Below are 144,179 nucleotides of genomic sequence, written 5' to 3' on the forward strand. Positions count from 1 at the left end.
ATTACACGAACGGTATTTTTCCGATCTTTTTGAGCTTCGACCGGGCCCCACACTCCCCCACGGCTCCCCCTTATTACCCTATTCATACGGAGTTATGGACCCTCCTTTGTCCTTGATGTTTTTGTTTTTTCTTATTTGAAATGACAAAATTACCCTTCGCAGGACCGTAGCAGTTCTCGGCTTCTATCCAGTGCATATATCATGGTCATATTTCATGCTATTTCTCCCTTTAAATATCATAGTTAAAATCGTCTTTTAAAAAAACCTAGTGATTTGGTCTTGTCAAACCTAATCAAAGAAATAATAAAATAAATAAATATATTTAAATTAATAAAAAATCATAAAATAGAAAAAATATATATATAGAAAAACTAGAAAAAATAATAACATATCAATACATTTTGAGTCTATACCATTGAACAAGAGAAGGGAAACGAATTAAGGAATTACATATCAATACATTTTGGATTTATACCTTTGAAAAAGAGAAAGTTGAGGATTTCTTATTATTTTAGAATATATATTTATTATTTTATCAACTCATTTTCTAGGTGAACCAGTTTTATGGTTTTTTTAAATACGACTAAACTCGCTATGTCTATCATGACTCATGACTTGAGTAAAAATACCGAGTTTTATTTGACTAAGACGAATTTACAAAATTTTGACTCGACTCGACTTAGTCAAAATCCAGTTTTTCAACTATGTTTTTAATGCAATTTATCATTTCAATAATAATATTGTCAAGGTCATAGTTAGTTAAAATGAGAATGATGGAAAAAAAAAAAAAAATGGACTACACATTTTAATTGTTTAAAAAAAATTTTGGTGAAGAAATGTTCACAGGATAAAAAATTGACAATATACACATAAATTGAGAAGTTATTACTTAATTAATACTTGCATTCAAAGTTCAAAATAATGTCTATTTATGTATTCTGCTTTGCCCCAGTCCCATTCCAAAACTGTTACATTTATGAATCACACAAAAGCCCCAATCCCTAATTGCCCATAACAGTTCCATTTATGGAGGGTACTCATAAGAATTAATACTTGCATTCAAAGTTCTTGGTTGGGCTTCTCTTTCCAACCATGTGGTAATAGACCATCTTGATTGGCCTCAAGTTAGTGTATTTGTCCCCATTAGATCATATCACGTTGGTTGGAAGCAAAACTGGTGGGATTTTTGACTTTTTTGCAATGAGAAAGAGGGACTCACGAGTCACGAGTCACGACCCAGGATCATGTGATCGAGAGTCTCACGTGAGACTGAGATCCCACAAAACAATCCACATGAATTTAAAAAGGGCATACTCAGTAGCACAAAGCTCATGCTACTCTAGAGTCTAAGGAGGATCATAATGTGCACAACTTTATCCTTATTTTTGTGAAGAGGTTATTTTCAAACTTGAATCCATGGCTATTTGGTCATAATAGAGCAACCTTATAGTTGCACCAAAACTCACAGTCTAAAGAGGTTGGAGATTGTGAGAACAAACGGTTGGCTTTAAAAGTAAGACAACATGTGACGTTGAACTCGTTTAAAACGCATTTAAAACATGGAGCTCAAACAAACTAGTTTTTTGGCGTTCCTTTGGAACGAGTTCACGTCATTTAAAACGTGTTTTAACCAACTAGGGTCAAGCTAGAGCAACGTATTTTGCCTTTTTTTAATTGGGCAAGAGATCGTCGTATGGGCGTGTAGCTCCTACATCAGCATGGGTGCCCAATGTGAGTGCATGTAAGAATGAGAATTTTCAATTCATTAGGGGGTTGAATGGTAAAAACACACGGTCATGCAACTTGTTAACGTTCTTTTTTTATTTTTGCTTTTATTATTTTTTTTCTCTCACGCTTAATATGTCAATTTATGCACTTTTCAAGACATCCATTGGTGTGGCATGCATATTCCTCCCCACATTGATAATTTGGAACCCTCCTATTTTATTTTTGAAAAAGAAAATCTTACGTTGACGTGTGTGATGTGTTGCCTTTGAACCCAGATACAAGGGTGTGCGAAATAAATATTGCGTTGTTCAAAAATCCCACCTTTTCATAGAGATGCATCGATCATTTCACACGAGGGTACAAAGGTAGTCAATCGCTCACACCCAGGCAGTGGATTTAATTTAATTTAAATCCTCTGCACGTATGTGAAATATGGCATCCTCATTACTAAAAAAAATGAGGTTGCCCCCTTGCAGTTACAATCTGTTTTACAAGATATACTTCATATATTTGCTTATTTTACTGAGTATAAATTCACTTTTATTCCTAGAGAGGCAAATGAGGTTGTTGACGCTTTAGCCAGGAAGGCCCTGTCTATGGTGCAAACAACAGAAAATGGCCGCTTTCCCCTCCGTGGTTGTAGAAGATTTGTAATCCCTCAAACACGTGCTCTTCGCACTTATTGCAATAGATTTCCTTTTACCAAAAATAAAAAAAAAATACCAAAAAAAATATATGTATGGCATCCTCTGAAAGTATATCTAAAATACACATACGTGGAGAGGAACTCATCTCAGCTATTAGACAATGCATATGACGTCAACACATGAACTGCCACGTCATGTGTTGGATCGAAAGAGAAAATGTGGTCGTTTGGAATCCGAGGAAAGATATTGAAGGGTCCTGTTCTGTCGGCCTTAACTCATGCAAACTAAATAAATGTGGTTGATGGAAGTCTTCATTTTACTATTACAACTGACAGCTCAGTACAGGCTACACACCTGACACCACACCCTCCGCATCGTCCTTGTCACCCGTTGAACCCACAGATTATGGATCCGTCTGGTGCATGGTTCAAGTATCGGGCGGTACATATCGATTTTATTAGTCGTCGATATCGATGTTGTGCCGATATTGTATCAGCAGTATGATACGGAGTACGGACAAGGGATAAAATGGTCAGAAAACTCGTTCTTTAAAGAAATTCAGGGATATTTTTATCAGATACAGCTGATCTAGGCCGATACCTTATTGATATTGTATCGATTTTGCAGGTCGTCGATACCGTGCACTAAAAACATGGTCTGGTGCCCCCACTACTCTGTAGTGTGTACCATTTGTTTCTATTCTCTCCAGTTGTCCGTCTTCTCTTTCTCTCTCTCTCTCCCTCAATAACTCATTTCATGAGATAACCACTCGTATGGAGTCTTTAAACTGAGAGGAAATAAATCCTCTCCAGCACGGATCCAATGGTTGGAGGAACTTGGGGTGCACGGGTGCCGCTAGCCACTGGATCCGCACTGGAGGGCCTAGCGTTAGAGACGATCGAGGTCCTGAGGGGTGAGACGGAGACCTTTGCTGCATCATGTCACTGAAAGATGGATGGATTTACATGCCAAATGGTCATTGTTAGTCATTGCCTCGTTGGGAGGGAAAGAGGCAAGGCTTTATTAATCGGAATTGGCTTGAATCAGTCCAATCTAAGCTAATTGGAGGTGAAAATGGGATCGGCTTTGGAATTGATCTGATTCTATTTAAAATATGAAGGAAATGATTAGGAATCGACCAATCCAATTTTGATTGAAGCATTATTAATTGGTGAGAATTAAGATCGGTATCAGCTAATTTCGATCTAAATCAACCAATTCACCAATTTGATTGGCCAGGGGAACCTAACTATGTTTCATGAACTAGAAGCAAAAAAAGGATAGTTGTAAAATTGGTTGTCCGTGCAACTTACACATATGTGCAATGGAACTGGCAAAAGCGAAATTTAATCTTCAACTATTGAATTGAATGAAGACAAAAGAAGTAGAACCCAAAAATGTTGGATTTGGATCGATGAGATCGTGAGGTATGATTTGCTTATAATCCATAGTACATTCTACAAACGAGAGAGGTAACAATGGGAAGGAAAAATAAGAGGAAAAAATTCTCTATATTTATCTTGTTTTCACGCACACTTTCTTATTCAAAATTTCTTTTGTATTTATCAAGAACAAGTAAAATGTCATCACTTTTCTCTCCTTATCTCCCTTTATACGTTAAAATCCTGCATTCCCTCTATTGATTGATTTAATACTTTAATCTATTAAATCAAACTATGCATTCTTTGAGGGAGCAAGTCTAATCGTTTCTTAGGCTTGGACGAGTCTACAGGATTTTTTTGACCTTGACTTGAATGATTTGCCTGATCCAAAATCTTTTTTTTTTTTTTTTTTTTGGGGGGGGGGGGTGTTAAATAGGTGAAACCAAGTTTTTGGTAATTTATATCATTTGTTGTGGGCCGTGGTTCTATTCTATGACAATTACTATATTGTGGATTCTAGTTAGGGCTGTAAATTTAGTCCATCTTATTTGATTCTCATTTGGAGGAAATTGCAATCATATGAATATCTAGGAAATAGTTTAAATTAGTCACATGTTTTATTTCAAACTCAGGTTGGATCATACAATTTTACATATATTTACATATTTCCTTGTATTTTCAAAATTTTAATTTGTCACACAAGCAACTTCATTTTGGTTGAAACTTAATTGGTAAGCAGAGGAATGGACTTTACTATTCACCAAATTTCAAGTTTATTCAATTTGCTAAGATTTTTGTGCCAGTTTTAGTTTACTTCTTCTATATTAGGCACAAAAGTTTTAAGGGTTTTTATCAAATGCCCCCATTAAATTACCCAAACGTACAAATGTATCCCTAAAATTTTACTAATTTCAAATGCATCCCTACTTTCCAAATTTTGTAACACTCTAGTCCAGTCCGTTAGTTTGGAATATTAGACATGAGTTTCAAGGAATCTAATGACCAAAATATCCTTGTGATAAAAACCCACCAAAATTAAAGAGTAAACTGACCAAATTGCGTTCATCTTCCCCATATCGTGTAGGGTTTGAAACTGAAAATTGAATCTTGAACGAATACCTATTCTACTTAGGAAATACAGGAGAACACACTTTCATATTTGCAGAACTAGAGTTTAGGACTAAAATCCCCATTGAGCTCCTTTACACATTCAGCAAAATTTCTATGTGGAGTATGACTTGGAGAATTAGAGGTTAGGGTTTCGGCAGCAGAGTTGCGGCAAGTCACACGGACGGTTCCAACAGGGTTGGGGACGGAGGGTGAAGAAGTAAAAGAAAAACCCTTTTAACATTTAATTCTTGAGCTAGAGTGGAAGTTTCTGCTTCTTTTATCACAAATTGTTGTCTGAGCAAATCCTAATCGATTTGGGAAAGATGAGGGCAATTTGATCATTTTACTATTTAATTTTTGTGGGTGTTTTTTTTTTTTTTAATCATAGGGGCATTTTGATCATTAAACTCCCTGAAACTAACGTCTAACATCCCAGATTAACGAACTGGACTAGATTGTTACAAAGTTTGGAAAGTAGAGGTGCATTTGGAATTAGTAAAATTTCAGGGATGTATTTGTACGTTTGGACAATTTGAGGAGGGCATTTGAAAAAACCCCAGTTTTAACTATCCTTCAATATTAGGTCTATCCAAGCCTGCCCCACCCCAGGCCCATCAGCTAGTCCTCCACAAATTCCATTTCCATTCTTTAAGCTTTTGTAAGGGAATATTGAAGTATTCTCTATACAAATGAAAAAGTATCACCTCCAATTCACGGGCACCTCCAATTCCTTTAATAGGAGGGAGTGGACCCCACCTTAGGCAGTGTTTTCGGGTAAGGGGTAGGGTGGTCATTTTTTCCCCCATGTGAGAAATTGGAGGGGATAACGATTCCCATACAAATTGTATCCCATACAAATTGGTAATATTTGCACTACTAATGTGAAAAATAGTTTGTAAATACTCTCTGTGTGTCAAGGACATGTTAGTCATATTTAGGAGTTGCAAGGAACCAAAAGCCGAGAGCATGGTTTCAGATTTGGGATTGAAATCGATCTCAGCCAATATTGATTATGATTAATGTCAACTCTTGCAAACTATTTTGGAATCAGTCATGAATGTATTTTGATCTTAATTTTTAATTTATTTTTTCCCCTTTTATTAGTAAAATAGAAAATCAATGGAAATTATCTGATAAGTAAGATCTACAAATCTTTTGTATAAAGAACTCCAAAAAAATACATATTCGTGATAGTTTATTTATTTATTTTTTTTCCAATTGTAATTTTTATGGTTTTGGTCGATTTTGGAATAGTGCACACTTGATTCATGTATGATCAGACGTCACATACATGTTCTATTCTAAATTTATTTTAAAAAAACACAAAAAACACCATTTTTTTTTAACATTCCTTACATGCAAGTTTGGCTCCAATTTCTCCAATTCCTTACATAGGAGCAGAAATGACCACGCTACCCTACCTTGGGCAATGACATCGAGGTAAATTTTAAGTTTTTAAGTTTTTGTTTTTTTTTTTTATTATAGAATTATATTTATATATATAATTTTTTTTTAAATTATTGCTGTATTACAGGGTCTGGCTAGGCCAGGCCGGGCTCAGCCAGAGGCCTCAACCCAAGCCAGACCCGGCCTTGCCAGGGCCAGAAAAACACTTAATCCAAGCTAACCCTGTAGGCTGAAAAACTGGGCCCAGGCCCTGTCTGGGCTCAGGATGGGTTAGGGCGGGCTCAGGCTGGCCGGGCTTTTATGACACCCTTAGGGTCAAGGATCAATCCCTAGAACCATCAATACGTATATATCTTCCCTTATTTATGAATGGTTCATAATATCCCCTATTCTCCTATATTCTATAGACACCATCCAAACCCATCGATCTCCCTCAAGCATGGATGAAAGTAAATTCGGTCCATTTAATTTTTTCAGCAGTCTTTGATCTCTTTAGGCACATACCGATGAGAAATAAGCTGTTATCGCCAGAAGACCACGCAATCTCATACTGGTGGCCTAAGCAACAACAAATTGGTTTCCATCGATTTTGATTCCTATTTGATTCGGCTGGAATCAATCAATAAATCATCCTTAACCCTAAAAATTGGTCAGAATTGAGAATCGAATCTAACTGAGTTCGATCTGATTCGTTTGAAATTAGATCGAATCAGACAAACAATGCCATGGCGTGGTCCCAATTACTCATAATTCATAATCAATAATTTTTCCTTCCTATGATGTATTTCGGGAAAAAAAAAAAAGAGGAAGAGACAGAGAGATGTGCAATGGAGGTTTTCTTTCACCATTTTGAGACACTCGTATAGATGCGATGATGGCCATAGGTGAAGGAAAACTCAGTCCAACTAAGATAATACGTACTTTGGTTTATGGGATTCTTTTTTTTTTTTATAAATAAATTAATAAAAAAAAGAAAAAATAATCCCACACCATTTTGACGGTGTGAGAACTGGGAACCTCTCAACAATCCCTCCTCTCACTACTCTCTCTTCCTTGACACTCTACCCCTCATGATAAACAGATTGTGTGGCACCTCTTCTCGTGCCTCCATTGATCGGGTGTGGGGATTCCTTCCCATACGCCCCAGTGTGACAATTCCTGCCTATGACTCTTGACTCAAGAAGGTGACAAATTACATATCAGAGGAGGTGCTTAGTTCCAAGTTCCAACTCCACTAGACGAAGTGAAAAGGTATCAAGTTAGACCCTTATAAATTGAGAACAATGAATGCATAAAGCGACTATCTTAGTACAAATTGAGACACAAACTATACACAATAAGTCCCGTTGGCCTCATCTTGGACAATAGCCTGGTTTAATTAATGGCCCGAAGCATCCGGACCTCACCTTAGAGCCCAAAAAGAAGGCCACGCTTAAGACTGGGCCCGACTTGGATTACCTTGGCCCAGCTTCAAGCGAAGGCATGAAGTAGGGGCAGGTTTTAGGCACCTAAGGACATGTTTGGTAATGTCTCTGTCTGTGTTACACTTCTAACTGTTTTTATTCTTTGGTAACCAACTTTTGAAAGTGTTTTGTTTACTCTTTCGACCCCCTTATGGAATACTCTCCCAAACCTTTATCATGATTTTGCTGATTTTGTGTTTTTTACATATGAGATAGATCATTAAATTTGACATGATATGCTCTTTTTTATTAAGGATAAAAGAACACCATCTGATTGTGTGGCATTTAAGTTCAGATATAGGAGCGCATAAAAGTACTACCTTATCCTTCCCCATGAAATAAAAAATTATATCTAGGTTTAATGCTCTTGCATGTGCTATCATTGGCCCTTGTGTTGGTGCAGGCGCTACACAATTAAACAATGATCTCTATAATTAGTCAAAGAAAACACAGTGACATCAAACCCAAGAATCCATGTTAATTTTTGATGAAATGTTGTGGCGGAGACTGTCATCCAATCTAAAACCATTGCCTAACTGAAACTTTTATTTTATTTTGGGATAGAAATTGCCTAACTGAAACTTGAAATAGTGAGAAGTAGACGAAGATGTAGCTTTTCTCTAAGTTTTGACATAAAGTAGAAGAAAGAGAAAGAGAAAGTAAATGATAAAATCTTAGACCGTATTCTTCGGGAAACAATACATTTGCTTGAAATTGAGGTAAAACTCTATCTCTCTGAGTCATGAAAAGTCAAATAAGGAGTCAGATAGGAACTTCAAGTTTTCAACGTTTGGGGGAATACCATAAAAAGGAATTAGTTGGGATAGTTAGTTGTAGCCCTTTTTTCGGGTGGATCTGGGCCTGAGATTTTCATAGTAGGCCCACCATATGTATGAATTTCATGTAGGGAACCATCAAACCTAAAATCTTCAACTTAGAAAACAATTAGACAAAACCAACTAAAAATTTAAACTAAATTTATCCCAAAAAATAAAAAATAAAAAAAATCCCTTTTAACAAATGCATACATAGAATGGTCAGTAGGTCCAGAAACCAGCGCAGGCCGAACAGTGGCTTGGGACAAAATTAGGCCCGTTGTTTGTGCCAGGGCAAGCCGGATTGGGCCCAGGCTTGGCAGGGAAGTCATGAACTAAGAAAGCGAAGGTCTGTAATTTGGACATTGAAGAATAATTTATGTCAATAATATCAGCCACAATAAGAGGAGTAATTGAGGGATGGAAACCAGAGATATCTAATAAATGATTTTAGTTAATAAGCACAAGCCATGGCCTATCCAATGGAAACCAACCGCAACCCACTCTTTCTCTTTGGGAGTTGGACTGAGGGTTGATGAGATGAGTGGGTTGGTAACTTTGGTATGGACTTTGGGCCATTTGGGGAGGCAACCCTTTCCTTTTACTTTTAATTTTTAAGTGTGCCCATCAACCACAACTAGGAGAGAATTAAAGTATACTAATAATAGAAATTCAAACTAGAGGTTGAAAGCAAAATGAGACTCCCCTATGGCCTATCTGCTGGATAGCCTACTTTAAGGAATTGTGTGAGATCTACGTGGCACCTATTCAGTCAAATTTCTATTGACTTTCCACTATCCATATCGTGCTCTGATCTGGTATCGGTATTGATGTCGGCTGAAACCAAAGTCCCAATCCTCTCTTATCCTCTCTTCTACTCTCATACACACAGCCACCGCCGACAAATGACGCTCTGTTCAATGGAAATATTACACTGCATCTGCTGTGGAACGGAAAGTTTACACCGACACAATGCACTTTCATCATCAATTTCATCTTGTCTACTGCATCCATTCACCTTCTGTCCGTCCCCCTCATGGAGAAAGATGACAAAGAAGTACAAAAGGGGTTTCACTAGTCTCATCTTAAGCACCTTCAACAAAAATCTCTTTCTAGACAAATCTCTAAATGTTGTGACTAGATACACAATCACAATCATATAATTTATCAAGTTTATCAAATATAGAGATATAGTACTAGCTTTGATACCACTGATACGAATTTATAAAAATTCAATTTTATAAACAATTTACAAGAAGAAGAAATCCAAGAACTTATCATCCACTCACATTAAGTTTTTCATATGTGGGATAAATATGATCGTAACAAAACCATTGATTTTCACTAAAAAATTAAAACAAAAAAAAAATAAAATCATTGACAAATTTGTTTGATATGATCGATTCATGCCGATATAATATCAGTATCTTATCGATTTTGAACATGACCGATCCAATTTTTGCACTAAAACCATGCTTAAATGTGAGGCCGTTCTGGAAACCGGAAAGATGTGTATTAGGTACCAATGCAGGTTCGAACCCAAAGGGTTAATTTTAAGGATTTTGATTTATCCATAGATGAGAAAGTAATTAGGCTAACCAAAAAAGACAAAAACCCTGAACTTTACATTGTCGTCTTCCTCAAAAAATAAAACAATAACCCAAACCCAACAGCTGTTCTCGACTATTAAAGTGTTCATCTGTCATAGATTCCCCAACTCCTCAAATCTGAACGGTCAACACTACTAAGCCTGAAACTCCATTAAGGCCACAGTGTAACCATTAGCCACCGACACCACACTTACATTTATGGACATTAAACCATTAAATTATTTCCTAATCCATTTGTATCTGCAAATATTTTATCTTAAGTGCATTCTGAGTCTTTACTCTTATTAAAGAGTGATTAATTACCTACGCTTTTGAAACACGAAACAGTGAATCGATATGCCTTATGCGTAGCCTGCTTAATCTGGAATTCTGGAAACAATCATCCAACTTGTCTCCCCGTTCTGAACGTTAAGGTCCAGAGAACAAGCTTCCTCGGTAATGAAAAACATAACTATGGAAGGTTCTTAATTCCACAGAATCGATCAAACAAGCCCTTTTGGTATTGGAATTTGATTGAATCAGTCAATATTTATTGATTTTTGCTAAGAAATTTCATACATAAAATAAAGAAAGTAATATACTAATAAAAGATTTAAATTGGGATAAAAAGAGAATTTCTCGCTTGTTTATTATTCCTAGTTCCTCCGGGACTGCTGGCCTTTGGCTGATGCTTGAACCCCGAGAAAACGAAGTTGAAATTTCCCCTTTCCATTTCTCAGAAAACAAAATAAAAAAGAAATCTTTCTCAGCTTTTCTTTCCTTCCTCACCACCGTCGTGTAGGTAAGCCTTCTTCCTCCTCTCGGCGTTGGAAAATAAACAGATCACGAGAAAACAAACAGCATAGATTCCGTGAACTTTCCAGTTGGTCTTGGGCGGTTGATGCAGCACCGCCCTGTGAAATACCGTCGCGTAGTAATGCAAGCCCACTGCTAGACCCACCATTGTCTGGCCCAGGCCCAGCAACTTCATGCCCAATCCATTCTCTGTCGAGAACACTAACACTAGGTACATCAACAGCAGCAGCAGATACAATACGTACCCAAGCGTCTGCATCACCTGCAAGCACACATAGCTCGACTGCGAGGTCGCGTAGAAGAACTTCAATGGCTCCAACCCCGTCACCAGAGAAGATAGTGATAGAATCGTGAAGTAGATCGATAAGTAGACTTGAATGAAGATCAGTAACTTCTGGAGAGAGAAATAAGCTTTGATTCGATTGAAGATAAGTGAAACGAGGAGGAGAGGGACTATAATGAAGATACAGGACAGTATGGAAGCAATTGTGGGTGCGTATTTGTTGCCCACCAAAGGTTTAAACCCTTGTGTGATTTCCTTGTTTGCTTTGGCGAGATAAGCTCTGGAATTTGTTGAGATCCTCTGCAGATCTGGTATCAATTGCTGATGGAATTTTGAGGGAAGGTCTCTGAATTCTGAGACTAAATCTTCGTCCTCGTCTTGATCCATCCAATAGGGCCTCGTTGGTTTCTGGCTCTTCTTCTGCTGCTGGCTCTTTTCCTCTGTCAACTGCTTCTTGTCTGGGCTCTTGAATTTAGATTCACTGGATTGCTCCTTTGAAGAAGAAGAAGAGCTTTTGGATTTGGGCTCAGTACTGGATTGCTTCTTTGAAGAAGAACTTCCAGATTTGGACTCAATAGTACTTGATTGCTTCTTGTCTGAGGTTTTGGATTTAGACTCGCCCGACTGCAACTTGCTGTCTTGGCTTTTGGATTTAGCTTCACTGGATTTCTTCTCTGTGAGCGTTTGGGATTTCTTGGTGACAATAAGTTGGGAAGTTTTGTTTTTGGGCAGAGAGGATTTGAGCAGATCTGAATTTTTCTTGAGGGAAGCTGAATTGGGTTTGGTGGAATTTGAGCTGCTTGAGGTGGAATTGAGCTTCTTGCGTTGGGTCTTGGTGAGGGTAATGGTTTCTGTGGATGTTCCTGCTGTCTTTTTGGTTGAATTCGTGGAAGGCTTGGGTGGTTTGATAAGTTTGGTTTGGCTTTTGGTGGATAGGTTGGGATTGGTCTTCTTCTTAGGCTTGTCTTCTTCATCCTCCTCCACCATCTCTAACATTTGCCTTCTACCCAGAAACCTTTTGCTTTGGGAATCAGTTTCTGATAAGGCACAAACTAGAACGCTGGAGAAGAGGAAAGAAACAAGGTAAAGAAGAAACAACTTTCTGAAGCTGAAATACTGAAGTGAAGCCATTTGGGAAATTGGGTTTTCTGTCCTTTAGATCTAATGGGATTCGCAGAGCTAATAGAATTGGATCTGGGTTTTCAAGGGAGGGAGAGAGACAGCAAAACAAAGCAGAGCATAGCATAACAGGGAAGCAAGAATGTAGAGAAGGTTTTATATATAAATCCAAAGTAAAGCCTGAAGGTGAGGTGATGGGTTGATTTAATGAGATGGAGATAAGGTAAATGGTGGGAGCAGACAAGGAGAAGCCGAGGAGGAGGTGGAGACTCTGACGCTGTTTAACCGGTCCCATAGCTGTAGCCATTCCTTCAATTTCTACTCAAGTCACTCACTGGTTCACAGTTTCACACTCCACAATCCACACTCCACACTCCACTCCACACTCCACACTCCACACCACACTCCACTGGACAATTAACAAAGAAGGAAATACTGTTCTTCTGGGTCCTTAATCCCATATTATGTAAAGTTAGAATAGTTACATTAATTAAGCTGGGCCCACCAGTTCGATTAATCTATTCGCTAATCACAGTGATGGGTTTCGAACTTTGGACCCTTTTGTTGACCTGAGCGTATAATGGGTACCAATCGTCTTCAAACTTTAGGAATCTAGAAGTAAGAATTTGGTTGCCAGCTGTGATTCTTGATTTCAGAATCTTTGAAACTCGGATGGGGTCCGATCCAGATTACGATAGGACCTGCCTGATCTTTTACAGAAATCAGGATTTAACCCAAGTTTGGACCGATTCTGAGTTCTGAGATCTGAATAGAAATTGGCCGGACCAATCCGATCTCGATTCCTGATTTCTAAACCGGGTCACCAAACCTGATAAAATTGATTTTTATTTCCCACCCCCCCCCCTCAATTCACAACAAAACGGGGAAGCTTCGTTTGTTTGACTAATTGAGTCTTGTGTTTCCCTATCAATTCGAGAATTTAAGTGAGATCTAGGGATCTCGACCGTCAGATATGAGTGTCATACATGATAATAGATATGTTGACTAATATGGAGCCAGAACTCCTATTAGAAGAATAGGAGAGCTTTGGACAGATTCTAAAGTCAAAACTTACAAAATAGGTTGTTGGGGCTCCATAAAGCCTAAAATCACCGGTAAATCACGGCGATGAGTCATTCCTAAGGGTCAAAGTCTTGGGTTTCAAAGAGCGGAATCGGTGTTGTACCCCTAAACCCTAGAAATGCAATATGACTGGAATTGGGATCAGGATCGGATTGGCCTTGGCCGATTTCAATCTAAATCAGTCAATCTGGGTTGATCAATCTCATGTTTTAAAATCCTAGTAGGTTGAATCAGATCAGAATCGGTTGGATCCAAGTCGACGCCAACCAATTTTGAATCAAAATCGTCGATGATAACCGATTCCACATCTTTGAAGTCATTCGTTCCGGAAGAGATCTCACCCTATGATGATGAATCTACTTCTGAATTCATCATGATTAAGGGACGGTTATGATTGAGACATAAAAAAGATGTGTGGCTTGGATTACGACATTAGGTGTCGGTAGAGAGTATGGCGGAGGGAATAGACTAGTAGGGGCCCATTAGGACTTTTCCTCCCGTCTACTAAAGGGGCCCATGAGGACCCAATCGGGTTAATAAAAAATAAAGTGCCAAAAGTGACCCAAGCTTCTACGTACTTAACGGAACACAAAATCCAAAAAAAAAGGGAGGAAAAAAAACTAGCATCGGGAATTGTCTTCGTTGAACGCTTCTGGTAGATCTCTAGACTTCTTAGTTTGTTTGTTGTTTTTTTTTTTTTTTAAGAGAGAGAATTGTTAATTACCATTTTTTATTGGGTAGAAATTGTTAGTTACCACTTTTTTTTTTTTGGTAAGAATTGATGGTTACCACTTTACCAGCTCGGAATCGGTGATTATTAAATACTTTAGAGTTGAATCTGTACAGTGCTCGTGCTCCTCCTCTGATTGGAACTCATTAGTTTTATTTGCTTTCACTAAACTAATATTAAAGGTGAATTCAACTTTTCTATTTAAAGAAGTCCATCAAAAAGCTGTTTTTTTTTTTTTAAATTTAAAGAAAATAATAATAAAGCCATCTACAAGAATCAGATCATCAATCTAGTGGATTTCTCTCGAGATAAAAGTGTTGGACTCAAGATTTTTGTTCATGGTATATATTGACTTGTATCGATCATTATCGATACCAATATTAATACGCTGTTATAGATTGATTGTATTGATCTGTATTAAGTTGATCACAATAAAAAAAATATTTTTGATCATATTAGTCAATACATATTGGTGTCGTGTCAATATCCATCACTGTCGATTACGATATGAATCATTCAATATGATTGATACAATACCAATACCTAAATCCCGACCATCTCATTCTAGAGAAAATTTCCCATGATACCATGGATCTTTATCGCCCCCAGTACTGGGGGCGCTGCTGTGTGCATCGTGCGGCACAGCAATGCCCATGTGCGCACGATGGGACCCACTATGCACACATGGGTGCTGTTGCACCGCACGATGCACACAACAGCGCCCCCAGTACTGGGACGAGAATTTTCCTGATACCACTATACTATCGTCATTACATGTTGCTTTTTTTAGTAATCTCTCCGTTTATTGACCATGTGGGCCCTTGTGGATAGTACCATCGAGATTTCCCCCACATTGGCACTGTAAGGAATCCTCCGCCATTTTCATGTACATATGGATATCAAATACTATACTACAAGATCTTGTGTAAGCAGGATCCGCATTGGACGACAATCCTTTTAGTGAAGGAGCCAATATAATAGCTGAAAAATCCCTCCTTCTGAAGTCTAAGTCCTTAGAGGAGGAGGAGGAAACAATTCAAGTTCAATATAACGTCGGTGCCTTGCTGGTCGTCACTATCGATCATCACTGTACCTCTTTTAATTTGTGTGTCGACATAGGCACATGAAGCTACGTGAAGAAAAGAGATAGATGATCGAGAAGCCATGCAAGATATAAAGGGTTCTACTTTGCAGCTCCATTTATTAGTGATTTAAAAAAAAAATAAAATTGAGATATCATTGTCACAAAGGGAATGTTATATTTCAATCGAAAGGTTCTCTCATCCCCCCCCCTATGGAGAAAGGTTCTTGGCATTCTCTCTCTCTCTCTCTCTGTGTCTAGCTCTTTCCTAACTACTTACATGAAATGTAAAATACTGTTTCATGGCACCTCATTGGTGTGATTCTTTATCGATCCCTATTCAAAACTATACACTCTTCCAATTCTGATCCGAAATAGACAATTTAGATTGAAAAAACAAAAAACTAGACAGCTCAGATCTATCTTGTAACTTCTCAAAACTTGATAAACATCTTGTTGCGTACACACAGTAACAATGACGCAAAAAAAAAAACAATTATTAATGGTTTTAAAATTGGTCCCCACCCCATGTTCCCTGTTCTTCTTTTCTTTGTGGGAATTTAAGATGGACAAAAGATGGAGTGACCCTTTACATGTGGGTTTCCTGTCACCAGCAATATTATTTTGGTTTTCTATTTTTGATACAATGATATATATAGTTCCTCTCACCTCAATTAATTTTATCCCAACTCAATTCCCACATGAGGTAGGATCCAATCATGTTAAAAAAAAAAAAAAAAGTTCCAATCTCTGGTCTCCATCTTCCATTAACAGCTTGAGATCTTACCACCAAACCAAGGGTTGCACCTCCATAACCATATAATTAAGATGGGAAGTTCTCTATATACTTACTTTTGCATTTATTCATTTGTGGGCTTTTCTGCAGATAGGGTGTGAATTGAAAGAGGTACTGAAGTGAGAAGTCCTTCTCTGTTTGTAATCCTTGCAAAGTACTTCCACACTCCAGTGTTGCCATTAATTCTTTTGTTAAGGGTATGCCTGCATGAGATCCCTTTCCTGCTCTAACAAAGTTAATTAATGGCTACTGGACAAACGAAGTGAATGAACTATAACTATGAACTGTACATCAAGATTAAAGCAGAGCAGTGGTCTGACTGGGTAATCAGGAATTTATTCGGATCAGTATGAACTTGAGTATGAACCCATATGGAGACATTTATTAGAAGCTCAGAACTGAATTCAAACATGAGCTTCCTAAAATGTTTTTCAGCTCCCAGGAATAATTTTGATGGTGGAGCTTTTTGGGAAATCGTGAATGTTGAGGGTTTATGTATTGTATTTTATAATTTGGGTTGTGAGTTGCCTTAGTAGAAAGCCCGTAGAGCTTTTTATAAGGTTGAGATTGCCAATCTGAGGAGGATTACTTTAGAGATTGTTTCTGCTCTTGCAAGGGGAGGAATTAGTAAGTTCTTTCCCCTATTAAGATGATTTTTCCCCATTTTAATTCTTTGTTCATTCCCTTTCAAATATGCTTTGCTTGGATTGGACTTGTTAACTCTGATTATTTAAGTTTGAACTGTTATGTTTTTTGGGAGAATTAAGGTTTCCACAATGCCAGTGTGGGGAGGAATCTGCAAGCCACATTGCTGGTGATGTGGAGAAGAGAAAATAATAAAAAACACATATATGAGGGAAAATTTTTCCTTTTCAAAATTTTAAATCAATGTTGGTTTCTATACTTTGTTTTCTCTCCCAATTGTTTGGTTTATTGGGCTTTTCGGGTTTCTTAATTCAGCCGATTGAGAAGTATTTGTATGGACTATAGAAACTAAGAGCTATAATTGGTGGCTAAGAGTATAGGTTTTTGCAATTTGGATCCTCTACTGCCGTCGGCCCGTGTGGCTAGCATGCAGCCTCACACAGGCAGGGCGTGGACCCCACCCAGGCAGTGGGTACATAGGGCAGTCATTTCGGCCCTACCTGTGATTGTCGCATGGGCAGGCGGCAGTAGAGGATCCTGATCCAAGTTTTTGCTTACAAACTTTTTAGCGGAAGAGGTTGGGAATTGGGATACCAATATTGTGAATTTTCAGTTGATAAACTTGGTAATTATTGTTGAATTTATTTTTTATTTATGTAAGGGAAAAGGTTGGACACGTCATTAGGTGCTCAACATGTGTTATCGTCTCTCCTCCCCCTTAGGAATAGATCTTCTGTGTTCAGCATTGTGATTGGTGTATGCCTAAATTGGCGGCATGCCCAACCCTCTCCCTTTATTTAATGGGTATCATCCAGAATATTCTGACGGATGAATTGGAGAATGATTTGGTTGATACATGTTATCTTGTGTGTTGGGAGATTGAACTGCCTTTAAATATGTCACCTCGATTGGAAGGAATTATGGAGCCGGATTAGCTCAAGTAGAATCTAATAGGTGTGGGGGCTCCAGCTCTAGATTTGAATAATTTATGCACTGCTCAAGCTATTTAATGTGAGGGAAAATCTTGGGGAAAATTACATGATTAGTTATTTTTGGGTTTTCATTTACAAAATTGTCCACCCTAGGTTTGAGTTAACAAAAATAGACAAAAACAAGTTAAGGTTTACAAAACTAGACAAAATAGTGTCTTTCCCTCCCACACTTACTTTTTTAAACATTTTTACCCCTGTCATTGCCTTCTCGCCCAGGCATCCTCTCTTCCCTGCAACCTTACCCTTGTCTCAGCCACCACCATTCTCTGCTACCCCAGGTAACAGAGGAAACAAAAAAGAGATTTTTTCAAAGGGGAACTATCGAGGAAGGAAGGAGAGTCACTGTTTTGTAAAACTAAACTTGTTTTTGTCTATTTTTGTTAACTCAAATATAGGGTGGACAGTTTTGTAAATGGAAACCCAAAAGTAGCTAATCATGTAATTTTTCCAAAATCTTATTGTAATCAAAGTAGTGAATTAAGAAGTTGTAAGTTTACTTTTCTTCCTTTTTAAAATAATAAAGTTTGTTTTTCTGTGAGGGTAAATCCTATCATTTCATATAAATCAACTGATACAGCCGATTCGATACTTATTCCTTGAACCATGATCTATTGCGTCCATAACAAAATTTTAGTCTCACAGAGGAAGAAAGGGAGCTTGGATTCTTATAGATATAAACAAAAATATGAATTGGAAGGAACAACAGGACTGCGAGAACATTGACCAATGACTGGGCCGTTTGGAAAGTTAATAGAAAAAGGGTCGAATGGCTAACTCCAAAATTAAACCTTTCACTTTAAAGAACCTAAAACTTTAGCCTTAACTTATGGATAGAAGTGATGTAGGAAGTTTAATTTTATTTCTTCTAAGGCCGATGAGGAATAAGTTATTTGGGATTATGTAAATCTTTTCAAAATTTATATTTATGGATGTAGAACAAATTTTAAACCTATTTATCAAGTAAAATTTTTTTTGTTATCTTAGGCATATACTGTAAGACAAAGCGGATATACGAAATAGAGAAATACGTTATCGCACACCGATTGCAGAGTGAAACGAACAGGAAGGAAGAAGCACGGACAATCGAGTTGAGTCGTATACAGTAAGATACTTTCCTTAAGGATTTAGATGCCCCCTCTTCTCGGGGTTGACCTTGCACCTTACCCTCCAAGATAAATACAACTCCTAAACGTATAGGTTGCGAACCTAATACAGTACCGGGATATCAAACGGCTATACGACCCTCTTAATACTTAAACAAAAATACGATTATCTGTCTGGAACGGACTGTGGCGGGGACAATACGTCTGCTTTTTCTATATATAAAGCAGGCATGACATGGTGTATATATATCTTTCGGAATACCCTTTCATGAAGGGATACATCCGTATGAATACGGTGATATACGTACAGGGGGTGTACCCTTTCATGAAGGGATCGACCGTATGTATACCTCCACGCACGGGAGGGGGTGTAACTATTCATATACGAATAGACAAGTGTGGTTCAACCGTATGGATGAACCAAATCGAGTTTTAAACAAAACATTAAAACTCCTATAAGGTTTTGTCCACACCCACACCGACCCCGACCTCGGCCTCGGCCCGGCCGGCTCGGCTCGGCTCGGCGGCGCGCGCGATTCAAAAGCACCCCAAGGACCCCCACACACTAGAGAGTAGGGTGTCTTCCTCTCCAAAAGGCTCACACCTTAAGGAAACAATCCTATATATATACCCCTCAGTAACTCTCCCACAACCAATGTGGGACTATTCTTGAGCTCAATTCTAGCCTCTTGCACACAAGAGAGTACAACCAATTTCAAACAAAATAGAGGAGGGAAACAAAAAGGAGGGAATGAAACAAAACACAATTTTGAAACTTTGACACACACTTGAAAAAGTGCTTTTGAAACAAGTGCTTTGACCCAAAAGTGCTTCTATAAAATAATAATACAACAATTCCCCACAAGTTTCAAAATAGTGATACATATCGAGTGATAAGTATATTAGACATAGTAGGACACATCGTTGCGGTGTCTTAGGACTTGAACCTACACTAGGTCGATGAACTACGCCACGAGTACGGTGAAGTCGGACTTCTTGAACCTTTCCTCATCGGTGCAGCCGACTAGTTCTGACCACATCCTACTAGTCGACCGTTTGTGATATCCCTTTTATAAATATGGACATTTTTAAGCGGCCTTGTCCCTATCCTGGTCTCATAGATGTTTAGAGAATTCGCCTATAAAATTCTCATCGGTGACGGCCACACCTCCTACATCTATTTAGGTCGATCCATAGTGTGCACCACAGTTAACACACCCCCACTTTACATGAGATCCGACTAGATTAAGAGTCTATAAGACTCATCCTCCTTCCTTTGTGGTGGTACTACTTTTCCTATCTACCTAGAATGAGCAAAAATGTAGTAGTACTAGACAGGTCATCCGGTGACTTCGTTTGTACCCTTTGAACCTAATTAGGAATTTACCTCTTCACATAGGTTGGGTGTCCATCACATGACCTATGTCACAGGCCTTAAGCTCATTCCCTTAGATGAATCATGAATTATTTTTGTAGGCAACGGTTTTGTGAAAACATCGGCTAAGTTGCTTTGATTTCACAAAATCAATAGCTATTGTTCCTTCATTAATATCGCCGTACAAAATTATGTCTTAGGCGGATGTGGCGCTTCTTTCCATTGTACATTTTATTCTTAGCTTTAGCTATTGCGCTTGATTATCACAATGAAGTGATATCGAAGGCAATGGTTTTAACCACAATGGAATATCTCGCCATCAAAGTTCGAGCCACTCTGCCGGTTCCGCCTTTTCCAAAGCTATAAACTCGGCTTCCATGGTGGATCTGTACCACGAGGATTGCTTTACCGATTTCCACGAAATCGCTCCACCGCCTAGTGTGAAAACATATCCACTAGTTGCTAATGTTTCCTTGGTATCGAAATCAATTAGCATCACAATAGCCCTCTAACACGGCTGGTCTTCCCCTTGTAGTGAAGGCCATAGGCTATCGTTCCCTTTAAATATCGCAATAATCTTGTAATAGCATGCCAATGCTCTATACTTGGATTATGAGTGTATTGACTCAATTTCCCAATTGCTAAAGCGATATCTGTCCAGTGCGAGTTCATTAGATATAAGCGAACCAATGATTTGTGAGTATTTCTTTTGGGAGACAGGTTCCCCAAATTCTTTTGTAAAAAACAATTAATGTCCAAAGGTGTTTTAACCGATGATAAATCATTATAACCATACTTCTTTAGTATGGTTTCAACATAATGGGATTGGGATAATATAATCTCTTTTTCTTTCTCGATGATCTTAATTCCAAGAATTACATCAGCCTCCCCATGTCCTTTGTTTCAAACTTAGACATTAAGAAACCTTTAGTTTGCTTTACAATGTCTAAACTCGTTCCCATTATCAACATGTCATCTACATAAAGTACGATGAACACACCTTTGCCTTTATTGAACTTACTATACAAGCACCTATCGGCATCATTTATGAGAAAACCATTCGACACAAGTACCGAATCAAGTTTTTCATGCCACTTGTTTTGGAGCTTGTTTGAGTCCATAAAGTGATCTAACCAACTTACATACCTTGTGTTCTTGTCCAGGCACAACATAACCTTAGGTTGCTTAATGTATATTTCTTCTACCAAGTCGCCATTTAGAAATCTTTGTTTTCACGTCCATTTGGTGTATAACCAAATTATACATAGATGCAACAGCCATCATTACTCGTATAGTAGTTATTCTTGCTTTGGAGCAAATGTGTCAAAGTAATCTATATTCTTCTTTTGTCTAAAGCCTTTTACTACTAACCGGGCTTTAAACTTATCTAGTGATCCATCTGGTTTCAATTTCTTTGAAATATCCACTTAGTGTCCAACACTTTGGAACCTTTAGGTAAGTCAACTAATATCCATGTGTGATTGGCTAAAATGGAATCTAGTTCACTTTTGATGGCCTCTTTCCAAAACACGGCATCTAAAGATGTCACCGCTTCTTTATATGATAAAGGATCATTGTCTAAAAGATAGACAACCCAATCACCATCCGAAAAAGTAGCTTTCTTTTGCCTTTTACTCTTAGTAATTGACTTGAATCACTAGATATAGGTTCAATATTCTTTGACACTTCTTGGCCAAAAGATGATACACTACTATCAACCTTCCTTTCTAATAGGTTAGACTTAAGAGGAAATACATTCTCAAAAAGTGCATCCCTTGACTCAATGATATCATTTTCGTCAAACACATCATCTATGGTTTTAATAACCATAAATCGATATGCGATCTTGTGAGCTGCATATCCAACAAAAACACAATCACATGTCTTTGGTCCTAGTTTCCTTTTCTTTGGTTCAGTATAGCCACTTTGGCTAGACAACCCCATACCCTTAAATGCTTTATGGTAGGTTTTCTTCCATACCATAATTCAAAGGGTAACAATCCGGTTTTCTTGTGCGGAACTCTATTTAAAATATAACATGCCGATAACATGGCATCCCCACATGTCTAGGGGTAACCCCGAGCTTATGAGCATTGAATTCATCATTTCCTTCAATGTTCGATTCTTCCTTTCTGCCACCCCATTAGACTCGAGGTTGATAAGGGGCGGTGGTCTCATGAATAATACCATGGTCCTCACAAAGCGAGAAAGATTAGAGTATTCGAGTACCTCTATCGGTTCTAAGCCTTTTCACTTTCCTCCTAATTGATTTTCCACCTGCCTGCTTATAGGATATAAAAGCATTACTTGCTTCATCCTTGGACTTAAGAAGGTAAACCATGGTAAATCTAGAGTGGTCATCTATGAATGTAACAACATATTTTTACCTCCTCTAGATTCAAGTGACTTATAGTCACAAAGATCACTATGCACCAAATCAAGAAGGCCACTTTGTCGTTCCATTGACCTATGTGGTCTTTTAGTGAATTTTGCCTCCACACATGTGGGGCACTTTGTCAATGGTTGCTTAATATGATTGTCTATTAAGCCTTTCTTATGCATATAAGAAATATAAGATGCATTACGATGACCTAATCTACCATGCCATAAATCATAATAATCAATAAAGTAAGCGGAAGAAGCACTAGGCTTTTCTTTTATTATCTCAGAAACACTTAGTACAAATAAACCATCGCTAAGATACCCCTTGCCCACAAATACATCATTTTTCGAACTACAAGTTTGTCGGACTCAAAAAGTAACTTCATTCCTGCCTTGTTGAGAAGCGCCCGAAATAAGATTACGTCTTATTTCGCACATCATGACACATTGTCCAAAACAAGTGTCTTTCTGAAGAGAGCTTCAAAGTAATTTTTCCTTTGCCGATAACCTTGGTTTTGAGAGTTGCCCATATAGACCTTATCATCAAAAATAGAATAACTCAAAAAGAGTTTCGGTCCCCACGAGATGTGCCTCGTAGCACTTTGTGTCTATTATCGATCATTTGGTTTTTCAACCAAAAATACTTGTTATCATCGCTGCAAAGACTTCCTCTTAGAAGATTGACTTTTGCCTTATCGGCAAAACCTTCTTCTTGTTCTTGATCTTTCTTGAAGTGACGCTTGCCGCACATGAAGCAATTTCCTTTCTTCCTCTTTGAGTTTGAATTTTTACGAACAGGATTGCCTTTCCTCTTAAGATTTGGTTTCTTCTCTGTTTCCACGGATGGGCATTGGATCGAATGTATCCAATGGGCTTTTCACCTTTGTCTTTAATGCGGTTCCGTTCCTCTATTTTGATGCGAACTACCACGATCAAAAGACCAGTCCTTCCTCTTGTGTTTCATTGTAGTTTTGAAATCCTTCCAAGAGTCGGGTAGTTTATCAATTAAAGAACTCGTGACAAACAGATCCGGTAAAATCATGTTCTCTTTAGCCAAATTCCCAACCATAACCTGGAATCTGTCTACTTGAGAAGAGATGGTTTCACCTTGATCATCCGGAAGTTCGGAAAATTTGACACCACATACTTCTTTAAGCCAGATCATCTTCGAGTATATTTGTTGACCAAAGCATTCCAAATCATGTAGGCATGATCAAAGGAATTGTAAACATTATACAATTCATTCGATAGAGCATTGAATCCTGTTCTTGCATTGAAAATCTGCTCGATCCAAGCAAGCCTCTTCATATCGAGATCAATATCCTCACTATCCAGGAGGCTTGGGATCGATCAATGCAACGCCACCCCTATTTGCGTTAATGCAAATAGCATCATCTGCTTCACCGTTTAAAATTCTGCCTGAAGATGTGCTATCTTATCAAACTACGAGACTATTCTCGGTTCTCCATACTCGGTTGTATGGTAGCAGCGATATTTTGGCTGGCAGCGGATAGGTGGAAGGCCCACGATGTGATAGTATCCACATGATTATTCGACCATAGTCTTACAGAAAATAAGCCAAATAAGATCTAAATCCTTAAGATTGTTATCTTAGGCATATCTTGTAAGACAAAGCGGATATCGAGAAATAGAGAAATACCGTTATCGCACACCGGTTGCGAGTGAAACGAACCAGGAAGGAAGAAGCACGGACAATCGAGTTGAGTCGTATCGTAAGATACTTTCCTTAAGGATTTAGATGCCCCCTCTTACGCAAGCGGGGTTGACCTTGCACCTTACCCTCCAAGATAAATACAACTCCTAAACGTATAGGTTGCGAGAACCTAATACAGTACCGGGGATATCAAACGGCTATCGACCCTCTTAATACTTAAACAAAAATACAAGATTATCATCTCGGAGCGGTGTGGCGGGGACAATACGTCTGCTTTTCTATATATAAAACAGGCATGACATGGTGTATATATATAATCTTGGAATACCCTTTCATGAAGGGATACATCCGTATGAATACGGGTGATATACGTGCGGGGTGTACCCTTTCATGAAGGGATCGACCGTATGTATACCTCCACGTACGGGGAGGGGGTGTAACTATTCATATACGAATAGACAAGTGTGGTTCAACCGTATGGATGAACCAAATCGAGTTTTAAACAAAACATTAAAACTCCTATAAGGTTTTGTCCACACCCACACCCCGACCCGACCTCGGCCTCGGCCCCGGCTCGGCTCGGCTCGGCTCAAGGCGTGCGATTCAAAAGCACCCCAAGGACCCCCACACACTAGAGAGTAGGGTGTCTTCCTCTCCAAAAGGCTCACACCTTAAGGAAACAATCCTATATATATACCCTCAAGTAACTCTCCCACAACCAATGTGGGACTATTCTTGAGCTCAATCTAGCCTCTTGCACACAAGAGAGTACAACCAATTTCAAACAAAATAGAGGAGGAAACAAAAAAGGAGGAATGAAACAAAACACAATTTTGAAACTTTGACACACACTTGAAAAAGTGCTTTTTGAAACAAGTGCTTTGACCCAAAAGTGCTTCTATAAAATAATAATACAACATTTTTTTTATCCATTGAATGTGAATTTGGACAATTCCCCCTAAAAATAAATAATTATTTTTAAATTTGATGAACATTATATCCAACAATGACAACTTGAGTGTTTGAGAATGATCAATCACCGGAATGTTTGTATTTGAAGGAGAAGAACATGTCTTTTGTTTCTTAGAACTTTGTCTTCATGTCTTTTGTGTTCTTTATCAGAGGTGTCTTCATTCTTGAGGCAGATTCTTCCTTTGTTTGTAACCAAGGTTTTAAAATTCGGAATTGGGTAGAGAGAATTTCGTTTTGAATCAGATCCAATTTCAACTAAATCGAAAATATAAGCTATTTTATTATGAAAATTGAATTGGTTCAGAATAGTGAATTGACCATGAATCGGTCTAATTCAAAATGGATTACAAAGAAAATGACTAGAAATTGGCAATCTGGATCCAATTCGGCTGATCTGATTCCGATCTAGGATACAATGAAAACGATAGAACTCAAGATCGATGCCGAATCCAATCCGAAAAGGCCGATTCATCGATTCAAATTCCCGATTTTTAAAAGGGCAATTACTATCATTCTCCTACACTTAGCCTATATTTAATAAAACTCTTCTACCTTAAACTTCTTTTCTGATACTCCCATGCTTTTAAACTTTTACATCTCCTTCTCCCCTCCTGTTTTTAAATACTTAGATTGCCTTTCTTTTTCACCTGGTTCCTACTAATCTATTTATCCATTCTTAGTGAGTGGCTCACAAGTTGCTTTTACCGAATCAAGAAAGAATCAATCAATTAACAAATTTTTAATAAGTTTGCTTTTACCGAACCAAGAAAGAAAAGCATTGGCTTTTCAACACTTCTCCCACTCATGAAGTAGTTTTTCCCCTTATGTATTTTAATGTCATTAAATTATTATTTTTTTGGTTGAATTATATTTAAATGCATTAGCACTTAAGGACATATATCAATTTAATTTATCTTCCCCCCCCCCCCCCTTTTGTATCCATCATCATTGATTTAGTAATTGATGGCAGGATCGGTATTGGGATGAGATCAGTATCGGTCTCAGTCGTATTGGGATGGGATCAGTGGTTAAGGGTGTCAATTGGGTACGAAAACCGGGTATTCGGTTTGGATCCGATTTGGTTCCAAGCAGTGGCAGTGCGATTCAGATCCGGACCAAGTCCTAGAACGGTTCTAGAATTGAATACTCTAACCAATCCTGGACGGTTCAGTTCGGATCTGGTTACAATCCGGTTCTTGTATTTGATTCTTATTTGGTTATTACATCCGGTTACTATATCCAATTTAAATTCGGTTATGTCATTTGGTTCTCGTTCGGTTCTTATATTCAGGAGACAAAGCAAAACAAAAGTTTGAGATCAAAATATATGACTTGCTTAAGTAAAAGAAATATTGGTAGAATATTTTAATGAGAATATTAATGTAATTGGAACAGATTGACTCAAAAGTGAGACAAATTTGTTTTTTTTTCGGGTAATAAAAGTGAGACAATTTTCAAATTCTATTACAACTATCAATACATGAAGGGACCTGAATTTGTTTTTATCAAATCCTCAATCAAGCAATTATTTCAAATGAGTAGAAGAATAAACACTAAATAAGTGAAATAAATTGAAAGAAGTGAGAATTGAAAAGTCAAGTTAACCACTTAACCGTCGATTAGAGTCTTTTAAACCTAATAAACTATTAGGGTTTTATGTTAATTCTTAAGGCGGGTATTCGATTCGGATTCGGTTAGATCCGGATCCGATCTGAACCGAATTATAAAGACATTTTCAGATCCAAAACTTAACCATATTAAATTCGATCTGGATCTGGATTCGGTATTTGGTTACTGATTACTCATTGACACCCTTATTGATGGTACATTCAATAAAATAGCAACAAGAGGTTTTAGGGATTAAAAGATAGGAAAAAGGAATGCCACTTGGTTGTGCAACACGACATGTACCTGGGCCCAGACACAACCATGAATGAAATACCGGTGCACCCCCTTGATCGGGTGGCGTTCTTTATCCCTAAAAAATAATAAAAAAAGGATAAAAATCAGTATGAAATCAGTCTCGTCCCTAAAAATCGATAAAAGCAAATTTGTTAACCGATTGGTTCTTTCTTGGTTCGGTAAAAACAACTTGTGAGTCACTCACTAAGAATGGAAAAATATATTAGCATATTATTAGGTGAAAAGGAAGGATAATCTGGGTATTTAATAAATATGAAGGAGAAGGAGATGTAAAAGTTTAAAAGCAGGGGAGTATCAAAAAAAAAGTTTAAGATAAGAGAATTTTAGTAAACATAGATTAAGTATAGGAGAGTGATAGTAATTATCCCATTTTTTAAACTATGCTGGAGCTTGCTTGACAATGGCCGCAGTGGTGTGTTCATTCTGAGATGCGATCAGGTCTTGTGAGAGAACATCATAAATTCATAACTAGTTGTGGAACTTTGCGGAACAGAAAAGAAACGAGTAATGGCGTTCCTAAGTCAGAAACAGCAGAGGGTTCTATTGGAAGCACATGCGATCTAGAGAGAGGATTGGTGCATGTGGAGGCAGAATGGGTGGAGGCAGAAGGAAAGTTTTGAAAGCCAGACATAGAAGATCTGAAGATGGAGGGTTGAGAGCAGAAGGTGAAAAGGCCGAGGGTGAGTGGGAGAATGAACGAATGGTGACGGCTGGGTATGGGCTGTAAGGGTATTTATGTAATATCCCTTCATGTGTTCTAATATAATCCTACTTGTTTTAATGCCCAGGCTGTGAGGAGCAATCTAGTAATTAGCCCATCTGACCTAAACCCTAGTTTCCCTATATATACTAGCTGGAGGCAGCAGTCTGGGTATTCCAAACTAGATACTCAGGGTGTAATGCTTTAAGCAACCTTGTGCTTAAACCCTAAACCCTAACAATCTTAAAGCATTAGGATATTTGTTTCCTTGTGATCAAGATCGGCTTTGGATTTTGGATTTACAATCTTTTTTTGAGAGATCGTTTTGGCGTTCGTCATTCTCATTCACGGCTTTTGTCCAACTGTTCGTACATCATCTTCGATCTAACTCGAGCCAGCAAACGATTTTGGAGAACGCAACTAAAGGTTTGGTGTTTTGAAAAAAAAGAAGAAGATACTTTTGATTTGATTTATCAAATCTTATTGGGTTCGGCCAATATCTACCAGCAGCCAGTACTAACGTGTACGGTACCAGCGCCGACACCACTGCAACTCCGCGATCTTTTTCTCCGTCATCTAAATCCAGGGTTCTCCATCTCAGGTGTGACTGTTTCTGAGCATTTATTTTTTTTATTTGAACTTTTGCTTCGGCATATAAACAAATCACTTAATATGGAGAAACACGCTGTTCCAATTGAGATGATCAAATTGGAAAGCTTTAGTGGCTCTGAGTTCAGTTCTTGGAAAAGGAGAACTCAGTTTGGATTGAAGTACCTTAATATTTTCTACACTGTAGTAAATAAATTTTCTGATTGCATGGACCTAACTGAAGCCCAATGGATAAGTGATGAGGACTTTTGCAAAGACTACCTATTGAACTGCCTATCAGATAGGCTGGCAGAGACCTATAGTAAATATGAGACTGCAAAAGAGATTTGGGAAAACCTAGAAACCTAATTCAAAAAGGAGGAGGACCTATAAAAAACTCACTTGGTTGACAAGTTTATGGACTTCAAGTTTCAAGAAGATAAGGAGATACTTCCACAAGTAACAGACTTTGAGAACTTGAGAACAAAATTGAACCAAGAAAACATCCCTGTTGTTGATGCATTCTTAGTGGGTGCAATTATCTTTAAGTTGCCCTCTACCTGACATTCCTTTAAAACTGAGATGCACAGAAAGAAAACACAAGTGGGGCTGGATGATCTCAAACGGTTCATTAGAATCGAAGATGAGAATAGAGCCAGGAATAACTTGGAGATGGTGAAACAATAACAGGCATCTGCCAATTTGGTTTCACAACCCAAGAAATATCCTAGGCAGTCCAAGCCACCTAAGAAAGAACCCCAACAGTTGGAGGCCAAAAAGACTAATTTTAAAAAGAGGGGCAAGTGCCGCAACTGTGGAAAGTGGGGTCACTATGCATCTAAGTGTAGGGGTCTTAAGAAAGGGAACACTGACACACCACAGAAGGAAGTTCACATGCTGGTGGACAAGACTGAGCCTACTAACTTTGTTGCCATGGTTGGCAAGGGTAAGGGGCTGGCTAGTACATCTTCAGATTGGTGGTTAGACTCTGGAGCGACTTGTCATGTTTGCAATAGCAAGGACCTGCTCACTGATGTTGTTCAAGTAGCAGAGACTGTCACTGTTGCAAATGGAGACGTCGTGGAAGTGGCTCAACAAGGGACAGCGAACCTGATTCTATCATCAGGTAAAATATTAACTTTGAAAAATGTTAAAATCTTTCCTGATTTTGAAAAGAATTTAATTTCCATTGGAATTTTGCTTGATGCTGGCATGTCTATTACTTTTAGTAGTGGTAGAGTAACATTGTCTGTTAACTAATTTTATTTTGGATGTGCTTATAATTTGAATGGTATGTTTAGGTTGAGTTTAGCTAATGAGATAATAAACCAGGTTAACCATAATTCACTTGATCCCAAAATACTACATTGTAGGTTAGGACATGTGAACTATAGGAAAATGCTAAAACTAGCTAAAACTCATAATTTACCATTAGACACTTCAATTAGATTTAACAGATATGAAGTGTGTGCTCAAACTAAAATAACTAGAAAATCGTTCAGACCGGTTTCTAGGAGCACTCAACTTCTTGAACTTATACATTCTGAGATTTGTGACTTTAAAAGCTACACAACTAGAGGAGGTCGGAAGTATTTGATAACATTTATAGACGATTTTTCTAGATATTGTCATTTATACCTGTTAAAATCTAAAGATGAAGCTTTTGAAAAATTTAAAATTTTCAAGAATAGGGTAGAAAATCAATTGAATTTGAAAATTAAAAGATTTAGAAGTGATAGGGGAGGAGAATACAAATTGACAGAGTTCAAGGAATTCTGTGCCTCTGCAGGCATAATCCTTGAAACTACTGCTCCTTACTCACCTCAATCAAATGGCATAGCTGAAAGAAAGAACAGGACGTTAACAGAGATGTTAAACTCCATGTTATTGACAGCTAGCATGCCCTCTTGCTATTGGGGAGAAGCAGTGTTGACTGCCAATCACATTTTAAATAGACTGCCACATTCAAAACTGACTTCTACATCTTATGAACTATGGCATAATCATCCCTGTAGATATGACACTCTTAAGGTTTGGGGCTGTATAGCTTATGTTAGGATACAAGACCCTAGGAGACCTAAGGTGGGAACTAGAACAAACACTTGTGTATATCTAGGTTGTGAAGACAGTCTGTTGCAGATCGGTTTTTGGATCTATCAACTAATGTGGTGATAGAATCTAGGGATGCTATATTCTTTGAGGATAAATTCCTTAGAGATAAAGGCCTGACCTTGCCTGGTCTAACTGAAGTGGTTACAGAATCACCTTTGGAATCTGAACCAATTGTTTCTGACACTACTCCCACAATGCTCCTTGAATCAGAATCTAGAAGAATATCTACTAGAGATCGAGTACCTAAGAATTTTGGTGAGGATTTTGTGACCTACCATTTAGAGACTGATCCATCCACCTATAAGGAAGCGATGAGATCTAGGGACTCACTGTTTTGGAAAGAAACCATTGATGAGGAAATGAGCTCTTTAAGGTAGAATGAGATCTGGCACCTTGTTGATCTGCCTAGAGGGGCCAAGACAATAGGGTGTAAGTGGGTACTGAAGAAGAAACTTAATCCGGATGGATCTATAGCCAGGTATAAAGCACGATTAGTAGCTAAGGGCTATAAACAGGTGAGAGGGATAGATTATTTTGACATCTACTCCCCGGTCTGCCATTTGGCAACAATAAAGATTCTTCTTGCCATAGCATCTATTGAGCACTATGTTGTGCATCAAATGGATGTAAAAACGGCTTTCCTTAATGGAGACCTAACAGAAGAAATCTACATGAACAAACCTGAAGGGTTTGTCATGGAAGGTTCTGGAAAAAGAGTTTGTAAATTAAACAAATCTCTCTATGGTCTTAAACAAGCACCTAAATTGTGGCATGAGAAGTTTGACAAGACAGTAAAGAGCCTTGGTTTTCAAACCAGTAACTCAGATAAGTGCCTTTATTTTTTATCTGAGTCAAACAAGATCGCGATTATTTGCTTGTATGTAGACGACATGTTGATTCTAGGTTCTGATCTCTCTGTAGTGAGTGACATTAAAGAAACCTTATCCAAAGAATTCGACATAAAAGATCTTGGTGTGGTAGACACCATTCTTGGGATGAGAGTAAGCTTCAGTGAGCAAGGGATCACCCTTAGTCAGACTCATTACATTGAGAAGCTACTTTCTAGTTGGGGATACAGTGATTGTAAATCGATTGAGACACCCTATGACTATAGCAAACGGTTGAAACCTAACACAGGTGACACCATGAATCAGTTAGATTATTCTAAACTGATTGGTAGTCTCATGTATGTAATGAGTTGCACTAGGCCAGACATAGCCTTTACGGTAGGCATGCTGAGTTGTTTCACTAGTAATCCTTGAAAAGAGCATTGGGATGCCCTATCGAGGCTGATGAGATACCTTAAGGGTACTCAAGGTTATGCTTTATGTTATACTGGACATCCTCCAACTTTGGAAGGATATTCTGATGCATCTTGGTGCTCAGATTTGGGAGACAGTAGACCCACTAGTGGTTATGTATTTACACTAGGAGGAGCAGCTGTAGTATGGAAATCCAAGAGACAGACTAGTATTGCTCTGTCATCTATGGAATCGAAACTTTATGCTTTAGCTTCTGCGGGAGATGAAGCAGAGTGGATAAAGGATCTGATCATGGATATTCCATTGAGGAGTTTTAAGTTAAACTCTATATCTATATTCTGTGATAATCAAGCAACAAAGACGATTGTGAATAACTCACTCTTTAATGGCAAGAGGAGACACATCAGGTTGAAACAGGCCATGCTGAATTATAGAACAGAACAAGGGATTATCACTTTGATTGATGTGAGATCGAAGGATAATATGGCAGATGCCCTTACAAAGGGATTGAACAAAGATCGAACATTCAAAACTACAGGGGAGATGGGGTTAAAGACTATTTAGTCAGGTCTTAACCTAACCCAATATTATTTTGAATTATTCGAATCTCATCTAGCCTTGGTAAGCATTCGGGACAGTTTACATGTTTCAGATAACTTAGTTAGCTTACTAAGTATGGGGGTTTGTGAAACCATTCCAAACTTGATGGTGTAGTAAATTTTCATGTGAAGTCTCCTTACTTTGTTATTCCACAAAGGAATATGAAAAATGTCTGATATGTTTCAATGATATTGTGCTAGTCTTTATGTCATTTCAAATTTGATGACGTGTCTTTCATAGTATGGTGTATCATTCCAAATTTGATGATACAACATAAATCTATGACTGATATGACGAATACAGTATTCCAAATGGAAATATAGTATGGTCCTTATGATAGAGACTATATAGGATCGAGTTCTTGTAAAGAAACTTGATGATGATGCTTATTGTTTTTTTTTTATTTACCTTCAGCCATATATGAAATGTACTAAGTTCTTATTGTTGAACTAGATACTATTGTGCAAATGATTGAATTCATAATATCTTATGAAATTCATATTTGACAAATTACAGAGAATGGCGAAGATGGAGGAGAACGGTTGAACCTGGATCTCGATGAGGATGACTTATTTGATGAGTAAAGTCACATGGATTGCAAGGACTTTTCCTTTTGATTATTTCTTTTGGTTTAGCCACTTACATGTGGAACTTCGGATTTATTGTTGGGTTTAGTTTTTTATCTAAAACCCTAGTTTTATTTCTTGAAGTTACTTATTTCTTATTTGATTTATTGGATTATTGATATTCAATTTATATTGATTCAATTACTGATTGAACAATGGTTCCTATACATGTGTAATGGATATATGTAGAACATATGAGGAGATTGTAAGGGTATTTATGTCATATCCCTTCATATGTTCTAATATAATCCTACTTGCGTTAATGCCCAGGCTGTGAGGGGTAATCTAGTAATTAGCCCATCTGACCTAAACCCTAGTTTTTCTATATATATTAGCTGGAGGCAGCAGTCTGGGTATTCCAAACTAGATACTCAGGGTGTAATGCTTTAAGCAACCTTGTGCTTAAACCCTAAACCCTAACATGGGCCGCATGGCCACTTGGCAAGGCTGTGTCAGGGAATGGGGGAGGAAATTTAATGAGGATCCATCGTCAAGTGGAGAGAGAGAGAGAGAGAGAGAGCGCCGGGAAGTTGAGGAGTGCACGATAAGTTCTGCAAAGGTAAGCATGCAGGAGGTGCCATGGCGGTGGGGTGAGAAACTCAAGATCAAAAAGTAATCTCCATTCTATTTAAAGAGAGGTTCCTTACCTCTTAACATCTCAACTATCCCACTCTTCCTTGTACGTGCTAAGTTACTTTCAGAATTCAGATCTGATAACGGAGTCCGTTCGAGTGAGCCCTTCTCAGAATATGTCGCAGGTCTCTCAAAGCTCTACACCCTCTGCCTCTGCTCTTGCCGAGCAGCTAGCATCTCTTTTTTCCTCAAAACTCCCTTTGCCGATGCAAGAGGTGGAGCCAGTGTTCATTCCGGAGTCCATGGTTCAACATGCAAAGGCGCAGCTGCGTTACTCTCTTGTGGGATGGGTTTGTGATAACGTTCAGGTAAGCATCCATGAACTCCAAACAATGTTCTCTGAAACAGGGCAACCCAATCCTGTAAATGTTGAAGAGATTCATATCGTGGACGAGGCTAAGGATCGGTTTATTGTCAAGTTCACTAACCCTAGAGATATGCATGTGGTGCTCTTTTCTCAACCATGGATTTACCATGGTCATCTTGTGGTTCTCAAGCCTTGGAACCCTGATGTTCCTGCAGATCAAGTGCTTTTCAACTATGCTTTTATGTGGGTTCAGTTACACAAACTACATTGGATGTTCAACGTTTACGACATTTTAGCTTCTGTGTTTTCAAGTACTGGAAGATGGCTAAATATACAGTTCCCGGTTGGTTCTCTCAGTTCCATAAACTCACCGGCGGCGAGGATGCTCATTCCCCTGTCTGAAAATATTATCTCCACCGCACCTATAAAACTTGGCAGTCCAGAGCATGTCTGGGTTCAATTTGCTTATGAGAACAGACCCGTCATCATGTGCTCTAACTGCATGAGGATTGGTCACAGAGGCTTATTAGACTGTCCCTTTAAGCCAAGCCAAGAATTTCTAAATGCGGCGTTAAGCCTCAACGATGCCCAAGCCACTGCGCGCCTCCTTCCGGCCGCTGCCACTCCCCTGGAAAGATCGAGCCTTCTTATTGAGGTCTGCAGGATATATGATGAGGTTTTCCTGGGTAAGAAGCTGGAGAGTGCAGTTCCGACTGAAGAATTTTCTGGCGACGATCAGGAACGAAGTAATGTCTAGTACTCATCACCGAGGAGAAGGATGGAGTTGATCCTCTCCTTCAAACATTTGGCAAGAATCTATGATCTTCAGCTGCCAATTCCGACAACTGCCAACCCCATGCAACCTATTCAAATCAACCCTTTCCAGCATCCCGAGGGACAGAACCCCACATCTCCTCCACCTGGACCTGGACCACATTCCTTTGGCCAGTCCAAACCATCTAAGTCTTTCTCAAGTTCTTCCTCTCCGAACACTGTTTCACCGGAGCATCTCACTGTCGAGATGGAAATTGAGGGCATGGGTAAGGGTGATGAAGCACAACCAAAGGTAGATGGTTCAACCCCAATCATAGAGCATTCTCAACAACACGAACCCAATCCTTTCATCGCTACTGTGGACACTTCATCTTCTCCAACCAGTACTTGCAAAAGAAGAGTTTCTCTCGGTGAAAATGAGGAACACAAATCTATTGAAGAAACTCCAAGTGTGATGAAAGCTGGCAAGAAGAAACAGAAGACTCTTTCTCCTACTCTTGAGGCTCTGGTGGTTGGCCGGGTTCAACCACCCCAGCAGCCATGATTGCCTTAGTGCTCAACTGTCGAGGGATTGGTCACCCCTCGGCAAAAAGAGAGCTGCGGTCTCTCACTGATGGGGTTACTCAAGATCCACCGCAACTGATTGTTAATATCATCTCAGATTGTCTTTCCCTTTGTTAATGTTAGTTTTGTTTATGCTTTTAGGCAGGGTAACTTTGCTGCAGACTCCCTAGTCTCTTTTGTTGGTTGTCACAGGAATTTTGTAATCCAGGGGTCATCTTCTTCCCCCCCACCCCCACATCTTCTTCTTATCTATGTTCTTGTTTTATGACCTGTGTAACTCCTCTCTGCCTCGTTTTGGACTTTTGGTTGGCAATGACGTTTAATGAGGTATCTTTAATTTTCATAAAAAACTGAAGTGTCTTAAGAGAGAGAGTTTGATGATGGTTTGGTAGACTGGATTATGCTATATATTTAAGACCTTCCCCTGTTTTCACTCACATTACAACCAATTACTTTGTGAACGGCTCTGTTAAATGTGAAGTGCAAATGACTCCTTTACCTCCTCTCCCTCTAAACCCACATGACCGTTGAACATCTCATTATCGGACTTGGGTTTCCGCCCTCCGTGGCAGTAGCTGGAAGATGCAGCACAGCGAAAACCAATCCGACTCCTCTACTTCCGCCTTTCCGGTACTGTCGTGCACCCAACAGATACAATAGGACAGTGAAAAGACCACCTTACCCCCTGCCTGAGAGCCTTACCCATTTCCAAGCAATCACAGTTTAATTTTGTTTCCATAAAAACCCTCCCCTTGCAAATTGTAAAAATAAGATAGGTGGTTAACTCTTACATGTACGATGTACGTTTACCTGTTGGTACGTGTAGAGGAACCGAAGTCACACAAACCACACACTAATCCCAAAAGCTTAATCGGACTTTTAGGAATGGAACTCACACAAACCACACACTAATCCCAGAAAGTTAATCGGATTTTTAGGAACGTGGAATGGCGAATATACACAACACACATCACACTGACACACCTGATGTGGGACTAAACCCACACACCCCTTCTTTTTTTTTCTTTTTTTTTTTTTGATGAAAGTGTAATCACACAAACCACACACCAATCCCATAAGGCTAATTGGACTTTTAAGACCGTGGAATGATGAATTTACACAACACAGACCACACTCACACACCCGATTTAGGACTACACCCACACATCAAGGGGCCACCTTTAAACCCCTGTGAAATGATCAAACACCTTTTGTTTTGCTGCGCTGGATCCTCCAACTCCCGCCACAGCTGGGGGAGAGCCGGACTACTCATTATCCAGAGCCCCGACGGTCCTGAAAAACCATCTCCTGACGGAGTGACGGCCTCACATACCAACATCAATGACTTCATACTCTGCAGGCTGATCTCGCGGTTGGCACCTCTGTAATTGCAAACGTTCAAGAGTCGGCAAAGACCCCAAATGTTGGACAGCCCTGGTGTCGGATCGATCCCCTTGCACGACTGAAGCTTCAAAGTCTATAAATTTCCACAAAATTAATGACAAAGCGGCCATCCATCCACCATCTAGCAGGATGGTATAAGAGTGAAATTTGCTGCAATACTCGACAACCCATTCTCCGTGGCAGCATTAAGAACCAGTTTCCGCCAATTAGGTCATCCCTGTGCAAAAACTCGTATTCCTCGATAAATCGAAGGCGGTGGCAGCAAATTCTTTTCAGGGACATGGGTAAGGTTGGGGAAACGTGAAAGAAGCCGACCTGAGATGAGGAAATCCCAGTCGAGTAGCTTGACAGAGTGAACCAGGCGGCCTTGGAGATTCAACCATCGCTTGCAAACAAGCGAACTATGGTTTCGCTTGTCGTCGGAGTGAAACGTAGGTCATCGCCAATCCTCGCTGCTCTTCGGTTGGAGGTAGAGGTTTTCGGTTGTCGCAGGACAGAGTTGGGGATGGGATGGTAATAGGTCTCAAGGGAAGTAAGGGCATTGTCGTCTTTTTGTTTTAATTTAACGGACCGTCAAAACGGAATGGGCCTGCTTGTAAATATATCCTCAAACTAAGGGAAGCCCTGTTATTTTGGCCAACGCAAGGGAGGGCTTTTATTATAAGGCATAAACTAGGGGACGTATTGTAATATTCCCTTAAAACTATATCACGCAAATACCCCTCTAACCTTCACTCATGAGGAAGAGGAACACTTGTTCGATTTTTGGACAACAGGTCCGCAGGTACGATCTGCGGCGCATATGTCGCCACGCGTCTATAATAATAATACTCGGCTCGCGTGCTTGTACTGCTACCTCACGCAATTGCCTTTCACAGTTGGTAGAAGCAGAGAGACTCAGAGAGAGGGAGAGAGAGACATGGCAATAGTAATTGGCAGCAGAGTCAACCCAACCGTTTTTTGTGGAAGGAAGATGGGTTTTCTGAAATCGACGAGGCCAACCGTCAGATATTCTTTCCCGGCAATAATACGAGCTACTTCAACTGCCACTGTCAAGACAATTCCTGTAATTCTACACTTACCTGTTTAATTCTTCACTTCTTCTACAACCGTATCAGACTGATTGCTAATCGATATCTGAATGTCCAAATTGTTGGACACATCACATGAATTTGCTGCTTCTGAATTTAAGCTGTCTCAGCTGTGATAGGTGATTCAAACGGAAGCCCCAATTAGCAGATACTTCGATATTTTTGATTCTCACGCCCTGACGCATGCACTTTGTTAGTGTCTCCAAGACGAACTTGGCTTTTTTTTTTTCCTGACCCTGATTTGTTTTGCTCTGAGTGTTGAAAATGGCTGCTGAGCCCAACCTGACGTTTCATAGTATAGCTCATTTGATTGAGCAGATATCCTTAAATGTCTTAGGCCATCAAGCATGAAGCAACTGTGGTGTTTTGGTAACGGATGGGTTTTATTACGCTTCTTGCACCTGTAAATCCAAACCCGCCTCGGCAGATTAAGTGTTTGAAGAATTTAAATCATCATCATCATCATTTTAAGTAACGAAACACAAAGTCCATCCCTGCTCCGCTTAGTCGTCTTTTTGCAGGGTGTTCAGGGGCAAGACGGGCCTCATGCTTCAAAACTGGAAAGAGGTTTGGGAAATGAAACCAGTAGTCTTAATGAGGCAATGGACATCATGGTACGGCAAATTGTTTGGTTAGGGTTTACAAAAGCCAGACCTGCTCCCATAGGGGTTTGCTTGGGTGGGCTCTTTAGTTTCGCCTGCAACATTTCCATCCCAATAGCCACTATGACCCAGTTGACTTTTCTTCTACAGCTATGCCATTTCTGCCTGTTAATCTGTTCCTCTTCACAGTCCTTCCCTTAATTTGTTTGGGCTTCTGATGCCAGTTCTCACAATTGCTCTTATATGATAGACTCATTGGACAAATGTAATTTGCAGAGTCATTGATCAGGCTTTGCATCTGGATATAGATCATGCCTTCATAGCCTTTTCATCTTAATGTTAAGCCAGTTATGAGGCTCTAAACTTGGGTTGGACTTGAAAAGACATTTTGAAAATTGTAGTGGCAGTTCACTACTTATTCCACTTTTTCTCAATTACGTCAAAAAGAATAAGAAGTGATCATAACTAGCTTGCTTATGTATGTTACTGGAGACGTGCTATCACCATTTTCTGATACTGAATGTCAGCTGATATGCTTTGTTGAGCTTAGACCAATGGAGCAGCTAATGACGTTGCTCTTCTAATTTTTTTTTTTTTTTTAAATCATAATTTGGTGTCTGATGTTGTTCTGTTAAACTTGAGCAGTCTCACTCATGATGGTACCACTGGATGATCTGTTACACTTTATAAATACTCCTTTCTTGGTAGGGTCAACTAAGCCTCTGTTAGACCTCGGCTTATCCAACAAAAATGGAACAGTACAAAACAGAGAAGTGTGATGACTGTTCCAGATAGACCTTTTCAAATTGACAACTTGTATGTCTTCTTGGTTTTTTTTTGTGTTTTGATATCTAGAAAGACACTGAACAGGGACAATTTAATCATTTATATAGCTGGCTTATTGATGAAAGTTCTTGAGATTAGCAAGATTTCTCAACTTTTGTTGATGTTATAATGGCTTTTCCTCTTGTTATCTAGCCTTCTGTTTTGTAATTTGGCCTTACGACACTTCTTCTGTATCTTCACATGATGTTTAGGATCCTATTCTAAATGTAGAGGATACCAGAACCAGCAAGAACATATTAGCTTGTTCCATTTGTTATGACCCATTGATGTGGAACGGCGAACCAGGGTTGACAATGTAAGTTTTTTCAATCATGGACTGAGCCTATTCTTGTGCCACTTGAACAGGCAATTACCTGTTTGTTTTTTTTTTGAAAACCGGGTGGTTAAAGCAGAGAATGTAAACAGACCCCCTTTTGGGTTTGTTGTCTGAAATACTGTTTCCTCTTCAGTCACCCCTTTTCCCAATTTCCTCATCAGTAGAAATTTTGGTGACACCTTTTCTTTCTTATTTTATGGAGTAGCATGCTAATCTTTTTTCTTCTATTATTGTTTTGCTGGTATTGGATGAATCTTCTACAGGACGTCCACCCCTGGCTCTACATTCCAATGCAGCACTTGCAAGAAATCTTTTGTTGCCAATGAAACATTTATTGACCTGACAGCAGCTAGTGGTGCCAAGGAGTATCGTGAATCTGTGCCATTATCGTCGGAACTTTTCAGGTTCACAATCGCCTCATAATTTTATCACAAAAATCAAACAATTATATCATGCTGATGTTTTTATGCAATATTCCTCTTCATGTAAAATATATAGTGGGGATTGGGTTGGGTTTCTGAAGTAGGTCATATTGAGGAGGGAGTCGACGTGGTTGGGCCCTGCATTTTTATGAATTCTAACAATTAGATGCTATCCTCTAAGTCCCATATTAAAATATCAATACTTTTACTGTAGATCATTGCTTTTGTAGAATAGAAATAAAATTTCAAATACATGTCTATGCCAGTTGGCTGGAAAAGTTGATGTTGTTCAAGTTTTATGAATTGAAGCAACCAAGAAAAGTGTAGTTTTTAAATACACAGTTTTAACCACTGTTGGTTTTCTCATCCATGATGTTTACTTATAACTTGTGACTCAAGGCAGCTCTCTCACACTGCTAAATTGGGCTTCACTTTTGTACATATTGTGTTTATATAATTTTGTTGGGTAGTCATAATTAGGAATTTTGTCTTCATTCTATTAATGTATTGGTTAGTTTGCACAAGCAGCACTAAACTTTATATGGGTTCTCCCATATGTTGACTACATTTTATTCCTTTTCGCTTTGCTTTCGTGCTGGTGCATGGGTTATATAAGATGTGGATACAGCTTCACCAGTGCTGTAGTCATAGCTTAATGGCAAACTAATCCAGCCATTTGTGAATGATATTTCCTCTCAGTGCATGTAAAGTATGAAGTAATAGAAAATGTTGGAAAAAGACAAAATGGAACCCTTTGGGAAGAGCCTCGACGCCTAGGTGACACTATTGACTACTATGCTCTATACATAGTTTACATACTACATTGTCTGTGCTGACTCATACCACATTTACCATCTGACTTGATTTAATTTATTTTAAATTCTGAATAGACTTAGGTTAATTTAGTAAAATCATTAACTAAGTGACAGGCGGGGAACGACTCTGCTTTCAGACCCTAGTGCATTAGGGTCTGGGAAGGCAGTGGGTAAAAGAGATCATTAGTAATATTGTTGAGATAGAAAATAACAAAAAATGAAAGGACCTGAAAGAAACCCTCTTAGTTCAGTTATGTAATTTTGGCTGGTACTTTTGCATCATTTCTTTCTTGATCTCCCACAGTTGTGGGAGCCTTGTGCAGTGGGTATGCCCTTTTACTTGAGTGTCTATATCCTTTTCCTTTTTTTGATAACTGATATTTTTTCTCAATTGCCTTGGCATTTATCAGGGATTGCCTGGGAAGGCTTATTTTTTATTTCCTTCCCCATTGCTTAGACATCACATAGTAAATTTAGAGTTCCTGGCTACATTGCCTTTGATATATGTGCATCCATTTTTATGCATTTCTTGTTTCGAACTAGTTAACCCCTTGGATTTAACTTTGTTCAGTAGATAGAGTAGGAACATAATTTTCTTAGCTTGCATCTTCCGTGTCATGCATATGGATTTTTTGTTCCAACAGGACTCCTCTAGTATCCTTCCTTTATGAAAGGGGATGGCGTCAGAGTTTTTCTGCATGGGGTGGTTTTCCAGGCCCAGAGAAAGAGGTAATCTCATGAATTTCTTTCCTTTTTTCCATAAAATATTGCTCTAACAGGTGAAACTTTTGAGAAATCATTCTGGATATACTTTATTTATTGCATGTTTTCACTGGCTGGTTTCTTATATATTGCAGCTTCAGTCACTTTCTAGTAGACTTTCACTTGTTTGGAACTTACCCTATACCCATCTGCTGGTTCCATTTCAATAGCTCTCATTCCTCATTCCTCTTTTTTTTTTTTTTTTGGTAGGACATTCCTCATTCCTCATTATTAAAGAAAAGTGATGCAGAACCATCACAGATCTAATGGATTTGCCTGAGGGTAATGGGTCCACTAATGGTATGGAAGAGATCTCGATCTAATGGCTAGATATGGAAATTTTCAATCAAGATCTTATGGTCAGAATTTAATATGGTAACTACAAGATCTTAACTAATTTTTAGAATTTAAATCAGACATAAATAGGAAAGTATTTAAATTAATGAGATGGATTAGATGAGAGGAAAAGAAAGGGATTAGTGGGTGTTATTAGCAAGATTAAATAGGGGAGAAACAACCTCAGATTTAGGATCAGGTAACTAGCTATCGATGGGAGAAGAAAAATGAAGGAAGATAAGAAATAAGAGGGAAAGAGGGAAGTTGTCGATGGGTGGACTGATGAAAGGGAAGAGAGAAATTCCTTCCTAGAAAATACGATCTGAAACTGAAGCAAATCAGAAGAGAACATGGTTTGAGGTTTCGGATCGGATCAGCCGATTTTGGCCGGATCAGATCGGTATCGGCCGAGACCGATCCCGATACCAATCCGATCCAGCTGTACGAACAGGGGTAAAAATGTAAAAAAAATAGTTTTTTTTTTTAAATTTATAAGAAAACAGGGACAAAAGTGTCATATTTGCCCGAGTTTGAGCGATCCCGATCTGTATCGGCCGATCCGATCCCGATCCGATCCAGCCGATACCGAGATCACGAACCATGGAAGAGAAAGGGAGGCTATCGACTAGAAGGGAAAATGAGAAACATAAGGAGAAAAGGAGGGAAACATGCAATCTAAAAATCCAGATTATGAATATCAGAGATGCAAGCAAGCCCATCAAATCTGTGATCAGATTTGAGATAAAGGAAGCAACTGCGTTGTTAAGGGAAGAGATCAGATTGATGGAAGGGGAGAGAAAAGAGATGAGGTCAATCTTCTTGGGAGGAAGAAAGGAGAAAACGGGATGCAGGCCTAAACCTACATCCTGAACCAAAGAGAGGAGAGAACAAAAGAGAAGAGAAAAAAATATGTTTGGGATACCAATCTCGATTGCATTGCTCAATAGCACCAAAACTCTTTAAAAAGCTCATATTCTTTACTCAAATCATCTCTAATTGATGGGTGGTATATTATTATATATATAAAGGCCTTCTAAAATTCCTAATTTAACTCATATAAGGACTCCTAATCACACTCACACACTTAATAGCTAGGTAGAGTGTGTGAGTGTGATTAGGATTCCTTTTATTAGTGACAACTTAGGAATAAAACATAAAATAAATCCTTATCCAACTATTACTAATGTGGGATCAGCTAATAAAATAATAATTTTTGTGCACACCCTTAGTTACCCATTTTTGGGCTTTATATTTCAGCTCATTACAACAATAAACCCAACCCAAACCCAAACCTATAAAATTTAACTCGGGCCTGCATTAAAAAGAATTCTTTATGTGTATGACAAAACTAATTAGAAAACTTGGTTGGCCTCTAATGAAGAAGCTTGGCTGTCCTGTATTAGAAACTTTGGTTCCCTTATAAATAAGGTTTCAGTTTCAGTACTTGCTTTCCTATATTTTAGCACATGCTAATATCATTGTGACACAGATATATGCAGCTTGTTTTCCTTGTAAAATTTCAGAAGGATTTTGGCATTCATGGAAAATTTCTTTTTTCCTTTTTTTTTTTTTGTACTGTGGGGGGGAGAGTTGTGATAAAAGTGAAGCAGGCTAAAATAGAGGGAAAAGAAAATGCATTGTGTCACTGAACTTAAAAGATGTTGAAAGATATTGAACTTGAGTGGTATTCACCGTCCAGATGTGGTGAGGCAGATGCAGATGGTTGAGTATGAAAACCAGCCTAGGGAGGTGGAGCAGCAGTAGTATTACTGTTCCTACTAGCAGCATAGCGATAAAAACACTTGCTTGCAGCATGACCGTGTTTGGCACAGATCTGACATTTCAGGGAAGCTGCCGGGTTATTGGTGGAAGGACGTGTTTGTGAAGGTTTGGTATAGGCCAGGGTATTGGAAGGTGAACCAGAGGGCATGGGTAGAAGTGGTGTTTGGTAAGGAGGGGTTTGATAATACTGTGAAGGAGCCTTGGTTTTAGGCTTGCGGGTATTGTTGAAAAGAGCAACCTGTGAATTTGGGTCAGGTAGGGGAGAGGTGGTGTTGCCATAGCCACGGCGGAGACGTTGCTCATGGACGAGCAGCTTCGCACGCAAGTCAGCAAAGGAGACGACTGGAGTGATGTTCTCAATGGTGATGACAAAGGGACTGTATTCCGAACTGAGGCCATTTAAAGTGTGGCCAACAAGATCAGAATCTGAAACACGATCATCAATGGTTGCCAGGGAATCAGCTATGGTCTTGATGTTGTTCAAGTAATCAGTAATAGAGGATGATCCACGAGTTATCGTCTGCAGTTCATGACGTAAGTAGGTGTGCCTTGCCAAGGACTGCTGTTGAAATAAGGAAGCAAGAGCATCCCAGACGTCTTTAGCAGTTTTGAGACCGAGAATATGTGAAGAAAGAGACTGATGAAGAGTGGCATTAATGCAAGCACAGACGAAGTGATCTGTCTTGCACCAGGTCTGTTATGCTGGATTAGGAGAAGAAGGAAGATCATCAGTAGCAACAGTAGTCATCGGAGGTGCAACAATAGTACCATCAACGTGACCCATTAGATCACAGCTAATGAAGATAGACTCAAGCTGTTCACGCCAGAGGAGGTAATTTGTGCCATCCAATTTCGCGGCAACCAAATTGGATAAGTGAGTGATGGGGAAGGGAGGAGAAGAAGTGGTAGCCATGAGGAAGACGTGAGAAGAAGAAGTTGGAAAAAAAAAAATTTGAGTTTCAATGGATCGTAATTAGCTCGGATACCATGAAAGATATTGAACTTAAGTGGTATTCACCGTGTTTGATATGGTGAGAGTTGTGTTGTATTTATAATGATGAATAGGGCAAGAGCCCAGTTACAATAAAATAGTTTACATGATAAGAAGATAAAGGTTAGCTGTACACGGTTACAGTTAAAGAGATAACTTGGAAAACAAGCGTGTGTTATGGACTAGATAAGCACAGGTGTTAGGATTTATCCTGTTTAACCGTGTGTATCTTATCAGATGTCTGAAGCTTGGTGATATATTGCTACAACTGTTCATAGAAACCCCATTTTTCATGAAAATGTTTGTAAAGTTTTGTTGCTGGAGACCCTAAGACCCTGAAACAAGATTCCCATTTTTGGTATCTCTTCTTATGTTTCCAGCACTATGAAATGATGGGGGAACGTACATGCACTTCCTCCTCTACTTGAGCCCTAAAATTTTACTTTCTATATTTCACGACTTTTTTAAAGCCCATATAGAAGGAGGGAGGGCAGCCTTGTCGAGTTTCATAACCCTTCTTGTTCATATTGCTAGGATTCTCTCTTTGGTCTATCCTGTTTCTGAGCAATTTCTACGTTAGTTTGCTATCCCCATAACCTTCTTCTTGGTTTCTTTCTTAGTTATATTATTTGCATAGCGGAAAGCTAAATGTCACAAGGTCTCCCTCCCTTTTCAATACTTCATTTTTTTCCCTCAATTTTTTCATCGTCTGGAAGCACTTAAGGGAATTCTTTGGAACTCCCTGTAATTTTGTATGACATTGTCTTCCAGTTTATAAAATGAAAGGGAATCAATCACTTTCACCTTATGACCAGTTCATTGATTATCTGATATTTTTTTTTCTGTAGTTTGAAATGGCTAAAGATTACCTGAAGCCTAGTTTTGGTGGAAATATTGTTGATGCCAGTTGCGGAAGCGGGATGTTCTCAAGACTTTTTGCTAAGAGTGGATTATTTTTTCTTGTTGTTGCTTTGGACTTCTCAGAGAACATGCTTCGGCAATGCCATGAATTCATTAATCGGGAGGAAGGCTTTCCGAAAGAGTAATGTATTGACCTTCTAATCTGAGCTTGTTTAAGAAACTATTGGCAGAAGTCTTTTGATTTCTAGGTTGCATTTTTAAGGAAGAAATTTCAGATCCGATCTTATATTGGAATACTTTTATTTGATCTTCATTCTGCCTCCAGTTTGTTTATGAGATTCTGCTTGATGTCATTGAACTTGTTTGGTTCCAGGAACTTAATCTTGGTCAGAGCTGATATTGCTAGGCTTCCTTTTGTTTCAAGTTCTATTGATGCTGTGCATGCTGGTGCTGCGGTGCACTGTTGGCCGTCACCATCTGCTGCTGTAAGGATTTGTTTTCACTTTAATGTTATCGTACTGGAACTGTATCAACACCAATCCAACACCAATTCTAATATCGAGTACAGCGTGGATACAATTATCTGTTTTTCTGCTTTTTATTTTTTGTTGGGTGGTGGAGATGTGGTAGTTGGATAATAAGGAATGCCATATTAATAATTACAAAAATTATATCCTTATGTACATGCAGTTTGATGCTTTTCTTACTATTAAGTGAAATAGGTCAATAGTTAAATAATTGGGATACACAATGACGTCCTTAATAAAATGAATAAACTAGCAAAATGACTCTGTGCTAAGCAATTTTTTTCCTTCATAATTTGAAACCAGAGTTTTCAGTACTCATCTCTTTGAAACATGGGTGTCTTATTGATTGGAATCTAGAAATTTAAGATCCTTAGTATCACTTAGCAAGTTCTCATTTGTGGGTCATCTTTTCTTTCCTGTCATTAGTTATGCATATTCTTCATCTTTGTAGGCACACTTGTCTTCTTTCTTACCACTGACTATAATAACTAGGAGGAATGTTCATCTCATATTTTTGCATGTAGTATATTTTAACTGGCGAACACTAGGGAGGTTAAAGTGTCCCATGTTCCATGATGACCTGCTCCACAGTATGAAACCAGAGGGATCTTTGCATCTCCAGGCATCCTGGCTCAACCCCCATCTGCATCTTCTATCTGTAAAGAGTGAAAAAGGATATACTGATCCAGCTTCTGCTTTATTTTCATGACAATTCTTGTGCTTAATCTCGGATTATAATATGCAAGAACTTGTTCTCTGTTGGGCCAAGCTTATACTACTTTCCATTTTCTAATATAATTGCTGTATCAAAATAATGCCTAGAAGTTTTAGTTCCTTCTATTTGACTTGCTTTCAGCATGTGCTCTCCATGACTCTCCAATTCTGGCTTTCTAGGTGGCAGAAATAAGTCGAGTGCTCCGTCCAGGAGGGGTTTTTGTTGGTACAACCTATATTTCGGATTCTATTAATGTAGCCATACCAGTTATAAGGATAGTGCGTCAGGTATGTTGATTCACCTTTAAGTTATGGTATCACTTGGCTTGACACATACTGGTAGTTTTGCAACATTCCATGCACATTGGCTCTTCAAGATTCAGAAAGTATGGTAAGTGGTTATAGAGGAAGAGGTCTTTCTCTTGGCTTGTTAGGATCAACTTACTACTCATCTTATCATCAAAAAATTTAAAAAAAAAAAAAAAAAAACCCTTACTAGTCATCTTTTCTAATCCGAGAATGCGAAATCGACCCAGAAGGCATTCCAAGAATGCATACCAAATGCCGCCTATGGCTCAACCTGGTTACAAGTAAAATGAAATGAAAGTTAAAATAAAATAAAATCGAAAATTTTCCAATCATTTCTATACCAACAGTAATTGCATAAATAAAAAACTTACTAATATAGTAACCGAGTTTTACTTCACTTTTTCAACCAAATTATTTAGATTTTGAATAGAAAAGTATGACAAAAGGTTAGGAGTTATTTGAGAAGTGAAACCAAGATTGTCCTATTTTTTTAGCAGATTCACTTGCCTTGGGGGTGGATAGACAGGATATGTATAGGGCCATACCCAATTGTGTGTTTTGAGTACAGTATTGCTTTTGTTTATCCTTGTATAGGACCCCGCTCCCTGGGGCATCTTGAAGGAGATGATACATGTATATATGTGAAAATTTGTTACATTGCTTTTGTGGCTTTCAGCCTAGATTACAAGATTATACAAGGGCAGACCTTGGCGCAATGGTAAGGTTGCTCCATTGCGACCTAGTGGTCACAGGTTCGAGTTGGGAAATAGCTTCTCTGCATGTGGGGGTAAGGCTGTGTACATTATGACCCTACCCAGACCCCCCAGGGATGGGAGCCTCGTGCACTGGGTACACCCTTTTTTAATCTCTTTAAAGATTATCTGTTTGAAAAGTCTTGAAAATCTTAATTACTGGGGTGAGTTAATCTTGATTGGAGAAGCTCCATTGCTTGTGCAAGCCCCCATCAATTCCTTTGCGTTTCATTCTAGCAAACATACTTCCCGGATGGATACTTAACATGTTAACTACAACACTGCATGGTCAATACATCAGTGCCTAATATCCATTGTATACGGCTAGGACTACAGGGGTATCTAATCCCATTCGCTATCCTAGCTTTCCTCTTTCAATGTCAGTGTCGACCCAGCAGAGTGCTTTCACCATTGGTGTTCATAATAGATCCGAACACTTGCCCTTGATTGGCATCCAGATCATAATTGCTCATATGAATAACTAAAGAAGATAAGAGTGGAGATAGGAAAGAAAGATTCTAGTTATAAATATCTCCCAGACAGTCACTAATTATTTGACATTGTATTTTTTTTTTTTTTTTGTATACTTTTAAGTTGTAACTGGACAGAGCCTGGGAGATTCTTGAAGGTGGGGCTCATCTAGTTGTATGTTCTCATAGTGCACTATACTATTGTAAAGATGGCTTCTTATCTTTGGGAAAAAGAAGAGGATTTGTCAAGTTTGTCTAGTTAAACCATATGCATATCAATCGAACCATACCTTTTTGCTCCAGATCTCTGCCATTTTTCATTTTATCTTTTGACTGATGGTGGATTAGTTTTCTTTCTGTTTGCAGTACATTGGGCAATTCTCTAGCAACCACTTCTTTGTATCTGAACGTGAATTGGAAGATCTCTGTACAATATGTGGACTGGTGGGCTTTACATGCGTGAGGAATGGACCTTTTATCATGTTTTCTGCAACCAAACCCAGATAGTCATGCTCCTTGCATCAATATCTGGCTATCTGCTTTGCTAATGGGGCACCTTACTGATTCATAATCTATTATTTGAAGTGTACAGATACTGGTCATATTATTGCGCTCCTATACATGCAGGGGTTCCTCCCCCATCAATGATAAATATAGTTTCATTTTAATTTATTAATAACAAGAGATGTTTTCCAATATTGTAGAGGGAGGGTGGGTGCAGCCTTTCTTTTTTTTTGCATGTATTGGACAATTCCATCTCTACTGTGGAACATGAGAGTTTCTTCTCATCCATGATCCAACTCCTTGTGAATGAAATGATTCAAAGCGATTCAATAATATTGCAGATATACATGTATTTAATTATTTAATGAATAATAGACTGAATCATTGGATTTTTTTGAGGTTTATTCTATCATGTAGGAATTTGTAGATCTTGTTTGTATATACAACTACAACTAGACGATTTCTTTAATTTTTGTTTTAATAGAATGTTTAAGGGATAATGAAATGTCCAAGAATTTTTTCCCCATATTATTTGATCCAATACTTCGTTTGCTACTGCTTGCATACAAAAGGGTTATGGGACATGATTATTTCATTATCTGATATCTCCAAAACAGTAGGATCTTGATAACGCCATACTGGTTACATCCGTTGACGTGGTGGATTGAAATGGTGAAACCCATAACTGTGGTTTGGCTCAAATTTTACATTAAGAAAATATGCTTTCCATCGATGTGTTATACCACCCAAGATCAACATCTTCAACACCATAATAGACCATATCAATCACATTTTTTAACCTTCCCATATTAGCTCATCTGATTCAGAGAAGCAAACTTAAGCATCTTCCACTCCAGCAGGAGGATTATCTAATTCCATCTGCTCCATTTCTGATTGTATTAATGCATGCATCGATGCTCGCTCTCTGTCTCTTGGGTAGGTGCAATAGAGAAAGGAGTAGATTAGGCAACATAGACCCATCGGAATTCCTATTGCCATATAAAGTGCCTTGGCTAATGATGCAGCATTCTCTCTGTCTCTTTCAACTTCAACAGACTTGCTGGCTCCCTTGGGAGCTGGTTTATAACCATATAAATGCTGAGCTAGAAACCCAACTGCAGGTGGAGCAAATGATGCCAATATTGATTCGAAGGATCGATCCAGAGCATAGGCAGTAGTACGTGACTTCTCACGAACTATCTCTGCAAATATTGGACTACAAGAAATGTAAATATCAATAAACCAGAAATTGTCCACATTTTTGATGGGATAAAACCATATGTATTAATCAGTGTTTGGTTTTACCAAACTATCTACTCAATGTTTGGCTTTACTGTATGTAATACCCAAAAGAAAGAAAGAAACGCCTATTTCAAAACTACACAAAACAATGTATCTTCCTCATCTACATACTGTTTTTGTCATTTTTGCCCTCAATCATCTTATTCTTTCTTCTTTTTTCTCTAAACATGTACATGCTCTTGCCCTCATCTTCTTCATTATTCTTCTTTGGCAACCCCTGCAACCCTGAGGTTCTATGCCTATTTTAACACAATTTTCCTCAAGTATGGGGGTAGAACAAGACGGGCTAAGATGGAAGAGAGGCTTACTTGTTTGTAGCTGCAGAATTCCAATGTATGAAGAAACCCGTGATTGATAAGACGAAACCATGAATGAAAGCAGTGGAGGGGTCATAGGGTAGAACCAACAACAGTGCTGCTGCTAGTGGGATAGCCGATCCTGTGCTTATCTGCGCTAGAACTATCCTGCCACGGTTTGGGAAACGCTTCGAAAGGAAATCCCCCATCCTTCCTCCAAAGAGCGCACCAAGAGAACCAGCAACCACAAAAATGGTCATAAGGAAAGCTGTTTGTTTGTGGGAAAAGCCAATGAGCTCCAACCACATAGGTGCGAATGACAAAGCTGAGAATGGGATCGAACCTGTCACACCCTGTGCTACAATTATCTGGAAAGATGGAACTTCCATCACTGACTTGGCTTCCTCAATTAGTGACTTCACTGCTGATTTTTTGGGTTCATGAGGGCCTGGATCTCTGGCATAAGCACCGTCCTCTGAAAAATGTGGATCATTTGCAAATAGGCGTACCAAAATACCGACAACAACACTCACCATTCCAACTAGATGGAAGGAGATTCTCCAACCAGGGATCCCCATGAATGATGTCGAAGCTAACAGAACTGAGCATAGGTTTCCAATGATTGAGCCTAAGTTTCCAGTCACCTGTAGCCATCCAAAAGCTATACCACGGTTGGTGTTTTTGGTTGAGTCAGCAACAAGGGACTTAATGGCAGGTATAACAATGGCCAGTCCAATCCCATTCAAAGCTCTTGAAACTGCTACCTGAACCAGGAGATAACTTAGTCAGAATGGGCAAACCATGGTAGGATGGGAAGAGTGATTCTAAGTTATTCGAAAACTTCAGCTCAATGGGATGTTTTTCTCTTGCTATACAATTCCTTGGATTTTGTTTTAGATTTTGACTAGTATTAGCTCTGTTTCAAGAAACAAAATTAGATGATTTTTCATTCTTTCGCATATTGCTTTCTGTTATGTTCTGTTCTGCAGCAATTTCCACCCTACTGTTGACATTCGAACCAATAAATTAAATATAATTCTTCGTTGTTTTGATCACTGTATGTAAATTATTGCTCTTGCGTCTTGAGGTTTAAGTTGTTCTTGCCGATGACCATTGACCTAGTATTTCTTTGTAGTTGATTATGAAAGAGTCTAGTTCCATCTAAGGGAGAAGAAAACACAAGAACAAATGAACGATTGGCCAATTTAAGTAGTTCGAGCAATTCAGTATACATCCATAAAATATGCACCGCTTTTCAATGGCATTTGAGAAAGAGATTGGATTCAGGGAAGGAGTACCTGAAAGAAAGTGGAGGAGATGGCGAAAATGAAGGTCGCAGCGGCCCAGAGGAAAGCGCCGAGGGCGATCACGTGGGTTCTGTTGTGGTTGATTGCGAGGTAGGCTCCGAGTGGGTAGCAGCAGCCCTGCACGATGGCTCTGAAGAGGGTGAGGTAGCCGAGGCCCGTTGGGTCAATGTTGAGAGCAGCCCCAACCTCCTTGTACACACCAGGCAGCAGAGACTCGTCCGCTCTCTCCATGATCCCCGCCAGGTTCACCAGTATTGGAGATACTAGAAGATCCTTAGAAGATCCTGCAAATCACATGTTCCACATGTGATAATACAGCTTTTGGATTGATAGAATTCTACAGCTATTAGATTGATAGACTCCCTGATTTTATTCATTCTTTCCATATTCCTTTTATTTGATTTTCTTACCTTGTATAGATTCATTCTATCTTGTATAAATGCACAGTCATATCAATGAAACATATAGGTAATTCACACAATCTGATTCCAATTGTAACATGGTATCACCTAATCCGATCCTCTCACTACATCATCTTCTTCTTCCTCATTTCATCTCCATGGCTCCCACCGAGGCTGCCGCCCAGGTGCCGCGCCGAGGTCTTCTTTGCTCGACCCCGCTCAGCTGCCTCCTTGCAAACAACCGATTTGGATGGGTCCTCCCCATTCTTTATCCACCACTCCGACAACCCCGGTCTTGTCGGTTACCCAACCTTTGAAGGGCGACAATTACCCCACGGAGCCGCGCCATGCGCATGGCTCTTGAGGCCAAACATAAGCGGGTTTTATTGATGGTTCTATTCCACAACCCGATGCAACCTCCCCTCGTTTCTTCTCTGGAAGCGTTGCAACAAGCATGGTCCTTTCATGGATCGCAAATTCTCTCGGACACCGACATTGCACACGGTGTCCTTTATGCCTCTTACGCCCATGAGGTTTGGGTCGACCTTCACGATCGCTTCTCTCAAAAGAATGCCCCACGCATCTTTGAGATCCGTCGTGCTATTTCCAACCATCGCCAAGGCACGTCCTCCTTGGCCACTTACTACACACTTCTCAAAGGTTTTGGGACGAGCTTGCGTCCTATGACTCTTATCCAAGCATGCACTGCGGTGTTCTTCAACACCATTCGAACTACTTGTAGCGATCGCCTTCTTGAATTTTTGATGGGTCTTAATGATTCATACACTTGATCCCACGACCGGCTACTTCGATGGACCCGCGCCTTCCATCAATCTGTGCATATTCTCTATTGCTCCAAGAAGAACGCCAACGCTCCATATCGGCGGCTTTGAACCATCTCTTACTCAATCGGCCCTTCACGCCCGGGCCGTCCCAACCATAAATCGCCGCCCTAAACCTCATTACCACTGTGATTTTTGTGGTCTTGATGGTCACTACGAGTCTCGTTGCTTCAAGAAACATGGTTACCCACCGAAGAACTCCGCTAAGGCTGCGCGCTACTACATCCAACCTGAGTTCGCTCTCTGCAGCCTCCATGGTCGATGTTCCTACTATGCTCCTACCTTCACCACGGATCGGATAATCGAGATCCTTGCACTTATTCAACGGTAATATGACTCCCTTGGCCAATGCCGAGTAATATTGCTCATTCTAATATTTGGATTATCGATTCGGGGCCACGCACCATATGGCATCTCGATTTCTCTCTTTTCAGTCACATTCCATGAAACCAATTTCCCATTTCATACTAACTCTACCCATTCCGACCCCATGACCTTCCCTTACCAGTGATGGATTCCACCACCGATTACCCAATACCCACGCCATCACCCACACCGCCGGTGCCCAACCCTCCACTCCGCCCTCTGTTGCACCGGTTCCCCAACCCAATCCAGACCCACCTCCACCGTCTCCGCCACCACCCGTACCCACTCTACCCCCAATAATCCCTCTCAGACGCTCCCTAAGAACCCTACAACGCCATTGCGTCTCAAGGACTACCAGTGTTCGATCGCTACCCACCCTTCGTTTCCTTCCGCCGCAGGTACTCTCTCTCCCACCGTTTCTCTCATTTCTTATCATATGCTCTCACACTCTCATTTCCAGTTTATCGGTCACTCTCGCCATCAAGGAGCCAACTAGTTTTTCAAAGGCTTCTCTATCCCCAGTTGGAAGGAGGCAATGCAGGTGAGATCAAGGCTCTTGAGCTTAATAACACATGGACTTTGGTCCCTCTCCCTCCCATACAAAACCCATTGGTTGCAAATGGGTGTACAAGATCAAGAGGAAGGCGGATGGTACCATCGAGCGTTACAAAGCCCGCTTGGTCGCTAAGGGTTACACACTGCATCGAGGGCCTCGACATTCTATGAAACATTTGCCCCAGCTTGCAAAACTCGTCACTTTGTTCGCACATTAATGGCTATTGCATTTGTTTACCAATGGCCCTCTCACATCTCGATGTACAAAACGCCTTCTTACATGGCGACTTAGACGAAGAAGTTTATATGAAACTACCACGGGTTACCAGGAGGGGAGAACATTGTTTGTCGGCTCAATCGTTCTTTATATGGCCTCAAAAAAGGCTTCCGCGATGGTTCGCAAAGCTCTCCACGGCACTTATCCGCCTAGGTTTCACCCAATCCAAGGCTGATTACTCATTATTTTTTCAAGGTCGAGATGCTTCGCTATCTATATTCTAGTGTACGTTGATGACATCCTTATCACCGGCCCAAACACCGTTGCCATTGCTTGCCCTCAAAGTAACCTTGCATCGCAATTTCGCCTCAAGGACCTTGGCCCAGTCAAGTACTTCCTAGGCCTTGAGGTGGCCCGGTCTCGCCATGGCATATTTCTAAATCAGCGACAATACACCTTGGACATCCTTTCGGATATGAATTTTACTGAGGCCCGACGCACATGACTTTCCCTATGGAACAACACCTCAAATTCTCTACCACCGAGGGTGAGTTACTCGTGATGCAAGTCCATACCGCCGCTGATTGGTCGGCTGATTTATCTCACTATCACACGGCCCGACATAGTTCATAGTGTTACACTATTGAGCCAATTCATGCATCACCCCGCCAACCCCACATGGACGCTGCAACTAGGCTTCTTCGGTACTTGCATAGCACGGTAGGCAAGGCATCTTACTCTCCTCTTCTAGTGCTCTCACATTACGCGCTTATTGTGATTCCGACCGGGCTAGTTGCCCCGAGACCGGCACGCTCCACCGATGGCTATTGCATCTTTCTTGGCTCGGCCCGATCTCCCGGAAGTCCAAGAAACAATAGACGGTTTCCCGCTCCTCCGCCGAAGCTGAATATCGTTCCATGGTTTGTCACCACTTGCGAGCTTATTTGGTTGACTACTCTTCTACGGGACTTGGGCATTGTCCGGACCCACCCATACCTTTATATCTGCGACAACCAGCCGCCCTCCACATTGCGGCTAATCCTGTGTTCCATGAGCGTACCAAACACATCGAGATTGATCGCCACATCGTTCGTGATCACATCAACAACGGTGCCGCTACGACCGACTTATGTCCCTAGTTCTACTCAAATTGCGGATATTTTCACAAAGGCCCGGGTGCTACTCTATTCACCACTTTGAAGGCCAAGTTGGGTGTTCTCAACATTCACACCCAACTTGAGGGGGAGTATTGGAGATACTAGAAGATCCTTAGAAGATCCTGCAAATCACATGTTCCACATGTGATAATACAGCTTTTGGATTGATAGAATTCTACAGCTATTAGATTGATAGACTCCCTGATTTTATTCATTCTTTCCATATTCCTTTTATTTGATTTTCTTACCTTGTATAGATTCATTCTATCTTGTATAAATGCACAGTCATATCAATGAAACATATAGGTAATTCACACAATCTGATTCCAATTGTAACAACCAGCATCAATGTTACTGTCTCTGGTTCCAACGTCATCTTCTTCTCTTCGTTACACACACATCTGTGCTTGTATGGTTCCTGTCTTGCTTTGTTCTCCCTTGTCCAAAGGATAAGAGGAAGAGAGAGAGAGAGAAACAGAACGACTAAGAATACAGATCAAGAGATATAGAGGGGCTCGAAGAAGGAAAGATATGCACGAAACTCGGTTTGTTTTGACGGGAAGTGAAGAAGAAAAGAAACGCGTGAAGCCATGGACTCTGGGTGGTATTGACTTAGAGAGAAAATGTCTGAGAAGATGGGAATCAGAGTTGCAGATGAGAACAGAGATGAAATTCCAAGTATAGCCTGTGGTATTCAGATCGTCTACGGCGCCCGTAGCAGCCATAGCAGCACCCTAATGAGGCGTAGCATAATGATCACCTTACCCCTGCAAGGGCAAGATGTTTGGGCAGGGTAAGGCAATCATTGCACCACGCCTCATTAGGGCGCTGCTACAAGCAAACAAGCCGTAGACAATCCTGATCCTAACCTGTGTGTTTGATGTACGGTCCCAGTCTGAGTTCTCATGGCATGTTTCTGCTCAGAGCCTCAGTTTGCCGAGCCGTATTGTGTTTTTTCTATTTTTATGTTGGAGAGTGCGATTCTGTACATGGTGCAAACAAAAAATCCCAAGATATTATTATCCCAAGGGATCAGCTCAGTTGGCAAAAGACCAACTCCTCAAATAAGAGGTCATGAGTTCAAACCATCTTGAGGCCTATCTCCCCCTCCCCTATTAAAGCTCTTAAAACTAAAATTAAGGACACAGTTAGAAATAAATTTATAAGGATAATTGGGTGAAATCACATTCACTACTGAAAATTCTAAAAAACCCAAGAATTTTAACTAAATCTTTCAATAACCTCCTCCCACCATGAACCAACCAAACCTCTTTTTCTCTTGTTTCCGCTAAAAGTAACGGACTAACAAAGAAAAGAAGCAAAAAACTCAAACAAGATTTCCTAACCCTTCCCCAAAATAATTTACGAGCATTTCTCGTATCTACCGGTTGTGGAAACTTCTAAAGGTAACATCTCCTTCCCCTGTCCCTCTCTCTCTCGCACCAAATTTCTGGTTTTTCCTATATCTAAACCGTCACTTTCTTCTTCCAGACGAAGCCACTTTGCTTCCAGCGAAACCGAAACAGGTCAAACGATCTGTTGAGGTCTCAGAACATCATTCGAGTAGGCTTCTGCTGGTGGAGGGTTTGAAACCCCCTGTTCTGAAGCCTCTGCCACCCCTTCTTCCGCCATTGATTTGTCACAATAATCTATATCCACTTAAATACAAAACCCTAAAACTAGCTTGGGCCAAAAAAATCCCACCTAGAGTTTCTAGAAAGTGATAAAATGGTACAGAAAATGAAACAGAATCTAAGGATGAGAGGAGAGCTGGGTGCGAGAACGGGGTTATGGGTACACAGAAATTACAGTGAGATAGTGATCATGCGGGGTGAGTGGAACAGAGAAAGAGAATGTTGGATTTTCAACATGATTTCCACCGCCATTAGAGCTCAACTCCAAGTGAGAAGAGTTGTAGAGAAGAAACGAAAAGTGAAGGGTAGAGGTGGATCTATGGTTGATAATGAAAACATAGATTGAAGGGTGGTGATGGTTAATCGGCCCCGGACATAAGCTAACTACTAACCATATAATTAAATAAAGGCGAGAAGAAGAAGAAGAAGGGTCGGTTGTCTTCATCGAGGAGACTATAGATTGCAGCGATGATTTGGACCGAGAGAGAAAGAGACGGGTAAGGCAGGGAGTATGCTATGAAATGTCAGAAATGCCATTTAAAATATCAATTTGCAATACAATCATAAGATTCTACTAACATAAAATGAAATGTCTAATTTACCCCCACCCAATTGATAGTTTTATGTCCTATTACACGTTTCTTATTAGTTTTTTCACTATTTTGTTCTTTTTCCAAACGTAACCCACCCTTCTTACATGAATAACAACCCAAAAATAAAACCCAAGATATTAACAGTCGTAATTATTCAAGGTATAGCACCCATAAAGAGCCATTTGGGTTTGAAGGAAATCTGTGCAATGTTTTCAAACTCGAAGCATATTATCTCCTTTCGATGAGATGAAAGTAGAAACAGTAATGTCTTTCCTAGGGCAAGATCATGGATTTTTCTTTCCTTTTTCTTTACATTAACTTCATAAAATCTGACAAATTCTGACTTAGTGCATTGATCATAAGTTAAGCAACCAGACCATGAACAAGGAAGTGGCTGAAATACACTTTGTTCTTTTCATCAATTAAACAGTAAGATCTTCAAAACGCCATACTGTTTAGCTCATAATTTACATTAAGCAAGATGCCAAACCATTAATTTACTATCACCCAAATTCTTCACAAAGCCTTCTAAAGCCCCCAGAGAGAGGAAAACTGGGTCCACTGGTTGGAAGGAGTTCTCATAGTTGAATTATAAAGATGGATACCTATATAAGGACATCCTACCAGCTTCTGTTTGTATGGAATGGTTAGCCCTCTAAATTTGAGAAATTTAAGTTGGTGGGAAGCAGGGTCGTCTCATCAGTGTCATCAATATCAACACCCTCTACACCATAAACCATATCAATCACAGTTTTTGCCTTCCCATATAGCTCATCTGATTCAGAAAAGCAAACTTCAACATATTCCTCTCCAGCAGGAGGATTATCTGATTCCATCTGCTGCATCTCTGATTCTATTAATGCATGCATCGATGCTCGCTCTCTGTCCTTTGGGTAGGTGCAATAGAGAAAGGAGTAGATAAGGCAACACAGACTCATCGGAATTCCTATTGCCATATAAAGTGCCTTGGCTAATGATGCAGCATTCTCTCTGTCTCTTTCAACTTCAACAGACTTGCTGGCTCCCTTCGGAGCTGGTTTATAACCATAAAAGCGCTGCGCTAGAAACCCAACTACAGGGGGAGCAAATGATGCCAATATCGACTCAAAAGATCGATCCAGAGCATAGATACTTGTACGTGACTTTTCAGGAACGATCTCTGCAAATATTGGACTACAGCAAGTGTACATATCAATAAACGAAAAAATGTACACATATTTGACAAAATAAAACCATATGTATCAGCATGTGAAAAATATAAATTGTTGCATCTACTTGGTTTAGCACAGTGGTTCCGCAATTTAGGTATATAAAAATTCACGGATGGGATTGTTGTACCAAGCACATAGTGTAATTGATGCAGAGATGGACCACCATCCAAGTAAGTCTATCGTTCTCCTTGCCTTTGGAAAGATTGACTCAATTGGAAGCCCTATGTATCATCCATAGGAACTTCCCCAGACCATTCCACATATACCTTTTTTGTTCTGAATTTTCTAAAGCAATGTAGATGAGATCATATACAACAAGAGTGAGACTCCTTGACTAAGCTCCAGGACCCATCCGACAAGTTCTGTGCTTTTCTCTACCAAATTTTTTTTTTAAACAACCCGGTTTCCTCTAATGCAATCTTTTCTTCCTCATTGTTTTTCTTTGTTTCCTTTATGTATTCCCTTTTATTTCTTCGCAATTGTAGAAAGAAATGCAGGGAAAAAAAGATGGGTCAATAGGGAAGGTAGGCTTACTTGTTTGTGGCTGCCCCATTCCATGATATGGATAATCCCATGATGAACAAGACGAAACCATGCATGAAAGCAGTGGAGGGGTCATCTGGTAGAGCCAACAACAGCAATGCAGCCAGTGGGATAGCCAATCCTGAGCTTATCTGGGATAGAACTATCCTGCCAGAGTTGGGGAAATGCTTGGAAAGGATATCCCCCATCTTTCCTCCAAAGAGCCCACCAAGAGAAAGAGAAACCACAAACATACTCATAAGAAAAGCTGTTTGTTTGTGGGAAAATCCAATGAGCTCCAACCACATAGGTGCAAATGACAAAGCTGACCATGGGAACGATCCTGTCACACCCTGTGCTACAATTATCTGGAAAGATGGAACTTTCATTACTGACTTGGCTTCCTGAATTAAGAACTTCACTGCTGACAATGTGGGTTTATTTGGACCCGGATCTTGAGCTTTAGAACCACTCTCTGCAAATCGTGGATCATTGGCAAATAGGCGGACCAAAATACCTACAACAACACTCACCATTCCAACTAGATGGAAGGAGATTCTCCAACCAGGAATCCCCATGAATGATGTTGAAGCTATCAAAACTGAACATAGGTTTCCAATGATTGAACCTATGTTGCTAGTCAGCTGTAGCCATCCAAAAGCCACACCGCGGTTGGAGTCATCGGTTGAATCAGCAACGAGGGACAGAATGGCAGGTGTAACAATGGCCAGTCCTATCCCATTCAAAGCTCTTGAGACTGCCACCTGAATAAGAAACAGGAAAGAAATTAATAGTCAGAATGGGTAAATCACGGTAGTTAGTGATATGATAAGAAGAGTAATCCGATGCTATTCAAAAACTAAAACTGTAAGAGGGTCCAACTCAAAACCTTAAGGCATTAGGCGGAGAGAGTTCCTCAAGTACATGAAGGCTCCAAGGACCTGAACAAACCGATGTGCGACCATAGCTCTATAACTCCCAATATCTCAACACTTCAGCTAAATGGAAGATAACGATGTTTTTCTCTTGGTGTACGATTCCCTGAATTTTGTTTTGGAATCAACTAGTAATAGCCCTGTTTCAGCACCCAATTAGATTATTTATTCTTTGGCATAGTGCTCAGTGTTCTGTTCTATTCTATTCATGTACTAATTTGCACCCTACTGATGACATTTGAATCAATAAATAAAATATAATTCTTCCTGTTAAGATCACTGTATCTAATTCCTCTAGCCTTTTGAAGTTTCCGGCATTTCATGCTTGATCCTTAAAAGAGAAGGGTTTAAGGATTCGGCCAAGAGGCCCAAGATATCGGTACAGATTTCTGATAATGTGATTAAGATAGACCTCGCTACAGACAGACATAGTGAGCTCTGCTTCTGCAGCTCGCAAAAGCACAACAGTGTGAATATTCAGGTGTGCAATAAGGTTATGATGCTATCTATGAAGAATAGGAATGACAATGAAAGGTCAGATCTTACTTTGTTCTTGCCTATGACCGTTGACCTAGCCTTTCTATGTAGTTGGTTATGAAACAGTCTAGTTCAAATTAATGGGGAAGCGAAATTCAGATCAAATGAACAATTGGCCAATTTAAGTGGGCCGAGCTATTCAGCTGAAATCCTTGGGATATGCTCGCATTTTGAATGACATTTGAGAAAGAAACAGAGAGAGAGAGAGAGAGAGAGAGATTGGATTTAGGAAAGGAGGACCTGTAAGAAAGAGGAGGAGAAGCCGACAAGGAAGGTGGCGGCGGCCCAGAGGAAGGCGCCGAGGGCGATAACGTGGGCTCTGTTGTGGTGGATGGCGAGGTATGCTGCGAGTGGGTAGCAGCAGGACTGCACAATGGATCGGAAAAGGGTGAGGGAGCCAAGACCAGTTGGGTCAGTGTGGAGGGCGGCCCCAACTTCCCTGTACACACCAGGGAGCAGTGACTCGTCCGCTCTCTCCATGATCCCCGCCAGGTTCACCAGCATCAATGTTACTGTCTCTGATTTCAACTTCGTCATCCTCTTCACCTCTTTACCTCTTCACCTCTTCACCTCTTCACAGTTCAAACACAATGTATGTATGAGTGTGTGTGAATGAGATGAAGGTAAGTAAGAAAGAAAGAAAGAAAGAAAGAAAGAAAGATCTCGGGGTTTAGGAGGGGTGGTCAATGATGTTGACCATAGAGAAATGTCTGAGAAGACTGGAAATCATGAGATGCAGATGCAAATGCCCAGAGAGAAATGCTTGAGGATGTGGGGCCCGTCTGATGATGCCTCATAGCCTGGGTTATTGTAGATCTTTTGATTGTGCGAATATACACGTGTAAGGATGGTAGACATTCAAAGTACGCTTGATGCGTCCTCGTTCCACGGAATTCCAACATTTCTGCTGTTGTTTGTCGAGTCTTGTGATTTTTTTATTTATTTCTTTTCCTTTTTCTTCTTATCCTTCTGCTGTTTTTCCGACGCAACACATTGCCTCTCGCAGTCTCGCCGCCACCATCACCACCCCCACCCCTCATTCTTTCTCTAGCTCCCCTGCAACCTCGCCACCACCCTCTCCAGTCTCCCGCGCTCCACCATGCTCTCAGCAATCCAACCCCATACACAGTTGCTGCAGCCGCATACTCAATCACGCCACCACCCATGCGCGCAGACCCCAGCCTTGCCACAAGCCACTCCAATCCCATATCCCAATCTTAAAAAATGAGAGAGAGAGAGAGAGAGAGAGAGAGAGAGAGGGTGGAGGTGAAAATTTAAAAAAATACTGTAATCGAATACCCGAACCCCCACACCTCCTTGGCCTGGAGACGAAGTTGGTAATGCACTGAATGAGCGGTGAACGGTGATTGTTCAATCACTTCTACTAAGAACCTCCATGCCTTCCCACCCCAAGCAGCTCCTTCTCCTCCTGCCCTTCTTTCCAATTTGATTGCTTCTCTCGAGGTCGGAGCAAAACCTCAAAGATTATTTAGTTGATCAGTTGCAGAGGGTGAGATTGAGATTCTTCCTACGTTTTCCTGTGTAGGGAAATCGCCATGGCAATCTTTGCCTTAAATATACAAGTTGGTAAGGGCCAAAATTTTGTGGACAAATGGGTCTCAAAACCTCTACTTAGTTGTCAAAATTTATTGCAGTTGAACAAACAAAGCTTTTTGAAACATGATTGAACATAAATGGACAATTGAAGGCCCAAGGTAGGGGTTTGGGTTTAAAAAACTAAACAGTAGCAACATGGAAATTAGCAGAACTTGAAGCATGAATATGAGCTGCTTTATGACCTTCTCTCACTTGACAAAATAGTAAGCAATGATGAAAAAGGCCTACTCATATATATGTTATTAAATGCTTTTCATAAGCATCCCACATAGTTTCTCCTAGTTCTCTGGTATTCAATTTTCAAACTCAAGATCTGATAGGCAGGATCGTCAGGTACATGAAAATTTTGGAACAATAAAGGAGTGGTATAGCACCCATAAGAGCCATCTGGTTTTGAAGGAAATCTGTGCAAAGGTTTTAAACATAAAGCTTGATGTCAGTAACAAATTCTCTCTCCTTTTGATGAGTACAAGCAGATCGAAATGTCTTTCCTATGGCATGATCATGGATGTTTCTTTCCTTTTTCTACATTAACTTCATAAAATCTGGCTACTTCGGACTTCATGCATTGATCATAAGTTAAAAACCAGAGCATGATCAAGGAAGTAGCTGAAATACATTTAGTTCTCTCCATCAATCAAAGAATAACATCTTCACAACTCCATACTGGTTAAAGCTGTTGACGTGGTAGATTGAGATGGTGAAACCCATCAATGATTCAATGTGCTGTCACCCAAATTTTTCACAAAGCCTTCTGAATCCCACCTGAAGACAGGAAAACTGGGACCAGTAATGGTTGGAAGTTGTCATACTTGAATTAGAAAGATAGACACCTATATGGTCATCCAACCAGCTTCTGCTTGTATGGGGTTATTATTCCTCCAAATTTTAGAAATTTGAGTTGCTGGGAAGCAGAGTCTTCTCATCAGTGTCATCAAGATCAACATCCTCAACACCGTAGACCATATCAATCACATTTTTTTCCTCAAAATATAGCTCATCTGATTCTGAGAAACAAACTTCAGCAAATTCCACTCCAGCAGGAGGATTATCTGATTCCATCTGCTCCATCTCTGATTCTATTAATGCAAGCATCGATGCTCGCTCTCTGTCTCTTGGGTAGGTGCAATAGAGAAAGGAGTAGATTAGGGAACACAGACCCATAGGAATTCCTATTGCCATATAAAGTGCCTTGGCTAATGATGTAGCATTATCTCTGTCTGTTTTAACTTCAACAGACTTGCTGGCTCCCTTGGGAGCTGGTTTATAACCATAAAAGTGCTGAGCTAGAAAGCCAACTGCAGGGGGAGCAAATGATGCCAATATGGACTCAAAAGATTGATCCAGAGCATAGACACTTGTACGTGACTTTTCAGGAACGATCTCTGCAAATATTGGACTACAGGAAATGTACATATCAGTAAACAAAAACTGTACACATATTTGACAATATATATATCAACATGTGAAAATATAAATTGTTCCATCTATTTGATATAGCACAGTAGTTCTACAATTTAGGAACATAAAAACCCATGGATGGGATTATTGTATCAAAGGCATAGTAATGCAGCCTCATTGGAAGCTACGGATAGGGAGAGTCGAAATCACGTTCCCTATGTGACCTGGAGTTGATCAATCGAACAAAGAAAGAATGTGACTTGCAAGAACTCCAATGGAGCCAAGCTCAAAGAGCTATCTTTTACCAATCTTCCAATTCTCCTTTTTCCTTTCATAGTCTTGCCTTACATATAGGCTATGATTGCATACAGAAATGGAAAAGAAAATCAAATCTCTCAATCACATGGATAATTGATTGAAGACAAAGATTCTAATCCCCCCACTAATTACTCCAATCTATTGATTATTTAAGACTGCTTAGAAATCCAATCATCCCTTATTAAGCTGCAATCAAATCTCCTTAAAATGCTGATAGGATAAGAGCTGATGTGGATAATTTATCCTTGTGAAGGCTGGCCATGTTTAGCACGCCTCTCTTTGATCCAGGCCAACCTTCGCAGAGCCTTTGGATGACCGAGTGCAACCTCCACCTTGTCAACTTCGTGGCCCAGGGCTGCATCACATAGAGTAATTGATGCAGAGATGGACCACCATCCAAGTTCAGGTTATGGTTCTCCTTGCCTGTGGAAAGATTGACTCAATTGGAAGCCCTAGGTATCATACATATTCCATAAGCACTTCTCCAGGCCATTCCACATAAACCTTTTTTTAAGGCAATGTAGATGAGACCATAACAACAAGGGTGAGACTCACCGACTGATAGCTCCAGGACCCCTCCAAAAGTGCTGTGCTTTCCTCTACCCCAAAAAAAATATATTTTTCTGTGCATTTTTTTTTATTACTTTTGACAACATTGTTTCCTCTAATACAATATTTTCTTCCTCATTGCTTTTCTTTCTTTCATTATTTATTTAATTTTTGTCTTTTATATCATTGAAATTTTAGAAAGAAATGAAGAAAATGGGGGTGAATAGAGAAGAGAGGCTTACTAGTTTGTAGCTGGAGCATTCCATGACATGGACAACCCCAACATGAACACGGCAAAACCATGCTTGAAAGCAGTGGAGGGGTCATCGGGTAGAGCCAAAAACAGTACTGCTGCTGCTGGGATAGCCAATCCTGTGCTTATCTGCGATAGAACTATCCTGCCAGAGTTGGGGAAACGCTTAGAAAGGATATCCCCCATCTTTCCTCCAAAGAGCCCAACAAGTGAACTAGCAATTACAAACATGCTCACAAGAAAAGCTGTTTGTGTGTGGGAAAATCCAATGAGCTCCAACCACATAGGTGCAAATTGCAAAGCTGACCATGAGAATGATCCTGCCACACCCTGTGCTACAATTATCTGGAAAGATGGAACTTTCATTACTGACTTGGCTTCCTGAATTAAGAACTTCACTGCTGACAATGTGGGTTTATTTGGACCCGGATCTCGAGCTTTAGAACCGCCCTCTGCAAATCGTGGATCATTGGCAAATAGGCGGACCAAAATACCTACAACAACACTCACCATTCCAACAATATGGAAGGAGATTCTCCAACCAGGGATCCCCATGAATGATGTTGAAGCTATCAGAACTGAGCATACGTATCCCATGATTAAACCTATGTTGCCAGTCAGCTGTAGCCATCCAAAAGCTATACCACGGTTGGAGTCATCCGTTGAATCAGCAACAAGGGACTGAATGGCGGGTGTAACAATGGCCAGTCCAATTCCATTAAAAGCTCTTGACACTGCCACCTGAATAAGAAACAGGAGAGAACCTAATAGTCAGAACGGGCAAATCAAGGTAGTTAGTCATATGATAGGAAGAGCTATTCAATGTTATTTGAAAACTAAAACTATTGGAACTTAGTGGGAGAGAGTTCCTCAAGTATATGAAGGCATCAAGGACCTGAACAAACAGTTGTGGGACTATAGCTCTACAACTCCCAATATCTCAACACTTCAGCTAAATGGAAGAGAAATTTGTTTTTGTCTAGCTGTAAGATTCCCTGGATTTTGTTTTAGATTCAACTAGTATTAGCTCTGTTTCAACACCCAATTAAAATTTTCATTCTTTCTCATACTGCTCATTGTTCTGTTCTATCCATGCATTAATTTCCACTCTACTGTGGACATTTGAAACGATAAATAAAGGGAACGAAAACGCCATCCGGTCGCGCAGCGCACGCGGTCCCTGCACCCTGACACCGGGCTCCTGGAAGGGGTGTGGTGGTCATTTCGCACACACCCTGTGTCAGGGCGCAGGCGTGGCGTGTCTGGGGTGACTGGGTGGCTTTCTTTCTTCCATAAATAAAATACAGTTCTTTCTATTCTATTCTGTTCTATTCATGCATTATGTTTCCAAAAACTTATTGCTTTTTCCCTTTGAAGTTTAGGCATTTCATGTTTGATCCTTAAAATAGAAGGTTTGAGGATTTGGCCAAGATATCTGTATAGATTTCTGATATTGTAATTAAGATAGATATCCATACAGACAGAGTGGGCTCTGCTTCTGCAGCTCGCAGAGCACAATATGACTATTCAGATGTGCAATAAGGATATGATGCTATCTAGGAGGAGTAGGAATGTCAATAAAAGGTCTGATCATTCAAGGTCTTTGCTCTAGGATCGATTAATGTTTTACTTTGTTCTTGCCTATGATCGTTGACCTAGTTTTTCTTTGTAGTTGCTTATGAAATAGTGTAGTTCAAACTAATGGAGAAAATGATTGGGCAATTTAAGTAGGCTGAGCTATTCAGCTGAAATCCATAGGATATGCTCGCATTTTGAATAACATTTGAGGAAGGAAGAAAGAAACGAAGAGAAAGATTGGTTTAGGGAAGGAGGACCTGAAAGAAAGTGGAGGAGAAGCCGACAAGGAAGGTGGCGGCGGCCCAGAGGAAAGCACCGAGGGCGATAACGTGGGCTCTGTTGTGGTGGATGGCGAGGTAGGCTGCGAGTGGGTAGCAGAAGGACTGCACAATGGATCGGAAGAGGGTGAGGGAGCCGAGACCAGTTGGGTCAGTGTGGAGGGCAGCCCCAACTTCCTTGTACACACCAGGGAGCAGTGACTCATCCGCTCTCTGCATGATCCCCGCCAGGTTCACCAGCATCAATGTTACAGTCTCTGATTTCAACTTCGTCATCTTCTTCATCTCGTCGTTACACACTCGATCTCATTCTCTGTGCGTGTGTAAGTGAGAGAGAGAGAGAGAAAGAGTCTCGGGGTTTAGAGCGGGGGCGGCGTTGACCAGAGAGAAATATCTCAGAATCAGAGTTGTATTTTAAGTAAGGAAAAAAAAAGGGAAGGGAAGAGGTTGGGTGCGCTGCTGCACGTTAATGTTAGTGCTGGCCGTGTCCTCTTTAATCATGACTGGATATTTGCAAGCGAGTCATATGAAATTTGTTTCTTTCTCCCTATCCTCACTCAGAGAAGGAGAAGAAGGAGAAGAAACAGAAGAAAGAGAAGAAAGCATTCATAAAGAAAAAAATTGACCCTTAACTAAATTTGACTTTTTAAGTTTGATTTTTTAAATTTGACTTTTTAAGTTATTAGGATTTGAAAAGAACGAACCGAGTCGAAAAACTTGATTTAATTTATCATCTGAGTGTGAATGTGTGATGCACGCACAGCACCGCACTTAAGAATTCAATTGTCCACCTAATATCCAAAAGGATAGAAAGGTTGATCCAGGGCTTGCCTTGGTGGTTTTCTATTCCTTTGGGAGATCTCTGTCAGACGCTTGATCGGTGGTTCAAGTCTCCTTAGCGACACCTAATCTACATTTATTTGCTTTCCAAGAAATGGAACCTTTGGGTACCATATTTGATTCCTTGTGGGTTCTCTCATTGCCTCCTTGTGGGATTCTATTGAGGTTTATGGCCAGTGGGCCCTTAAATTGCACCCAAAAAAAAAAAAAGATAGAAAGACATTGTTGCCCTTGTTTTTATTAGTTGGATTTTTAAATCTACCTGACCATTCAACTAATTGGGTAAAACTCAAGAATGGTCATAAGGGATTGCTAACCATTATGTTGGGAACTCGGGATAGGATGGGATCATTCAAGAATCGGATTCCAAATCGACCGATCCAATGCTAATTCAAGGGTTTGGGTATATCCCCCCGCAAATTTTCAGGCCCTTCTTTGATATGTCATGTGACAAAATTTGGTGAGCCACCCAGCTAATCTTTGCCTTATATTTATGTAAATATACAAGTTGGCCTGACCCAAAATTTTGTAGACAAATGAGTTTCAAAACCTCTATTCAAATGTCAAATTATAGTATTTAAAACAAGGAATTGGACAATTTAAGACCCAAGGTAGGGTTTTGATCGAGTTTAAAAATCCAAACAATAACATCATGAAATTTAGCAGTATTTAAGCAAGAACATGGACTCTTTAGTGACCCTCTCGCTGGACAAAAGAGTAAACAATGATGAAAAAAACTTGCTCATATTTATGTATTAATGGGACTGTCTAATGACACCTCTATTGGTATATTTAGAATTTGTAACTTTCATTCAATTGTTATTTATCTCATTTTCAAAAGCATTTAATGCAATGTTTTTAATGAGTAAATATACCATTTCACATAGTAATTGCATTAAATGTTACATTAAATGATTTTCAACTTATTTTACCCAAAAAAAAATAAAACGACTTTCAACTTTTTGAAAAACCTTTTTTATCCCTTTATTAAATATTATGATAAATAACTTTTAAGAATAATACAAGAGGTAAAAAAATAAAATTACAAATCTATTGAGAGTGACACAAGAAAATCACTTTATTATGTTATTATATGTTTTTCATTAGTATCCACATGTGGTTTACACTAGTTCTCTGTTATTCCATTTTCACACTCTTAAGTATCTGATAGGCAGGTTCGTCAGATCATGAATATTTTAAAACAATAAAGAAGAGGTATAATAGCATCCATAAGAGTTTTTTATTTTTATTTTTTTGGGGGTACAAGAATTATAAGAGAAATTTGGTTTTGAAAGAAATCTGTGAATTAATGTCAGGAACCATATTATCTCCTCCTCATGAGATTATAAACATAATTGTCTTTCCTTTTTCTACATTAACTTCATTAAATCTGGTAACTTCTGACTTCATGCATTGATTATAAGTTAAAAACCAGATCAAGAACAAGGAAGTGGCTCAAATACATTTTGTTCTCTCCTTCATGCATTGATTGTAAGTTAAAAACCAGAGCAAGAACAAGGAAGTGGCTCAAATACATTTTGTTCTCTCCTTCAATAAACAGTAAGATCTTCACAACTTCATACTGGCTAAAGCTGTTGACATGGTAGACTGAGATGGTGAAACCCATCAATGTGCTCTCACCCAAATTTTTCACAAAGCCTTCTAAAGCCCACCTGAAAACAGGGAAACTGGGACCAGTAATATTGGAACAAGTTCTCATAGTTGAATTAGAAAGATGGACACCTATAAGGCCATCCAACCAGCTTGTGCTTATATGGGGTTATTATTCCTCTAAATTAGAGAATTTTGAGTTAATGGGAAGCAGGGTCATCTCATCAGTGTCATCAAGATCAACATCCTCCACACCATAGACCATATCAATCACAGATTTTTCCTTCTCATATTGCTCATCTGATTCCAAGAAGCAAACTTCAGCATATTCCACTCCAGCAGGAGGATTATCTGATTCCATCTGCTGCATCTCTGATTCTATTAATGCATGCATCAATGCTCTCTCTCTGTCTCTTGGGTAGGTGCGATAGAGAAAGGAGTAGATTAGGCAACACAGTGTCACCGAAATTCCTATCGCCATATAAAGTGCCTTGGCTAATGATGCAGCATTCTCTCTGTCTCTTTCAACTTCAACAGACTTGCTGGCTCCCTTGGCAGCTGGTTTATAACCATAAAAGTGTTGAGCCAGAATCCCAACTACAGGGGGAGCAAATGATGACAATATGGTCTCAAAACATCGATCCAGTGCATAGATACTTGTACGTGACTTTTCAGGAACGATCTCTGCAAATATTGGACTACAGGAAATGTACATATCAATAAACAAAAAATGTACACATATTTGACAAAATAAAACCATATGTATCAACACTGTTTCTTCTAATTCAATCTTTTTTCCTCATTGCTTTTTGTCTTCCCTTTTACTTCTTTGAAATTGTAGAAAGAAATGGAGGAAGAAAAAGATGGCCAATAGAGAAAAGAGAGGTTTACTTGTTTGTAGCTGCAGCATTCCATGATACAAACAACCCCATGACGAACAAGACCAAACCATGCATGAAAGCAGTGGACGGGTCATAGGGTAGAGCTAAAAACAGCACTGCTGCCAGTGGGATATATGATCCTGAGCTTATCTGCGATAGAACTATCCTTCCAGAGTTGGGGAAATGCTTGGAAAGGATATCCCCCATCTTTCCTCCAAATAGCCCTCCAAGAGATACAGCAACCACGTATATGCTCATAAGAAAAGCGGTTTCTTTGTGAGAAAAACCAATGAGCTCCAACCACAGTGGTACGAATGACAAAGCTGATCCAGGGAACGATCCTGTTACACCCTGTGCTACAATTATCTGGAAAGATGGAATTTTCATCACTAACTTGGCTTCCTGAATTAGCAACTTCACTGCTGACGTTGTGGGCTTATGAAGATTTGGTTCACTAGCTTTAGTACCGTCCTCTGAAAATCTTGGATCATTGGCAAATATGCGGACCAAAATACCTACAACAACACTCACCATTGCAACTAGATGGAAAGAGATTCTCCAACCGGGGATCCCCATGAATGATGTCGAAGCTAACAGAATTGAGCATAGGTTTCCAATGATTGAACCTAAGTGGCCAGTCAGCTGTAGCCATCCAAAAGCTGTACCACGGTTGGTGTCAATGGTTGAGTCAGCAACAAGGGACTGAATGGAAGGTATAACAATGGCCAGTCCAATCCCATTCAAAGCTCTTGAGACTGCCACCTGAATAAGAAACAAGAGAGAACTTATAGTCAGAATGGGAAAACCATGTAGTTTAGTGATATAGAGGGAAGTTGCAGCCTTTTTCATTGGTTTGCAGTTGGTAAGGGATAAAGGAATTTTAAAGTTATGGATTGAATGTGATTCTTCTGCAGTTGTTCTTTGTGTCCAAAATCAGAACATCCCTTGGATCTTCCAACAATTCCCATTTTGATGAAGTTTTCCAATAAAATGGAATCACTCTTCCCACTATATCACTATGTTTTTTTGCTAAGGATCAACAAAATATAATATTAAAAATAAATAGAAATATAGAATTGATGTCTAGGCATACCCAGACCAAAAATAAATACACATGATTCTTGATACTCCACCTTCAGCATTTGCCATCAGCAGAGCACAACACACACACACCAAAAAAAAAACACCTTTGACTTCAGGATTCACCTGTTACAAACCGAAATCTAAGCCTTTCCTGAGCATCCCATATGGTTTCATCCTGTGCAAACAAAGGATAAGTATTCCAAGAAAGAGACTCCTGTGAAACTTCGATAATTGTGGCGAGCAAATCAGCAACTGAATTGGCCTCCCTATAGTGTTGAGTTATTTTCCATTGAGTTGAAGATAAGATGTTTTACGATTCCCTGGATTTTGTTTAGATTTCGTCTAGTATTAGCTCTATTTCAACCCTCAATTAGATTTTTCATTCTTTCACATAGTGTTCACTGTTCTGTTCTTGTCATGAACTAATTTCTACTCTACTGTTGACCTTTTAACCAAAAAATAAAATGTAGTTCTTCCTGTGTTTGATCACTGTAACTCAGTGCTCTTGCTTGATCCTTATATTGGTTCAACGATTTGGCCAAAATATGGGTTTATAATCCTGAAAAAAATCTGTAATATTCACCCACAGAATGAAAATTTGTAATAAAGTAAGATCTCCCTATAGACATAGTGGGCTCTGCTTCTGCAGCTCGCTTTCAAGTTCTTTGCTTTAGGATTGACCTAGGTATAACCTTGTTCTTTCCTATGACCGTTGGGCGTTGGCCTTGTGTGTCCTTGTAGTTGAGTACGAAACAGTCTAGTTCAAACTAAAGCAGAAGCAAAATCCAGATCAAATGAACGAACTGGCCCATATAAGAAGGCAGAGCAATTCAGCTGACATCCATATAATATGCTCGCATTTTAAATGGCATGAGAGAGAGAGAGAGAGAGAGAGAGAGAGAGAGAGAGAGGGGTTGGATCTGGGGAAGGAAGACCTGAAAGAAAGTGGAGGAGAAGGCGACGAGGGAGGTCGCAGCGGCCCAGAGGAAGGCGCCCAGGGCAATCACGTGGGCTCTGTTGTGGTTGATGGCGAGGTAGGCTGCGAGTGGGTAGCAGCAGGATTGCACAATGGATCGGAAGAGGGTGAGGGATCCTAGACCAGTTGGGTCAGTGTGGAGGGCGGCCCCAACCTCTTTGTACACAGCAGGTAGCAGTGACTCGTCTGCTCTCTCCATGATTGCCGCCAGGTTCACCAGCATCAATGTTACTGTCTCTGGTTTCAACTTCGTCATCTTCTTCATCTCTTCTATCACACACGCGCACACTCTCACTCGCTGTGTGGTGTGTTTTCCTCTGTGGTCTCTACCGTCTTGCTCTGTTCTCCTTTATGCAGAGAGAGGAGTACAATCAGAGAGAGAGAGGGGCAGAGGGTCCTCCCTCCTCGTCCTGGAGTTTGGACCGACGGCACACTTTGGGGTGTTGAAGCCTTCGAATGTATTCTTATTCTTTGACTCCTAAAAAAATCTTTGAAGGTTTTTATTTTTATTTTTTTATTGACCAGAGTAGAGTCTAGTCTAGTCAATAAAAAAAATTTAAAAAAAAAAAAAAAACCCTTCAAAGATTTTTAGCAGATGTGAATCAGGATGAATGCAGAATGCAGATGCGGATAAGGATGGAGAGAGCAGACGAGTCACTGCTATATAGCTCTCATGGCTTGGGTTGTTGTAGACCTTGTGATTGTGTTAGTTAACACGTGTAGGGTGGACGCTGATGCATCCTCATGCCAAGGATTTCCAACGTTTCTTCATGTTAAAGAAATGCCAACTTGCTGTACGTTTTTAATATTTTTCTTTGTCTACCTGTCTATTTATTGACTATCGAATGCTCCCCATGAGACTTTCTTTACATACAACTTGCTAGCTCTGGAGTTACGTACAACTTGCCAGGGAGTTTGGAGTAGGGTTTAAGTTCAGATCCAATGCACCAATGCTTCAAATGTCAACATCTGTCCGTTTTGTTTTCCAAATAACCTTCTTCATCCTTTAAATGATAACAAATAGGAATCTTTTTTCTCTCAGGTTCCCTGTCCGGATTATCTGGGTTACTCTCATAAGGGGACAAAAATGACGACTTAACCTCAATTGGACAGTGTGTTCGGACAAAGGGTTAGATCATTAGTCATTTCTGACAAATGTTTACACCTAAATGAAAACTCTTACTCATAGTATCACTCTCACAAATCCCCAAAGAATATAGAGAGACATAACATAGGGAATTCCTCCGAGTGAAACCCAACCTAACTCAAGAACACCACTCAATTAACCCTTGAGATCTTACATTCTCGATTGCTCTTCGATGGTTGAACTCAAGAGTCAAGTCCTTTCTTTGGAAGGTATGCTTAGGTGCTATCAGAATATTAGCCAACCTAAAGCAAAAGCACGTGGTGATAGATGACTCTTGCCCAAGATGTGGTAAATTCCTGGAATCAATGGAGCATGCCCTTCTCTACTGCCCAATGGCACAACAAGCTTGGTTTGCCTCTCTAGTCTCTATGAGATCAGCTGCAGATTAGAGGTTACCATTCCATGCGTGAATTGCTAGATGGGGTAAAATCCCAGGTTTGTCAAAGAATGAGCAACAAAAGGCTTTCACATCTCATGCCATTATTGTTTGGGAAATTTGGAAATTGAGAAACTCCTCAGTGTTCAGATTCTCTGCACCTCCCTTCAAAAAGTGGTAAGCGTTGTGGTAAGAAATGTTGATGAAACACTCTCCTTGATTCCTGAGCCTTCTTCTTCTCAGTTGCCCCCCAGCAACCTGAGGTGCACCCTCTTATGCCAGATGGGACTTTCAACATCTTCACGGATGCAGCAGTCTCCTCCAACCCTAAAACCTTAGGGATTGCTTGCATTATTTTGAGCCAGTTGGGGAATCTCCAGGTGATTGCCTCTGATCATCTAGTTGTGATGTCTGCATTGGTGGGTTAAGCACTTCCTATCAGGCTAGCCCTTTGTTTAGCAAAAAGAGTAGGTTTGACTCAAGTAACGATACTTTCGGATTGCCAGTGCTGGTTAGGGGTCTCCCATCTGCTTCTATGGTGCCTCCTCATGGAATATCTACTGTTTTTAAAGATATTCTCCTGCTGAAGAATGATTTTCCTTATTATAGTTTCCGTCATGTAAATAGGTCTGAAAATGTGATTGCCCCATTCAATTTCAAAGTGGGCTATTAATTTCCCTAGAAAGGGTTTTTGGTTATCCTCCTTTCCGGAGGACCTTTGAGAACTGTATAGCAGTTTCTGCCCTTTGAGGCGTCTATATATTCCCCCCCCCTTTCCCCCTCTCTGAGGGGGACCCGGGTCTTGTGCATCCGGGCAGCCGAGCTGCATGTGCAGCTCCAGACTCAAGGCGGCGCGCTTTGACCGCCTTACCCCTGCCCAAGCGCCTTGCCCGAGCAGGGGTAAGGCAGTCAAAGCGCCCTGCCTTGAGCCTGGCGTTGCACATGCAGTCCGGCTGCCCAGATGCACAGGATCTTTTTTCGCTCTGAGGGGGCTCTGGGGGCTTTTGCACCCAAAAAAAAAAAAAAATGAACTCCACTCCCTTCCTCCTAATTATAGAATAAGGAGGGCTGATATCTAATAGGCAGGTTCGGCATATCAGAAAAATTTTGGAACAATATGGAGCCAAAAGAGCAATTTGGTTTTAAAGAAATCTATGCAATGTTTTTAAACACAAAAATTGATGTCAGGAAGCATATTATCTCCTTTTGATGAGTATATTAACAGAAATGTCTTTACTATGGCATGATCCTGGAATTTCTTTCCTTTCTCTACATTAACTTCATAAATCTGACAGCTTTTGACTTCATGTATTGATCATAACTTAAAAGCCAGATCATGAACAAGGAAGTGGTTGAAATACATTTTGTTCTCTCCATCAATCAAAAGAGTGAGATCTTAACAACTCCCTACTGGTTAAAGCAGTGGATGTGGTAGATTGAGGTGGTGAAACCCATCAATGTGGCTTGAATCAAATTTTACATTAATCAAGATGCCAAAACCCATCAATGCGCTCTCACCCAAAATTTTCACAAAGCCTTCTGAAGCCCACCTGAAGACAGGAAAACTGGGCGCACTGGTTGGAAGAAGTTCTCATACTTGAATTAGAAAGATGGACACCTATAAGGCCATCCAACCAGATTCTGCTTGCATGGAGGAGTCAGTCCTCTAAATTTGAGAAATTTCAGTTGGTGAGAAGCAGGGGCTTCTCATCAGTGTCGTCAAATTAACATCCTCTGCACCGTAAACCATATCAATCATGGCTTTTTCGCTCCTATATGGCTCGTCTGATTCAGAGAAGCAAACTTCAGTGTATTCCACACCGGCAGGAGGATTATCTGATTCCATCTGCTCCATCTCTAATTCTATTAATGCATGCATCGATGCTCTCTCTCTGTCTCTTGGGTAGGTGCAATAGAGAAAGGAGTAGATTAGGCAACACAAACTCATTGGAATTCCTATTGCCAAATAAAGTGCCTTGGCTAATGATGCTGCATTCTCTCTGTCTCTTTCAACTTCAACAGACTTGCTGGCTCCCTTGGGAGCTGGTTCATAACCATAAAAGTGCTGTGCTAGAAACCCAACTACAGGGGGAGCAAAGGATGCCAATATGGACTCAAAAGACTGATCCAGAGCATAGACACTTGTACGTGATTTTGCAGGAACGATCTCTGCAAATATTGGACTACAGGAAGCATACATATCAATAAACAAAAAAATGTACACACTTGACAAAATAAAACCATATGTATAACATGTGAAAATATAAATTGTTGCATCAAGTTGGTTTAGCATAGTGGTTTCACAATTTAGGCATATGAAAACTCAAGGATGGGACTGTTGTACCAAGCATATAGTGTAATCGATACAAAGATGGAAAGATTGACTTAATCGGAAGACCTAGGTATCATCCATAGTTAGTTCTTCAGACCATTCCACATATACTTTTTCCGAATTTTCTAAAGCAATGTAGATGAGGTCATATACAATAAGGGTGAGACTCCTTGACTGATAACTCCAGGACCCATCCAACCAGTTCTGTGCTTTGCTGTATCCCCTCCCTGACACCCCCCCCCCCCCAAAGAAAATTTTTTTTTGTTTTTTTTCTAACTGTTTCCTCTAATGCAATCTTCTCTTCCTTATTGCTTTTCTTTCTTTCTTTTTTTTGTCTTTCCCTTTGTTTCTTTGAAATTGTAAAAAGAATTGGAGGAAGAAAAAGGTAGGTCAATAGAGAATAGTGGCTTACTAGTTTGTAGCGGGAGTATTCCATGATATGGACAATCCCATTATGAACAAGACCAAACCATGCATGAAAGCAGTGGAGGGGTCATCAGGAAGAGCCAACAACAGCACTGCAGCCAGTGGGATAGCCAATCCTGAGCTTATCTGCGATAGAACTATCCTGCCAGAGTTGGGGAAAGGCTTGGAAAGGATATCCCCCATCTTTCCTCCAAAGAGCCCACCCAAAGAACCAGCAACCACAAACATACTCATAAGAAAAGCTGTTTGTGTGTGGGAAAATCCGATGAGCTCCAACCACATAGGGGCAAATGACAAAGCTGACCATGGGAACGATCCTGCCACCCCCTGTGCTACAATTATCTGGAAAGATGGAACTTTCATCACTGACTTGGCTTCCTGGATTAATAACTTAAATGCTGATATTGTGGGTTTATGTGGACCTGAATCACTAGCTTTAGAACCGCCCTCTGCAAATCGTGGATCATTGGCAAATAGGCAGACCAAAATACCTACAACAACACTCACCATTCCAACTAGATGGAAGGAGATTCTCCAACCAGGGATCCCCATGAATGATGTTGAAGCTATCAGAACTGAGCATAGGTTTCCAATGATTGAACCTAAGTTTCCAGTCAGCTGTAGCCATCCAAAAGCTATACCACGGTTGGTATCATCAGTTGAGTCAGCTACAAGGGACTGAATGGCAGGTGTAACAATGGCCAGTCCAATCCCATTCAAAGCTCTTGAGATTGCCACCTGAATAAGATAGAGGAGAGAATTTAATAGTCAGAATAGGCAAATCATGGTAGTTAGTGATATGATAGGAAGAGCAATTCAATGTTAAATGTTATTTGAAAACTAAAACCGTTGGGGGGTCCAACCCAAAAACTTAAGGCATTAGGTGGAGATAGCTTCTCAAGTATATGAAGGCACCAAGGACATGAACAAACTGATGTAGTACTATAGCTCTATAACTCCCAACATCTCAACACTTCAGATAAATGGAATTGAGAGAGACATTTTAATCTAGCTGTATGATTCCTTGGATTTTGTTTTAGATTGAACTATTAGCTCAGTTTCAAAAAACAATTAGATTTTTCATTCTTTCGCGTAGTGCTCAATGTTCTGTTCTATTCAAGCACTAACTTCTATCCTACTGTTGACATTTGAACCAATAAATAAAATATGGTTCTTCCTGTATTTAATTACTGCAACTTATTGTTCCTGCATTTTGAAGTTCACTGTATTTCATGCATGATCCTTAAAAGAGAAGGGTTTAAGGATTTGGCCAAGAGACAGTATAGATTTTTGATGTTATGATCAAGATAGATCTAGGGACAGAGTGGGTCTGCTTCTGCAGCTTGCAAAGCACAATATGACTATTCAGATGTGCAATATGGATATGATGCTATCTAGGTGGAGTAGGAATGACAATGTAAGGTCAGATTTCTTAAGTTCTTTGCTTTAGGATCTACTAATGTCTTACTTTGCTCTTGTCTATGACCGTTAACCTAGTGTTTCTTGAGAAATAGTGTAGTTCAAACTAATGGAGAAGCAAAATCCAGATCAAATGAGCAATTGGCCAATTTAAGTAGGCCGAGCTATTCAGCAGACATCCATAGGATATGCTCCTACTTTGAATGGCATTTGAGAAAGAAAGAAAGAAACGGAGAGCGATAGAGAGAGAAGGACCTGAAAAAAAGTGGAGGAGAAGCCGACAAGGAAGGTAGCGGCCGCCCAGAGGAAAGCACCGAGGGCGATAACGTGGGCTCTATTGTGGTGGATGGCGAGGTAGGCTGCGATTGGGTAGCAGAGGGACTGCACAATAGATCGGAAGAGGGTGAGAGAGCCGAGGCCAGTTGGGTCAGTGTGGAGGGCGACCCCAACTTCCTTGTAAACACCTGGGAGCAGTGACTCGTCTGCTCTCTCCATGATCCCCGCCAGGTTTACAAGCATCAATGTTACTGTTTCTGATTTCAACTTCGTCATCTTCTTCATGTCTTCATTCACACACACTCATTCTGTGCCTGAGAGAGAGAGAGAGAGAGAGCAAACAAGAAAACAGAGGGTCAGAGGGATCTTGGGGCTTTAGACTTTACTGTTTGGAGAGATGGTGGCGTTGACGAGAGAGAAATGTCTCAGAGATTCAGTTTAACGAAAAAATAAATAAATAAATATATATATATATATATATATATATATATATATATATATATATATATATATATCAGAGATGAAAAAAAGATCCTGTGCATCTGGGCAGTCGGGCTGCATGTGCAGTGTTAGACTTAAGGCGCTGTGCTTTGATCGTCTTATCCCTGCTCGGGCCTCTCAGAGATTCTGTTGAACCCAAAAAGAAACAGAAAAAAGAATCAGAAATGCCAAAAACATCCTGTGCTTCTGGGTAACATGTGCAGCACTAGAATCAAGATGTTATAATGTATAGATAATTCAAAGTCTATGAAGTTTTGAGTATTTTTATGGGAAAAGGCTTGGCATTCGGCAAGGGTGCCAGCATGTGTTTCTATCTCTCTCTCTCTTCTCCCCTCTTTCTTCTTCTTCTTCTTTTTTCTTTTTTTTTTTTTTTTTTTTTTTTTCTTTTTCTTTTTCTGTGGATGAAAGTGTAATTACACAAACCACACCAATCCCACTAACTTTCATTGAATTAGGTTTACCAACAAAAAAAAAAAACTTTCATTGAATTAGGGCTGTCAGGTGTGATTTCTCTCTCATTTATGTTTTAATTATTGTCTCTCTTCTAGTGTAGTGAATGTTAATCATGGGAATGATAATTCGTTTTTTAAGACAACCATTGATGTTATATGTAGATTCTTTCTCACACTAACAGCATGGTAAACAATCTCCCATTTTTAATGCTTTGTTTTACCTTTTATTTATTTATTTTTTTGTTAATTTCTATTTAAGTTTTAACATGACATGTGAAGCTGAGGATCTATCTATCTTCCAATTTTCAACTCCCACTTGACATGGGAAAAAATATCCTTATAACAAAATATCCTATTTGTTAAAGTGAGAAAATAAAAAACGGGTGGAAAACTTGTATTTGTTTCTTACAAATTACTATAAATGTGACTGATTAGTTAGATGGAGTGTTAAACAAACTCATTAAATGTCATTTATTATTGTCTAATAAGGTGGCATTCCTCTTTTTCCCATCCCATTCATTTTCTAAGTCGTACCAAATTGGTAGATTTTAGCACTATTCATGGAAAAGTTACTTTTGAGTCTATCTTTCTCCTCTTCCTATTTCCTTTATTTTCCATAGAATCTCACATCATGTCCACTTCCTCCCTCTCTACTAAATCCCACCCCACTATAAAATACATATTCCATTATTTCCTTTTTCCCACCTTGTTAATCAAACGCACATGTGTGAGTCGTGACTTGTGACCCACCCTCACAAGTTTCCCCCCTCCCCTTTTTATTTGTCAAATAAACGTAGTTTAAAAGTGCAGTGCGATGCATTTTGGGGTTGGGATATTGCGTCTGTTAGATGACAACATCCCACCCCCAAACTGCACCGCACTGCATATGTCAAAAATTGGAGAAAATTTTAATCCCAATTGACATCATGTGTGATATTATAGTGAGCCACCCTACTAATCTTTGTCTTAAATGTAAATATACAAGTTCGGTAGGGCCAAACTTTTGAGAACAAATGGGTTTGAAAACCTTTGCTCAAATGTTAAATTTTAGTGTAGGTTAGCAAACAAAGCTTTAGATATCCACTAAATATATGAAAGTTTTAAAAGATGGATAAATGGACAATTGAAGACCCAATGTTTTTATGGGTTTTTGATTGGGTTTAAATATCCAAACAGTGGCAATATGAAATTTAGCAGAACTTGAAGCAAGATTATGGGATGCTTTATGACCCTCTCGTTTGACCAAAAAGTAATAACTGACGAAAAAGAACTACTCAAGAATCTGAAATATTTGAAAACCTCATATATTTTGGTTTTGGATTACCCTTAACATACTATTAAGTGAGACATGTATCCTTTTGCTTCTATAAATGTCTTTTTAAACACTTTTATGGCGGCATAGATTGATTATTTACTGAAACAAAAGAACACATGTTATCACCTTGACTAGAGATGTGTTTATCCACCCCTCCCCTTCCCCCTCAAAACATTAAAAATCCCAGATCATCCTCTTCCATGAGCCAAACCCGAGCTTGAAATTAATTTTCAAATTTATAAGTAGCTAGAATGCTAGATCATCCTCTTTCAATTTCCCTTTTAATGGTCCACCCTTTTAGGCCAAGTGTGTTCGGACTCGGGTAAAACTTATCCTTAATGTTAGCCATTAAAGAGGTGTCCAAGTCCCTATAACCTTTCACATCGAGCTACTCACATCCGATGGTCCTTATAAACCCTTCACATCGGGCAACTCTCACTTGATTTGGGCTTGGTGTTTTTTTTTAGAAGTTGAGATCTTCCACGAGGATTTCCTTCATCCTTGGAGGCACATCGGAGTTGCCACGCTCCGACTCTGATGCCATCTGATCAAGTGACTATTGGATGAATGATATATCTCCCTTGAATTAGCCACAACTCAAATTGTGTCCAATCTCAACCATATTATCCACCATGTATTTAAAATTTCACACTTGTATTTTCAATTGTTATAATAAAATGTCAAAAGTTGATTCTTTTAAACCATTTTTTCAAATATTTTTATTAGAAGATGGGAAATTCTTTATAGACGTGTTCCAAAATATTAGAAACAACTAGTACGACCCACATGGCAGATCCTTAGGGCTGTGAAGGAAACATATACCTATAACATATCTTCCAAACTCTTCGCTGCTGCATAATTTCTTGGGGCCACTTGCCTGAGGCTCACTAGAGCCCAGAAGCTCCCGGTTCATGCGTGGCGCGGGGGTCATGTACGAGCCTAGGGGGGATTTAGTCGGCCTAAAGTCGGATACCCCTCCTGTCTCCCCAAAACAAAACAAAACAAAAAAAAAAACATTTCTTCCAAACTTCTTTTGTCTAGCATTTTTCCGGGTGGGGCATGGGCTTCATGGGCCTGCAACCTTGGGTCTAAGCAACCTAAGCCAACCCATTACACACCAAACCCAGCAACAACTGCGGATGGGTCAAATTAGGCACTGGAGGCCCGATTTCTCCAGCCCACAATTCAAATAACCTTGAGAAACTTTCCCAGTGAAGGTGTACAGCTACGCGGGTATAAGTCTATATAGAAATCTGTCCAAGTTTGAAGCATGACACTGAAAGCAACTTGGAGCCCAGACATGAACTGGGCTTAATCAAGGCTGTTAAGTCCACCTGTGGTTTAAGTCAAGTTGGGGCAGAATTTCAGCTACTCAGTAAGGCAGGGACTCTGGCTTTTGTCTGTGATTGTTTTTGGGCCATTGGGCAGGATTATAAGTGGATCAGATATCAATCTAAATATCAACTTGTTGAAGGGGAATTATTGATAGTCTTACTAAATTAGGTTTTTAGGGGTGGTGGCAATTTGTTGGGCCAGGCCAACCTTGCACTATATACTATGGATCAGGATCGTCTCCAGGGAGGCGTGCGCCCAGGGTGATGCCAAGGGGCATCCAGGGGCTGAGCTGTGCCGCACACATCTCCGCACATGCCTAGAGATGTGTGCGGCACAGCTCAACTGCTGGCCGCAGCACCCTGGGCGTGCTGGGCTCCTTGGAGACAAGCTAAATTCATATACTACAGTTTATGCCAGGCCAAGCCTAAGCCTGACCTAGGATCCGGGCCTGTTAGGCCCATGTCCGCTTATAATACAGGCCAGCACAGATTTTTTATCTTTTTAAGAGGAAAGGATTAAGGGTCCTGTTAGGCCCATTCCTTCATGCAGCTCTCTCTCTCTCCCCTGCTTAACTTGGTTAAAATCGTTAGACAGGTTTCCTTAAACAGCATATAAGGGAGTAAGGAGTTGCTTTAACGAACGTCCTCTAAATTTAAAATGTGGAGAAAACTTCTTTTTAGTCCCATAAACTGAACCTATATTATCCTAAACTCTCCTATAGATTATTCTTTTTCTGATTCGATCCCCGAATTAATTTAAATTTGTTCTCTCCTTCTCTCATGGTTTTTAAAATTATTCAGATTACCTCGCACTAATAGATTTCTCACTTCATTTTTAAATCTTCCTCCCAAATACGTATATTTGGTTCTAGCATCCCTATGGGGTATGGCCACCTTCATTATAGGTCAAGCATGGGAGGGGACCGACAAAAATTTCCCCTTCAAGTGTAGTAGCCCATGGGATGGGCCTACCAATGGGCCTAATAGAATGAATCAAAAGTAGGTCACATAAGCCGAGTAAGCCATACCCTTATGAATATCAGTGCATAGGTCTAGCAATGGACCTAATATAATGGGTTATTTGAGTAAAGGATTTTCTTTAAAATAGAAAGGGAATATGTTCTCTTACTTAGATCATGCATGCTAACTTAGAGGGTATCTCTAGACTATTAATACAATGCTGGGTTAAATGGAGATTGGCTTGGGAAGGTATATATAGCATATTAGCAATACAATAATAAGACACAGAAAATGTTTTAAGAGCTAGAAAAGTAACGTATACCCATCTATCTAGGGTCATAAATGCCCTGCTCCAGTGCTCCCTACTTATACTTAAAATCCTGATCATGACAGACTCAGCCTCTGTCTGTAATCAATCACAGATGGGTTAAAAACAAAAATAAGAAAAAGACGTTAGGGGTTTAGGGTTTGGGGCCATTGGAATTCACGAGGAGAGTTGGCGCTGGTTTTGTTTTGTATTATTATTGTCCAAAACCCTCTCATTTCCGTGCGGGAGTGTCAAGTTCGATCTTTGAAAGAATGAGCGATTTGGCGGAGAGAGAGAGAGATTATAATCAGTGCTATCATCTCTTCTACATGGTTGAGAGGAAGTGGGACCCATCCCAAAAACCATTATTTAAAAACATTAAAAAAATAAAAAAAAATGATCCCATGCCCTGATAATCTGATGTGGACAAGTAGTCGGCGTCATCCATTATGGCCAAACGTTCTCTCTCTCTCTCTCTCTCTCTCTCTCTCTACTCTCTTGCGGAGGAGGAGGAGGAGGAGGAGGAGGAGGAGTTGGTTGGGGTCCCCTCACCACTCCGGTACTCCCCCAGGTCACCATCGCACACGCCTACTACTACTACTACTACCACAACCACTTCCCAATACACTAAATCACTAATCATATGTTACTCTACGTGGCGCTCTCTTCCCATAATTGGCGGGGTTTTAGTTTGGAGACTGGGACCCACTCCCAATGGTCCCACTGCAACGCACGAACCACGAGGCGCTCTCCCTTCTTTTTCCCTCTCTCTCTAGCATGATATATATTTTTATTCAAAAATAAATAAATAAAAAAACCGTAAGCATGATATATGGGGATGTGACGTCCTTCCCTTCGTCACATTGACAAGTTAGTTACAAATATAAGGAAGGGGGTGAGCGGGGAATCTTCACGTACGCTTGCGTACGTACAGCCGTTCAGATCGGAATGGTTATGAATCATTCACGTACATCAAGATTCACCAGACTTAGAAACGGACGCTGTCGCACATGAAGGTGGGTGCAATGATCAATCTGCCCCTTAATCGGCAGGTCCAAGTGGAAAATAGGAATCCCAATATTATCTATTAAATTATAATACAGATTTTCTATGGCACGTTGTGCTGTCCTGCTTGTACTGTGCAGACACAAGGCCATGCACAGTGATCGCCCTACCCTCACTTGAATAGAGGTAAGGCCGTCAATGTACGCCCCCTTGTATGTATGCAGCACGGCAAGACAGGCAGCCGGTGTCATAGAAGATCTAGATCCATTAAATTAACTGTTTTTATCAATGTTTAAAGTGCTGACTAAAGACTGTAGACTGTAGAGTATATATATATAGCACATAGCGTGTTAAGTCTAAACAAACACTCTCATATCACTCTCAAATCACTCCCTACTACCCAACCCAACCCAATCCTAATCCCCCATCCTCAAAATGGGACCAAAACCTACACATCTGTCTGATTTGATTTGATTTATTTATTTATTTTCCATTGGAACCTATATCCATAGGATTTTGATCCGTTGTGAGTAGTGATCATCCCACCCAAAATTTTTTTCCAAAGGAAGACTTTGGAGGCTTGATATACTTACTGATTCCTTGCAACGCAAAATGAACAAAAGAGCTTTCTGAGGAAAGAGAGTGCTGAGATGTGTCTTCCATATTAATAATAAGGACAGGGGTTCTAACCTCTTCAAGTACGTACTCAAGATATCTAAAACTCTTATGGAGAAAAATTAAATTATTTCTAAACAAAAAATAATAATAATAAAATATATATAGAAAAAGGACATAATGTTTGGAATGTAGATTCCAGGATATATCTCTCACATAAAGAGATCTGAGGCCTATACTAATAATCTTTGTGATTGATTCATGTGTGTCCCATGTGAATGATACTATTCTTTATACTATCATTGATATGCACTAGTGTTGTGGGGAATCTTTTTCTATAAAAAAAAATATCTATGAACAAGAGCTAAGAATCGCAATGATAAGGAAAATTTCATAAGGAAACTGGAATAGGTTACTAAGAAATAAAATATCCTTTTTTTGGGGGAACTGGAGGTGTCCGACATTTGGCTGATTAATTCCCCGTGGTTCGTGCACGACTATGCAACACACACAAACTAGGAGATACTGGAACCCCATGTTCACCAAGGAGTTTTCTCGGCGATGGCCTCAAGGGGGAGGCGGAGTCGAACTCAGGACCTTTATGCTTCAATTTCCTTAGGCCTCCTCCCTTGCTAGACTGCCCTTTGGGGTTGAAATAAAAGATCTTCATTTTAAAGAGCCCAAAAATATGTGCCCTTGATAATAATGGCAAAAAGTTCAATGGTCGATACTCCATCCTCCACTTTTAAGGGCCAAAAATGAAAAGAAACACAACAGCATGGGTATTATCGATAATTTATCAAATAAGGAGGAAAATTATTCCGTTTTCATGGTTTGGAGTTCAAGATCATGGTGTTAGTTACTTATTGATGTAGTAAAAAACCTTTTTTCTAATAATAATCACGGATAAAAGGATTTTGTCTAGGAGTATGGCTCTTGTGCCCAAACATAGGACAAAGCAAAATGATGACCCCGTCCCAATAACAGGCAAAAAATCACACCTTTATTGGATGGAATCCAATCTATGAAAATATTTCATCTGAACGGCGGTGAATTGTTCACGTACGCTCACGTATGTGAAGATTCACCGGACTCCATACATATGGGCCACGCTCTCGGACAAAACGTGTTCCCTAAAAATAATGGGTTTTTGAATCGGCTAGGCCTTTACATGTCGTATCTCCTTCTCGTCGTATGGGCTATGCATACATTCCCATCCATGGAAAGATGGTTTCAAATATTGGTATCGAATTTTTTTTTTTTGTTTTTGAATAATTTTAAGAATAGTTCCACCATACGGCAGAACCAATACCGATAATTGAAACCAGGAAATGATCCTTCATCATCATTCGCATTCTGATACACTCTGCTATGCTGTCTGTCTATTTATCACGCCAAGCCCAAGCCCAAGAGGCAAAGTCCGACCGGATAAGGGCATCAGGCGCGACCGACGATCGTGGGGGTTACTGACTACTGCAATGAACCTGGCTGTACTGTACTAGAGCATTATCAAGTGGATGATGGATGCTCAAGGAATAAAAGAAGGACATATTGACACACCTCTTTTTCTCAATTCCCCACCAAACAACTTACCCCAGCCATTTATCTTGATACATTGCATGCTTCTGACTTCTAAGTATCGCTATTGGATTACCGGTATTGGGTGTTACGTATGGGTTTTGCATTTTGTCGATCTTAATATTATGTTGATTTCATATCGATAACACAGTACGGATAAGGGGTAAAATGATAATAAAAAAAAAACTATTTTTATAGAAAGATCATGGATAAATTTGTCGGATACGATTGATCTTTGTCGATATAGATTCAATATTGTTCATAAATCTTATATTTACAGTATAAATTTTGGATTCAGATCCTCTACAGTGCATTGTCCGTAGCGGCCTGTGCGACGTAAACTGAGCCATGCATGCAAAGATCATCTTACCCTTGCCCAAATGTCTTGTCTGAATAGAAATATGGCGATCATTGCACATGCGGCCTAATCTGTGTCGCACAGGCCGCTACGGACAGCCACTACAAGGTAGACGATATGAATTGTTAAATTTTCACTTTTATTTTGAATAGATTATTTAACTTTATATTTATAAATTTGTATTAAATTTTTGGTGTGCGTTAGAAATCTGAACTCTGACTTTAAAAGCTCCTCTTCCTCCCTTATTTTTAATCCCGTAGGAGGTTATATTCGAAAAAACAAATCCCGTAGGAGGAGGGGAGGGGAGGGGAGTGGGTGAAGGACTTTGACATTCGACAAGGACCACCACAAGCCCCTTGCTTACATCTCACCGCTAAAGGCTAAAGCCCTCGATTCCGCAAAAGGCGGGGAGAGAGGAAACACCGAAGCATATTAGCATTTTGCCAACGCTGTTGACCTTTGACCTATTGTTGGTTTGGTAAAGATTTGAATCTCTGGCTCCGTTGCAGCACATTGTGGCTGACGTGTAGCCTTACATAGGCAGCGGTGAAATGATCGTTCTATCCACACCCTGCCTGTATGAGGTTGCACGCTGACCACATGGGTAGGCGACAATAGAGGATCCCAAACTGTTTGGTAATGGGCCATGGAATAATAATAGTGATGGTTATCAAAATTAAAAGAAAAAAAGGGAAAAGGGAGGGGAGGGTTTCTACGATGCAAGTGTAAAAGAAATTACATATTACAGCAATGAGAATGACGCAAACACTTGTGTAGCGATCATGTGACCAAGTAGAGATCTCTTGCCCTAATATTAAGGGTGTTTTAAACAGTTCTTTGCAAATCTGCCTTCCCCTTATCTCTCCCCTTCAATGTTCTCTCATTCAACATTCTCCACCAAATAAACGAGGTGAATGGATTGCTACGTTAACATTCCTTTATAACTTTATCCCAATATTCTCACCTGTCAAAACCCCATTAATATGAACGAATTGAAATTTTACTACTGCACCTGTAGTAGAATTGTTCATGCTACAAGATTAGAAACCAAGAAAATGAGATCTTAAAAGATATTTTAGAAAATAATTAAACCTAGGAGGGTACTTTTAAACACCCAAAGGGTAAGTGAATTATTCCTCTAATACATGGATACGTCTTTCCAACGATCCCACTCGACACTCACTTCTAACACCTCTAACAAATAGGACCTAAAGGGTCTTGATAATTGAGGATAATTGGACTTGGGATTTGTCAATTTTGATTAAAACAATTAGGGCATAAAAGCCCACCTTACCTGTAGGTCTTGGGTTTAAATTTCACGATTTTCATCTTCCCCCCCTTCACCATAGAATTGGTATCTATAAAAAAAATAATTATTGTATGTCTGCAAAGAGTGCCATTGGATTAGCATCGGCTGATCTTCGATATATACAGGTGATTGATCGTATTATACAAGTGGGACAGTTAATTAAAGAACCATGTCTTGGGTTGGGTAATGGAATCTATTTTGAGAGTGGGAGTTGGAGAGAGTACAGAATAGAGAACAGAGCAGAGGCAGAGGACAGAGGACAGAGGGGGTGTCTATTCCATCACATCCCACACGTTAAAATGACATGCTTTGGGTAGGGTATCGATTATCATCAAATATCATAGCCAGATACGGACGGTACAGATATCCAATCTATCATCTTTTCGGTGGGCAATATTCCCAATTGGCCCCCCCACCCATCTTTTCATAATGATCCCTATTCTCTGTTTTTTCACCATTAACGAATCTTACAAATCACATGAATAGACAGTCTAGAGACTCTAGAGCTTCTATCTATCTTAGGCTCTTCTTATTCATGGGTTTTTAAAGCTTAATATAGATAGGCCTTAGGGGAGGGTGGGTGGATCGGTTAACTAATGCTTTCGTTGGTTGCTATAGAATTATAGACTATATTTTTATTGGGGGGCGTTGGGGGTGGGGGGGGTTGGGGTGGTTTTAAAGCAGAGGACTATGATGCTCCAAGATTGCAAAGGTTGAATCGGCTACGGGATCGACTTTTGCCCGTGCTGATCTATCCAAATCGGAGGCTGGATTCTTCCTGAACCAGTGTTTCAATAATTTGGATTGAATTGGAACTGGAACGAAGCCAGATCCAGTTGACTCAGATCGTGATAAACCCTAAAAAAGTACATTAAAACACCGATCATTGAGTCAATCCAGACCTGAGACTGATCTGAATTGATTCTGTGTATTAAAATCCTGCCTTAAACCCTAGAAATCAGTTATCACACATTCAATTCGAAGTGACTTTGAATCAGGATCAAGCTTAATTAGGTCGATTCCGATTCAAGTTGGTTGATTGATGTTTAAAGCCCTATTAAATTCAGATCATAGCTTCAACAAATTTTTATCTTCTTAAATGCGATGCACTATCCAATGCAACACACTAGAGTATCCGACGATAGTTGATCATAAGACTGAGAGGATGCGCTTTAAAGATGTATTGCCCAGTGCATCATCGGATGCACAAGTAAGGTGCACTGAGCAATGGTGCACTTGAGAGGATAAAGATCCCAGCTTCAACATATACTATCGAAATTGGCCAGTCCCATTACGGTGTTTTGACCCATACAAGATTGATGGAACGGTATGTGAATTTTTATCCAGTTCGATTCCTCTTACTTGGGCAGTATGTTCGGGCAGGGGATTAGATCGTCATTTTTTACCCCCTATGAGAGAAATCGAACAACTATTCTGAGCAGGGAATCGAAGAGGATAATGATCCAACGGTATGTACCAAGGGCAAAATGATTTAAAAAAATTAATTTTATTCAAAATGAAAGACAAAACCGTTGGATTTGATCCAATACGAAGGATCCTTATCAATATCAGACTTGAATTAAAATCGTGGCACTGACCCACATTTGAACATCTCATCTTCTACTATAGTTACAGACATGTGAGGAAGAAGAAATTAAGAAGGTGTTAATAAAACTTTACATAAAAGAGATTAAATATAAATATAAATGAAATGGGAGACAGTGATGGGAAGTGATAAGGTGGTTCCAAATCAGAGATGGGATTCACCGAAAGGCGAAAGCAGCTCCGTTTCATCTTGTCAAACCCCTCACCCAAAGGCAAGAACCTTTCTTCTATCGAAACTGATATCGAATTTTAAGTTAAGGAAACCCAAACCCAAAATGGGGGGCTCCACGCTCCACAGCAGAAATCAAATCACACTAAGTTCATAACTTTGGGAAAAGTGGGTCTCGGCTGTTGTTGATGAGATGGTATGGAGATTTTAATTACTTAAAAGTTTGGTTTGGATGATTGAAAAGGTTATTATTAATCTTGAGGTTTGAAGTTAACCGATTTGGTCAAATGTGTAAGATTAAGGGGATGATGATGATGATGATGATGCTGCATGGTCCCACTTGTTGTGGGGTCAGTGAACCAAACTTTGGATGATTACTGAGATCAGATGCAATGTCCATGATATAACCAAGGAAGGCATCAGCTGTTAGTACTTATAATATAGGATTGCATTAAAACGGGCCTCTGATGTGAAGTCCTTTGTATATGCATCATATGGAATCATTATGAAATAGAGAGATAGAGCGGTTGGTTTTGATCGCGGCCCCACAGCGCTCTCTGTCTCTGTTTTGTCTCATCTCATGTTGGTGTTGGTCTCTCTCTATCTCTCTCTCGCTCTCTGTGGAGAGAGAGAGAGAGAGAGAGAGAGAGAGAAAAGGATCAATCGAATCATTAACACACACCAGCCTCAACAAAAGTGATCCTTCTTTCATCAAAAAAACAAAAGTGAGCCTTCTTGTTCTTTGTCTTTTGTTCCACATTCATGAATGTCTTATGTTTTCTGTATTTTCACTCTCACAAACACACACAGCAAACACAGAGAGAGAGAGAGAGTATTGAAACCAATGAGGTGTGGTGGATTGGTATCTTATTACATAGGAGAGCAAGCAAGGTCGTTTCTCTATACACGTACTGTGATTGGTGTAATTTATAAGCAAGTTCAGAGTAAGTTTCGGTCTTAGATGTTGGACTGATGACCATTCACCGGTTTTATCTTTGAATATACATACATACATACACATTTGATCACCTCAACTAGATATAACCTAGCTTACTGATAGAGGGCCAGGATGCAGTTCTTAGGCTTGCTGAGTTGCTGGTTCTTCACAGATAGGGTGGGGCCTGGTTACTTTGGTTATTAACAGTTTATCGTATGATTTTTTGTTTTTTTTAATGGGGATGATGAGGGTGAAAAGAAATATATACTTTACACGAGTTTATAATAAACATTGGAACTGCAATGATTTTGCCAATTCATTAGTAGGGCCTTTACATGTCAGGTAAGTAGATGTTAAGTTGGGTTCACGTTCACGTATGAGAACGGCTCACAGTCATTCAGAAGGAATCTATTCCATTTGGGGCCGATAGAGTGGATTCCTTCTGAACAGTTATGAACTGTTTTCGTTCGTGAACTTGATCCTTTACTAATAGTTCTAACCCTTTATGGCTCCAAGCCTTAAACCTCGATGGTTTGAAACATAATAGAACCTTGTGACAATAATGAATTACTTTTAAAAAAAATAATAATAAATTTAGGTAAAAAGAATGTTATTTGGTCACGTGGAAACTGCACTTAGACATAGGAGATCATAAAATTACCGTCTCACCTTCTTAAAATAAAATAAATCTCATCCATCTTGAAGTCCCTGCGCTCTCATTGCCCTCGCATTGGTGCAAGGTCTGCTCAACCACGCAACAATCTCTGGCCTATAACTTTATTATAGGCCAAGAAGAAAGAATATCCAGAAAAGGATGAACAAAATAGTATTGTAGCAAATTCTAGAGATACTCCACTAGAAAATTTTGGTATTTTGGAGATAATTGCGGGACATTTGGGGTTCGTGAAAATCACCCCATAACCCACTTCCATGCATAAATGAAATTTGGGTGTTTAAGATATTAGAGGGTTTCTCACACAATCAACAACATGGGGAGAATCTCCCACACCACGACAATGATAGTACAAGAAATGATATCATTCACATGGGTCCACCTGGCTGGTTAGGAGGTGGTGAAAAAAATATATAAAAGAATTCCATTCAAGAGGCATACAATAGAATGGCTGTGTGGAAACATTCTCCCTTCAATGTTACCATCAACAGGAAACCTACGTCCTAGATTTATAGGCAATCCAACACCAAAGAAAAAAAAAACAAAAGATTTTTAGGCAATTATTTAATATCAAACCTATGTTTTAAAAAATTTCAAGTAAACGATTTCCTTCCACCCATGGGGAATGGAATCCCAATCAGTGCGGGGCATAAGAAGGCGGAAAAGGATATCACGAAGGTATTTTGGAACATACTAAAACCCTAGGAGGGGTTTGTGAATCCTAAAATAATCGATAAATCATCTTTATGGGTAGAGGAAAATTTAATGAAAAGAATTGTTTTTAAAAATAGTTGAAATTGACTTTTAACACTATACTGTACAGTCATACCATCTTTTGACTTCTTAATATGAAAACTTTAAAGGACACATATATGTTGCATTGGATCCTAATCTGATATTTTCTGATTGTTAGTGCCTTTCAGTTTACAAATTTTCTTTTGATCTTTAAGTTAGTGGGTCTCTTTGTACTAGACTTTTAAGTCCTTTAAAAGAACTTTTCATATGCTTTACAGGTTCAAAAAGTTCTTAGCTTTAAAATACAGGTAAGGGATCTGAAGCACTCAGCAAGGAATGAAAGATGGTTAATAAATTAATGAATTGTATGTCCATGGAAGAAGACAATAACTAAGAATTGATAAAATTAAGATTCACCATCAAGAATTAAGTAAATACATCAAAATTTTTGGATTTGGTTTCCCAAAATGGAATTTTCCTTGGAAGACCCCTGGTTTTATATTAAGAATTGAAGTCAAAGGCACGTTTTGGAGTATTGATCGTTAGAATATTGGTATCTAAAAGAGAGCAAGCAGGCCCTTGGCATGGAGTTCAGGCTTCAAACTTCTTCTGTTTTATTAGACAGGAAAGTTTGAAACAGATTTTTTATTATGCAAATCTTTAAAAGAGATGGTTGAATTTATTCTTTATCTAAGAATCTAAAATTTGTTTCATTTTCTTTTGTAATTTTTTTGAGTTGAATATTTTATTGAAAAACTAAGTTTTCCGATTCGATTCGTTCTCAACAAAACCTAGTGACTCCAACTTGGTTAGGATAAGTTGGTATTTTTTATTTTTTTAAATATAATAAATAAAAATAAATTTAAAATTTATAAATGAAAAGAAATTTTATATAAATCACAATAAGAATCTATAAAATTTTGTTGTTCACTCAATGAAGAAGACGAGTTATAATACATACAAAGTAGTTATAGAACATAATTATTTTCTAAGGACTATGAATGAGACGAAGGGGAAATGACCATACTTCACGAGTTTTGGTTTATTCAAGTAAAAATACTCGACCTAGACCTATCACGCTATCACTGTGCGAGCATTCAAGACTCTTGACCAGGTTTCTGTTTCTTTGTTTTTTCTTTTTTTTTTTCTTCTACTCAACTCAGGTGATTCGTCCGAGTCAAGATTTAGTTTTCTAACAACGATTTTGAGGAGAAAAAGAAAAACCTAAATGGGAAAGATTGGGAACAAAAAATAATGCGACTTGAAAATTTTTCTATTCGACTTTCAAGTCAGTCCGCATTGAACAAAATTGGGTAACCTTGCTGTGCTCAAACCCAACTATTCACTGAGAATCGACGGAGTCGACTCAAAATTGGATTTGGCTGGTCCTTGGCAAAAGTCGAAATTACTCTTTAATAATGCAATCCGATAGTACTGATGACAATTTGCATCAACCGTGAGGAGAATGGATCATCTGCACACGTGCAAGTGCAACTGAACATACATGTAAGAGATAACCATTTGTCCTTTTTGTTTCCACTGTGACTGAGTAGAAACGGATTATTATCCTCTCCAATTCTTTATAGTTTGATAGTGCAACAGTGCTAGTGTAGATGTTTGACATGTGGCAGTTCGGACATCCAATGGTCTAAGCTCAATATAGTTAATGAGCTCAAATCATTGGATGTTCGAGCTGCTACGTGTTGGACATCCACACTAGCACTGCCGCACTACTGAACTATACGAAATTGGAGAGGATAATAAAACATGCAATTTGCAGTTCTGGTGGCAAGTTCTAGAGGGTATTCTTGTCAACTCACAAATTGTAGTTTCATGTGAGGAGAATTCTGCGCTACGTCACTATTGATTGTGTTCGGGAGTTGCGTAGAATTTTATAAAATTCTGTGCAATGGTCAGGTAGTGTGCACAGGATTCGAATCTTACGATTGTCATCTAACGCTTCCACCGGAGACGTGTCATTCAACTCGCCGTATAAAATCCTCAAACTAACTATGCTTTTCCATTTTAAGGCCAATAAAGTAGAGTTATTTCGAATCCTCAGGGGGTAATGCTAAAGTGCTGCTGGGCTCCTACCTGAATGTAGTGAAGCTTCCGTCCGTGTCTTTGGATTCGACAATCTATTAAACTGTAAAAAGGATCTGGTGAAAAGCTGGACCCACAAAAGAAAATTATGCCGTGGAGATGGGTGAAAGACCATCAGATAGTATGCATGGCCAAGATAGAGGGATTCGAACTGCTCTTAATAAAACTTTGGGCGAATATTTTCTGTGCCGTAGCGCAGGCTACTTTCAGACACATGAGCCTACCATCCAAGGGGTAAGATGATCATTGCACCCACCCCATGTGCCTGACGTAACACAGAGAACAAGGCCCCTAAAACCTTATAGGTCAAATCATCCAATGGGGGAATACTTGTTGAGATTATTTCTCACAGCCACAAATATATATATATATATATATAAAGACGCTTGACCTACTACTATGGATTCCCTTGACACATCAAGGATTTGTTGGCTAGTGTGTGTTCTTGAACAAGGAAATGTGCTTCCAACAACTCCTGATTAGTCAAATTAAAATCCACTATTGCAAATCCTATACGATCTTGTGCAAGTAAATCAGATTTGTCTTTTATATATATATATATATATATTTATGTTGTTAATCAATAAATTATAGGCAAAAGGATTTTTGAGCCATGTGGCAAGAAGATAGTTTGGAATTTGAATTAGCCACATGTCAAATTTCAAGTCATTATTTAATCAAATACCTATCATGTATTGGCATGCATCCTCGTAGATGTTCGTCCATAGACATCTCCAGTACTTTGACCACTACTGTAGAGTTGGGTTCTTTTCCCCTGCGAATAACCACCCCACCCCATCTCAAACAATCCATGAGCTGAAGTTTAACATGTGAATAGAAATATTGGGTTCTACCAACAACTGCTTAGCTCAGTTGGTGAGCCGTGGGGCACTTCATGCCCATGCTCACCAAGAGGTCTCGAGTTTGAGTCTCTTGGCTGGTATCTTATCCCCTCCCCGGTTCGATCCCCCCCCCTTTCTATCAACTATATATGTAAAGCTCCCAATTACCAAAATATATATATATATATATATATTGGGTTCTATTTGTCCATAAAATTTGCGTCCTAATTGAATTTTCTATCACAAATATTTGGCCATTACATGAAAGAAGAGCTCATATATATATCCTCCTCTTCTTACATAATATACATATGATCGAGGTTTATGGGATTAAACACAAGTTAAGTGGGGTTAAATAAAGGAAATGATGGCAGAGGTTAGAGGGATGAAGTTCACCTACTTTAATAGACATTAACAGATAATGAAGTTGAGACTTTTGAGTGTTGTTTTCAATGGAGGACTTTTCTCTAGTGGGCTACCTAACCACACTAACGAAATAAGGTTATTTCTAGGATTCTAGGGGGTTAATATTTGTGATTCATGCCAACTGACATGTGTTGCAATAATAGGTCACACTTGTTGATGATCTTAGAACCCCATTATTGGGTGGGTTAACCCCACATCTCACCCAAAACTAAGAAAAATCAAATGTTGTTATTAACAACTACTATCTTATGGGTCACCTTGTTCTTAATTAACTTTAATCTTTGTGTATTTTTCTATGGTGAATAGAAGGTCAATAAGAACTCTTTTGATCAGGTCAAAGCAAACAAACCTTATCCCCTAATCCAAGCCTATGGATCTCCACCCCATAAACTCATGTCTGATGTTGTAAAATAAACAATTTCCCCCCACCCCTCCCCCTCCTTTCAAGGTCTAAACCATGACTAGAGGGTTCTGGTCTTCATTGACTGCATTGTGGCTTCTTGCGTTCTAGTTTCATCATAGCTTGCGTATGACATGCAAATCAATTGTTTTATTTTGTATTAAAAGAAATTGTGGGGCTGAAAATCAAACAAAACAAAGAAAAAAAAATTGAGAAACAAACAATCAACTCCATATGGAGACAAGGAGTATTATTCTATCATCAATACTCTAAATTTAATATCAAATATATTATTTCCTTCTTTGTTCAAGATTGTAGTTGCTTTAGAATGCTATTTGGTCATGTAGAACTTGATATAAGATAAATTAAATTTTATACAATAATAATCAGACAAGGGGAAGACCAGTAAGTAGTGGAATTTGGGTATTTGAATATATGCTTTGGTGCCTGTGGGAGACCATGGCTGCCAGCTTTTGGGTATTTCCTTAGGGATTTGATTGGAAAAGCTCTCCTCCTTTTGGGTTGGCATGAAAGTAGTGTAGGGTCTTTTATAGTTTATGACTTTATGCATACAGTGAGAGATGGAGAAAGTGAGGGAGACTGCAGAGAGAGAACCTGTTCACATTTCATAACCTGGTCTGTTTCTGCTGTTTCCTTTATTAACCTTTTCCAGTTTGAGCCCTGGGGTTCCTCAGCTTTGGAGAATTGAATAACAAGTTGAGAGAGTTCCCCAAAAGAAAAAGAAAGAAAGCACAGCATGGTGTGTATGTGTTTGTGTGTGTGAGAGAGAGAGAGAGAAACCATCATTACCAAAAACCAGATAATTCACTGGCATGGGCCACCATGACTCCAAAAGAGAGTGTCACATGTCACTAACATCCCTCCTTAAGAAAAAGCCCTCCATCATCTCCCAAAATCCCATGGCTAATCATCTCCCCCTTTGCAGTTTGAACTTTGCACCCCCATCCCTCCCTTCAAATTTTGTTAAAAAGTAGGGGGGGGGGGGGAAATAAAAAACTAAAAGAACAAATTATAAAAGAAACTTGGGGAAAAGCCATTTGCCCTTTTACATGGCAATCTCCCAAGATCCCTTGTTAATCATATCTACCCTTTCACAAAATCATTCTCAGGAAAAGAGAAATTTTTGTTTTATGAATTGAGAATAGAAATCTCCTCTTTTCCCAATCACCAACCATTTCATTGCTAATCATCTCCATTTTAAATCTCTCTCTCTCTGCCCTACACCTCCCTTAAATGCCTCAAGCTACAGTGTCTTAAGATTTTCTTTTTGTAAACCTCATCATACCCCATATCAAAAGTCTAAAAGATGATTTACCCTATGGAAAGGAGAAAGATCTGTTACCCTACTTGATATAACTTTGATTTGGTACTGTTCTCCATCACTGACCTAATAGTAGCTAACCCCTAATTAAGAAGACTATGCAATCAGAAACAGGTTCACCCTTTCTCAAATGAGAATTTTTACAGGTTAAATTAATCCAATTTCACATTCATGAACAAAATATGGGAAAGAGAAGAGAATGGAAACCCAATATATTCTGAGAAGATCTATTGTTCTTTCTTTAAAGAAGAGGGTTCATTTTATTTTGTTAACTGATTCTCTATTTATTGCTCCTATTCCTATTCCTTTGATTTCATTAAATGATGGATTCTAGGGAAGCCAATGTGGCACACAGTAGAAGAACAGTTTAGGTTGAGGACCATTTGCATTCTGCAATGGCCATCTCTTCTTGATTACTAAAAATGGAAACAGACAAATAGTTTTAATTATGCGTAGACTTAAGAGGTGTATTTAAATCCTAGTTGAAGATGCGGCGGGTAACGATTCCCCAAATCTCGCCACCAATCACTTTTTCCTTTGCTTCTCTTTTTTTGTTTTTTTAGGGGAAGGAAAAAAAAGCTTGAGAATTCTATTAAACAAAAGGATGGAGAGCACATTACCTGATTACCCACTACAAACACCAGAAAAACAAAAACGTGTTTACATCAAACTTTACATTCAAGATAATCCAAAAGGACCAAAAACCCTGAAGATCCACACGCAGAGGGAGAGATACGAGGAAGGCATGGTGGGTTATAAGTTATGTTTGACATTCTAATTTGGAGAAAGTTTTTCAAACAGTGTGGAAACAAAAGAAGAGAGAACGACAGAAAATATGAGAATGGAGTAGCTAGCAGAGATAATTATTTTTACAAGTATAGAGAAAGAGAGAGAGAGAGAAAGAGAGAGAAACCACATAATAAATAAAGAAAGATCAAAACCTCCATCATTCGTGTCTGAAACTCTGAAATTAATCTATATGGATTGATATGATGAGAATTATGAAGAAACTAAAGATAAGAAACCAATATGTACATATAATTAAGAAATAATAGGGTTGCTGCTTTGCTTGCTTGCTTGCTGTGTGGTTGTTAAAAGATGGAGAGAGACAAAAGTTTCTCCTCCTTTTCATCACCCTCATCATTATCCTCTTCAATCACCACCTTCTCTTTTCCTTTTAATTTCTATGATTCTTTTTTACTGCATAATAATAATAATAATAATAATAATGATAATAATAGTTGCTAATTAATCTGAAGAGCAAATCCATGAATCCACCATACCTTCACCTCTTGAAGAAACATTATCCGAACCCTTCTCTACTTGAAACTCTGAAGACGAAGTGGAGTAGTTCATCTTGCAGCTACTACTCGCCCTTTGCTGTGAACCGCTATAATTCCCATTAAATGTCTTCAACTGAGCTTGATGAGATTGATCACCATCGTTGAGCCCCATTCCATCACCCCAGTTCGAAGGATTGTTGTGGTTGTTGTCGCTTGCCAGCGATTGACCACCTATTGTGAAATTTTCCATTACCGTGGTTCCCATTCTAAGCTGAGATGAATCGTTCGATGGAATCGGTAATGATTCTTGTGATTTCGTGCCAAAAACTGGTCCATTGGCTAATGGGTACCTTGGAGGTTGACCAGGAGGAGAAGGACCAGTAGATTGTAGCAGAGATTGGAACGTGAGGATTGGGTTCTGCATGTTTAGTAGATTTTGAGTCTGTTTCGTGAGGCCCAAGTCTGAATTGGAAGCATTACTAGAACCCGAGGCGGTCAAAATTGGAGCACCGCCGCCGCTAGTGGTGTTAGCAGCAGCAGCAGAAGCATTAATCACGTCAACTATGGAAGAAGAAGAAGAAGAAGTGGTAGTAGAAGCTGAAGAAGCAAATGAAGGTGGATGAAACTTCTGTGCAAATGGGCGTAAAAGGTAAGACGGAGGGGAAGGATCTAAATGATGGGAGGATCTCATGGTGGTGGAAGCGGTGCTGAAAAGATCAAGTCTGCTTCGAGGGAATGGCGACGCCGGAAAGGGAGGCGCAGGGATCCCTGTAAACTCTTGCACCATAGCCCTGAAGTTGGACGTGTCGGTGGTGAGAACAGTGGTAGGTGCCCTTCTAGAAGCTCTGGATCGTTTCTTCGAGTTACGTACTGGGTTGGGTGCGGTTTGGTCCGATGAACCTGAAGGCCTTGAGCCGTTCTCCGGTGGTGGTAGTGGATGCAATGGCATTGGCATCGATGATGAACCGTGGAAAGGGCCAACTCGACCACCCGGGACTGGTTGGGTTTGAGTCTGGGAAGAGGAACTCATCAGACCGCCGGTAGGGAATTCGGTGCAAGTGGGTTCAGATCTTAGGCCTCTGGGCCACACCATGTCGAAATTTAGCATCGAATTTGGTGTGTTTGAAACTGGTGGCGGCGATCTCGAGAAGGCATCGAGATAATTCGATAGATTTGGTTCAAACAGAGCTGAAGAAGACGATGATGAAAGGTGGGTTTGATGGTGGTGGTGAGGTGGTAGGTGGTGGTGGTGAGAGGGGTTTGAGATGGAAGAGACGTGGCCGGCTGGATTCAAAAAAGCAGAGATGGATTCGTTGCGTGAGTCATATTCTTCATCTCCACCGCTTGAGGACTGTAAGCTCCCACTGTTACAAGAATCCATGGCTGTTGCTATGTAGCTGCTGCTGCTCTCCAAATTTTCTGAAAAGGTTGGTGAAGAAGTGAGATGAATCAATTAATTAAAGGCAAAGAAATGAAAAGGACAGAACGTTTAATTTAAAGGTAAAAGGATTCTCAGAGCTGCAGAAAAGATTTTCATACTTACATACACCTAATTTAAGAAGATCCTGCAAAAGAAGAACCCATGAGGGGGAAAATCCAGTGAGATCTTCTGGAAGTGCTTTCACCTTTCAGAAAGTGCCATCCCTCTTTAAAGCTCTGATCTGTTTACGGAAGAGAAAGAGAAGAGTCCCATCTTCTACTCCCCCTCCTTGATCTGAATTCTGGAAGTAAAGGTCTGAGTGTGAGGAAGTGAATAATAAGAAACCCAAAATACAAACCTCAGAGATGTTGAGGTGAGAGGAGACGAGAAAGGGCTTTCTGGGTTCTATAGTATTTCTTTTCTGGGGTTTTCCTTTCGTCTGAATTGAACTGTTTAGGGTTTAGGAGAGTGAAAGCAAACTCTTTACAGAAGCTCTTTTAATCGTTCTTCTCTAAAAGAGAGGCGGCTTCTATTCACTTTTCCACTTAAAAAGATCCTCTACAGATTGGAGCGTGGGGTCGCCATTAGAGCAATAGAGATGAGAGAGAGAGCGGTCAGTTGGCAACCGGTGACAAATGAAACGAGAGCTAAGGAGAGGTCCCGTGTGAAAGGAAGGTAGAAATGGCTAAATGGGTACGAGGTAAAGAGAGATAGATGGTTATTAACAAATCACCCAAAAATTAATAAAATTTACTACTAACAATTGAAAAGAATTTTTATAAAAATAGAGAGGAAAAAAGAAAGAGAATGAGGTAGGCAAACAACTCTCAAGTACGGAAACGGGTGGTTGTATGAAGAAACAATAGGTCATGAACCACGGTTACCGTTGCTACAGAGACACCACCACCACCACCATCACTATCGCCATCTTATTACGTTCATGTTACAAGCATAGAAACACAGATATGAAACAGTTACTTTTTAAAATAAAAAAAACTTTTTTGCTGCTAAAGTCAATTACACTAAGTCTGGGTTTTTTTTTTTGTTTTTTTTCATTTTTTAATTTACTCTTTAGATTTGAAAATTTTGAAAAGGGCTGTGGTGTGATCATGGAGTTTAGAAAATATTGTCTATAGCAAATAAAAATAAATGAAAAAAATAAGTCAAGAAAAAAAATTCTCCTCCATCAATCAGATTACAACAGCTTTTGATCAAGTCAGAAAATCAGAAACTACTAATTAGAAGAAAAAAAATAAAACAAAACAAATAGTCTTTTTCTTCTGAAGCTCAAGAGAATAGAAGAGAATGGAAAAAAAGAGAAGCTCAGAAGAGCCCTCCCGCCCCCAATTGTATTTTCCTTCATTATTATACCCACCATCCATGAAGTTTGAAGACTGCAAATTAAATTTTCCCTTTTTTATTTTTTTTTAATTCCATCTTAACATTTATGTTGAAATTTTAAACTCTATTATATAATATCTCATTCCTTAGAAATATAAAAGGGTTATATTGGTTGAACCACACCCAAGTTCGCTGCAACCATCCAAACCAGAAACTTATATAAATCATTCTTTTTCTTCGAATAAATCAAATATTTATTTTTATCTTTAAAATAACAAAAAGGATCTCATAAAATTTTCTTTTTCCCATATAATAATAACTAGATTACAAAAAATGAAAGGCGTAGAAAAAGATTAGACGTCTTTGTCAATAATACGTGTAAATATTATGCCCATTAGCCTTGTATTCAGATTAGATTATAGATTATAGATTATAGATTATAGATTATAGATTAGAATAGTCTCCCTCCCACCTCTGCTGCTGCTGCTGCTGCAGTGCTGCTACCCTTTATATTCACACAAGAGGAAGAGCAGACATAGAACCCCAAAACAGTAACAGTAAATTAAAGCGTCCCATTAGATTTGAATTCTCACGTCTCCCAAGTCTGCACGGAATGTTAAAAAGGATTTAATTAGAAGACATCGACCTCTTCATACGCTGACACTTTTAAACTCACTCACACTGCGGACCGACCGATAAAATACCTGCTTTTTTATTACAGTCACGTTATATACGGAATATGGAATTTTCTCGGTTATGGTCCAGGCATGTAGTAGTCATCTTCCTCATACTGTCATACATGGTACACCACCGTTTTACAACTTCACGCCTAGCCTTTTAGTTATTTCCCATTTCTGTCCCAATTCCCAAGCTATACTACTAGTATGGGTCACTTTAAGACATTGATACATCATGAAACTGTCCCCCAATAGAAAATTGACACGTGTATCCCTTCAGGGGTGAGAACGAAGAGAGCGAGGAACAAGTAACTGACAAGATCAGTCCTCGAACGAGTTAGGCACGGTTTAGCAACCCTATCTTAGTAGTAGCCCGACGTGGCCATGATGTCTAACCTAGATAAGGCTACAGAGTCACATTTCGAGAAAGAAATAGAATGGCCTTAACGGTCCTAAATTAACACACCAATCCAGCTTGACAAGGCGTAATGGGTTGGGGAACTTATCCCTATCGTTAAAAGGGCTCCTAATCACCTAAACTCACACCGAAGGAACTTCGAGCCCGCTTGATAACCTTACGAGAAACAGTTTCTGGTGTTTTTCCGTTATGAGAAACTGAAAAACACCTAAAAATTGCTTGATAACGAAGTATTTTTTGTGACTGTTTTTTGAAACATAAATCAAAATTTATGTTCCCTGGAAGACTTTTGGCAGAACATGTTGGACATGTTCTGTCGTTTTTTAGCTGAAAATTGAAAAAGTGTGCCCGATAAAAACTCCTATATTCGTTCACTATGCTCTTTTGTAAAATTGGAAAAGTGTGCCAAACATATCTTTTTGTTAAATTTAAAAAAAAAAAAAAAAAAAAGAATAAGGGTTTTGCTTGTTTCCAAGAATAGGTTTACCAAGCGGGTCAAAAACGATTTTTCAACACAGAAAATGAAAAAACTGTTTTACTGTTTCTCAGCACATAACTAGAACAGAAACACCCGTATGGTTATCAAGCGGGCACTTCCTTTCCTAATAAGTCACGCCACTGCTTGCAGGACTCTGCCAATTGCCTATAAATAACTGGGTAACTTCCTTCCATGATCATCTGAATTCAACTACCATTATCGATCTGTTGCTTAGGAGTTCTGACTTAGGCATCAGAGTGATTAAACTAGATCGGCCCGATACTCTACTGCTGTTTTCTTCTTTGCAGGATCGGCATGCAAGGATTTAGAATGGCACGCTCCATCCCCAATTCTTGACGTAACAGACACCATAACCGAGAATCAGATCATTATCGTGGATCGGTTCAAGGGTGGGTCTCCCAAATTGTATCTTTATGTTTTTTGTTAAATTTGTTAGTGATGGCAATCGAGAGGAAGATAGCTATTCTCCTTTGCTTGTGAAGCTATTGTTATTTCACCAAAGACATAAATATCTTATTAAATCACGTATATCTTTGTATTGTGATTGTTTGATTATTCTTTCTTTTATTCTACTGTTATAATAATGCCTAAAATCAATTAACAACTAGAAACGTCCCATTTATTAATAAACAAATAAAATAAACAATAAAATAAACAAATCGATTCTTGTTCTGACTAATTCGGAACCAAACCGATTTGCACCTTTATATAATATCTAACAAATGAAGAGAAAGAGACATGGACTCTGGCATCTTATATATATAAATATAGAATCTTACGTGGATGGCATCATCCCATTGTAAATGTCACGTGTCTGCCATGTCATCATATATATAGATTAATGAGTTTGTTGGTTCGTTGTAGTGGAGGTAGTGCAAGCTTGTAGTAGAGAAGAGAGACATGTAGGGACCAAATGGGGTTGAGTCTTCCATGGGCATGAGAAAGAGAGAGAGGTGGAAGTCCTGAAGTGGACATCTCAGGGTCAGCTCTTCTCTATATGGTTTGGAAGGTAAAAGGGCGAGTCATGAATCATCCTTTCCACTTCCATCCATGTGACCGACCACTAATGCGCTAAAGAATCAAGATAGAGGCACATTAATTATATATATGGTGAGATTTGGTGGGTTTTCAAACATATCCCTTTGGCCCATAACCTTAATGGGTTGTAAGATTCACGACTCATGGGCCATGGGCATCGGCAGCTTAGCTGGAACCCAATTTGTGAATATATTTTCATAAGAGAATATTATACCAGATTATATAATATGTTAGTAGGTTAAGTTTTTGTCAAGTTTGAACCATAAAGGGAAAAAGTTGAATAAATTGTTTGGCTTCTTACAAGAACTACTTTCACTTGATTGATAGTTGGAAATGGTTAGGAAAGAAAATTTCATTAGCCAGCTGGGTGAGATGGCCTGAAATTTGAAATGTGTACTATCGAATTGGCATTTAAATTTTTTTTTAATAAGAATCTAATGGGTTTTCTTATTCGTATCATATCTATATATCTACACATGGCATCTCATCAAAATAGATAAATTAATAAATAAACTACATACGATCAAAAATTAAACACTTGTCAAGAGATGCCTTCTAACCGTGCTCAACTAAACAAAAGATTTTCCACTTGAGACTCTGCTCCTTCGAATTTCCATTGCAAAATCGATGAGAGAGAAAAGGAGATGGAGCTTCTCACTTTGGATCAATAAGATACCAATCGCATCGATCTATTTTTTTCTAGTCAGTCCATGGCATTTTAGGGTAGGAATTTCTTAGGGTTAGTTTAGGGTAGGAATTTCTTAATTGTTGGAATGTAAATGGATAGTTGAAAATCCGCAAGCGATTCTTAGAATCATTTTAAAAGCTAATCCATCCAATACGTTTAGGTCCAAGTATACAAAATAATAGTTTTATAAATAATCTTTTATATATTAAAAGGGAAGAAGTTCTCTACCCGGGAATGTGGCCTACGCCAGCACTCCCATGTGTCTATCTCTCTCCTCCTTAAAACAAAGGGGCAGATGTGTCTTTTCACATGGGGAGGAGAGAGATAGACTCATGGGAGTGCTGGCGTAGGCCACACTCCCGGACAGAAAACTTTTTCCCATATTAAAAATACACTTATTAAATCCATAGTATATCATAAATAATTAAATAAAAAATATTCATGAAGATATTTATATAATTTTAAGGAAAGTAGTTCTTTGTCCGGGAGTGTGGCCTACGTCAGCACTCCCATGTGTCTATCTCTCTCCTCCTCAAAACAAGGGGGTAGAAATGTCTTTTCACATGGGAAGGAGAGAGATAGACTCATGGGAGTGCTGGCGTAGGCCACACTCCCCGGACAGAAAACTTTTTCCCTAATTTTAAATATGACACTTCAACATCAACCCTGGTGGGATAGTGGATTCAACTTTTCACCTTCTCGAATTGTTGTGTTCTCCAAGTCTTTGCCGCTCAATATAAAGTGACACTGAATGTCATTCTTTTCAGAGTCACAACTCCAATCTCCACTAAGGATGAAATGCAAGTTCTACAAAATATTCAAATCCTCTCGGAATAATTGGATCCATTTACAACACCAATTTATGATTGGGTTAATTGGGGACATACCTAAGTCACCCAACCTTTATCAGCTTTCACATGAAAGGAAATAGCAAATATAGACCGTTTATGACTACATGGGATGGGTAAGCATTATTACAATTAATTCCTTTAGACAATTTTTTCTCTCATTAATCTAGGCAATGGTTGAGGCAAATTATATGGGATGACTTTTTTCCATGTAGCAATAGGCTTTCACATTACAAATTGCGGGACTTTAAATGATGGATTTTCATTTGAGTTCAGTTTCTCTGTACGTATCAACAAATGAACGCACATGTGAGAGTCAACCACTTGTCTTATTTTTGCAATTTACAAGAAGAGGAGAGTTTTGTATGAAAACAAAATTAAAATGTGATTGATTCTGAGATATACGTTTACGTGATGGTACGTGCACATGATCCATTCTCTTTTCATTTTTAACGATGGTTTTTTTGTTTTTTTCTCCAGCCCAAAAGACCATTGGGGCTTTGGAGTTACTCTTATTCTTGTCCTCTACTATGGGCACTTTCACTTTGGGAATGCCAATTTCTAGTCTCAACCAGTCATACTGATCAAGGACGACTGGTTCAGCATGAATCAAATAGAATATTTATCGGTTTGGTTTCAGTTTGGAGTTTTATCAAACTGATAAAAACCGAAATCAAATTCGACTGACTGAACAGATTAAAATCAAAACGGAAACTAATATAGCAAAGACTGAAATGGATAAAAAAACAAATAAAATTGAAAAAATATTATAAAAACGATTGTTTTAATATTTTTTAAATCTATATATTTGAAAACCTGAAATTCAACCGGTGATAGTCTAACAAATGTCAATTAAGGTAGTAACCCAATAAAAAACCAATTCAAACCGGACCAAAACCGACATTTAACTTAACGGTTTTGATTTTGGTTTTGGTTTGGTCTATTACCAACCCAAAGCAAGTTCAACCTGATAGATTGACACCCCTACCCTCCCCACCTATGACTATTAGATAATTAAATACCTCCTCACCTTTTGTTTCCAAAACTTGATTTCTATATTTCTTTTTTCTTTTGTTCATTCAAGGGCGAATAAGACAGACTCTCCCAAGGACTTAGGGCAGTACTACAATTCGACTAGTAGCCACTACCATGCCAAATTAGGGGAAAATTATCACCCCAAGTACATTGCCCCCAGTACTGGGGGCGGTCCTGTGCGCATCGTGCGGTTGGGCACCGCCACACATGGGCGCCACTATGCACACATAGGTGGTGCCTAGTTGCACGATGCGCACAGGACCCCCCTAGTACTGGGAGTGATAAAGATCCCAAATTAGGGCAATCTCACAAAAAGTGAGGGTCTAACATGTATTTTTTTATTGGGAAAAAATAAGGTTGTTTGATCACGCCGCCTATGTCCAGACACATGGGTGACAAAATGACCACTTTGTCCCCCCATATTGGATGCTTGGGCGTGCAACCCATTGGTCCCCGTGCTGATGCAGAGGCCACAGACCAAATAGCATTCTCTATCCCTTTTTTATATTTTATTTTATCTATTTTGAAAATGTGAACTATACATAGATGATAAATTTTTCATAAGAATAAGGAAAGTAGTGCTTTGTCCGGGAGTGTGGCCTACGCCAGCACTCCCATGTGTCTATCTCTCTCTTCTTCAAAACAAAGGGGGCAGAGATGTCTTTTCAGATGGGGAGGAGCGAGATAGACTCATGGGAGTGCTAGCGTATGCTGCACTCCCGGACAGAGAACTTTTTCCCTAAGAATAATTAGTGTGGCGTGCAAATTCTTTTCACCACTAGCAGCATGGAAAACCTGTCTAAGTTTTTTCTCTTATAAATCAATTTCACTTTGCCGGGGTATCTGAGTATCTCACCATCTGTCTAAATCTTAACTAGAGTTGGAAAAAGGTTTAAAACTCAGTTTTGCCATCATTAACTTAACGATTTATATATGGTACAAGATAAATACTATAAATGGGTTACAATTGAGATGAAACCAAATCTTGACAAAGGGTCAATCCAAGTGATGATCTATTCTTATGGTGCACTATACTGTAAATTTTTTCATTTTGGGTTCAATTTGTATTCAACTCTTAAAAAAATTATAAAATAGTATTTTCTGCGTTATGTAAAAAAATTATATAAGAGTATCGATCAATACGTATTGATATCGCCAGTATGATTTTATGTATCATTGAAACAGCCATATAGATTGATTCGTATTGGTATTATATCAGTCAATTCATAATGGTATCAATCGATATCGATACTGTATCAATGGTACCGAAACAAGTGATGGTAAAACGGTAAAAAATCATAGATATCAATTTTTTGAGGGGTAAAATGGTCCAATCAAACTTGATATGACCAATATATATCATGGTATTGCCTTTTTTTATTTTTAAATTCCATCGGATCTTGGACCAATATATCCTGGACTCCCGAATTTAGGAGGGGGGGAGAATCTCTGTGGGGAAGCGTGGCCCATGTGCACGCTTGGCCAATGAGAGCTCATGCATGAGTATCTTGGGGGGTGGGATTTCCATCTTTCATTTTGCCCCCCCCATCGTGTTTGGTGTGAATGGTACCCTCTTGCAAAGAGAACTTTTTTTTTAAAATAAATTATCACACGAGAGGCTAATTAAGTTTAGGGAAAAGTTTTTATATACGGCTGTGTCAGTAGTGTTTATGAGAGGGAGGGAGTTTATAATTTTTCCAACTCTTTGTGAGAGGGGACATGACCGTGTATAAAAACTTGGCCCGTAAGCTTACATTGTTCATCTTTAGTTTTTTTTTTTTTTTTGGGGGGGGGGGGGGGGTGGGCGGGGGGGTGGGGATGAACTTCATCTTTAGGCTTCCCCTAGAGTCCTAGGTTAGGGGTAGGGTTGTAAACGGATCGGATTCGATTTGGATAATGCTATATCCGCATCCGCATCCGATTAGCTATCGAACGGATTCGGATAGTGCTAAACGGATAGGGATTGGATATTTTATCCGTTTATATGTAAATATAGTTTTTCGAATAACTATAACCTATCCGTATCCGCATCCATTTAACTTTCGGGCGAATTCAAATAATGCTAAACAAATACGAAAACGGATTTCGATTATTCATTTACACCCCTAGTTAGGGGAGATGATTAATGGTTGATGTACCATCAATCTCTCAGCTATATATATATATATATATTCTGTATAGTAGAAGTAGAAAGTAGTAGTTTAACTAATTTAACAACCAAAAACCACCGAATTAAATGAGTAAAGAGAATCTACTTTTTGGGTTGTCTTTTTTCACCGACCACAACGTTGGTGGCCAATGGCAAATGTCGTGTACCACAAACAATACCAAACTCTATATATAATCTTAAGAGTTGTGTCTGAGACGGTAAAATAACACTTTATCTCCTCCTTAGCTTTGTTTTTTTTTAACTGTAGACGTAATCTTTAATCCTGAAACAAATTCTTACTATTCCTGACACATCCTGACCAATTCAGAATTTCAGATCCGATTGGCTAGCAAGGACCGATCCGGATCCTAGTTCTGGGTTCTTAAACCGTGTCATTACTGCCCTGGCCAGTTCACAAAAAATATCAATACTGATAAAACTACCATCAGCCAAAACCAGCTGTTCTAAGATATCATAATTAAGCATCATCAGTAAGAATAAATTTTGTATGTGAAGTGCTAGTGTGTATAGTTGTTCAAAATGAACTCCAGAATGAGATCTGGAAATTAAGTACAAGGTGTTGTTAGGAAGGAATGGAGGCATGAATCTGTTAAATTAGTTTTTTCAGATTGAAGGTGAAGGTAATTAGGTTAAAAGACGACTCTAAAACTTAAAAGGCCAACAATCTGAATAAATGCCATGGATCCAGCTGCTGCAAAATTCGTGTAAGAATCAGATTCATCTCTAATATATATTATATACACTATACTTTTTGTGTACTTTCAGAAAACCAGTAAATTCTCTGTCAACGGTGTCAGGATGATATTCCACACTCTTGTAAGTGCTTTGGGTGGTTGTGACTTGTGACATCCAGAATTTTTTTTTTTTTTTTTTTTGACACATGGGGTTCTCCATATTCAACATCTGATCTATATATATATATATATATATATTTCTAATTTTTTCATTGAATAGGAGAATATTAATATTTCCTCTATTAATCAAGGTTGCAATTGGTATGAATTCTTGGAGTGGATTTCAGGTCGATTTTGTATTCTCAGATAAAAACTACTATTTTTATCACCCAAGAATACAAAATTGACTTGGAACGTATTCCAAGAATACATATCAAACACAGCCTTAGGATCACTATTTTCGTAAAAAAGTTTTTTGATGTTAGGATCATATGTATATTATTTGCAGTTGATTAAAAGAATCTGATCTCAACCATCTTGGCATGAATAAACATACATGAATCATAATCCAAAACAAAAGCAACACGATGAGATCCCCTAGGCAAACTTTCATGATTATTGTTGGTTCATTGCCTTTAAGCTCCTTGGTTATGGAGTTTAGCCCCAAACGTAACTACCCTCCATTTGTTTCAAAATAAAATGCCAAGAAATAAAAGAAAATATATCGAGTTTTCTTCACCCTAAGAGATCTATTCTCCAATGTTCATTATTGCACTTGGATGGAACTTTGAATTAAGAACAATTAAGGCCGGGCATTTTTTATCTTCATTATAGGAGTAGAAGGTAATTGTCATCATTGATCCGTGGATGTTCTCTTTAAGGTTATTTCAAGTAAACCAGTAATAAATTTGATGGTCCAACTAAATCATACAAATAATCTATTTTTTTTTTTTTTATTTATTTGTGTTTTCAGCAATTAAATTGTCTTAATGTCATTCTCAGGATCTCAATCATTTTTTCAAGATTTTCTTTTGTCACATGACATGCTCCTCTTGGCTTGAATATCACAAGATTTGGTGAAAAGCTTTCATAAAAATTTAAGACAACTTTAAATTGGAGTGTCATGCCTTCATCACTGGCATTTGTTATAGATGAAACATAAATGGAATAGTTTAAGGGAATTTTATTTTAATTTTCTTCTTTTTTCCCTCCTATGCCTTTTTAAGTTCACCTCTGACGGGTTTTTTAGTTAGTTTTTCAACCACCAAATAAAAGAAGATTCGCATTCTATTTTCGTTCATTTGTGAGTGGGTGGGTGGGTGAGTGGGGTTAGATAAATCATAAATCTCATCAATTTGGTTACTCGTTGGGAATGAAGAGAATGATGAGATAAAGAAAATATGAACTCAAAGTACGAAGGAAATTTTTTTTTTAAAAAAAAATAAATAAAAATTACTTATCTCAGTGCTGTTTGCAGACAAAGAAAGTGATGGAGAAAGTGAAAGAGAAATGCCAACTTCTTCTTAAGTTCTGCTTCAACTGGGAAAGTGATAGATAAACTAACTTTTAGTGGTGGCTGGTGAGGATAATTTCAGCAGCTTCAAGAGGAGAAAAGCCAAAGTTCAATTTTGATAGTTCTAAGATTCTCAACCGCATTTATAGGTTCAAACAAATGAAATTTAGGTCCAATCCTGTACCTTCTTTATAGCTTTCAGCCTCAATCTTAGGTTTAATTAGCAGAATTTCTTAATGAATGGTTTTTTTTCCCCTCCAAATGGGCCTTCTATTTCTGCCACATTTTTTTCTTTTGGGTGAAATCTATTTCTGCCGCATAAAAGGCTGTTTAGTCTAAGGGTATACAAAACATCAACCCCGTGATTAATGGTTGGATTGAAATTTGCTTCACCCGTGAAGTGAAGAGAGAATCTTTTAATCCATGGGTTCTGATGGTTGAATGAGAATTGAAAATAATATTAAGAGTATTTCAAGCTTTGTACAATAGGGGAGACAGAGGGAATGATGACACCCTAATGACTAGATTCTCTTCACCCATCATGAAGAAAAGCTTTAGCCTTATTATTGGCTTTTCACTTCATCTTAGTCTACATGGGCCTTTTTGGGCCAGGTTCAGTTTAGGTCTTTGAACCCAAGCCTTGCCCATGCATCAGGTATTTTAAGAACTAAGACCCGAACATGCTCAGGTATCTTTATCTTATTCACTAACTGGTTTGAAAACTGGTGCTACCTCTCTCTTACTTATGTGTTGGATCAGTGGGCTTTAAATATCTAGACCCAAAGTAGGCGTTTCGGCCCAGCCCATGCATGAGGTGTGGTTATTCTCTAACACATTTCCTAGCTTTCCTTCATGCACACACGTGGCATAATCCCATGCATGCGCCAGCTTGGAACGTCTTTATTGTACCAGTGGCCAAAGCAGCCTTGTTTGTTTGCCAAAGAGAGTACTAACAGAGGAGAGAGAGCGAGAGAGAGAGAGAGATGTGGATAAGGCAAGGGGTGACAAGCACAAAGCCACGAACACGTAGAAGAGTGAACAACTGGTTTTGGCATAGCTACGAGAAGGTTGCTGGTCTATTCAGGCGGGTAAGGCCAAGCAAAGCTGAAAACTTGCCCATCTTGGAGGCCCACCCTTTATCACACATGAGTATGCGGAAGCTGCCTTGGAGGCCCACTAGGGTTTAAGGTGACAGGAGCAGATGACGACGAAGGTGTTAAAAGAAAGAGTTCAATATCTATGGATGGAATGGAACCCGGATTCACATCCTCTACTTCCATTAGTTGTACTTCCATCTTACTTCTAAGCCTTATAAAAGCGTCATCTGTCTTTATGAGCATCCAACGGCTGACAGCAACCAATTTCAAATATTTTTGAATTTCACCCATGGCATGATTGAACCATTTTAAACCCCCACTCAAACCAAACCCAACCCAACCTACCCTTAAAGCAATTTAGGGTTTAAACAATTCAAACCCAAAATCCCCAAATAGATTTGCCTCCTGCTCTTCTTCTTCCCAAAAGAGCAGAGGTTCAGCTTTGTGTTCTTCCGTTCCCCTTTATTTGTGTGAAAAACCCACAGGTTTACAAAATGAAGAGACTCGATCATTAGAGAAAACCCAGTGAAGACCTCTCCATTTACAGAGAGGAATGGAGTAGTTCCAGGAAGACAGCATTATATTCTCCATATTACCCTGAAGTGAAGTTTTGATCTTTCCCAAGACAAGCGAACATCCGAAGAGGACGCAAAGAGAGCAGTAGAGAAAAGGGAGGCAGAGACGCCATGAATGAAAGAATTAGAGAGAGAGAGGAGAGGCAAAAGGTCTGAAAGAGAGAAGTGTTAGCAAGCATCTTGGCTAAGATAATGCTAGTGTTATACAAGGCATATACTGTAAGACTAAACTGTAACACAGTGATAAGAAAAATACCTGTTATCAGTACCAAGACACGAACAAGAGAGGAAAACTTCTACAGCACGAACAGGAATCAGAGACACGAACCAGGTGAGTTGAGTCGTATCTAACAGATACTTTCCTTAAGGTTTTAGATGCCCCCACTTCTGCAACGGGGTTGACCTTACACCTAACCCTCCAAGATGAAACAAATCCTAAACGTATAGGTTGCAAAACCTGATACGAGTACTAAGGATACCAAACGGCTATACTAGCCCTCTGTTTATAGAAGATACAGTAAGGTTAAACTATCTCTGGAATGAACAGTTGCAGAGACAAAAAACGAAATCTGTTGTGTATGTGTAATGTAGGCAAGACCTTGTATATATATAGTAATGGAGTACCCTTTCATGAAGGGATATATCCACACGAATATAGGTGACATACGTACAGACAGTACGTATTTGCTTCACGTATAAGGAGGGGGTGTATCTATTCGTATACATGTACGAATAGACACGTACGGCTCAACCGTATAGGTGAACCAAACCAAGTTTTAAATGAAAAATTAAAACTCAAAAGTGCAAAACTCCTACTACCAAAAAATAAGGTTTTACCCACACCCACACCTCGGCTCGGCTTGCGCGCGATTCAAAAGCACCCTAAGGACCCCCAACACACTAGAGAGTAGGGTGATCACCTCTCCAAAGGGCTCACACCTTAAGGAATCAACCATATGTATATACCCCTCAAGTTATTCTCCCACAATCAATGTGAGACTATTCTTGAGCTCAATGTTGCCTCTTGCACACAAGAAAGCACAACAAATTCAAAATAAAAATGGAAGAAACTAAAAAAAGAAGGAATAACAAAAGACACATTTTTTTAAACTTTATACCACATGACTCTAAAAGTATTTTTTTAAAATAGTATATTGACTCAAAAAATGCTTTTTGAAATAAAAATACAACAGCCAGCCATTGCATAAGAGACTTTAGCGTGTTTTGGAGAAGAGAAGAGAAGAAAGCAGTAGACTGTGAGTCTGTGAGTATGTTGACCACGAGAAAGGATTCACATCGAAGAAGAGACCCATTAGAGAAAACCCAGCGAAGACCCCTCCATTGACCGAGAGGAACGGAGTAACTCTCAAATTGACACATTCAGAGCTGATTCTGAAGAACCCTCTTCTCAATTTTATAAACTGAAAGACATAATTTACGAATCTGAACTAAAGAAATATCTGAGATTTACTAGGAAAGAGAGGCCGAGAATGATTGAATTGTATTATATCTGTGTTGGATGTACATTGTTTGTTCAACAAAAGAAATGAAAATTAAAAAAAAAACTAAGAGACGATGCAGACGACAGTTGAACAAAATTGAATTGGGTTTTCTCTTTATACTTCCTTTCCGTTAACAAAATTTTCTCTTTCATTTACAGTCTTCCCTTTTTTGGGAATTTTTTAGCTTTCCCATTGATTAGTGATCTTATGGGTAAGAAGAACAATAGTCAAAAAGGTAACGACAGTTTGATGTTCATGGGAGAAGAAAGGTCTGAGAGCACCTCAGTGAAATCCTTCTTCTGCTCTTCGTTTTTGGGAAGAAGACAAAGGATGAAGAACACCTCAATGAAATCCTTTTTCCGCTCTGGTCCCCGTTTTTTGGGATGAAGACGATGGAGAAGCTTGACCTAATCTGCGTTCTTTGGGAAGAAGACGATGAATAGGCAAATCTAATTGGGGATTTTGGGTTTGAATTGTTTAAACCCTAGATTGCTTTAAAGGTAGGTTGGGTTGGTTCGATTTGAGTGAGGATAAATCGGTTTGAGTGGGGGCTTAAGGTGGTTCAATCATGATATGGTGAAATTCAAAAAATTTTGAATTTGACTAATGTCAGCCGTTGGATGCTCATAAAGACAGGTGGCGTTTTCATAAGGCTTAGAAGTAGGATGGAAGTAAAATTAATGGAAATAGATGATATGAATCCATGGAACCCCGGCACGAGCATTCCCACAACAAGCCCTAACCTTAAATCCCAGTTCATTGATTTCATCACCTTTTTGGGCCCATGGTTTTGGATGCGCTGCAGAATAAGATACTAAGTTGGAGAAGGACTCTTAGCTTAAATCTCCAAAAAGTCTTGCAAGGAAGACATTTACGGTTCATTTGCCAAAGAGGGTGTCCAAATACATATAAGCCTTCACATTTGATATGAGATTTCTATTACTTCTACCTTTTGCATGGAACCCCAACAACCTCCCTTGCAAATGGGAGCTATCAAGATTTTCCCCATCTGCCCTCCACATAGGAGCAACCGAGATGTTCTCCAACTTCATCTTTGGAGGCTCATCAGGTTGCCACACCTTGGTTCTCCCACTATCTTAACCCTGCCACCTCAAGGACTTAATCGTTGATCTAGTCAACTTCTATCAGCAATAATATAAGTATAGCTAGCTTACACAATATGTAATAAGCTACAAATAGTATTCCTAGCTTAGGCAATATGTATGTAATATGTTAGAAATAGAGCCTTGAAACAATCTCATACAACAAAACAATTGATTAAAACTCATGAAATACATTTGTCCTTTTTAGATTGTTTTTAATGAAAATGACATACCTTTTGGAGAATCAAGTCTAATCTCATTGAAAAAATGTAGAAATGATCAGAACACAATGAAGCAACTAGAATTTTCAAGGATCATACAAGCAATCATGGTGCTCACCCCAACTAGACAGGTTCACAATCCAATATTTTGAATTTTCAATCTCCTTGCTTGTGTGGCCTTTTGATATTTATATCCCAAGAATGAAGATGATCAACCATAAAATCAAACCCTAAGTGAGATGCTAACCACCTTGACAACTATCAAAATGCCCCCAAATATGAAATAGGGAACATAATTACAAAATTGTCATTATATTTCACAAAACAATAAATTTGTGAAGATTGAAAATAGATATATAATATTATTAATAAATTAAAACAATTTCTGCAAAACCCTTTTAAAGATAAAGTTTTTCAAATTAGCTAACGGTTAATTTGTAGGCACTCATACACCTCTGTAATAGTTAAGTCACTGGTAATGGAATATTAGTCACCAAGATCATCACTCAATGCACACAACAAGGTCATATTTTATGGATGGACTGTACTCCATAGATCTTATGTGTACTAACTATTAAGAGACTATTTCTCATGTCTCCCATTGGTCTGAACAATTTTGATTTACACCCGTAAAATCTATCACAATCCAACAATGTATCATGATGATAGGTGTGGACAAATCGAGCAACAAAGTGGCTCATCCAGATGATCATCCACAAAACCACTTTCACTAATCCAATAGACCAACAATAATGTTACGTACCAATTACTTAATTCTATAAGCCACAAAATGAAAATGAAAATGAAAATAAAAATGTGCAAATTAACACAAAATGAACTTGTGTTGGGCCACATTATTCCAATCACTCCCCTTTTTAATTAGAGAGATGATATATATTGGCATTAATTACAGTCGTAATTCGTAAATATATATTACCCAATAAAAGAAAAAATAATAATAATAATATGTAAAAATTAAGACAATCTGAATAGTTTTCAACAAATTTCTAAGTATCATTTGAATTTGACCATTGTGTAGGAAGAAAAACATTAATTGCAAACGTAAGCTTCCATCCAGGATTTAATCTTCTTCTGAAGGACCAAACTCGGAGTATATAATAACGACCTTCTTGTAATTTTTTGTCCTCTAAAAACTGCCACCAATCTGGCCGGGAATACATAAACCCTACTACTGTTGTTGTTCATCTCATCCCCTTTATTATTAAATCTGTCACTAACGGCAACACATCTGTTGGTATTGCAAATTTATAGGAAAGTTGCTTTTTCCATTACCCTATTATTATTCACTTGTTGGCTTTCCGGAATAGATAGACCGACCCCTGCTTCCTCATCTATCACATCAGTTTTATTATTAATCTGTAGTGGTTTGGTTTCTGTATCCACCCAACCAAATTTTCACCTCCAAGCCCTATAATCGCATTCCTAAGCACTAGAGGCAGCATATGTGTTGGTGAAGCTATCGTTGCAACTGGTGCTGGATTCATCTCGATCTCCGCCTTCTTCTCCTTCTGGGTATCAATCTCATGCTGGCAATCCACCACATATAATTTTCTTTTTAACCCACTCTTGCAATCTTTTCAACTTTTGCTGGATCTTGGAATCCTTCTTCTCCATTAATGAGTCTTCTAAACTTAAACCTGGAACAACAAATTATCTGAAATTAATTAAACATAAACAAAACAAATTAGGGTTTACGATTGATCGAACATAGGTTAGGTTTTTGTTGTTAGAAAAAGAAGGTATCACCTAGAATTCGTCAAACTTCTTTGATTTTCGTTCGTTCGTTCGTTCTATAATAAAATTGAGTAAAGGTACGATGGTGGGGATCTATTTATATAACAAACAAAAAATAAAACCTGAAAGTAGACCTAGTTGTAGTGGGATTACGAAATCAAACCTAATTTTAAGTGGAGTTTGATTTATTTATTATTTTTTGGAGGTAGATCGAATATATAATTAAGTGGCTATTACTGTCTTTACGGTAAGGGCGTCATCATGCATGATGAGATTAATTAGGAGATATTTAGAAATTAGAACAAATTGTAATAAAATCTGACCACTTATGTGAACGGTAGCTTTATTCTTTACAAGACATGTGCACGTACAATATTGCGTGTGGGGACAGAGATAAGAAAAAGGATGGAAAGGGGCATTGGTATGGAAAGAAAAAAAAAAACCTTTGTAGTTCGGGCTTGAGAGCTCGATACGTGAAAGATGCGATATTCAACGATGTCGAGCTTGAGAAGAAAGAAAAAAAATTAGTCCCGTTTGAAGCTTCACAGGCCCAAAATATAAAATCCAAGATATAAAGCCTTTTTAGGTTTCCCCTAACACACAAATAATAAGGCAAAAATCATGGTGATGCAATGATTGATGTATATCCTTATCTTTCTCTTCTCATTCAATTATTTTTATTTTTATTTTGATTTTTTTTCCTTTTCTTGACATCCAAACATAGCCTTTTTGTATTGAAAACTTTTACCACAATGAAGTTCAACAACTAAGTGCAATAGAGGAATCAACCTTCCCCCCCTCCCCCACTCTCAAAAAAAAAAAAAAGAAAAAAAAAAAAGAAAGAAAACCATAACACCCCGACAAAGGGCGTTTAATTTAATTGGGCTTTCTTTGGTAATCTGGACTTGGATTTCTAATATATGATGACATGCTGTGGGCTGAGATCCTTAGTGGCGCTTAAAAGAAGCCCACACAGAAATAATGGTATCCATCTGTGGAATAATCTCATGTCAATGGCTTGTTTGGCCCATGGTTGCCGTATTAAACCCTACCCTCCTCCACTCCCCTGTAAAAGAACTTCCATGACATGTGAAAGAGTAAGCTTCAATTAGAAAAAATAATAATAATAATAAGACTTTAACATAGAAATTGAATCATCTAATAGAAAAAACAGAATTTTGCTTATACAATGCACTCTTTTTATTTCTTTATAGTTGTGTAAGCTTTTGTTTTATTGGCTTCCAAAAGCCAATTTATTGAAACCAAAGGGCGTGTCCTACTACGGATTATTGGTTTGGATATTCAAACCCCAAATGACAAGAAGCCCAGAATCACACCCCTTAATCAATTCGATTCCAATTAATGGTTTGGTTTCAATTTGACTCAAAGTATGCAAGGTAGAAACCAAAATTGAACCATTTATTAAACGATTCTAATATGTCTAATTGAAAGCAATTAATAAAAAGTTCAGTTAAATGGTTTAGATTCAAAATGGTTTGGTTCGATTTCAATAAACAATTTTGTTTTGCAATTCACACCGTTACCTTGGGGGCATGTAGCCTTCTCATAATGACTATAAATATTCCAAGCAACAACTCTCCTTCCACACATTTTTTTCTCTCTTTGAAAAGCTGGTTTTTAGAAGTATCTTTAGAAGCTTACATATTCATTCAGTAGAAGAATCTACACGTCGTGTGTATATATTTACATCCTAAACACCAAGTCAATAGGGGCAGCGAAAACATGATATATAATGAGGATAGAGAAGAAGCCCACCTATTTAATGAGGACAGAGATAGCGAGATGGAAACACACAGTGACAACATGTAATTTCTTTTCTCTATTTATATTTGTCAAATATGCAGCTGCGTTTACTACGAATCTTACACATTACGGGCTTATGAGCGAAATAACAACAGTCATGGGGAAGCCCCTTGAGCCTATGTCCTTTTCCATCTCTACGCATTAACGGGCCTAAATGGGGAAGCCCATTGGGCCTAAGTCTTTTTGCCTCCCTTTCTTATGGAAAGGACCATTGGGCCTGAATTAGCCTCATGCTTATGTGGTTCCTTGTCTGGTCATTCTGCCTACCGCGGTTTTGACGATCTTCAAAACCCGCAAGCCTAAGATGACACCTCTTTACCGCTCGTAGTCCACGGTGAGCAACTTGGGGCAAAAGTTTGGGAACTCTACAGAACCCAAATACGTCTTTCGATGTTTTTCCTTCCAAAAATCGATCTGAATGCGCGTCAAAGGGGTAATTGGCTTTAGAGAATCTGTTCGTTCGCGCTTAAAACCATGTCCCGCTTGTTAGTTTTCTTCAGAAGCCGTTCAAAGGACGTTCCAAATCTTCTTCGTGGGTGAGTTTAAGCTCGTTTTCCACTTATTTGAATTCGAACCCCCTCCCCCCCATCCTTTCTTTTCTCGTCCTTGCTGAGGAAAAGATAACTTATGGGATTCAAATGGGCTCTTCCCCTTTGTGTGGGTTGGTAGAAGGATGCCAAAATTTTCATCAGACCACAATAATCTCAGTTGTATATTTGATTTAACTGTGAACAGTGAACCCCTTTGAATGGAATGTAGAAATGGGTAATGTAATTGTGGGGTGGTATCCTTAGAAGATCACCTGTGCTACACTTGACTTGGTTCAATAATTTATATGTGAAAACTATTCCATCCCTGACTGTCAGTGAGGTCTTGATGTAGGGTTCTATCAGGCCATAAACTCCGGCGGAGATGGTAGACTTCCGTAATACTGGCGACCATGTTTAACTAACTTGTCGGAGTAGCATTGTTCAACATGAGATGTGAACAAGAACGTGGCGTGAACTCTAGTGGATGAAACATATCAAAACTTCAGGCAGACTATGTGGAAACCCTTTTGAGAGCTGCTAATCTGACTAAGGGCGTTGGAAAAAAAAAAAACCCTTTGCACAGGCGGTTTCATTGGTTCCAGGTTTAGTTAGGGACTTGTAACCTCTCCGGGTATTGCTTGGATGCCATCAAATTCAATCTCTTAGAGTATTTGGGGGATTAACGTCAGTGGTACACCTTTCTATTCCTCTTCCCATTGTCATTTTTAGTGAGGAACGTGACTAAGGAGGTTTGGTGAATTGCAAGTTCTGAGAGTGGGGGAGTATTTTTTTGGTGTTAGGGGCACAGTAAACGTATATTCTCACTTTAGTTTTGAACTGGTGTTATTCCAAATGTCTTGTGGATATTACATGACGTTGCTTTTGCCCTTTCCCTACGGATCTCCTTCAAGTTCATTTTGATGTGTGCCCCTGGGAAAGGGAGGGACATTTAGAGATAATTCAAGTTGGTTGATTCAGGCCCCACCAGGAAAGGAAATTTCAGTTCTCTTGTTTGGTTATTATTTGAATCCTTTTGATTTCTTAGTTGCGAGACAAAGGAATATTGGGACAGATGATTGGCGGGTTACCAGATATTAGGGGGTCTATGTATCTTTCAGACCTCGTTAATGTGAACACCTGTCCAATGGAGCTGATGTTTAGGAAGGCCAACTTCTTAACAGATTTTCTTTGGCCAAGTTGGGGTGATCTGGATTTTCTTTGTCCATACTTGAGTTGCTCCCTTGCTCAATTTGGCATCAGTGTAACTTTATTGGCTTTCAGGATTAGAGTAAGCATTTGTTTCAGGTGGTTAACAGTGCTAGGCATTGGACTAGCCAATGGATACATACTTCCCATTGTCATTTGTTTTTTTTTATAGTTCTTTGGCCTTGTGCTTTGATGTTCCTCACTCTTCTCGTTGATTAATTTTTTTCTACTTAATTTGTTTTTAAAAAAATTCTAGTGAGCAGAGTGTTTTAGGGTATATTTATTTTATTTTTATGTCTTCTCCATTTTGTAAGGTTCATAAGGTCATTTTTTGTCTCTCTTATTTTCCTTTATTATGATATAGTACACTAGTTTTTTTTTTTTTTAACCCTCATTCTTATAAACTGAGTTTGTGTTCTGAAAAGGGATTTTTTTTTGTGGAGTTACTATAGTTTTGTCCTTAATCATTTCTGTATCCCATAATGAAGAAACTAAATTTGATGAAAGCATCTTGAATCTCATATTTATGTAACAAAAAGAGACTAAAAACATAAGTTTAGAACATTCAAAAAATATTATTGATAAAATTATTTTGTACAAAAGTAGAATGAAAAATTAAGATGAGAAATGTGGGAGTGAGACTCATCAAGGAACAGAGATGTCCTGTAATGGATCTAGATTCTATTGAGGTCGATAGAAAATGTATCAAATAGTTAAAAAAAAAAAAGGGTTTTTAGGGCATTGGGCTTAAATTTGGTCTAGTTAACTTTTGTCAGGCAAGAGCAAGGCACAAGGAAACTTGCACAGTTACACCCTCAGGCCTCAAACTCATCTGATCTTGTTTCCCCACCCCATCCATTCCTTTTTTTTTTCTTTTCTTCTTATTTGATCAATGATAAGTACACTATCCTGATGGGCAAATACTTAAAAAGGAATATTAATAATCACTTGCTGGTTTCTCCTAAAATCAGTGAAGATGTCCTTAGATTATGTATCAGCATGACTAATTGCTTCATAGTCATAACTGATAACAAAAGGAGTATATCAAATTTGAATTTACTGATTTGCAGGTATATCAAATTTGAATTTACTGATATGCGTCTATGAAACTTTTAGAACTTTAGTTGCTCTTGTTCAGTATCGATATAACCTGTGGGAACCTCCTTAATGCATTAAATTTGCCGTCTCCATCTGTAATAGTATGTATTACTTGAGTAAGATGAGAGTATTTACAGGATTCCTAATATCAAGGAGAATTGTGAATCATTGGGATGTGAATTATTTGGTGGATTGAATGTCTTGGCTATGTGTAATTAATGAAACCATCCTTGAAAATTGTAAATCTTGGATACGTATTCTCGTGGGGTTCCAAATTAGAATTGAAAGGATGGTGCATTGTTATACCCACAAAAGGTCTTTCTCACTTTCCATCCAATTTTACTTGGGGGCTCTGGTCTCATCTATGATATCCTTTTTCCTTTTCTTGGAAGTTCTCAGGAAGTGGTTGATAGATTGTAAGCTGATTTAAAGACTTAGACTGCTGATTATACTGAAGGTTTATGTCGTGATGAAGGAGGATGAGAGAGTACAACAATTTTTCTTTGTACTTGAAATCTGCCAGATAGTTTTGATTGCACTTATCTTGTTGGTGCCTTGGTGGTATCCGTATGTAGCCTTTTTCATTCAAACTGTGGGATCATCTATCTTGTAACCTTGATCAAGTATTTATCCATGTTCACTATGGCACCTCTTCGTTAAGGGGCCCAACGATTGTTATTCAGTGGGGTTGCAATGAACAGCTATCACTGATTCCGTGTCAGTACTTATTGCCCAAATAGGAGGAATAAATAGTCTTGTTTTGTACCATAGTTGAAATCCAACAAACGAAAATTAAGTTAGATGATTCCAACTATAGAAGCTTTAAGGAGGAAAAGGGGCAGTTGGGGGGGGGGGGGGGGAGGAAGGGCGGGAATGGATGAGATTTTCCGCTTCCTGTGGTCTCTGTCTGTTTGTACATCCGTGTGTTGCACACTGCATAAGTATTTATTTATTTTTCTTTGGACGCATTCTTTTTTTTTTTTTCAGATTTTTGTTTTCTCCTCTAGTCCTCTGAAATGTGTCTAAAATTGTTACACAAAGCTTGTTACAAGCTGGGGAAGCAATGGCTTCTTTCTTTCACTAGTCACTTCTAACTTATCTGTATCATTTTTTGGATGTTCTCACTTTTCAGGTCTTGTTATTGCATCACTTTACCGTATGCTATCTATTGAAAAAATCACTTCTCACTTTGGTAACTATTTGGTGTGCACTCCCATTCTAAATGGATCTTCTATTGTAGGTTAGGTTCCTATAGAAGATTTCAGTGTCGTAGCTATACCAGATCACCACAATACAACAACAAAAGGCTGGTCAATAATCATTTATTTCCCGAGAAACCTTTGGGCTCTTACTCATGGCGTACTTATATTGTTGTAGGCTTTCTTGACTCGTTACTTTCTTTTATTTGCTTTAGTTTCTTATTTTTTTATTAGAAAAAAGTGATAAATTTTCCGTATCATGTTTTTTGTGCTGAGACTAATGTGTGTTTCTGTATGAATTATTGGACTCTTTACAGCCCACAGCTCTAGTTGTAGTGATTGCTGGAGCAGGCATTTTTGTTCATTATAATGATGAAAGGAGAGCAGTACTAAAAGGTACTTTCTATGTGCTACAAGTGTTAATCCAATTGTATGTGGCGGCTGGAAGGTTTGAAAGTAATTAATGGATTTATTGATTTTGCATGCCTTGTTGGATGTGACATTGTTGTTCACTATGATACTCTTGAATTTAAAACCTTTAACTTCAGTCAGGCCATGTCTTTCTTATTTTCAACTTATGTGTCAGTAATGAGAAAGTGATTTATCTGCATTCTAGATTGATAAGAGAAGTTAACAAAAATAACTGAAAGGCTATGGAAACAATTTTGTAACTTCATTAACTTTTCGTAGTTCCGAGCACTTCATTAGACATGAACAGATACCAGCTTAAGCCAATAGTTAGTTTATATTTTTCTTTGTTTTTGAGGTGTTCCTTATTACCATTATTTTCTTGATATGAATGCAAACTTTTCTCCTGTTTTAGGTCATTGCTGCAGAAAAAGTTAATTTCAGTGTGGTAATCAAAATGCACTAAGGGAAATAATTTAACACTTCACCATCTAAGTTATTCAGTATAGTTAGTTTCATTGTTTATGGTCTTGAGGTGTCTCCATATTATCACTGTTTTGTGGGGATGAATGGAAATTTTCACCTTTTCCCACTGATTGTTACTGCAAAAATTATTGTATTCGCAACATGCATGAGCAATGCACTCAAGGAAATAAGTGAATGCTTTAGTCTCTAGGGCATTCAGTGGTTCAAGTGAAAAATTATCCTGTGTGAACATTACAGAATGAAATAACTAATTATTTTTGTTGTTCATTGGTTTAAAACTCAACTCAACTCAACTCAACTCAAATCAGCCTGATCCCAACTAAATGGGGTCGGCTACATGGATCCTTTTTTTCCTATCAGCTCTATTCACAGCATATTTGTTACAATTCTTAAGCTATGCATGTCTTTCCTTACCATTTCTCCTAGAGTCATTTTAGGCCTACCCTTGGCTCTTTTAGCTCCTTCAATCTGAATCAAATCACCCCTCCATACTGGAGCATTCAAAAGCCTCTGTTGCACAGGTCCATGCCACCTCAAACGACTTTCTCGCAACTTATCATGTGAATTCATTTTTAGCTATGAAATTAGGATATCACTTTTCCTGTACTGATAATTCATTTTAGCTAATTCATACCTTTCTTATTTCTAGTTGCCTATTGCATCCTTATGTTAACTTTTTATTCATTGATTTGGGGGGGGGGGGGGGGGGAGAGTAAACCCTTTATGAATATAGTGAATCTTCAATTAAAGTCCAGGGGAATTATTATGTATTTCCTGTATTTCCAGTTAGTGATTCACTATAATAATAATAATAAAAAAAAAAGAGCATCCCAGTGCACAAGGCTCCCACTACTGCAGGGTCTGGGAGGGGCAAATGTACGCAGCCTTACCCTCTGCTTTGCAGGAGAGGCTGTTTCCAAGTTTTGAACGTGCAACCAACAGGTTGCAATAGCCAACTGTTATCGCCCACTAGTTAGTGATTTACCATAATGACATTTATATTAGAGCACAGGTCACATTGTGCTTTAATACTGCCATCAGACTTCCCAGCATCCATTGTTTAAATTTCAAGCATCACACTTCCACAGGTCCGCATACTGCTATTGGTTGTTCTAGTTTCTCAATGGTACATTGTCAATAGAAATTGCATGAATCTCAGGGTTTTGTTTTGATTTGGTCTTTTCTATATATTTTTTTTGGGGGGGGGGGGGTAATTCATGATCTATGAAAAGTTTACAGTCTGTTGTATTCAATATTTTACGCACTCTGACAAATTTAGAAGAAACTTTGGAAATATGGGACTTTATTATTGACTTGACTATGGCCACATTTAATTGCCTAAAACTAAGTTTTAAAATCTTCATGCAAGCCTAAAAGTTGTGTCATCTTGTCAAGATCTTAAAAAGTAAAAGATACTGCATCCTTGAGATCTTGTAAAGGATAGTAGTGACTCGGGAGACAGGTTTTCTGTATTATCCTATTTTGCTCCTTTGCAGATACATTTGGAGCCACTACCTTTAAGGCTTCATCTGGTTGCAAGCGAAATGAAGGGTAGGAAAAAAAAGTAAAACAAAAATAAGTTGGAAACTTATTTACCAGAAATTATTGTGTAACTACCCTTCAAACATTCCAAATTTGGTTGTTAAGTTTACCTATATTTTGTAACCAATTTCTTGGATTTGAAAAGGTAAGTAAGGATTCCATTTGGAAAGTTCAAGTAATGTAGTCCTAGAATAGGAGATAATCCTACTAGGAGCCAGATAAAAGCAAGGTCTGGACAAGCCTGCTGTTTGGGGCTGATTAGGGGGCTGTTTTAGGGCAAAATTAGGGTTTAGGATGGGAATTTGGAAATGGGGTTTATAGGGTATTAATGGGCAGGTCTAGGGGGTCAATATGGTATAAAAAGGTTAGGGTTTGGATGAGTTTTGAAATTCTGCAATTCTGGACAGAATTGAGTTGCAGGTTTTGGGCTTTAATGGAGTTAGGGTTTATGGGATTCAAACCAAAAATAAAGGGGACCAATTGGGGGAAAGGATTAGAGGGTTAGAAGAAGAAATTGGGTGTCAAACTTACTGGAGATTCCACTGGCAGCAGCTTGAACAAATGTGAAAGATAGAACCACCTTCGAATTGAAGAAGATCCTCCCAGCCGTCACGGCGTAAGGAGTCAACCGGATTCCACCAGTCCCTTTCCACCTTGATAGAACCACAAGGATGCACACTCAACAGAGCAACACTCAACAGAGTAGGGCAGCAGCTATGGCAGCAAACAAAAAGCTTTTCATTAATCAAATTCGTGTTCAAGGCTTTGCCCCCTTACAACCTTATATAAAAAATTCAAAAATAGACTTCTACTCTAAAAAGGAAAGGCCTAACCCAATCCCTAACCTATTAGATAACTTAAACTGACTAGGAAACTAAAATAGACTCAAAATAGAGTCCTAATGACTTAAAAACAACTTAAACTACTTAAAATAAAGAAGATTCCCTACTAGCCAATAGGATATAAGAATCTCTTAGCCAATAGGATCACTTCACTTAAATTAGACTAATTGAACCAATTGGATGTAACCAATTTAAACCGGTTCAATTAAAAACATAAAAATAGACTAAATATTGGGCTAATCCCGTATGCAACCTATGTACCCTTCTTTTAGGCCCAGAAAAGTGGACTATTACATAGAAAACCCATGGGGTCAAAGGCCCAACATACATATTACCCAACCCTAGACTTATTTCTAAAGAAATAAGCCCATTTCGGTGACGAATCTGCATCAACTCTCCCCAACTTGAAGAAATTCGTCCTCAAATTTTGCAGTGATGAGGGGGAAACAACATATGCGTAGCAACTTCAACCATTCCCAAACAAAATTCTGGTGATGCAGGAACATAAGGGATGAAGTCTTCAAGGCGTGGAGCTTTCTCTTCAAAGACCCATGGTGGCATAACAAACTCTATATGTTCAACCTTTGAACCAATATCAACTATGTATGTCGTGTTCATAGAGTCTTCAACGTTGATAACCTTCTCATCTAAAACTTGAGGCACAAGCTGTACCTCTTCAAGAACAACATCTTGAATGCCAACGATTTCCCGTGGAGTGCTGTCAACCACCTCTTCATCTTCTGCTGTTTCAGCTTTGTCTACTTTGTTTTCTTCAACATTGACTGCTTTAGTAGAATCTTCTGTTGGCGCATCAGCCGTTGGTGAAACTTCAAACATAGTCGATGCCACTTGCATTTGAGTTGACATGTTCGGCAGTCCCTGTGGCTGTACAGTCGATGTGGTCACCTTTGGTTGTAATCCTTTTAGAGTAAACAAATGGTATAGACGGTGTTGATTAGGTAGGACACACGAGTTGTTTTCAGGTTCAATCCAACCTTGTCGCTCGTCCAACCAATCACCACCTACTGCAATAAAACTCTTTGAATGTGGTATCGGCTGACACCAAGCACCATCATGGTATGAAGAACACCCAAATTCAACACAGACTTTACCTGTAGGCATGATGCAAATCTCTCCTGATTGGGACAACATATCCACCACGGATTGTGAAATAATGTTGTTACGTCGCCTCTCATCAACAATTAATATGTTTGTGCTCCCATTGGGTAGACGAACTCGGGTCTTAAAAACGAATGGAGGTGGGTCTTTCGAAGCTTGGTTGGAGCTTCCCTCCGCCATAGTTCTGATACCAATTAATGTAGTCCTAGAATAGGAGATAATCCTACTAGGAGCCAGATAAAAGTCAGGTCTGGACAAGCCTGCTGTTTGGGGCTGATTAGGGGCTATTTTAGGGCAAAATTAGGGTTTAGGATGGGAATTTGGAAATGGGGTTTATAGGGTATTAATGGGCAGGTCTAGGGGGTCAATATGGTATAAAAGGGTTAGGGTTTGGATGAGTTTTGAAATTCTGCAATTCTGGACAGAATTGAGTTGCAGGTTTTGGGCTTTAATGGAGTTAGGGTTTATGGGATTCAAACCAAAAATAAAGGGGATCAATTGGGGGAAAGGATTAGAGGGTTAGAAGAAGAAATTGGGTGTCAAACTTACTGGAGATTCCACTGGCAGCAGCTTGAACAAATGTGAAAGATAGAACCACCTTCGAATTGAAGAAGATCCTCCCAGCCGTCACGGCGTAAGGAGTCAACCGGATTCCACCAGTCCCTTTCCACCTTGATAGAACCACAAGGATGCACACTCAACAGAGCAACACTCAACAGAGTAGGGCAGCAGCTATGGCAGCAAACAAAAAGCTTTTCATTAATCAAATTCGTGTTCAAGGCTTTGCCCCCTTACAACCTTATATAAAAAATTCAAAAATAGACTTCTACTCTAAAAAGGAAAGGCCTAACCCAATCCCTAACCTATTAGATAACTTAAACTGACTAGGAAACTAAAATAGACTCAAAATAGAGTCCTAATGACTTAAAAACAACTTAAACTACTTAAAATAAAGAAGATTCCCTACTAGCCAATAGGATATAAGAACTTCTTAGCCAATAGGATCACTTCACTTAAATTCGACCAATTGAACCAATTGGATGTAACCAATTTAAACCGGTTCAATTAAAAACATAAAAATAGACTAAATATTGGGCTAATCCCGTATGCAACCTATGTACCCTTCTTTTAGGCCCAGAAAAATGGACTATTACATAAAAAACCCACGGGGTCAAAGGCCCAACATACATATAACCCAACCCTAGACTTATTTCTAAAGAAATAAGCCCATTTCGGTGACGAATCTGCATCACAAGTACCATATTTGGTACAAGTTTGAGGTAGTTACACAATCATGATTACAAAAGTTTTCATTTTCTTTTTTAAACTAATTTCACTTCCCTTCCCTTTACTATCAACCAGATGGAACCAACAGGGTTCCAGGTGGACTCAAATTTTCAAAGGATATGTTGGTTTTGATGTGGTACTGGTGTCAAGCTCCTTTTGCAAGGGCAGAATAGTTCTTGTGGAGAATTTCATTGTTTGCCATTTTCTGGGGCATATGGGAGGAAAGGACTGTCAGAGTGTCAGGTTGTTTAGGCATACTTATTTTTGACTAGAGGACCTTTACACAGTGCTTCAATTACACTTTCATCAAAAAAACTTGAAGGTGGCTAATTGGGCAGCTGTAGACCCCCGATCTTGCAGACATACTTCCAGCTATAATTACAGAGATTGGTTTCAGGTCATAGATTCATCTCCTTGTCATTCTAGATGAATAGTTATTTAGATACCTCTGCCTGCCAGACTCCTCAAGCTCTATTTTGATGGTTGTTTACGTGGGAATCAGGTTCCCTCTGGAATAGGGGGAGTTAGTAGAGACAAAGAAGATAGGATCTGTAGAATTTTCTCAGGTCCCTTATTGAAAGGAAGGTCTGAGTTGCTGGCTTTGCACACTGGTCTGGACATTGCAATCTCTGTGGGAACTCATGACTTCATAGTTGTAGGGGGTTCTGCTGCCATTGTGGATTGGATGAGAAAGAAATCTGATTGGCCTTTGCATCTTTAACACTTAATTAGACACATCATTCACCTTGCTTCCTGTTCAAATTTCTCATTGTAGTGGAAGCCATGGTCTCTGCAAATGACATAGCTAATGACCTAAGCTAGGCTAGGAGGACTCGTGAGGCCAAGATTTTGTATTGGGGAGAGTACCTCTATGAGAATGTAGTTTTGTCTTGATCTTTTGGGAAAAGGCTGTGCACACCGCTGCGCACCACAAGCTAGCGGGAGCTGTGTCTATCTCTCTCTTCCCCCCTCCTTTGAAATGACTCCCCTGCCCCTCCTGTATGATGCCCTGTCCCGCACTCCCATTGGTGCCGCCCGCTAGTTTACCGCATGCAGGCTGTGTGCCTATCCCTCTCCCCGATTCTTTTATCCTTCTCTTGTTCTGGTCGAGGAGTGCACCGTCTGTCCACTTCTGTGTACATATCCCCCCCCCCCCTTTTTTTTTTTCTTGTAGTATATATAATTGTTATTTATTGAAAGAAAAAAAATAATAGGATTTGTGTATCAAAAGAAGTTCCTACTCTTCAGCGAAAAGTTTTATGATCCTTGAAAGATAGGTGAAATCAATTACCAATACATCCAAGATTTTTTTTCCCATTGTTGTTTTGTTGGTTAATTGCTTTTATATTTTGCTTGATAACCAAGGTTCTGAGCATGACAGAAGTACTATTAAAGGACCCACAATCGGAGGGCCATTTACGTTGGTTGATACAGAAGGCCAGTTGTTTACTGAACGTAACCTAAGAGGAAACTGGGTACTTCTCTACTTCGGTTATACATCTTCTCCAGATATTGGACCAGAGGAAGTCCAAAAAATGGCAATGGCCATTGACATATTAGGTCTGGTTCATCTACCATTTGACAATTCTCTTTTCTTTTTGATGTTTTAACCTTTTGGTGCTGTGTAATTGCTGCTGACATTTGTATTTTACCTGCAATAAGAATCTAAACATAACCTGAAGGTGATGCCTGTTTTCGTAACAATTGATCCTCAACGGGATTCTCCTTCGCAACTCCGGGCTTACCTTAAAGGTCGTTTTGTTCTTCCTTGAATGCTGATTTACAACCCTTTCCTTATCTAATAACATTTGTGGGACTCACTCTCTTTGTCCTTTGTCTTCCTCTCAAACTGCAGAATTTGACCCAAGAATAGTGGGATTAACAGGACCAGTTTCTGGTACAAGACAGATAGCTCAGGAGTACCGAATTTATTTCAAGAAGTCTGAAGAAGATGGGGATGATTATCTCATCGAGTCTTCACACAACATGTAAGCTCAAGCCTAGCTTACACTTTCTTTACCAATGTTAACCAAACACATGAATTGTGGCTTGGATAATTTATAATCTATATTGAAACAAACAGGTACCTGATTGACCCAAACTTGGAAATTGTAAGATGCTTTGGGGTAGAGTATGATGCAGAACAACTGGCTGAAGCGACACTCAAGGAAGTGACAAGAGCCCCCAAATAATAATAGCCTTCTTCATTGATTTACAAGCTATCTGATCTGACATGAACCACATGGTATAAGACTCATCATTTCTTTGAATGCATTTTCTTTTACACATGATAGAGGATCAGTGAGTTTAAGATGCAGTTACATATTGTGATCATATGTGGTGACCATATAGTGATTTTTTACATTTTCTGGGTACAGGGTAGAATTAGTGTCAAATGAAATTCAAAATGAGAAACGAGAATGGAAATAAAATTTTATATATATATATATATATTTCATTTTGACTGTAATTTGCAAGTTTTCCTGCGAAACTTAATTTTATTTCATAAGGGACAGTCTCCTGTTAGACTAGATATTATATAACAAAGTTCTTTGATTGAGGGGCTGATGGTAAATGCACCAGTTATATGTTGAATCCTGAGCTGTAAGATGTTATGCTCGTTGAAATTAAACTTCGTATGTGCGAACAATCAAATATTTAGTTTATATTGGTTATGTGAATTACTTTAAATTAGAGTTTATTAACACCGAATATCTCAGCTTTCGCTTTTTTAATTCTCTGTGGTGGAGGAAGGCAGTGATAGAGAGTGGGGTTGAAGGTTTTGGATCACGTGATTAGGGATGTTTTAGTTTTACTTTACGTAAAGAGCACGTGCGGTAATTACGCCTTTCTGGTAGTAGGGTGTCACCTTTGGTTTTTTATGTTTTTTTTGTTTTTTTGTTTTTTTAATCTTTTCACGTTGAGCCTTGAGTCCAAAGTATCGGGAGCTTGCTGAGCTCTAAAATTATATTTCCAGCTTTTTGTATTCTTTTTAGATGATGGCTACTTAGACAAGAAGCTCGCCTCCAATAGAAGAAACCAGTGCCATACAAGGACATTTTTCATCTCTCATCCTACTTTATCTCTTGTAAATTTCACTACGGTCCCAGGGAGATTAACAGTGTAGTTGACTCCCTAGCCAGGTATGCCCTGTCCTGTGCGAGTAAGATAGTTTGGCTGAAAATCACCTTGTGGTTATCTAATATTTGTAATTCAGGTATCATGCGTCTTTCTCGCTCTAATAAATGAATTTTCTTTTACCAAAAAATAGACAAGAAGCTTGCGGCCTGGACTTTGAAGAGCAAACTCATTACTATTCATGTCTTTTATTTTAAGGTGAAAATTCTTATATACGGTTGTGCACCTAATTCATGGGTATCTTAAAAGATTTTGGATGTGAATACTCTGGTGTAGAGACTAATAAGTATTTATTATATCCTAGTTTTGTCATAATCTTGACTTTAATACCACTTGTTAGGGACTTTAAATTAGCGAGAGTGTCCAAGTATTTATAAGTCTTCACATCGAAACCCCAACAATCGAATAGGCATAAATGCTTGATTGAAATGACCAAAACCCCCATATTTAACACGCCCGATAGAGAAAACAGTTGTGTGCCCTTTATTTTAAATTTATTTTATCAAAAAAAAGTTGCCTGACAGCATCCCTCTATGCCCAAACATAGGGCATTGTGAAATGAAAACCTTGTCCCTGTTGGATGCTCGTGTGCGCGCACTCACATTTTCCCACGCTGTTGCATTGTCGTGCACTTCCTATCTCAATGTATCGAAAATAAAACATTAATAAAATAAATAATCAAGTGCTTAAAGCACCACGTGGCCGAAAAATATCTTTCACAGCTGTCTTATTTAGGTGTACCTTTTGTAAGCTGGCATAACACGATGAAACAAATAGGGGGGTGTCAACCGATCGGCTTGGTTGGTTTCAGTGGGCTCTAATCCGTCTTTCATTCCCCACCTAACCGATTTAAGGTCTCGCATCGTCTCTGTCGATTTAGGTAATTAGGCCTCGTAGGATGGGCATGTTTCTATTCGCTAGGTTACCTGTTCATAATTAGGTTATAATCAAACTTTAACAGGTTAATTGACTACTTAGGCTATAAACAGTCTATAATTAGGATAAATGGGTTAATTTAAATGATTTGTTATTGTTTCATCACAATATTCAATTCGGTCGATTACAGTAGGGCAACTCTCAGGCCACTACCTTGCACTGGGATTGCCCTTATTATTAATCAGTCGGTGTTGATGAGCCTGACATATTTTGTGACCAGTCAGACTGGTCTCGGGCTTCACCCGGTTGGTTTAGGTCGGGACTCCTAGCGGGCCTGCATGCCAACTTGTGACAACCCTAGATACAACATTATTGGAAAACAGAACAATAGACTATGGAGATCGAATATTTTTCCTTTCACTTACGCATCCAACCGACATCCGAAGTTACTTTGAAAAAATCATCATCAATAAGAAAAAAGCAGTCAACCGAACCCTCTTCTTTCCCTCTTTTCTTTTATTGTTTTTTTTCTTTTTTTTTAATACCCTAAACCTATAAGACCATCTCTATTGATTAAGTAGGTATTCCATATCCTATGGATTTCAGGCCTTAGAGATTTCAGCACCAGACCATTATTTGAGAGATAAATTCCTAAAAATTAGATCTGACGGTAGGTTTAGAACCAGAATTGAAGTTTTCAGTAAAATGACAGCGAAATCTTGAACCAAGAATTATAGAAATTGAGGGCGAGAGCAATCGGAATCTGAAAATGGAAAAGGATGAACATATGGGAGAAATCCTGAATCGCAGATCCCAAAACCTCTGACTGTCCCGATCTCATATGCTCTCATTCTTTCGTTCTCTTTCTTCTTCAAACGAAAAAGAAACCTACTTTCCAAAAACCTTTTTTTGCATCCCTTTGTATCTCTCTCTCTCTCTCTCTCTCTCTCTGTCTCTCTAAGTGTTTTTTTGGAAGAAAACTGAACGAAGAAGAAGATGGTGTTGTGACTATTGTCTTGTACCTCAAGGGTAATATTGGAATATCACATATATAAGGGCATTTTATGATTTAAATGAATATATTAAGGGATTGATAGAATCTTTTGATTTCAAGGGAGGGAAACTATTACTCAACATGCAGGGGTGGGGCTTATCATTTGGGTATAATTGAGGGGGAGGGGAGAGTAATTTACTCAAATTTTTTTTATAAAAAAAAAATGAATGTGAGAAAGTGCCCTGTATGCCTCAGGTGCAGGGAACCTTTTCCCAAGTTATTTATGCGCTGCCCATGTAAAAAGGATATCAAACGAAATCATATAACACCCCTGAACAACCAACTAAACAAGATTTTTTTACTTTTACCAGTGAGGATTTGAACAAGCAGTATCCATGCTCATCAGCTCATGATTCATACGTACAGTAGACCCACGTATAAAGATATCGAACATATTTTATCAAAAGAATTCCACTAAAAACAAGGGGGAAGAAGAATGATTTCGGCGCATCCCAAAATGAGTCTGGGACTGAGCACCACTCATATGGAATCCACTGCCCTTTCTGATAAATGTCATAGGATAGTCGGACTGGAAGGAGAGGGTGAAACGGTTGAGTTGAGAGCCAGAGGCCCATTCCTTTCCAAAAACTACGGTTAGAGTAACTTTGAGCCAATTCTGACCGATTCCAAGATCGATCTAGACCCGAGTCCGGGTTTATAAACCCTCGTACAGTCACCATCCAGAATCATACAATGGAGATATCATAGTTGCGTACTAACTAGTCACAGTTGCATGCAGCTGCGTAGCTATTTTAAATACTGTTCACGCTACCCTTTAGTATAGAGTCAGAAGATGTTTATTCTCTTCTGGAAATTAAATCTCTCATGCACCTACCATCAACCTTCTCTCTCTCTCTCTCTTATCTTGTCAATTGTGAGTTGTGACTGACCGAAAGAGAGAGGACATTAAACACAAGACGATCTCTTTTTCTCTTTCGCTGATAGAAGAATAGGCCTCTCCTTTGCCGGCCCATAATGAGAAATCCCATTGCAACCTACAAGTGTAAACAAAAAATGGTCAAGATCTCAACAGTTTTCTGTGTGTCTTCAGGAAAAGTTTTCCATTTTAAAGTCTAAATGAAACTGAAAACACGGAAAGGGAGGTAGACAGAGAGCTCAACAAACGGTCGTTCCATCTTCTCAACAACAATTCCAAACGCTCCGGCCACTCTTCTCAAAAGGGTCTCATTTACCTACTTGCAGAGATCAATCAATCACCGCAATATGGTTACTCATTAACCTCTCTAAAAGGACACAAAAAACAAAAAAGACTCGCCTTCCAATGGTCTCGCCGGATGGGAAAGGAACCAGAAACTCATACGTTAGTTGGCACCGATTTCTCCGACACTCAAAAAGTACAGTGGACACAAATGGTCAAATTGATTTTTCAGACAATTTGAATATGTGAGCACCAGAGGTCATTTATTATAGTCAACATAAATTCTTAACACATAAAAACTCGAAATCCAATGGTGTCCGTCTTAAAGCTGCTGCTCGCTTTTAAAGCTTTAAGACTTTAAGACTAAATCGTACACTCCTACACTCCAAAACAATGGCATTTCTACCGTACTTCCTCTCCAGTCTCGAGCAAGGATTGAAATATCAGTATCGGTATCGATATTGATCCGGATCATCCTGGATCGGTTTATTTACCCCTATTTTTTCATTATAAATTGAATTTCTTTTGACGATTTTACTCTTGATCTGGTGTCGATACCTGATCCAGGATTGGCACATTTCGGCAGATTCAATACCGAAACCTCAATCCATGGTCTCGACTCCAGTCTTGAGACACTTTGATTCGCCATCATGGTTTGAGGTATTGGATCGGATAGTCAATTTATTGATTCTGATAGCGATCCAATCCAACTGTACAGACAGGTGTAAAATGTAAAATAATTAGTTTTTTTTTATAAGAAATCATGGACAAAAAAGTCATATTTGCCCGAATTTGGGCGATCATGATCCGTATCGATTGACCCAATTTCAATCCGATCTGATCCAGCCGATACCGAGATCAATAACAATTAACAATGCTTGACATAAACTCATGTTATTGCAGGATTATTACATATTTACCCTCGTAAAGGTCGTTCACTCCCGTCGTTGGATGAGAGGTTGGAGAGGATCTCTTTCCAATGGTAAGGGTGTTAATTTAAGATTAAAATCAAAACCACGGACCGGCAGCAACCCGTTAGAAGTACAAGTGATCTATCCTTCAGTTCTAAACTCCACCCCCATCCCCCACCGAAAAAAATTGGGCACACCACCCAAGGAAAAGGATGACTCTACCCCTCCCATCCCACCCAACCCATTGATGACGGCGTGCTCATCTTCTGCCCAAAAAAATTCTATGGATTAAGTTATTGGTCTAGTTTTGGTTTTGAATTTTGGAAATGTTGGTAGTAAGATGAGTCTCCTAACAATTCAAGATCTGAAATACCAATTTGGGATTGACTGGGATCGGAAAACTTGCTTATAATCATACTCATCTAAGTTGGTTTATGAATTGGAATGTCAATTTGGTGTTGAGTGGTTTGGATTTTGAAATTTTAGATTTATTGGTATGTTTACTTAATGAAAATTTCCATTTAAGTATTATGCTTCATAATTTTATTTGTATATTTATGAATGGAATATTTGGTTATATATAAGGAATGTGAAATTGAGTATTTTATTATTTGTATGCTTAGGAATGGACATTTAGCTATTTGTATGCCTAGGAAAAAAATTTGAAGATTTTGGACCATGGTTCGTAATCTCAGGATCGTATCAATCAATTCGATCGGATTGAATTGGTACTGGCCGAGCCTCATCCCGATTATTGACTGATCAGATATTGATCCATTGGTATGACCCAAGGGTTAAACAAAAAGTATTAAAAACTTAATTTTAATAAAAAGCGGGTGCAATTCTGTATTGGGCGATCCATATTGGTATCACAACCTCTCGATCCAAGTACCATGCTAAAACCTGGCTTGTTTGATTAAGTACAAAAAATATTATTGCACTATTTGTTGCGTTTATTTAATACTTCAAAGAAAATTGATTTATTTTATATTTTTTAATAATTATTATTTTTTATTAGGATAAATGATTCTCTCTCTATGGGAGAATGTACCCCTATATCTATATACATGGGGTGAAATGACAGCCCTATTGATGCCACCGAGTGCACTATCATTGCCTCCCGTGCGTTGGGCCATGCTCCCTAGAGAGATTCTTGCCCTTTTATTATTTATGGTATTTTTTGGAATTTATTTTCAATATTTTATTTTCCTGTTTAATTATAATTGGAAAATTGGGTTTTGACGGAGGCGAATCGCCCAAGTCAAGTCAAAATTTTAGAAAATCTGGTCAAGAGTCCTGTAAGCTAGGGTAGGATAAAAAATGACGAGACTTGAGCATAAATCATCTGAGTCAAATAAAACACGATATTTTTACCTGAGTCATGACAAACTTGACAAATGTAATTGTTTAAAAAAAAAACCGTAAATATTGATCACTTAAGAAATTGAGTTGAGTAAAATAGTAAATCTTTATTCTAAAAACCTTAACTCCTCAACTCCCTTCTCTTGTTTAATAATATAAACTCGAAATGCATATATATGTGATTCTCAAAAATTTATCACCTCAATTTGCCTACACATCAATTTTCTTAATTCCATCTAATAGAGGGAGGTGGATCCCACCCGGGCAGTGTGTTCAGCCGGGGTTAGGATGATCATTTTTGCCCTCTATTAGATGGAATTGAGAAAATTGACGAACAAGTAAATTGAGAAGATAAAGATTCGTGATTCCCTGGTTTTTTTTTTTTTTAGTTTTTTAATATATATATATATATATTATTTTATATTTTTTTACTAATTTATACATAGTTATTACATTAAAAATAACAAAAAACATGATTCTCTTTGATCGAGTTTGACAAGACCAAGTTACCTCATAAAACCTAGTTTTCGAAAAAATGCGTCTTATACCAGATCGATACTTGATATGATACCAAAATAATATGCTGTCTGACTCGCCGAATGGCCGATACCAATCCCATAATGCCCGAATTCTGATCCACATGGATTTCCATATTGATGAATACACTAATCCGATCCGATACCGTGTCCTAAAACCACGATGGGGGAAGGAAAACAAATAAAACAAAAAGCTAGAGAGAGAGAGAAACAGTCTAAAAGAATCTATCTACAGCTGGCAGTATACGTGGGGGGCGCTAACAGCCCTGCGTGACCATCTCACACACCCTTTTACATCCTTAGCTGTAAAAGCCTAAAAAAAGATAGAATGAGATATACCAAACCCCACCCCCAAATCGGGAATGAAAAATGTTCCCTTTCCTATTTTTCGCTTTTCTTTCTTTTTTTAAATTTATTTTGTTTTTATTCTGTCCTCTTAATTTTAGAGATCCATATTTGTTCCAGGACCGGATCTTCCGGTGCTCCATACTTTGTCCTCATTGCACGAGCACAAAAGACAAAACAAATATTTCAATTAAAACTGAAAATTTTTTTCTTCAAAATTCTGAGAAAAATTAAAGAAACGAAATTTTTTTTTAAAAAAATTTTCAATATACAAAGAAATAGAAACAGGAGAGAGAGAGAAGAAGAAGAAAAGAAGATTTCTTGGAGGCCACTCCAGGAGGTCGTGGGTTCAGAAATACACACCTCCCTGGGGTGGGTTCTTATTATACTGATTCAAATTCAAGCAACCTCTAACCGTTTTAAAATTTCTCTGTTTTTTTTTTTTTTTATATAAAAATTATTAGTGGGTTCTCAGCCTCTCTCAACTTGATTCAAAGACCTCTTATGGTTTGAATTGTTCTTTGGTCGATACAGCTACAGCTGCCGGGGTTCTTGCATTTCCCGGCAGTTTCTTCACCCAGTGTTTTCTATTCTTCTTTTATAATCCATTTCTGTCACCTTAAAAAGAAAATGTTCCATCCTTCATAGAAAGAATCGAAGATATCAAGAAGTTATGTCAGAAATGGCGGAGTATTCGCCGGTAAAGAAATCGGGTTGTGGAGCTATGCTTCTAGGCGGTTTCAAATGTCGGAGCTTCTGGCCTAGAAGATCCCAATCTGCAAACGAGTTACCCTCACAGAACAACAAAAACATTACAAAGCAACCTAGCGCCCATTCAAAGCGGAGACGTGGAGGATCCGATGAGACTGCCTTCCTCGACACCTACACCTTATCTGATCCGCCATCAAAGCTTCCCGATAAGCCCCTCGTCAAAGCTGCCCCTCATCATCCCAAGCCTTATCAGAATCATCACAACAGAGAACCCTCCGATGGAGCAATAGTACCTGCAAATACATCAAAAGCACTAATAACGAAGGTGGTGCCAACGACACAACAGGGTAATGGGCAAGGAAGAAGGGTTCCCAAGGAGGCTATTGGTATCTCAGGGGAGCTCGATAGTATGATCGCTGATCACCAGAGGTCAAAGGGAAGCAACAATTTGGTTCGAGCTTCGTCAAGCAATGTTTTTCTCTTTGGCCATTTGGGGAACATTAGGCAGCCAGGAGGAACGAACCAGAATTCAAGTAACCAACAACAACCCAGTTCGACTTCTACCGCCAATAATGTTCTCGAATACCTTCCCAAGACTGGTCGAGAGAATGGTTCGGGTGGCAGACGCTCAAACGCTGGTGTAATGGGTAACATAGTAAGGAGAAGTAGTTTTGATGACAGCCAAGAGCAGCAGCAGCAGCAGCAGCAGCAGGGATCCTTCTGTCGAGCTCTGTCTAAGAGATTGGATCCAGAGGAATTGAAGGTAATGGGGAACGAAGAGTACAAGAAGGGTAGGTTTGCGGAGGCCTTGTCATTGTACGATCGAGCGATTCTGCTTGACCCAAACAAGGCTGCTTATCGAAGCAACAAGAGCGCAGCTTTAACGGGTATGGGTCGGCTTCTTGAGGCAATATTTGAATGCAGAGAAGCCATCAGAATTGACCCTTCTTACCAAAGAGCTCATCACCGTTTGGCCACATTGTTTCTCAGGTGCTGTACTGTGTACAGCTTATATATATATATTCCCTTATTAATGTTTCTGCCAGCTTATAATTATTGTGTTTCTCCTGGGTGTTTCTGTGTTTTCACAGATTGGGTGAAGCAGAGAAGGCGTTGAATCATTACAAACAGTCAGGACCCGAAGCCAGTTCTAACGATTATGCAAAAGTTCAAGCAGTACAAACACATGTCAACAGGTGCAACGAAGCTCGGAGGATAAAAGACTGGCAGACATTGCTGAAAGAGTCCAGAACCGCCATCTCCTCCGGCGCCGATTCAGCTCTTCAGGTATTGGCAATGCAAGCAGAGGCGTTATTGAAGCTTCAGAGACATGATGATGCGGATACCACGTTAACGACCTGGCCGGCCTTCGATATGGATGCCTGCACCAAGTTCTTCGGACCCACAACCTACTCTTTTATATTGCAGATACAAGCCCAGGTTGACATGGCCGCCGGCAGGTTTGTATTCTCAATTACTTGTTTTTATGGAAAAGCAAAATTTGTTTTTGGACTCAAACTAAACTACAGGTTTATGAGATCAAAAACGTGAAACGATCTCCGCCACCGGCGAAGCTTACTGCATGTGAGAACCTGTGGAGTGTGATAGAATTATTGTGCGATGCGTACTGTGTAAGGATTAATTTTGAAAAGGGGAGGAGAGGAACCCTTTTGTTCTAAAAAGGGTAGACATGGATGGGATTGTGAAGACAAAAAAAAAACAATCTTTTTTAGAGATGAGAAATGAGACACCGCAGGGTTTTCAAATTAGTTCAATGAAAAGCGTTTTTGGTTCTCTTTGGGACTTGTTTTATTGATTGATCTGTCTTCTTTTTGGGGTTGTGAATAGGTTTGAGGATGCAGTGGTGGCGGCTCAGCGAGCGTGTCGACTCGATTCGAGTAATAGGGAAGTGAGTGCAATGGTGAGGAAGGCCCGAGCCGTGTCGTTAGCTAGGAACAGAGGGAACGACCACTTCAAGGCTTCCAAGTTCTTGGAGGCGTGTGTAGCGTACGGTGAAGGACTGGAGCATGACCCGCTTAACTCGGTCTTGCTCTGTAACCGAGCCGCGTGCCGATCCAAACTCGATCAGTTTGAGAAAGCCGTCGAGGACTGCACCCATGCACTCAACTTGCGTCCTTCTTACAGCAAAGCCAGGCTACGACGAGCCGACAGCTACGCCAAGGTGAGGCTCACTATTTGTTGAAACATATCGGAATCTTCAGGTCTTTGGTGACTTCAGTGTGGCCCATACTGATATGCATCGGGTAATATCGGATCAATCTATACTTATATTTTTGCTGGGCTGATCCACTTTTTTGCCCATTAGACCTGATTTGTATCGGGATTTACTGATGCCGGTATCCATGTCAGTCGTGGCTGATAACAATACAGATCGAGCGGTATTGGGCTGATCCGTACTGTTTTGGCTGGACTGATACACTTTTTGCCTGATACATCAGATCTGTATTGGTCTCCAACTCCAATAATACTAATATACGTAGGCAGATATGCGAGGTTTAAAATCTCGGAAACGGGAATAGAATCAATTAGAGAGGATTTCGATCCAAATCAACCTAAATTAGTTTAGTAATTGGGAATTTAAGCTTTTTTATGGTAAAAATCGAATCCATTCAGGAATCGAGAATTGGCCTATGAATCGATCGAATTCAAGATAGATTATAAAGAAAATGACTAGGGATCGATTGATCTGGATCCAATTCCAATTCAGAAAGCAATGATTAGGAACGGTGGAAATCAGGATCAATAGTCAATCAATTCTGATCTAAATCGTCAGATTCAGAAATCCGTTTCCTGTTTTTTAAAATGCATGTTTCCCAAAAATTAATTTTAATCTTTTTGGATAGTTGGAGCGGTGGGAGGCAGCCATACAAGACTACGAGATGTTGATAAGAAAAACGCCAGGAGACGTGGAGGTGGGCCGGGCCTTATTCGAGGCCCAATTGCAGCTCAAGAAGCGTCGAGGCGAGGATGTTCAGGGCTTGAAGTTTGGTGCTGACATCATCGTCATCACCAGTAACGAGCGCTTCAGACACTTCGTAACGTCGCCCGGTTAGTACTTTTAAAGCAAGATTAACTGTTCTAACTATTAAGTCCTAACTAACGAGAAATATATTATTGTATAATAACCAAAAAGCCCTTACGATTTGTTGTAATAACAGGGATGTCTGTGGTGCTCTTCTGCAACAAATCCAGCGAAAAGCAGCAAATATTACAAACCTTGGAGCATCTCTGCAAGAGATATCCTTCCGTCAACTTCCTTAAGGTTTACCATCTTTTCTCCTCCTTTTTCTTTTTTTTTTTTAGTAAAACATTTAGTAATACATATAGTAATACAACATGATTTGCTTAATCAAAATTTTAAGTGCCGACTTTGCTTTTAGTATCATATAGTAATACAACATGATATGCTTAATCAAATTTTAAAAAAGCAAATTAATTAAATTAATGAAAGTGGATAATGATGTATATTTGGTTGGATTAGGTGGATGTCGAGGAGCACCGATTCTTGGCCAAGTCCGAGGGAGTTGGGGTTTCGGCCGTACCAACCGTGAAGATATACAAGAACGGGTCAAGGGTCAAAGACATTCCCGGCAACAACCTTGAACTGTTAGAGAGCTCTGTTAAATATTTTACCAGTTGAACTAAACAAAAGAGGAAGACGAACATGGAAACGTAAATCAATTTGTGATTTCCCCAAGCTCTCCCTCTTCCTTCGTTTCACAAATGAATGAATATTTGAGAAAAAGAGAGAGAGAGAGAGACAGATGAAAAGAGGCTCAAGCAAGCAAAGATCAAAAATAACAAAAGCAAATGCAACATTGTAAAGGAAAGACCCACCAAGAAAAAAATTAGAGAAAAAGGTCTATCGTGCGATTTGCCTAATTGCCTTTTAATGCTAGTGAATCGGAGAGATATGGACAAAGAAAGAAGGCATAACACGTGATCATTGATTGAGTTTGTGAACAAAATTGGAGGAAGGGTGGTTTTGTAATTCGTGCTACTTTTTTTTTTTTTTTTTTTTCCTTTCTTTTCTTCTTTAAGAAATGTATTCATGCATGTAAGTGTGAACTGTGAACATAATAGAAGTTGAGAAAAACTTGTAGTTCTTTTTTCTCTTTATTGGAGGTCTTTTTGCATGATGATATATTACACACAAGGTCTGTCACTTTTTTCAAACCTCCTAAGATATTTATTTTGCCACGTGAACAGATGATTTATCCATTGTGACTATTGGATTGAGAGGACATAGTTTATCGTTAATTTTCTTACATGACATTGACAGGTTCTTCAATTCGATGTTGTCTAAGAGTGGGTGAAGATGGTGGAAACGACACTTGTGTTTCTGAATTAGAGAGGTAGGTTCTAATGTGAAAGATGAGTTGCAAGGACAGAACTCTACTAGCACATCCAAGACTCAAGGATACATGCAACTCATCTTCTTCCCCAATCGATTTGGGGAAGATGACTTGCAGTTTCTTTTTCTTGCAAGGGCAATTTTGTTAGTTCACCCCCTGTTTTTAACGTTGTTAGTCATAAATCAACGGAATGGGGGCATGTGTTAACTTTTTGTGACCTCGGGGGGGGGGGGGGAGGTATGTAGAATTTTTTAAAACAGGGGGGGGTGTGATTATACTTTCGTGATACCTCAAGGATGGTACGTGAAAATTTTCCAAAAAAAACCACTTGGGACACCAATAATTACCGCTTTTTATATGGAGTTGAAAAAATATTATCATTCTAGGTTATTATTCTTCCAAAGTCATAAATCCAATTTCTTTCTTCTTTCATACCCCTCTCTCTCTCTTTCTTTTGATTTTATTGCTAATCACTAGGTAAATCACGTTTAAAGTAAAAAAAATGTCTAATGATATGCATCAGAGTGCGTTACAGCACATTATGGCTGGTCTAAGAGCCATTTTAGGGAATAAAATTCATTTAGTATAATAATGCTACGTGCTAATCTATCCTATTAAGTAAATAAGATTAATTATCTTATCCCATCAGACTATACTATCATACAACTTCCATCCTCCTCTCATCTTTCATTTGCTTAATTACTTCCCTTACTTCCTCGGGATTATCTATTTAATCCAATCATGATTAGTACAATGATATTAGTTAATTAATTTTAGGACTGAGGTTTCCCATGCCAGCTTGGGATGTCACACCAACAGGCACGTAGGAGAGGGTTTTGTATATAGCCGGCCCATTTAGGGAAGAGAGAGAGAGGGAAGAGAGAGAGAGTATGTGTTTATCAGAAAAGGGTCCATTGGTCAGAATGTAAGAGGGCCTGAGAAGGAATCCCACACTGGTGTAGTGGGGATCTTTTTCATATAATTTTATGCGAGTGAATCACTAATATATGCATGTTCTTTTCTTGGGCCCATTTGGTTTAAAATTTAACATTTCATCATGGTTCACTCATAGGTAGATGGGCCAAATGAAGCGGAGAAGAATGTGATATGAATGGAAACATGTGGATCAGTTTAGAAAATTAGGTTTTTCGATTCGATTCTCCCTTTCTTTAAAACCTGATGAGTCGAGCGAGTCAAATTCGATCTCATGTTTTATTCTTATTTTTTAAATATTTTTTTTGTTCTTCTTCTCCAAGTGAGGAGGGATGGAGAAAATTATCTCCTGCAATTCTCTATCCGGTCCAATTCCCTAGTGCCTCTAATAA

The 144,179-nt window shown here is 39.0% G+C and overlaps 10 protein-coding genes across 14 annotated transcripts; 3 read left to right on the forward strand and 7 right to left on the reverse strand.

Moving 5' to 3' along the window:
- Positions 1–10,668: 10,668 nt before the first annotated feature.
- LOC122669112 lies at positions 10,669–12,702 on the reverse strand. The gene has a single exon (XM_043865789.1). The coding sequence runs from the start codon at positions 12,369–12,371 to the stop codon at positions 10,908–10,910; it is 1,464 nt and encodes a 487-aa protein (XP_043721724.1). The 5' UTR covers positions 12,372–12,702; the 3' UTR covers positions 10,669–10,907.
- Positions 12,703–37,590: 24,888 nt separating this feature from the next.
- On the forward strand, positions 37,591–48,956 carry LOC122669831 (uncharacterized methyltransferase At1g78140, chloroplastic). Its single transcript, XM_043866693.1, has 8 exons — positions 37,591–37,752; positions 39,417–39,520; positions 39,805–39,945; positions 41,423–41,507; positions 45,498–45,691; positions 45,884–45,995; positions 46,932–47,039; positions 48,649–48,956. The coding sequence occupies exons 1-8, from the start codon at positions 37,606–37,608 to the stop codon at positions 48,787–48,789; spliced, it is 1,032 nt and encodes a 343-aa protein (XP_043722628.1). The 5' UTR covers positions 37,591–37,605; the 3' UTR covers positions 48,790–48,956.
- Positions 48,957–49,623: 667 nt separating this feature from the next.
- On the reverse strand, positions 49,624–53,190 carry LOC122667348. Its single transcript, XM_043863609.1, has 4 exons — positions 52,893–53,190; positions 51,683–51,975; positions 50,397–51,148; positions 49,624–50,002 (listed from the first exon to the last, which is right to left on the reverse strand). The coding sequence occupies exons 1-4, from the start codon at positions 53,188–53,190 to the stop codon at positions 49,624–49,626; spliced, it is 1,722 nt and encodes a 573-aa protein (XP_043719544.1).
- Positions 53,191–57,959: 4,769 nt separating this feature from the next.
- LOC122668909 (uncharacterized MFS-type transporter YwfA-like) lies at positions 57,960–72,332 on the reverse strand. 3 transcript variants are annotated; one of them, XM_043865476.1, is made up of 4 exons: positions 72,006–72,332; positions 69,998–70,749; positions 69,239–69,804; positions 57,960–58,061 (listed from the first exon to the last, which is right to left on the reverse strand). In XM_043865476.1, exons 1-3 carry the CDS (start codon positions 72,309–72,311, stop codon positions 69,279–69,281), a joined length of 1,584 nt encoding a protein of 527 aa, XP_043721411.1. In that variant the 5' UTR covers positions 72,312–72,332; the 3' UTR covers positions 57,960–58,061; positions 69,239–69,278. The 3 variants fall into 3 exon arrangements, with proteins under 3 accessions (XP_043721411.1, XP_043721410.1, XP_043721412.1); XM_043865475.1 differs by lacking the exon at positions 57,960–58,061 and having other exon boundaries at positions 69,212–69,804; XM_043865477.1 differs by lacking the exon at positions 57,960–58,061 and having other exon boundaries at positions 69,643–69,790.
- On the reverse strand, positions 58,071–78,359 carry LOC122668911. 2 transcript variants are annotated; one of them, XM_043865479.1, is made up of 4 exons: positions 78,298–78,359; positions 60,902–61,188; positions 59,202–59,953; positions 58,071–58,629 (listed from the first exon to the last, which is right to left on the reverse strand). In XM_043865479.1, the coding sequence occupies exons 1-4, from the start codon at positions 78,305–78,307 to the stop codon at positions 58,104–58,106; spliced, it is 1,575 nt and encodes a 524-aa protein (XP_043721414.1). In that variant the 5' UTR covers positions 78,308–78,359; the 3' UTR covers positions 58,071–58,103. The 2 variants fall into 2 exon arrangements, with proteins under 2 accessions (XP_043721414.1, XP_043721413.1); XM_043865478.1 differs by lacking the exon at positions 78,298–78,359 and having other exon boundaries at positions 60,902–61,209.
- On the reverse strand, positions 62,804–90,220 carry LOC122668913. The gene is made up of 5 exons (XM_043865480.1): positions 90,207–90,220; positions 87,627–87,629; positions 66,635–66,940; positions 64,789–65,540; positions 62,804–63,677 (listed from the first exon to the last, which is right to left on the reverse strand). Exons 3-5 carry the CDS (start codon positions 66,938–66,940, stop codon positions 63,167–63,169), a joined length of 1,569 nt encoding a protein of 522 aa, XP_043721415.1. The 5' UTR covers positions 87,627–87,629; positions 90,207–90,220; the 3' UTR covers positions 62,804–63,166.
- Positions 75,236–78,292, reverse strand: LOC122669442 (uncharacterized MFS-type transporter YwfA-like; the record flags this gene model as incomplete). Its single annotated transcript, XM_043866207.1, has 3 exons — positions 75,236–75,752; positions 76,314–77,065; positions 78,002–78,292. Coding segments are annotated over 3 exons (1,560 nt in total), but the record flags the coding sequence as incomplete, so codon positions are not given.
- A 7,697-nt stretch (positions 90,221–97,917) lies between the features above and the next one.
- On the reverse strand, positions 97,918–100,066 carry LOC122666943 (uncharacterized protein DDB_G0271670-like). 2 transcript variants are annotated; one of them, XM_043863069.1, is made up of 3 exons: positions 99,815–100,066; positions 98,493–99,660; positions 97,918–98,448 (listed from the first exon to the last, which is right to left on the reverse strand). In XM_043863069.1, the coding sequence occupies exons 2-3, from the start codon at positions 99,650–99,652 to the stop codon at positions 98,424–98,426; spliced, it is 1,185 nt and encodes a 394-aa protein (XP_043719004.1). In that variant the 5' UTR covers positions 99,653–99,660; positions 99,815–100,066; the 3' UTR covers positions 97,918–98,423. The 2 variants fall into 2 exon arrangements, with proteins under 2 accessions (XP_043719004.1, XP_043719003.1); XM_043863068.1 differs by lacking the exon at positions 99,815–100,066 and having other exon boundaries at positions 98,493–99,683.
- Positions 100,067–119,130: 19,064 nt separating this feature from the next.
- Positions 119,131–130,804, forward strand: LOC122666808 (protein SCO1 homolog 2, mitochondrial). The gene is made up of 7 exons (XM_043862880.1): positions 119,131–119,205; positions 122,744–122,876; positions 123,020–123,098; positions 129,752–129,946; positions 130,049–130,138; positions 130,242–130,374; positions 130,470–130,804. Exons 1-7 carry the CDS (start codon positions 119,144–119,146, stop codon positions 130,576–130,578), a joined length of 801 nt encoding a protein of 266 aa, XP_043718815.1. The 5' UTR covers positions 119,131–119,143; the 3' UTR covers positions 130,579–130,804.
- Positions 130,805–138,438: 7,634 nt separating this feature from the next.
- LOC122666865 (inactive TPR repeat-containing thioredoxin TTL3-like) lies at positions 138,439–142,409 on the forward strand. The gene is made up of 6 exons (XM_043862961.1): positions 138,439–139,468; positions 139,570–139,938; positions 140,327–140,660; positions 141,343–141,547; positions 141,658–141,761; positions 141,981–142,409. The coding sequence occupies exons 1-6, from the start codon at positions 138,441–138,443 to the stop codon at positions 142,137–142,139; spliced, it is 2,199 nt and encodes a 732-aa protein (XP_043718896.1). The 5' UTR covers positions 138,439–138,440; the 3' UTR covers positions 142,140–142,409.
- Positions 142,410–144,179: the final 1,770 nt, after the last annotated feature.

This window comes from Telopea speciosissima, chromosome 7 (assembly GCF_018873765.1).
Source record: "Telopea speciosissima isolate NSW1024214 ecotype Mountain lineage chromosome 7, Tspe_v1, whole genome shotgun sequence".
Lineage (NCBI taxonomy): Eukaryota > Viridiplantae > Streptophyta > Magnoliopsida > Proteales > Proteaceae > Telopea > Telopea speciosissima.

Excerpts from the sequence above, each read along its gene's own strand:
- LOC122669831 (XM_043866693.1), top strand. The coding sequence starts at position 37,606 with ATGGCAATAGTAATTGGCAGCAGAGTCAACCCAACCGTTTTTTGTGGA. Across the intron at positions 37,753-39,416 it reads CCACTGTCAAGACAATTCCT|GATCCTATTCTAAATGTAGA; the intron begins GTAATTCTACAC and ends CATGATGTTTAG. Across the intron at positions 39,946-41,422 it reads TTATCGTCGGAACTTTTCAG|GACTCCTCTAGTATCCTTCC; the intron begins GTTCACAATCGC and ends TTGTTCCAACAG.
- LOC122666808 (XM_043862880.1), top strand. The coding sequence starts at position 119,144 with ATGTCCCGCTTGTTAGTTTTCTTCAGAAGCCGTTCAAAGGACGTTCCA. Across the intron at positions 122,877-123,019 it reads CATGGCGTACTTATATTGTT|CCCACAGCTCTAGTTGTAGT; the intron begins GTAGGCTTTCTT and ends GACTCTTTACAG. Across the intron at positions 130,375-130,469 it reads ATCGAGTCTTCACACAACAT|GTACCTGATTGACCCAAACT; the intron begins GTAAGCTCAAGC and ends TGAAACAAACAG.
- LOC122669112 (XM_043865789.1), bottom strand. The coding sequence starts at position 12,371 with ATGGCTTCACTTCAGTATTTCAGCTTCAGAAAGTTGTTTCTTCTTTAC.
- LOC122666943 (XM_043863069.1), bottom strand. The coding sequence starts at position 99,652 with ATGGATTCTTGTAACAGTGGGAGCTTACAGTCCTCAAGCGGTGGAGAT. Across the intron at positions 98,449-98,492 it reads TTCACAATAGGTGGTCAATC|ATGGAATGGGGCTCAACGAT; the intron begins GCTGGCAAGCGA and ends CGAACTGGGGTG.
- LOC122666865 (XM_043862961.1), top strand. The coding sequence starts at position 138,441 with ATGTCAGAAATGGCGGAGTATTCGCCGGTAAAGAAATCGGGTTGTGGA. Across the intron at positions 140,661-141,342 it reads GAGCCGACAGCTACGCCAAG|TTGGAGCGGTGGGAGGCAGC; the intron begins GTGAGGCTCACT and ends CTTTTTGGATAG. Across the intron at positions 141,762-141,980 it reads CTTCCGTCAACTTCCTTAAG|GTGGATGTCGAGGAGCACCG; the intron begins GTTTACCATCTT and ends TGGTTGGATTAG.
- LOC122668913 (XM_043865480.1), bottom strand. The coding sequence starts at position 66,940 with ATGAAGAAGATGACGAAGTTGAAATCAGAGACTGTAACATTGATGCTG. Across the intron at positions 65,541-66,634 it reads TCTCCTCCACTTTCTTTCAG|GTGGCAGTGTCAAGAGCTTT; the intron begins GTCCTCCTTCCC and ends TTTCTTATTCAG. Across the intron at positions 63,678-64,788 it reads AATGCTCCAGCTACAAACTA|TCCAATATTTGCAGAGATCG; the intron begins GTAAGCCTCTCT and ends CATTTCCTGTAG.
- LOC122668911 (XM_043865479.1), bottom strand. Across the intron at positions 59,954-60,901 it reads TCTCCTCCTCTTTCTTACAG|GTGGCAGTCTCAAGAGCTTT; the intron begins GTCCTCCTTTCC and ends TTTCTTATTCAG. Across the intron at positions 58,630-59,201 it reads AATGGGGCAGCCACAAACAA|TCCAATATTTGCAGAGATCG; the intron begins GTAAGCCTACCT and ends CACTTGCTGTAG.
- LOC122668909 (XM_043865476.1), bottom strand. The coding sequence starts at position 72,311 with ATGAAGAAGATGACGAAGTTGAAACCAGAGACAGTAACATTGATGCTG. Across the intron at positions 70,750-72,005 it reads TCTCCTCCACTTTCTTTCAG|GTGGCAGTCTCAAGAGCTTT; the intron begins GTCTTCCTTCCC and ends TTTCTTATTCAG. Across the intron at positions 69,805-69,997 it reads AATGCTGCAGCTACAAACAA|TCCAATATTTGCAGAGATCG; the intron begins GTAAACCTCTCT and ends CATTTCCTGTAG.
- LOC122667348 (XM_043863609.1), bottom strand. The coding sequence starts at position 53,190 with ATGGAGGCTGCAGAGAGCGAACTCAGGTTGGATGTAGTAGCGCGCAGC. Across the intron at positions 51,149-51,682 it reads TCTCCTCCACTTTCTTTCAG|GTAGCAGTTTCAAGAGCTTT; the intron begins GTACTCCTTCCC and ends CTCCTGGTTCAG. Across the intron at positions 50,003-50,396 it reads AATTCTGCAGCTACAAACAA|TCCAATATTTGCAGAGATAG; the intron begins GTAAGCCTCTCT and ends CATTTCTTGTAG.